We start from the raw sequence: 144,179 nt of genomic DNA on the forward strand, positions 1-144,179 counted from the left end.
CTACCGCTTAAAAGGTCACTGATGTCACTGTTTGCGCCGCCTAACGACATCACGTGACGTCCACCCACTTTCGCTAACTCCGCCCAATGTGTCCACCCACTTCCAGCCAGCACGGTTCAGCGCGGTTGTAGTCGAAATGCAACTCCAACAGCCCCACTCAGCTCGACTCAGCCCAACTCAGCACGGCACGGCTCAGCCCAACTCAGCCGCGTTGGTAGTGGAAAAGCGGCATAAGACCCATACCATGGTCAAAGTCTCATTCTCATTATCTCTAGCCGCTTTATCCTGTTCTACAGAGTCGCAGACAAGCTGGAGCCTATCCCAGCTGACTACGGGCGAAAGGCAGGGTACACCCTGGACAAGTCTCCAGGTCATCACAAGGCCGACACAGACAACCATTCACACTCACACCTACGGTCAATTTAGAGTCACCAGTTAACCTAACCTGCATGTCTTTGAACTGTGGGGGAAACCGGAGCACCCGGAGGAAACCCACGCGGACACGGGGAGAACATGCAAACTCCACACAGAAAGGCCCTCGCCGGCCACGGGGCTCGAACCCGGACCTTCTTGCTGTGAGGCGACAGCACTAACCACTACACCACTGTGCTGCCCATGGTCAAAGTCACTGAGATCATATTTTTTCCCACATTCTGATGTTTGAAATGAGCACAAACTGAAGCTCTTGACCTGTATGTGCATAATTTTATGTACTGCACTATATGATTGGTTAGTTGCATGAATGATGAGCACAGGTGTTCCAATGAACATGACAAGTGAGTGTAGATTATTACATTACAAGCATTTAGCAGACACTCTTATACAGAGCAACGTACAACAGTGTGGGCAGCCTGGGGAGCAGCTGGGAGTTAGGTGCCTTGCTCAAGAGTCAAGAGCACTTCAGCCATTCCTCCTGGTCCAGGGAATTGAACCAGTAACCTTTTGGTCCCAATGCTGCTTCTCTAACCTTTAGGCCATGGCTTCCCTACTATCATTAGAGAACCATGATGTGTTGTAATAAGCAAATTAATATATACCTTGTAATTTGCCTATCGCAGGGCTACACAGAGAGACAGACAGCCATTCACACTCACTCAGATTCACACCTATGGGCAATTTAGGCCAAGTTTACATTAGACCGTATCTGTCTCGTTTTCTTCGTGGATGCACTGTCCGTTTACATTAAAACGCCTGGAAATGCCGAGAAACGGGAATCCGCCAGGGTCCACGTATTCAATCCAGATCGTGTCAGCTCCGGTGCTGTGTAAACATTGAGAATACGTGGATACGCTGTGCTGAGCTCTAGCTGGCGTCGTCATTGGACAACGTCACTGTGACATCCACCTTCCTGATTCGCTGGCGTTGGTCATGTGACGCGACTGCTGAAAAACGGCGCGGACTTCCGCCTTGTATCACCTTTCATTAAAGAGTATAAAAGTATGAAAATACTGCAAATACTGATGCAAATACTGCCCATTGTGTAGTTATGATTGTCTTTAGGCTTGCCATCCTTCCACTTGCAAGTGGTAAGTGATATGCGCTGGGATCACACACACAGCGGCTCAGTCCCGAATCACTGCTTGTGCACTACACTCGCGCGCTCTGTGAGCTGCACAGGGCCGGAGTGCGCACCCTCCAGAGGGCACTCGCTGTTCAGGGCGGAGTGATTTGGAGCGCAGGATGCCTGCGGAGCCGAGCGTATCCGTGTATTGGTGTTGCTGTGTGCACGCAAATCGTGTATTGGTGTTGCTGTGTGCACACTAATCGTTTTAAAAACGTTAATCTGATGATCTGCTGATACGGTCTAATGTAAACCCCACCTTAGAGTAGCCAGTTGATCTAATCTGCATGTCTTTGGACTGAGGGAGGAAGCCAGAGCACCTGGAGGAAACAGGCATGAGTAGAACATGCAAACTCCACACAGAAAGGCCCTGGTCAACCAGCAGGTTTGAACCTAGAACCTGCTTGCTGTGAGGTGACAGTGCTGACCACTGCACCTCCCATAAATCAAACTGTAAAAAATGTATTTTTTTTCTGTCATATTTCAGCTGAACTTTATTAATGTAAGGCATGTACTCAAAAGTAATGTTAAATAAACATCCTCTACTGTCATACCTTTTGCATTATTTTGCACTTATTGGGAAATATTGTAACAAACACATTACAACAGAATCATTGTTATATAAAACATTCTGGGTCCTACAGACTATATTTTTTATACTATTTACCACACTTCTTTTGAATTTCTCCTCAGGACTGCAGCTTCACTTGTGCTTCTTGCTGCTGAGCTCTTAGCTCTGGGTCAGGACTGGTTGGGTTTCCACAAGATTCCTGAAGCAACTCTGAGAGAGCAGAACTGGATAGACGGGGTGTGCTGGCCAGCAGAGACATTATTTGACCTTCTACAGGACAGTAGGGTTTGGGGACAGAGAAATCTTCTGTACCTGAATCAGAACTTCTGCTCAAGGCCATCTCACATTCCACCAGCAAGCTCTTCATTTGCTCTTCACTCAAACTCTGCAAGTACAAACAAGACAGATCAGAGAAATACAAGGTTGCCTGGTGCACAAACAAAACTGTAGCTAAATTAATAACTAAAGTGACTGCAAAAACTAATCCTTCTTCTGACAACTACATTCATATTATTTTATTATTGAGAATTAGGGGAAAATCTAGACATGAATTACATTGTCATCTCACACAAGTCATTTGCTGGAAGTGGGTAGTTTCTTTAATGCTATACTACTACTACTACTACTACTACAACTACAACAACAACAACAATAATAATAATAATAATAATAGACCTGATGACACATTAACACCACATTCTTGCCACCAGTGTCACCTGAGCTCCTTATACTGGACCTGTATAAATGTATTTGTTTGTGTCTTTGTTTATTTAGAGGAATATTTGATGGGTTTCTAACAAGAATCATGATGAGACTCCAATGAATGGTAAGAGACTATGGGAAAGAGAAGCTTTTTTAATTTAATCAGAAAAGCTCACAAAGACTAAAGAACTGCCAGCTTAAACTGCAGCCTAAAACATAGCAATGTTTCCACTCTTAAACTAAAACTACCCATGGCACATTTTTGCCCACTGATAAAACAGGCTTCTGTTTATGTTTAATAAAACACGTTTTGTTTGACAGTAATCAAGTTTATACGCTGTACCTTCATTCTATCACATCCCATTACAAAGAGTCACATATACACAACGATGCAGAGCAGCTTTTCTCTTTTTGCTGCAAAAGTGGATGGTCTTATCTGAGCCCCCTGAGGATTTACCCAAAGTCCAAATTTTCACTCAGACCATAGTTGTCATCTATCACATCACATCACATCACATCACATCACATCACATCACATCACATCACATCACATCACATCACATCACATCACATCACATCACATGCTGATTCTGCCCTGGGTGATAATGACAAGAATAATTTATCTGTTTGATAATAATCAGAATCATTGTGGTTCCTCCTCTGATTATTCTTCTATTTCATTTATATTCATCTTTTTTGGTCTAAAATGTCAAGACAGGCTCCACAAACTTGACATATGTTTTCAGACTTGACTTCGACATCCTCTAGGCATGCAATAATGGGAACTTTTATCTAAGAGAGACATGTAACCCCAAATGGTATTCTTTCCATTCTAAAATAAGAACAAGCCAGCATAACAGCAGATCTCAGGAAAGATTTTTTTTTATACTGACACAAAATCAAACATCAACCACTGGGAAATTAGAATAATTGACCCTAAATGATAGAATGCACCATAATGAAAACCCTATGAAAAATGCAAAGTAGGTCAGTGGTCAGGATTTGACACTGACTTTTTAGTGCTGGAATCTTGTGTTGGCCCGGGGAAAACATGCCTTTGGATCAGGGATTTATGTGTTTGAACATGCTGAAACTTAAAACAGTTGAAGAAACTCGGGCCATTTCTGCAAGCTGTACAGGAATTGAATAGGCATGTTAAATACTAGCCACTGGTGTGAAGTCTCTCGTGATTCCTGCTTGCCCACTTGTTCAGACATCATGTTGGGCTGCATACTAAAGCACAACCAATATGGGCACGAGTTAAAGGTTAATATAATCATCATATAGAGAAAAGAAAAGACTTTCCCTTAAAAAACAAACAAAAAAAACCCCAAACCATCTATTCTAATTAAAGGTGATGAGACCATAGCTTATATTATTGACTTATAATTTGACACAATAAAGTTAAATAAAAGCAAAAAACATTTCTACCCCATGATTCACTAATTTGTTATGACATTCATAAGTGTATTTGGGTAAGCTGAATTAAAGTTTAATTTAATTGAACTGAATTGATTTGAATTTAATTGATACAGAATGTTCTGTGCCGGTGGCATGGTGGTGTAGTGGTTAGCACTGTTGCCTCACAGCAAGAAGGTTCTGGTTTTGAGCCCAGTGGCCAACGGGGCCCTTTCTGTGTGGAGTTTGCATGTTCTCCCCGTGTCTGCATGGATTTCCTCCGGGTGCTCCGGTTTCCCCCACAGTTCAAAGACATGCAGTTAGGTTGACATGGGGCAGCCATGGCCTGAAGTGCCCTTGAGCAAGGCACCTAGTCTTGCTCAAAGACACTTCTTTACTTTCCTAGCCCCAACTGCTTCCCAGGTGCTGTACCATAGCTGCCCACTGCTCTGGGTATGTGTGCGTGCTCATTGGTCACTTGTGTGTGCATGTGTGTTCACTGCTTCAGATGGGTTAAATGGAGAGAGGAATTTCACTGTGTGCTTAAGTCTGTGCTTGAGTGTATGTGTGAAAAATAAAGGCTTCTTCTTTATTTAATAATTTGAACATAGTAACATCAGAACAATAATTTAACATAGCTACTTTCCCTCCAAATGTTCAAATTTATGTTCAGTATTTCATAATGTAGTATTGGCTGAAGGATGGTTAGGGTTTTCGAATTTAGAAACTGAAATTGGTTGGTGTTAGGTGTATTTACTCAGTAAAACAGTTTGCTGTTTCTGTGAATGTCTATTTGATATCGTACACATTTTACCAGCTGTTTCACACTGCATTAAAAACATCACTTTTATACATACTACATTGGTGTCATTATAAAATTGATAGATGCTATGCACTTAAGGATGTGACTAATTCAAAATTGGAATTACAATTTTTGAGTCTGAGATTTGTTAGATGAGAATTAGAGGAAAATTAGAAGAAACATGTTCAGTGGTCATGGCACAGCTCAAATGGTTACTCTCAACTCAATTAACCAATTAATACTTAATGGTAATTTGTTTTTGTTTTTCTTTTTTTTGAGTTCAGTTGCCTTATTTAGTCATAACTTTAATAACTTTCCATATCGTGCTTCTACATTCGTACAGATTCTGAGTCACAGCCCAGCCAGACTGGAATGTCGATGCTACCTTCAATAAACAATAATGGTTCCATACTAAATATAGATATAACAATTTATATTTAATAAGAACATTTACATCAATTTCATTCTCAAAGTCATGTTTGTGCATTTACACAGAGCCTTACACTTATCCCCTATTCTGGATGAAACCAGAATATGTCAAGATTATTCTGTAGAAAGCATGAGCTTTTATATGAGGCATTAATCAAAGCCATCTGCTGTGCCCTGCATCAATTTACTTCCTAAAAAGACAGAATTTACCTTCTACGTTGTGGAAAAGTGTTATGAAACAGAATGCTGGCACTTCAAAGGAGCTCACCACCTGCATGTTTGATAGCAGTATGAGGGAGAGGGAAACGTGGCAGTGCCTAGCAGGGAATCTAAAGCTGCTGCATGATGGGCTATACTCCACATCCTTCCTCAAGAAGAAAAAATAATCAAATTTTATAGATATCATTCTCAAGCTACTTCCAAGAGTATGTTCAAAACAATGAATAATGGTTTACAATGGTGTTATACATATAGTATAAATGTCAAATTAGACCACACACAAAAACCATTGCGGCTTTGCTGTTCTAACATTTCCATGTAAAGATTACATAAAAACAAATCAAGTTCTACCTAATACATTTCAAGAAACAAGTAGTAATCATGGTGAAGGTAAAAGAGCTTCCTAAAGTTCTCAAGGACAACATTAACAAGAGTCATCAGAAGATGACATATCCCCCCGGCCCCCACATGAAACCCCACTCCAAATTTTCCTAAGTTGAATTGATTGCCATGGAAATACGGAAAAATTAAAAATCACAGAAATCCAAAATGTCAAAAGGCACAACTCCTCCAGTCACTTAACATAACTATCAGGTTTCGTGAAAAAATTCCTAATAGTTTTTGAGTTATGCTCTGGAAACTAAAATGTTTACAGATGGACAGACAGACAGACGGACAGAGGGATAGCTATATCTCCCCGCAGTATATGCTGGGGGGATAATAAACAGCACTCGCCATCCAAGATTTCAGAACGTGCACTCAAAATAATAATAATAATAATAATAATAATAATAATAATAATAATAATAAGGAAGGTGAGAAAGAAGCAAGCAGTCACTCACAAAGAGTTGCAGGATGACCTGAAAGCAGCAGGAGCAACAGAGAACAATGAGTAGTGGACTGCACCAACATCATGGGGAATGTGAACTCGCTGCTGAATAAAGTTGATGAGCTTTCCGCTCTGAACAACCAGCGGATTTACCGGGAGAGCAGCTTATTTATCTTTACAGAGACATGGCTAACACACCTTGTACCGGATGCTAACGTGGACCTGTGGGGATTCACTGCTGTGAGAGCCGACAGAGACACTAACACATGCGGGAAAAGCAAAGGTGGGAGACTCATCATTTATGTTAACAACCACTGGTGTAACCCGGGACATATCTCCGTAAATACAGTTTTATGTTGCCCGGACTTGGAGCTGCTAGCCGTTGGTCTGCAGCCATATTATCTGCCGAGGGAGTTCAATCACGTGATCACCATCTGTGTTTACATCCCTCCGAGGGCAGACGCAGCCACTGCATGTGAGAGGATTCACTCTGTCACAGCAAGGCTGCAGACACAGCACCCTGAGGCATTTATCATCATTTCTGGGGACTTTAATCATGCTACTTTGGACTCTACTTTTGGCCCTTTTCCACTACCCTTTTTCAGTACACTTCAGCTCGCTTCAGCCCGACACGGCTCGCGTTTCGACTACCAAAAACCAGCACGACTCAGCTCGTTTCAGCCCTGCTTAGCCCCTAAAACTCGCACCGTTTTGGAGTGGGGCTGAAGCGAGCCAAACCGTGCCGACTGAGGCTGGGGGCGTGAGCAGACACTCCCCTGTGCACTGATTGGTGAGGAGGAGTGTCCTCACATGCCCACACACGCCCCGCGAGCGCGCTGGGATCTGTAAACACCGCAAACCCGGAAGAAGAAGAATTACGAATTACGAGAATTTCTGAAGCCTTATGCGCCTCGCCTCATCTATACGCTCTTGCCAGTATCTGTTGGCGTTGTCGGTGACAACAAGCCACAGCACCAAGACCAGCAACACTAACGACTCCATGTCCTCCATGTTTATTGTTTACTATTCGGGTCGTGAGACTACCGCTGAAAAGCTCACTGAATCAGTGACATACAGAGCATCGTGGACGAGTTCGCGGAGCGCAAGGCTCGTCGTATGCCCTTCAAATAATGCGCGCAGTAGGCTATTGATGTTTTATTATGAGCCATGTACAGTATGTCACCTAATGTTTTTTTGTTTCTGAGTTACATGTTCGTTTGAAGGACTTAATGTACAAAATAACAGTTGCACCCCGTAGTGTTGAAATTGGTAAACACAGTGCATTCAGTGAGGTTTGCACCGCCCTCCTTTTATTTCTGACTCTTCCTGTCACCACTCTGAGCGCTCATTCGTATGCCCTTCAAATAATGTGCGCAGTATAGGCTATTGATGTTTTATTATGAGCCATGTACAGTATCCTAATGTTTTTTGTTTCTGAGTTACATGTTCGTTTGAAGGACTTGATGTACTAAATAACATAGTTGCACCCGGTAGTGTTGAAATTGGTAAACACCGCAGTTGCGGACATTTTGTAGCCTAAAATGATGTTATGATAAGCTTTAATAAAGGGCCCGGTCATTTGCCCCGCCCCCGGCCCGGCTCTGACTTGTTCCGCCACTGTCACTGATGTCACTGTTTGCGCTGCTTAACGACATCACCTGACGTCCACCCACTTTCGCTAACTCCACCCAATGTGTCCACCCACTTCCAGCCAGCACGGTTCAGCGCGGTTGTAGTCGAAATGCAACTCCAACAGCCCCGCTCAGCTCGACTCAGCTCGACTCGGCACGGCACGGCTCAGCCGCGTTTGTAGTGGAAAAGCGGCATTTGCCTGCTTTTTACCAGGCTGTGGATTGTCCAACAAGGAACAACAGGACAATTGACTTGCTGTATGCTAATGTGAGGGATGCATACAGAGTCACACCCCTCCCCCCAAAAGGGAAGTCTGACCACAACCTGGTTCTTCTACAGCCGAAGTACACCCCCCTGCTTCAAAGGCAGCCTGCAACAACTAGCTCCATCAGGAGGTGGTCCCCTGAAATGGAAGATGCCCTCAGGGACTGCTATGACATCACAGACTAGGATGTGCTGCTTAGCCCACATTGTGAGGACATAGAGGGGCTGACACACTGTCTGATGGATTACCTCAACTTCTGTGCAGACGTGGTCTCCCCCACTAAGACTGTATGGTGTTACCCTAATAACAAGCCATGGGTAACACAGGAAGTCAAAGCTGTCCTCAACAGGAAGAAGGCCGCCTTCAGGAGCAGGGATAGGGAGGCAATGAAAGCAGCACAGCAGGAGGTGAAACGCTGCGTGAGGGAAGCTAAGGACAGCTACAGGAGAAAGGTGGAGCAGAAGCTGAAGGAGAACAGCATGAGGGAGGTCTGGGAAGGTGTGAAAACCATCACAGGCCACAATACAATACAATACAATAAACTTTATTTAAATTTGAATTTAAAATAGCAAATACATGCTAATATCTCCGAATATAATAAAAATATACACATAAATGTAAATGTAATACAAAGACCAGAGTCATTGAGGGGACAGTGGAGAGGGCGAATGAGTTGAATGACTTCTTTAATCGGTTCAACCAGCCCATGTCCCCCCCACTCTCTCCCTCACTGCAGCAATCTCTCCTTCTTCCCTCAACACACCTTCCCCCAGTCATCACAGTAGCCACCTCCTCCCCCTCATCCCCCACCTCAACACAGACTCCTCCATGCATTACTGTAGACCAGGTCAGAGGTCAACTGAGGAAGCTTCATCCCAGGAAAGCAGCAGGCCCGGACAAGGTGTGTCCCCTACTACTGAAGACCTGCGCTGATGAATTGGGTGAACCACTCCAACGCATCTTCAACCTCAGCCTGCAGCTGGGGAAAGTGCCCACCCTCTGGAAGACATCATGTATCGTTCCAGTTCCCAAAAAGAATCGGCCCAGTGAGCTGAACGACTTCTGACCGGTGGCAGTCACTTCACATCTGATGAAGACATTGGAGTGGCTCTTCCTCAGCCTCCTCAGACCCCAGGTACAACATGCCCAGGACTGTCTGCAGTTTGTGTACCGGGCAGGTGTTGGTGTGGAAGATGCCATCCTCTACCTGCTACACCGAGCCCACTTGCATCTGGATAAGGGTAATAGCACAATGAGGATCCTCTTCTTGGACTTCTCGAGTGCCTTCAACACCATCCAGCCCCTATTGCTTCAGGACAAACTGAACAGGATGTGAGTGGACCCCTGCCTGGTCACCTGGATCTCCAGCTACCTCACTGACAGGCCACAGTACGTCAGGCTGAAGGACATCACGTCTGACACTGTAATTAGCAGCACCGGACCACCCCAGGGCACGGTGTTGGCCCCTCTTCTCTTCACCCTGTACACCGCGGACTTCTGCTACAACTCGGAGCTGTGTCACATTCAGAAGTTTACCGATGACACAGCCATCGTTGGGTGTATCAGTGACGACAGAGAGGAGGAGTATAGGAGCCTGGTGAGGGACTTTGCTGTGTGGTGCAACAGGAACCATCTGCAGCTCAACACCTCAAAGACCAAGGAGCTGGTCATTGACTTTGGGAGGTCCAGACCAAGGTCACGACCAGTTCTGATCGAGGGAGTCGAGGTGAAGGCTGTGGATTCCTACAAGTACCTCGGGCTGTGGCTGGACAGCAAGCTGGACTGGACTTGCAACACCAAACACTTATACAGGAAGGGACAGAGCAGGCTATACTTCCTTAGGAGGCTGCGGTCCTTTAACATCTGCAGGAAACTCCTGTGGATGTTCTATCAGTCTGTGGTGGCCAGTGTCCTGTTTTACACCGTGGTGTGATGGGGGGCAGCACATCCAAGAAGGACACATCCAGGCTGGACAAACTGATCAGGCGGGCCGGCTCTGTGGTCGGCATGAAGCTGGACTCTCTGGTGATGGTGGCAGAGAAGAGGTCTATGGACAAACTATTGAACATCATGGATGATGCCAGTCACCCTCTGCACACCGTCATCAGCAACCAGAGGAGCCTGTTCAGTGACAGAATGCTCCTTCCCAAGTGCAGGATGAACAGACTCAAAAACTCCTTTGTCCCTCACGCCATCAGACTGTACAACTCCTCTCTGGGGGGGAGGAGGGGTAACAGGAGGACAGAGGACAGGAAGGAGCAGTAGCCTAGCCTAACAATCAGCAATACCGGACAATGTGCAATATAAAGTGCAATATCTCTCCTGCCGCCCCCCTTTTTTTCCCTCCCCCTCCTCTCCCCCTTCCTCTCTTCCCCATATTTTAATCTTTTTGTATATGCAAATACTTAATTTATTTTAATTTATCTAGAAGTTTTCCTCTATTTCTTTTCTCTGTTTATCTGTAATGATGCTGCTGGAATCTTAATTTCCCTGAGGGAACCCTCCCAAAGGGATCAATAAAGTTTTATCTAATCTAAACATCTTCATTCTTACATCTTACACAAAACTCCTTCAGGCAGCCATGGCCTGAAGGTTAGAGAAGTAGTCTTGGGCCCAAAGGATCACTGGTCAGATTCCCAAGGACCAGCAAGCAAAATGTGAGGGGAGTTGAGTGAATGAACAGTATTTTCTCCTCCTTCTGTATTATGGCTGAAGTGCCCTTGAACAAGGCACCTAACCCCCAACTGCTCCCCGGGCACTATAGCATAACTGGTGCTCATTGCTCACTTGTGTGTGCATGTGTGTGTTCACTGCTTCAGATGGGTTAAATGCAGAGGAGGAATTTCACTGTGCTTGAGTGGACATGTGACAAATAAAGACTTCTTTTTCTTCCTTTTCATAAAACAAAAACAACCAAACAAAAGGAAAGAAAAAAGCACAGCACAGAGATGCATGTCTAAAATTATTTTAACAAATCAGACAAATCGTTTGGAACTGTACAGTCATGAGAAAAAAAGAAAATACAACCTCCTTCAATTCGATGTTTTTTGTTTAGTTTTTTTTTTTTAAATCAAGGCTTAAATAACAATTGTATGGTCCTCACCAACTTCTATAAGCAAACAAATAACCTCAGGTGACAACAAAAAAATACAACAGATTTCATGTATGTAGTAATTTTTTCCCAAAAATGTAAACAAAATGTAGAAACACTTTTAGCAATGTTAACTTGAAAATTAACATTTTCTGGAGTGGTTTAATTAACATTTTCTGTCAGTCACATCATTTTGTAGAAATGTTGGGCTGCTCTTCTTTACAACATTCCTTTATTTCACTGATGTTTGACTGCATTTCTTTATGCCCAGCTCTGTTAAGATCCCACCACTGGATCTCAACAGGGTTGTGGTCTGGACTTTGATTTGGCCATTTCAACATCTTGATTTTTTCTCCTTTTTTTAGCCACTCAGATGTTGATTTGCTTGTGTGCTTGGGATCACTGTCCTGTTGCATAACCCAATTCAGGACCAGCTTAATCTGCTAGACAGATGGCCTTACATTTGTCTCAAGAATATTCTGGTATGAAGTGGAATTCACTGTTGTCTCAATGACTGCAAGTTTCCCACGTCCTGAGGCTGCAAAACAAGCCCAAATCATCACCCCTCCACCACCATATTTAATATCTGGTATGAAGTGTTTTCACCAAATGTGGGGCTGTGCATGATGACAAGAGATCTTCGCTTTGGTCTCAGCAGTCCGACGGATATTGTTCAAGACCTTTTATAGTTTGTTCAGATGCAATTTTGCAAACCCAAGGTGTGCTGCTTTTTTTTGAGAGAGAGAGAAGGGGCTTTTTCCTAGTCATCATTCCATGAAAGCCACTTATTCAGTCTTTGTTCTGTCATTGCTGTCAGAAAATAGGCATTTAATATGCTTCCAGAGGACTGTAGGCCACAGGATTTGTCTGATGTGAACTCTTCAGTTTTACTTTATATGTCTGAGCTTTAAAGGGTCTGACTTTGGACTGAATTTGCTGGGACGCCCACTCCTAGGAAGATTGCTTGATGCTGTCTTGTCGTGTTCTCCACTTGTAAACAATCCTTTTCACTGTAGAATGGTGAATTTCAAATTGTTTGGAGATGGCCTTATAACCCTTCCTGGATTAATGAATAGCAACAATTGTGTCTCTGTGGTCATGTCTGATGCCCTTTCTTTTGGCCATGATGTAGATACACCTTAGTGCTCCAGATTGCCAAAAGTTCTGCTTTTATAGATGTAGTCAGACTTCGTGATAATCAACTAATCTTGTGCATCTCGTTAGTAACACCTGGCTGCTAATTACTCCCTTAATAATTCTGGAAGTACGAGAGGTGTACTTGTTCTTTCCTACCTGGGTTCTGAATGTCAGTTTACTTTTTGGGGAAGAAATGACTACATATTGAAATCTGTTGTATTTTTTGCTGTCACTTGAGTTTTTTTTTTTAAATAGAACTTGATGAGGACCACTCAATTGTAATTTAGACCCTGATAAATTAAAAAAAAAAACATAGAATTGAAGGAGAGTGTGTAATACTTTTGTCATGACTGTATACTCTACTCAGATGGAGCAAAAAAGTTCAGCTTGGAGAAGGAAGGGTTGTATCTATGATCCCAAGAACACATACCTACAATAAAGTACAGAGGTGGGAGCACCATGATGTTGGGCTGACTCTCTGCAAATGGTACTGGGACGTTACACATCATCAAAGGAGTACATCATAAAAAACATGAATGGAGCAATGTAAAAGGACATATTAGAGGAATATTTAATCTAAATGATCAAGAAACTGAATCTGGGGAGAAGATGGACATGAACAAGAACCAAAACATACAATCAAAATAACTCAAGGACTTGCATGACCTAGCCAATCTCCTGACTTGAATCCCATTGAAAATGTATGAAGGATTTTGAAATTGTGAGGCCATCAGTTAGACAACTGTAACCTTTGGGAATTGAAGACAATTTGCCAAGAAGAATGGACCACAATGCTGTGTAAAATCTAACCTCCTTACCCTCATAAGCATGGTTAATGCTACATCTTCCGTCACACAAAGAATTTTTTACAGGTTACAGCTATACACTGACAGACCAGCCTGTCCTCTGTTTATACAGTGGCATTTCCATCCATCCATCCATCCATCCATCCATCCATCCATCCATCCATCCATCCATCCATCCATCCATCCATCCATCCATCCATCCATTATCTGTAGCTGCTTATCCTGTACAGGGTGGCAGGCAAGCTGGAGCCTATCCCAGTTGACTATGGGTGAGAGGTGGGGTACACCCTGGACAAATTGCCAGGTCATCACAGGGCTGACACATAGAGACACACAACCATTCACACTCGCTTGCTGACTCGAGTTTGTTGATGGTGTAGTGGTTGGCTGCTTTATGTCTCGGGGCTCCCTCATGCCTGTGTTACCTTCCGGCTCTCCCCTTTTAGTTATGCTGTTATAGTTAGTTGCTGGAGTCCCTGCTTGTACTCACTGCAATATGTATACTGTTCCTACTTATTCAGGTGACATTGAGTATACCTAACAACCTGTGTTTTTTCTCTCCCCCCTCAAAAAAAAATCTGTCCCTCTGAGTTACATGTCGGTCCTGGGATCGAGATGCTGACCTCTTCTGCTCCTCGGACCTGCCTGATCCATCCTGGTGCCCTGTGTCTGGTTGGAGTCTCATCGCATTGCTCCTGCGGAGGATGGCCCCATGTGAACAGTTGAAAGTCACACTTGGAGGACGCTCTGGACACTTACAGTAATGATTTTATGGCTGAGGACTACAGATGACTTGCTAACTTTAGGACTGCAGTTGTCATGAACAGTTTTGCACTCAAGTTTCCATCACTGAAGAGTTACAACATCAACGAAACTGACTTCATGTTAAAACTGTTAATGTTATAGTCATGCTGTCTGTTGTTGCCCAAATGAGGATGGGTTCCCTTTTGAGTCTGGCTCCTATCAAGGTTTCTTCCTCATGTCATCTGAGGGAGTTTTTCCTTGCCACCATCGCCACAGGCTTGCTCATTGGGGATAGATTAGGGATAAAATTAGCTCATGTTTTAAGTCGTTCAAATTCTGTAAAGCTGCTTTGCGACAATGTTTATTGTTAAAAGCGCTATACAAATAAACTTGGCATTCACACCTACAGTCAATTTAGAGCCACCAATTAGCCTAACCTGCATGTCTTTGGACTCTGCGGCATGCGTTTGACCAAGTGAGAGTAATCAATGGTCAAACGCTCCAGCCAAACGCCACCCCATCCTTCCCCTATTTCTCCATTATGAGGGATAGATTATACCAAGTGATGCAGGACACTCAGACTATGGAGACGATCTCACAACTTTTGATCCCAAAGAGCCGCCGGGAATTGGTATTCCAGGTGGCTCACTTTAATCCCATGGTTGGACACTTGGGGCTGGATAAGACATTAGCCCGAATAATGGCCCGGTTCTATTGGCCAGGGATTCGCGGCAATGTCCATAGGTGGTGTACGGCATGCCGCGAATGCCAGTTAGTAAATCCAGCGGCCATTCCAAAAGCGCCTTTGTGCCCTCTACCATTAATCGAGACCCCGTTCGAAAGAATTGGGATGGATCTTGTCAGGCCATTAGATCGGTCAACACGAGGGTATCGCTTTATTTTAGTTCTGGTGGACTATGCAACGCGATACCCGGAAGCAGTGCCTCTTCGCAATATTTCAGCACATAGTATTGCGGAAGCACTCTTCCACATCATCTCCTGAGTTGGAATCCCTAAAGAGATTCTGACTGATCAAGCTACTTCGTTTATGTCACGCACACTGCGCAAACTGTATGGGTTACTGGGAATTAAGCCGATCCGCACCAGCATTTATCACCCACAAACAGACGGTTTAGTCGAACGGTTCAATCGCACCCTCGAGCATAATTAAAAAGTTTGTACGCGAGGATGCACGCAATTGGGATAAATGGCTCGAACCCCTGTTGTTCGCAGTGCGAGAGGTCCCACAAGCCTCCACGGGGTTCTCCTCATTCGAATTATTATATGGGCGTAAGCCGCGTGGCATCCTAGATGTACTGTGGGAAAATTGGGAGGAGGGACCGTCACCAAGCAAAAATGAAATTCAATATGTTATTGACCACACTCCACACACTCACACACCTAGCCCAGGAGAATTTGCGGCAGGCCCAAGAACGGAAAATCCGCCTGTAAGACAGGGGTACGCGCCTTAGGGAGTTCACACTGGGAGATAAAGTACTCATACTCTTGCCCACGTCGAGCTTCAAATTGATCGCCAAGTGGCAAGGACCCTTTGAGGTCACATGGCGAGTCGGGAACGTTGACTATGAGGTGAGGCAAATGGACAGGGGTGGGGTGCTACAGATTTACCACCTCAATCTGCTCAAACTCTGGAACAAGGAGGTCCCCGTGGTGTTGGTGTCGGTGGTTCCAGAGAAGGCGGAGCTGGGGCCGGAGGTTCAAAAGGGAACATTGACATCGCTTACCTCTCCGGTCCCCTGTGGAGACCACCTCTCCCCAACCCAACTCATGGAGGTTGCCCAGTTGCAGACCAAATTTTCGGACGTGTTCTCGCCCCTGCCCGACTGCACCTGCCTCACAGAACACCACATTGAGACGTCCCCGGGGGTGGTAGTGCGCAGCCACCCGTACAGGCTACCCAAATACAAGAAAAAGGTGGTTCGGGAAGAACTCGAGGCCATGCTCGAAATGGGCATCGTCGAGGAGTCCCACAGTGACTGAAGCAGCCTGGTGGTCTTGGTTCCCAAGGCCGACGGGTCGGTCCGGTTCTGTGTGGACTATAGAAAAGTCAACGCGATGTCTAAATTCAATGCGTACCCAATGCCTCATATTGACAAGTTGCTGGATCGACTAGGCACGGCTCGCTTTTACTTGACACTGGATTTGACAAAGGGTTATTGGCAGATCCCCTTGACTCCACTATCCTGAGAAAAAACGGCCTTTTCCACACCATTTGGCTTACACCAATTTGTCACACTTCCTTTTGGGCTGTTTGGGGCACCCGCTATGTTCCAGCAGCTTATGGACAGGGTCCTTCGCCCCCACGCCATCTATGTGGCCGCATACTTAGACGACATCATAATCTATAGTAATGACTGGCCGCGGCATCTGCAACACCTGAGGGCCGTCCTTGGGTCACTGAGGCGAGCGGGTCTCACAGCCAACCCGAAGAAGTGTGCGATTGGGCGGGTGGAAGTACGGTATCTGGGCTTCCACTTGGGCAATAGACAGGTGTGTCCCCAAATTAATAAGACAGCAGCGATTGCGGCCTGCCCGAGGCCCAAGACCAAAAAGGGGGTGAGACAGTTCCTGGGGCTGGCTGGCTACTATCGTAGGTTTATACCTAATTATTCGGACGTCACCAGCCCGCTGACTGATCTGACTAAAAAGGGGGCACCAGATCCGGTCCAGTGGACGGAGCAATGCCAGCGGGCTTTCTCTGAGGTGAAGGCTGCACTGTGTGGGGGGCCACTGTTACACTCCCCTGACTTTTCTCTCCCCTTTATGTTGCAGATGAACACGTCGGACAGAGGGCTGGGGGCTGTTCTGTCCCAGGAGGTGGAGGGGGAGGATCGCCCCGTGCTGTACATCAGCAGGAAGCTGTCGGTGCATGAGGGGCCTTACAGCACGATAGAGAAAGAGTGCCTAGCCATCAAGTGGGTGGTCCTCGCCCTCCGCTACTACCTGCTGGGATGCCCTTTCACCCTCTGTTCGGACCACGCGCCCCTCCAGTGTCTCCACCGCATAAAGGATGCCAACACGTGGATCACCCGTTGGTATCTGGCACTCCAGCCCTTTAACTTCAAGGTGATCCACAGGCCGGGGGCACAGATGGTCGTGGCAGACTTCCTCTTCCGTCAAGGGGGGGGGAGCCGGTTGCAGGCTGGACGGCTGCCCGGCCTGAGTCGGGCGGTGGGGGTATGTGGCAGCGGGGGCGTCGGTCTGTGACCGGAGGGCGGAGTCAGGGAAGGTAAGTGGCAGAATCACTGCACCTGATGTCTGTTAACATGTGTTTGTGTGTCTTCCCCAGTGACCGCGCCCTATATAAGGAGAGAGAGAGCAGAGGAAGGGAGCTCTCTCCCCAACCAGATGACTGATGTGTGTGTGCGTCTGTGGTACTGGGAGATTGTGGAAGCTGAAAAGCGGAAAATAAAGAGTTTTGAAAACTCAGTTCTGGCCTGCCATACTTCTGTGCTCCACCCACCCGCTCAAAGTCTTACAAGTACATTATTTGATTCATAGAAATTGTTCGTAGTTCCTATCCTAGGGAACTAGGATGAAGGATGTGTTTTTGATAGACACTCCAAAGCACTTCAATAAGTTGCCCTGGATAAGGTCATTTGCTACATGCAAAAAACATCTACATGTAAAAAAAACCCCAAACAAACAAACAAACAAACAAACAAACAAAAAACCCACTTTTTTTTTTTTTTTACCTTTTCCTATGCCCAACATTTCAGCCAAGTTTCAACTGCTTTTGTGCAGTTTTTGAGTTTTGGGGAATTTTGCTGAAACCTGACAAGCAACAGCCCATGAGCTTCATGGATCTATTCTGTAAAGTTCAACGTTAAAGTAAAAAAAAAAAAACCTTGCACATATGAGATTTCTTTCCTTTTTTCCATCTGGCAGGATCCCTGGCTCTGAAGCTGGCATGGTTTTGTTGGCTTTAGTAGCAATAAGATAGTATGTGGCAATAGAAGCAAAAATGTTCCACCAACGTGCTTAATCACAGGAAATATATGACCTGCTGTATTTTGCATCCAACATTATGCTTTACGTTTAGACCAAACGTCTCAGATTTACTCTCATCAGACCATAAAATCCTTTTCCAAGAAAAAAAAAATCCTCAGATTTTCCAGTATGCCCTTTCTCAGAAGTGCCTTCCTTCTGGCCACGCTCTGATAGGGGCTGGATCTGTGAAGAGCTAATTCTATTGTTGAGATCTGCACAGGTTCTCCCATTTCAGCAAGTGAACTCTGTAACCCCTTCAGTGTCATATCTGGCCATTTGGGCACTTCTAGGATAATCACCCTTCTTGCACTCAGTTTTGGTAGTGTCTGGGTTGTGTAATTTTTTTTCTGCTTTGTCATAATGTATTTCACAGTGCTTCTAGTAATGCACAAAGTTTTGCCAGTGTTTTAATAACTTTCTCCATCTTTTTTCCTCTTAAAAAACTTCATCTTGAAACTTCGCAGGCATTTCAGTGGTCTTCATGACAGCAGGACTGATCTGATCTGCCATATTAGATGTGTGACTTCCCCATAATTAGACATATTTATTGTGCAAGCATACAATTGGTATACGTTAATTTAAAATGAACAAAGAAGTACCATGTTTAATTTAGTGTGAGCTCTTGAAAATTAAGGGTAATAAATACTAGTCGTAATTCACTTCAATTCACGTATTTCTATAGAGAGTCACTTCAAAATAAGCAGAAAAAGAATGGGGGTGGGGGGGGGGGATACATTCTGGAGGCACTGCATTTTCTGTGTCTAAATGGATTTATGATTTGAAGCCAAAGGTTGCCTTTGAACCATAATGCTTGCTGACAACTGTACATGGGGGATTCATAATGTAATGGGCAGCCTTCTGATGGAAATTGTTACATCCAATGATTGCTTTGCATGATCACATAACAGCCAGCAAAATGAGAGAATTTTATAAGCCCAGGTGCACCTATTGTGTAAGCATGCTTTCCTTATAATGATTCCGTATTCCAGGAAGATAATGTCCCAATGCATACTGTACAAAGTAACTGAATGGGTTTAAGAACAGCAGGATGAAGTCAAGGGTAGTCCTACTTTTATTGGGTCGTTGAGAAAACGCTTACATGGCTCTATACGGCTACATGGTTCTGTTATTTTGATTAACCCCTTTATATGTGAAAACGTCCCCAGATTTCTCGCTTTTTTTTTTTTACAAAACTGAAGTTGAACATTCCATGTTGTGTGTTGTGGCATAAAACATTATGGCTATGATGTACAGCTTTGAAGATACTGACTACAAATAAATCACAGATATGTTATTCATGGTAACATTCTTTCATGATGTCTTCATGTTACTTAAGATGTCTAATCAGACAGGTTTTGTACATGGATGAATGTTCACAATAAATACTGATTATCAAGTTTCAGATAACTTTAAAGGCAAGTTCTAACAGTATACCTTAGTATCACATGATTTGACTGACAGATTTCACTGTTAAATAAAAGCAGCAGGTTCCCAGATCTAGTCCAGCTGAAAAATCCAAATGCATCATGAATAACGTGTGCTTAAGTGTGAATATATAACTAACTGGAATGGACAAGGCTTTTGGCACTCTGCGTGTGATTTTAGGACTATAGGATAATGCTAAACTGCGCTGTAGTGGTTTAGTTAGCTTTAACTGCACAGTACATCATAATGAACCAAATCATCAACATCGCTCATAAAACCTGTATGGGTGGGATGGGACACCCAGATTGTTTCAAGCCAAGTGAACAGACTGAGTGGACTGTAAGCAATGCATATTTAAGAAGTTCAGATAGTGTGACAAATTGCATAATATACCTGCAAACAAATACTGAAGGCATTAATATTCCTTTGCAACCTGTAAATCTGATATATAATTAGAGTCCATGTTTGTGGCTGTTTTCTCAAGCTTGACCTTAGAATAAACTACAGCCATTTTCCACAATAAGACTGGCCGCAATAGAGAAAAGTGCAATTCCTGTAAACAAATTGAATGCTTAACCATTTAGGTTAACCAATGCTGAGATGGAAGAGAGGGTTTACCGGCTTCCCATTATTGGAAAAACTTCTAATTCGATCTATATTTAAGGTTTACATACTATGTTACAATAGATATAACAGGATGTCCTCATGTACTTAGCCATACAGTGCCTTGCAAAAGTATTCATACCCCTTGAACTTTTTCACATTTTTCCACCTTACAACCACGAACTTAAAAGTTTTTTATTGAGATTTTATGTGATAGACCAACACAGAGTAGCACATAATTGTGAAGTGAAATGAAAATGATAAATGGTCTTTAAAATTTTAAACAAATAAAAATCTGAAAAATGTGGTGTGCATTAGTATTCAGCCCCCTGTCCTCTGATACTTCTAAATACAATCCAGTGCAATCAATTGCCTTCAGAAGTCATCTAATGAGTTAATAGAGTCCTACTGTTTGTAATTTACTCTCAGCATAAATACACTTGTTCTGTGAAGGCCTCAGTGGTTTGTCAGAGAACACTGAAGAACAAACAGCATCATGAAGACCAAAGAACTCACCAGACAGGTCAGGGATAAAGTTCTGGAGAAGTTTAAAGCAGGGTTAGGTTATAAAAAAAAATCCCAAGCTCTGAACATCTCAAGAAGCACTGTTCAATCCATCATTCAAAAATGGAAAAAGTATGGCACAACTGCAAACCTACCAAGACATGGCCGTCCACCTAAACTGACAGAGCGAGCAAGGAGAGCACTGGTCAGAGAAGCAGCCAAGAGGCCCATGAGGAGCTCCTGTTTCTCAACAAATGCATGAGAGAACTATTGAAATATTCAAAAACAATGTTCCTCAAAGAAAGATAGCAAAAGATTTGGATATTTCACCCTCTATGGTGCATCTACATTTCAAGCAATCTGGAGAAATTTGCGTCCAGATGTGCTGTGGTCTTTTCTGGGCTCAGAGGCATCTGGACTGGACTGCACACAATGGAAATATGTATTCCAGTCAGATTAATCAGATTATTTTCAAATGATTGTGTTCAGTTTTAATTTCAACATACTGTCCCAGATCTTTCTGATTTGGGGTTGTAGAATATATCAGAATAAATACTTAAATACTTGACTAAATTGCTCAGTGTTTCTGCTTTAGATTGTCTGACTGTTGTGTTATTTTCTTAAAAAAAAAAGTCAACTATCTTGCAGTAATTCTGTTTTCTTTCTATCAGTACTTACCAGCTGGCAAAAATTATCAACTCGCTTGACCTGCTGGGCATGTATTTTGGTGGACCCAACTGGATTTTTCAGCAGGGGAAAAAAAAAATCTACAAATGTCTTTCCAGTGATTATTTTAAGAAACCTTTAATTTATTATGCAGTTTAGCATTTATGTTTTTCTGTTGTGTATGTTGCAGGTTTTTCAAAACTATTATTCAAAGGTGTCCTGAAAATTACTGATGATTGCAAATACTGAACAAATTCTAATACTTTATTGTTTAAAAACAAACATGACCAGTTGGTTCTAACCCAAAGATGAAAATGAGCATAGGCTGCAAACAGGTAAAGGGTCAACCTCTGGCATTTGCCCATAATCGAGCATTAGGGCTTATTCTGAGGCCACATCATACTAGCTCTGTGTCTTCTCCACCCCACTCAAATTCTTCTGCATCTGTCCCTGCTTGTGAAGAAGGAAAAAAACACTGAAAGTAGGCTTTAAATCTTGTTTAGTAAGAGAAATTTTGTCTGACAGTTCTTATAATACAGGGTCATTAGAAGGATATTGTGCCTGTTCCTGGAATTGACTGCTGGAGTCCTGCAATAAGTTTACAATTTAGCCCTGCAATTTTCTGCTCCCTTCCTGGACAAGAATATTTTCACTTTTTTCATACTTTTATTCTTTTGCTTAACAAACAAACAACCAAGTGGTTTCACATCCCTACAACCACCAAGGTACACAACAAATGCTTGTCAAAAAAGGAAAATCCTGACACTGAGTAACAGTGTCTACTTTCTACATTACAGCAGAGGCACAAAGCAAACTGTTGAAGTGCTAGACATTGCCAGGATTGGCTGGCTCCTGTGTAACCAGGCAGAAAACAGAAGGCTTTTGGGAGCAGCTCTTGAGAAAGCCCTGTCTTGGCGAACATGAATAAGTGGAACAGCAGTAATGCTATAAAATTAATCCATGCTTTTGAGTCTCATGTTCTTCTCCTGTTTGGCTATTATATTTGAAACATTTTTATAAAAAGATTTTTATTGTTATTATTGGATTGTATTGCCAATAAGTTGTTCAGATTAACTTTTAAAGGCTGTGCAAATAAACCCCTAAACTAAGAACAATCCCATGCTGATTCAAGTTCATATTATGCTAATGTAGCAATATACAAGCTGCATCAATATGACCTAAGATATCATTCACCTTAACCATGTAAGTGAACACATTTACAACAACCCATCGAAAAATTTGGCTGGATACAGTGTCTTGCAAAAGTATTCATCCCCCTTGGTATTTGCCCTGTTTTGTCACATTACAAGCTGGAATTAAAATGGATTTTTGGTTGGTTAGCACCATTTGATTTACACAGCACGCCGACCACATTAAAGATGAAATTTGCTTTTTATTGTGACACAAACAATAATTAAGATGAAAAAAAAACAGAAATCTGAAGTGTGCATAGGTATTCACCCCCAAAGTCAATACTTTGTAGAGCCACCTTTTGCTGCAATTACAGCTGCAAGTCTCTTGGGGTATGTCTCTATTAGCTTAACACATCGAGCCACTGGGATTTTTGCCCATTCCTCAAGGCAAAACTGCTCCAACTCCTTCAAGTCAGATGGGCTGTGTTGGTGTCCAGCAATCTTCAAGTTATGCCACAGATTCTCAATTGGATTGAGGTTTGGGCTTTGATTAGGCCATTCCAAAACATTTACAGTAAATGTTTCCCTTTAAACCACTCCAGTGTAGCTTTAGCAGTATGTTTAGGGTCATTGTCCTGTTGGAACACGAACCTTTGTCCCAGTCTCAAACTTCTGGCCGACTCAAACAGGTTTTTCTCCAGAATTGCCCTGTATTTAGTGCCATCCATCTTTCCTTCAGTCCTGACCAGCTTTCCTGTCCTTGCAGATGAAAAACATCCCCACAACATGATGCTCCCACCATCATGCTTCACTGTAGGAATGGTATTCTCAGGGTGATAGGAAGTGTTGAATATGTGCTACACATGGCGTTTCCCATGATGGCCAAAAAGTTCAATTTTAGTCTCATTTGACCAGAGAATCTTCTTCCATGTGTTTGAGGAGTCTGCCACATACTGATGGGCAAACACCAAACATGTTTTCTTATTTTTTTCTTTAAGCAATAGCTTTTTTATGGCCACTCTTCCATAAAGCCCCACTCTGTGAAGTGTATGGCTTAAAGTGGTCCTATGGATAGATACTCCCATCTCTGCTGTGGATCTTTGAAGCTCCTTCAGTGTTTTCTTTGGTGTCTTTGTTGCATCTCTGATTAATGCCCTCCTTGCCTGGTCTGTGAGTTTTGGTGGGTGGCCTTTTCTTGCCAGGTTTATAGTGGTGCCATGTTCTTTCCATTTTGCTGTAATGGGTTTAATGGTGCTCTGTGGGATAATCAACATTTGGGATTTTTTTTTTAATAACCCAACCCTGATCTATACTTCTCCACAACTTTGTCTCTGACCTGTTTGGAGGCTCCTTGGTTTTCATTTTGCTTGCTTAGTAGTGTTACACACTGTAAAAAATGTCCGTAGAATTAACAGTGAATTTATGTAAAATCATGACATAAAAAACTGTAAATACAAAAACAATGAAGCAGTGTGTAATTTACATCAATATACTGTAAAACTCCTAACCAAATACCACTGTTAATTTAACAGTAAGAATATGTTGAATTGATCATATTTTTTGTAGAATTTACAAATTGTTGTAGTTTAAACACAAACTGTAATGCTAAAACAGAATGTGATAGATAAAATTACATCATTGCCCTGTTAAAAAAATAAAAAAATTTCAGTAGAGGCTCTCCGGCACATTTCGTAAAACTCTAAATTAAATAAAATATCTGTCTAGTAGATCATTGCTTGTAACCATCATTTTGGAGCCACAAAAACCAATAATCGAGAACACTCGCAATTCATTCCTAGATGCTTTTTTATTGTACAATGAATATCCGTAAAATTAACAGTTATGTATTGATTATTGTACATTGAATACCTGTAAAATTTACATTTAGTTATCATTAATTGTACATGGAATCCCAGTGAAATGTACAAGTTATTCTGTAATGTTGTTTACATTTCACTGTATTTTTAACAGGATTATTCTGGCAACCACAGCTGCCAGTATTTTTTCCGTAAAAACAACGGATTTTTTTTTACAGTGCAGAGTCCGGGTCCTTCCAGGACAGGTTGATTTATACAGACATCATGTGACAGATCATGTGATACTTTGATTGCACACAGGTGGATCAACTAATTATATGACTTATGAAGTGAATTGTTTGGACCAGCTCTTATTTAGGGTTTTCATATGAAAGGGGGTGAATACTTATGCACACTTCAGATTTCTGTTCTTTTATTTTCATATTAATTATTGTTTGTGTCACAATAAAACAACAATTTGCACCTTTAAAGTGATAGGCATGTTGTGTAAATCAAATGCTGCTCCCCCCCCCAAAAAAAAAAACAAAAAACATTTTAATTCCAGCTGGTAATGTGACAAAACAGGACAAACACCAAAGGGGATGAATACTTTTGCAAGACACTGTATATGGGGTATGTATAGGGATGTATGATTTTTTTTTCGAGGTTAAAAAAAACCAACCCAGAATCATTATCATTCTCACTTGTGGAATTTGAGTCACAAATGTCCAACAGACATGCACCAACCAGAATGTTCCAACCAGTGAGACATGACAATTTAAGTTTTGTGAGTTAACAAAAACTCATTTCAAAGCAAAGACACTGAATTCACATCATGACAGAGAATGGATGGAATTTACAGCAATAGCTATTAAAGTTAGCATTTTAAGTCTGCTATGTGCTTAACGTGATAATTTTCATGCAAGTTTGCAAGTTTCATAAGACGTGCATTGTGCATTATTTATTTACAAATCTTTATAAGAGATATGAAGCTCAATCTGTGCAACCACAATTGTTTGATAAGCACAACGTAGCAAAGAAAACCTTCAACAGAGCGAAAGTGTTTTTTTGGTAGGGTATTTTGATGATACCTCCTCATACTTTGAAAACTTGATATGCTAAATTTTCATTTTGATTTGGATAGATAAAATGCATTACCCTTAGTAGTATAGTATCTGGTGTTAATTAGGGCCTTCCCACCTTCCCAGCATTTCCACTTAGTGGTGAAACATGTCTAGACAGTACTGACCTGTAAATTAAGGCTAAGTGTATGATGACATGGCTCAGATTATATAAAAAGGAAAAACCTACATGTGCATTTTGTCTTCAGTTGCACTCAATGAAATATATACCTTCAGCATTACATTCATCACATGTTTACAGTGCAAGTGTTTGGTACGACTCTGTGTGTGTTTCCCCTAGTTTGATTGAAGCACTGCCTCTTTGAACTCACATCTGGGTGTTGTCTCTGTGTGAGGAGCCGCAGCTGCTGTTGGATTTCATGCAGACACTCCTCTTGCTCTCTTGACTCCTTCATGTCCCGCAGGATCCTCTCGCCCAGTTCTCCAGCCCTTTTGTCCTGACATTCCACAGAAGAAAAAACTTTGTTAACATTCATGGGCAGGTTATATGAGCTAAACTTTTACAAAATATTAGAAATTGCCTGACTGCTAGGAAGGAAGCTACAGTGGTGCTTGAAAGTTTGTGAACCTGTTAGAATTTTCCATATTTCTGCATAAATATGACCTAAAACATCATCAGATTTTCACACAAGTCCTAAAAGTTGATAAAGAGAATCAAGTTAAACAAATCAGACAAAAATAGTATACTTGGTAATTTATTTATTGAGGAAAATGATCCGATATTCCATATCCATGAGTGGCAAAAGTATGTGAACCTCTAGGATTAGCAGTTAATTTGAAGGTGAAATTAGAGTTAGGTGTTTTCAATCAATGGGATGACAATCAGGTGTGAGTGGGCACCCTGTTTTATTTAAAGAACAGGGACCTATCAAAGTCTGATCTTCACAACACGTTTGTGGAAGTGTATCATGGCATGAACAAAGGAGATTTCTGAGGACCTCAGAAAAAGCGTTGTTGATGCTCATCAGGCTGGAAAAGGTTACAAAACCATCTCTAAAGAGTTTGGACTCCACCAATACACAGTCAAACAGACTGTGTACAAATGGAGGAAATTCAAGACCATTGTTACCCTCCCCAGGAGTGGTCAACCAACAAAGATCACTCCAAGAGCAAGGCGTGTAATAATCCGTGAAGTCACAAAGGACCCCAAGGGAACTTCTAAGCAACTGAAGGCCTCTCTCACATTGGCTAATGTTAATGTTCATGAGTCCACCATCAGGGGAACACTGAACAACAATGGTGTGCATGGCAGGGTTGCAAGGAGAAAGCCACTGCTCTCCAAAAAGAACATTGCTACTCGTCTGCAGTTTGCTAAAGATCACGCGGACAGGCCAGAAGGCTATTGGAACAATATTTTGTGGACGGATGAGACCAAAATCGAACTTTTTGGTTTAAATAAGAAGCGTTATGTTTGGAGAAAGGAAAACACTGCATTCCAGCATAAGAACCTTATCCCATCTGTGAAACATGGTGGTGGTAGTATCATGGTTTGGGCCGTTTTGCTGCATCTGGGCCAGGACGGCTTGCCATCATTGAAGGAACAATGAATTCTGAATTATACCAGCAAATTCTAAAGGAAAATGTCAGGACACCTGTCCATGAACTAAATCTCAAGAGAAGGTGGGTCATGCAGCAAGACAACGACCCTAAAGCACAAAAGTTGTTCTACCAAAGAATGGTTAAAGAAGAATAAAGTTAATGCTTTGGAATGGCCAAGTCAAAGTCCTGACCTTAATCCAATCGAAATGTTGTGGAAGGACCTGAAGCAAGCAGTTCCTGTAAGGAAACCCACCAACATCCCAGAGTTGAAGCTGTTCTGTATGGAAGAATGGGCTAAAATTCCTCCAAGCCGGTGTGCAGGACTGATCAACAGTTACCAGAAATGTTTGGTTGCAGTTATTACTGCACAAGGGGGTCATACCAGATAAGCAAAAGGTTCACATACTTTTGCCACTCACAGATATGTAATATCGGATCATTTTCCTCAATAAATAAATGACAGAGTATAATATTTTTGTCTCATTTGTTCAACTGGATTCTCTTTATCTACTTTTAGGACTTGTGTAAAAATCTGATGATGTTTTAGGTCAAATTTATGCAGAAATATAGAAAATTCTAAAGGGTTCACAAACTTTCAAGCACCACTGTATGCAGAAATATAGAAAATTCTAAAGGGTTCACAAACTTTCAAGCACTACTGTATGGCCTAATGATTAGAGAAGCAGTTTTGGGACCAAAAGGTTGCTGATTCAAATCCCTGGACCAGCAGGAATGGCTGAAGTGACATTGAGCAAGGCACCTTATCCCCATCTGCTACTCTGGGTATATTGTATGTTGCTCTGGGTAAGAGTGTCTGCTAAAATGCTTGTAATGTAATACTCAATTATAATTCTATGCAGAATATGTATAATTCTTTGATTTTTAAGAAATCAAAATGTTGCAGAACCCAACTATATAGCATGTTCATGACAACAATTTTTCAAAAAAGTGTTTTCTACAATCAAATGATAGTCAGGATCAAGTGATTGTCCTGTTTAGTTTACTTGCTATCGGACAGAGTTGGTATGAAATATTCAGAGAAATCTAGAGAACATGCAGTCGCAGAACAGGAGTTCCATCCATCCATTATTTGTAGCTGCTTATCCTGTTCTACAGGGTCGCAGGCAAGCTGGAGCCTATCCCAGCTGACAATGGGTGAGAGGCAGGGTATACCCTGGACAAGTCACCAGGTTATCACAGGGCTGGCACAGAGACAACAACCATTCACACCTACAGTCAATTTAGAGCCACCAATTAACATAACCTGCATGTCTTTGGACTGTGGGGGAAACCCACACAGACATGGGGAGAACATGCAAACTCCACACAGAAAGGCCCTCGTCGGCCACTGGACTCGAACCCAGGACCTTCTTGTTGTGAGGCAACAGTGCTAACCACTACACCACCGTGCCGCCCAGAACAGGAGTTAAGTTTCTGTATTAGTAGCCATATGAGGTTAAACCCAGTGTCTGCCGAGAGGAACAAGTGCCTTCACCCTTAACTGCTCAGGATTGGTTTTCCTTGCAAGTCACTTTGGTTGAAAATGTATAAATATAAATGTTAATATAGATTAGGTTTATTTACAAAGTAGCATACATATAGTCCCCTACAAAAGTACTGGAATGGCAAGGACAATTCTTTTGTTTTTGTTATACACTGAAGACGTTTGAGGTTGAAATAAAAAGATGAATTATGAGACAATAGATCAGAATTTCAGCTTCCATTTCCTCATTTACATCTAGATGTGTTAAAAACTTAGAGCATGGCATCTTTCATTTTGTTTGGTGATCATAAATATGGAATATGTAATTGACCAGTGTTTCTTGTTGCACAGGTGTGCACTGTTAGGTTGACTGTATAAATAATTAATATATCTGAATGTCTGCTCTTGGTTTGAGCCCTGAGTTTCACCTGTAAAGACTGTGTTTGTTGTTGAAAAGGATAAACCAACATGAAGACCAGAGAGCTGCCTATGGGAGAAAAGGAAGTATTTTAAAGCTGACAAAAGAGGGAAAATCAATCAGAGCTATTGCACAAGCATTGGGCATCGCAGATATAACAATTTGTCATGTACTGAAAAGGAAAGAAGCCAGTGGTATACTAACAACCAGACATCGAAAAGGTAATCCAAGGAAAATAACAACAGTTGATAACAGAAACCTTGTGATAGTTGTGAACAAAACCCAAAAACAACAGTCAGTTATGTCACTAACAACCTCCACATGACAGGGGTGAAGGCATCACAATCCATAGAGAAGAGTTATAGAGACCATACCACAAGATGCAAACCACTCATAAGCAGTAAGTATAGGAAGGCCAGATTGGAATTCACTCAGAAATATAGAGATGAGTCACAAAAGTTCTGGAATCAAGATTAACCTCCACTAAAATGATGGACTGGCTAAAGTGTGGAGAAAGAAAGGATCTGCTCATGATCCAAAACATACACGCTCATCGGTCAAGTATGGTGATGGCAGTGTCATGGCTTGGACTTGCATGGCTGCTTCTGAAATGGGCTCACTAATCTTTACTGATGATGTAACTCATGATGGTTGGAGCAGAATTAATTCAGGAGTCTACAGAACCATTCTATCTGCCAATTTACAGAGAAATGCATCCAATTTTATTGGGAGGAACTTCATCATGCAGCAAGACAATGACACAAAACATGCTGCCAACACAACAAAGGACTTCATCGGGGGCGAGTGGAAGTTTTAGACTGACTAAGTCAATCTACGCAGAACCTTTATTTTTAAATACATTTCTGAGTGGATAGTATCTCCATCCTTGAGTCTTGTATGCTGCATAAATGGGAATTAAAAAAATATTTTTGAGAGTTAAAATTGACTGCAAAGCTGGCATTCGAGCTGCCCCGCTGAGCCAGCCAGCCCTGAGTGCGTGACGTCACAGCAGGAACCAGTTTTAAGGCCGAGGCCTTTGACAACTATAGACCAAAGCCAGACTCGGCAGGCGAGAGTGGTTGCAATGGCCTCTTCGTTTAGGTTTATTGGAGATTCTTCAGATTCCTCAGATAGTAATACACCTGACTGTGATAGTCCTGAAATTGGAGTGTGTGTACATGCTACTGCTATACACGTAGAACCGTATCAGTTCGAATCATCGGAAAGTGAATCTCATAGTAACACGTTGGACACAGAGGTCCCCAAGCATACTTGCCAACCCTCCTGATTTCGGCGGGAGACTCCCGATTTTAGCCTCCGCCTCCCGATCGTATTTGTTAAAAATTGGATAATCTCCCGGTTTTGGGAAATCCCTACCGCCAAATTAAAAATACTCCCGATTATGTCCAATCTGAATCGTATGAGAAACACTGCTGACATCAACTGATTTTTAACCAATCAATGAACAGAACGACAGTCACTTCTGTAATGTAGGATTCACCCAGGCTGTCCGACATTTTTTACAAGCAGTCATTCATCATGGCCACTAAACCAAATACCAAACGGCAAAAATATGAATGCAAATACCAGGTTGCATGGGAGAATGAATTTCCACGGATAAGCAAATATTCGACCAGCCAGACCAACGCATTTTGCAAGGTAAGACTACAAAGCGATTAATTTATCCCAATTATTCAATTGTGATTCAATTATCCCAATCTTATGGTGGGGTAAAAGCAGATAAATTACACATTTTTCAAAACTACAATAGGTCATTCACACCCTTTTATGTAAATTCTTAATGTTCTTATTTTTTAATTAAAAATAGTTGATCATTTGTACGTGTATGTAACAAGTACTTATGAGACATTGAAATTAACTTAAGATTTATATTATGTTTTGTATTTTTTTGTAGTAAGAAGTATAATTAAATTGCATATACAGTAGGATCTGCACCTCTGTATAAATGAAATATATTTATCATATTGAAATGTTTTTAATTCTTGAGAATTTCTTTTTGCAGTTGTGTCGCAGAAATTTTAGCATCAGCCATGGTGGAAAAAAATTATGCCAAAAATGATACAAACTGTACAACTTCTAAAGTGTTTAGTGAAATTTTGCATGACAGAATTTGTTTGATGAGTGTATTTGAAGTGTGTGGTAGTGTCTTAGTGCTATTTTGAATTTATGTTTGAAAGTTTTAAGTGAAAGTTTACAAGTGAAATTATAAACATTCTTCTATAGCATCACTTGTGTTATTTTCTGTGGGTCTCTGTATGTATACAATATTCAGGCATGAGATTTTTCAGCTAAAAATCTGATTTAAGACTTCCCTTTCATTGTTATTATATTAAAATTCAAGACAAGAGTATTATTTCAGATTTTTTACTCTGAGCTCTCTCATGCCTGATACATGAATCCCATAACCTATAGTAACTGATTGAACAATATCAACAATTCAAAAACTCTTTAATTGTATAAATTTCAAATAGTTTGCAATTAATTGGAATCCACTGTTTTTATCGTTTCAACCGCACATCATACCCTGGTCCAATTGAAAAGGTCGTTCACGCACTTTTCTCCCCCATGAGAATTTTGAAAAGTTGGCAAGTATGCCCAAGTGATTATGCATTTCACCTCCTGAAGAGGAGACTGAAGGGAGAAACCCCTCAAAACAAGCACCAACTCAAAGAAACTACAGTGCAAGTCTGGAAAAGCATCACAAAATTAGAATGAAACAGTTTGTTGATATCAGTGGGACACCGGATTGATGAAGTTACTGCAAGCAAGGGATATGCAATTAAATATTAAGTGTCATTTACTTTAATTCACTTTAGGATTTTCTGTTCCTGTACTTTTACCCACTTGGTGGTCTACCACCAAAGGTGCCGTGTTCTAAGTTGTTTACCACATCTAGATGTAAATATCAGGAAATGAAATTCCGATCTATCGTCTAATATTCATCTTTTGATCTCAAACCCAAATCTTTTCAGTGTATAGCAAACACAAAAGAGTTGGCCTTGCCATTCCAATACTTACAGAGGGGACTGCACATCATCTTACAAACCGCTTCATAATTTAAGACAGAAAAAGTAAAACAAGCTGTTCTGATTATTAAAAGATCTTATGTGCAGGCTGTGCTCTTTCACTATCCCTGGAGTGTTAATTGGAAGTGCTGATTTAAAAAAGGTTTTAAAAATAAACCAACAACATTTATATGTATCCAAAATGAATAAGTAAACAGTGAAATCACTCTGTTTATTTAGCTTGCTGTAATGTAGTGTTTCTTATCCAACACCCACAATTAAAGAGGCCTTGTGGCATTTCATTGTCTCATAAAGCAAGGCTAGAGTGTCTAAATTTAAACCCTAACCTAAAATTTACAGGGATTCTACACAGAGCCACTGTAACATGCAATATATACGTCATAAAAATTTTCCCATGTTCACACAGAGGCCATGCGACATCAAGACTACATTTACAAAAGAAAAAAGAAAGAAAGAAAGAAAAGAAAAAACAAGTAAACTTACATTTAGCAGCATGTAGAAAACTCATTCTTATTGTTAATTCATTGATTTGTGTAGTAATGCTTTGGCAATTCACAATCTTTCTGAATAGAGGTTTTTAAGTAACACAAAACCCTCAAGTTCAACCCTTTAACTTTAGCCAGACCTCTTTTAGTTCTTCTAAATTCCCTGCAAAAATCATAACTTGGCAAGTGGAAAGACCTTGAATATTGTCAACGTTAGCTAGTATTTCCTATTAGAAGAAGCCTTTATTTTGTCACATGTCCACTCAAGCACAGTGAAATTCCTCCTCTGCATTTAACCCATCTATGGTAAAGCAGTGAACACACACATGCACACAAGTGAGCAATGAGCACACACACATACCCAGAGCAGTGGGCAGCTATGGTACAGCACCCAGGGAGCAGTTAGGGGTTAGGTGCCTTGCTCAAGGGCACTTCAGCCATGATACAGAAGGAGGGGAAAGTGCTGTTCATACTACAGTCCTGGGAATCAAACTGGCAATGCTTTGGGCCTAAGGCTGCTTCTCTAACCTTCAGGCCATGGTTGCCCCTTAGATGATTAAAATAAACCAAATATAACATTACTAAGCCTATATTCCCTCCCCCCAAATTTCAAGCTGAATCCTTGGTCTAATGGTTAGAGAAGCAGCTTTGGGAACAAAATGTTGTTGGTTCGCTTCCCTAGACCAGCAGGAATGGCTGAAGTGCCCTTGAGCAAGGCAACTGCTCTGTATGTTGCCATCTGGGGATGTTGTATGGTGCTCTGGATAAGAGTATCTGCTAAATGCCTGTAATGTAAATAGTCTTGTTCTATTGGCAGATACGTTTCCTAATTTTTAGTTTTAAATTTAAAAAGAAGCAAAATTATCCTCCAAGAATAAGAACAGTTAAAAATGTCTAGCAATGGGTTTAATAATCTTATATTTGGTCTATTGTAATCTTATAGTAGGAAATACTAGATGAGGCTGATGTTGTTACAGCTGCGTTTCACTGAAAAAGGTCAGAGTGAACTGTGACAAGCACTACCCTTAGAGCTCCAGTTATGTGTTTATTAGCTGTACACTGATAACCATCTTTTTATCATTAAGATTTTGAAGATGCATGTTTCAAATGACCTTCTTACCAAAATTAAAACCAGGCAGAACACAGGATCTAGTGTTCAGAAGATTGTGAGCTTACATCTTAACCCTCATCCTACCATGCTATTTTACACCTTAATCTTACCATGTGGGGTCCGTTTGGACCCCAATACTTTTCTTTAAAATTAAAGCTTATAAAGACAAAATCAACAGATAAGTTTTGTTCAGAACATCTTGTATTAATAACAGCAATACACTAAAGGGCCCAAGGCATAAAGAACACACTTAACCTTCATCCTACCAGCCAATTTTACATACACAAACTACCAGGCGGGGTCCGTATGGACCCCAGGAGGGAATACCTTGAAATCAATGCAGTAAGAACCAATTCAATGCAGCAAACAGACATAACTTTATTGAAGAACAAAATCCACTATGGCTGAATATCAATGATGTATTATAAATGCAATAACATTGCAATAATATTGCAATAACTAGCATACATGTAGCAAATTATAGCGCCACAAAAAAAATTGGCATTATATACATGATTTTTGCAGCTCATGCAGCTGTAAAACATTCTGGATTACAACTTAGGTCTTTTCTTACAGAATTTAAAACAAAAAAGTAATTGTAAAATAATTTAGGGCTTTTGTTTTGCAGCCTGTGCTTATTGCAGCAGTGGGGTCCACACGGACCCCAAGAAGGAATGCCTTGGTAGTTTCATTATGGAACATAAAAGAAATAAAAGAAGTTAACTTTCAGTGTGCTATTCAATTATAAAATGAAAGACAGATAAACTTTACTCTGGGATCCGGTTGGACCCCAGTAACAAATTAATTATACCTTCACAATGCAAAAAGCTGATCTTCCGGTGCTTTAGTGTTTTAATTAAGACATAAATTCTGACAAATTCATAAAACGGTGAGGCAGTATGTCACATATTTTTAAAATGGCAAACAAACATATAGGTGCGGGGTCCAGATGGACCCCACTTGGTAGGATGAAGGTTAAGACCACTAGAAAGCAACTTTTGGATCATTGAGTGATCCATAATTGCTTAGCACTAGATTTACGTTGTATTCTGTCTCATTTGTAATTCAGTTCAGCTAAGAGCATTGACCAAGTGAATCAAACATCGGCTTTAGATTCGAGTTTCTCCAGGAGCCAAATGCAGGTCCCAGATTCCAAAATGTGGTGTATAATATACTGCAAACAACCATATAACCGCAGTGTTTCACTTAGTTTTACTACTCACACATGCACTGTAACAGACAGATGGATTCAAATAAGAGCACTTCAAAGTAAGTTCCTGTTGCTTTTCCCCCTGAGTGTAACACAGAGTAAATTCGAACAGTGTCTGTTTGATTCTGCATCATGTTAAGAGGAGATAACACATTGTTAACATCCCTTTCAAGTTGGGTCTCAGCTGCTATGTGTTACATCAGTGTCATGATCCAAGACTCCAAATCAAATAGATTCAATCTACTACATTTACCAAAATAAATAAAATAAAATAAAATAAAATAAAATAAAATAAAATAAAATAAAATAAAATAAAATAAAATAAACATCTATCCATCCCAGCCATGTAAAGGAATAAAACACAACAGGGCATGCTGTCATAGGAAAAGGATCAATGACAGCATGGTGTGATGCCTTTACCACCTTTTCTTTTTAAATTTTCTTAGAACAGAATCCTGAAGTGTCTTATTCAACTTATATGACATCAATTACAATTTGTAATATTATACCAATGGTTTTTTTATTTATTAAAGCATGACATAATAATTTTGAGATTATACCAGTGATTACAGTTTTATTACCTCGTTGGAGGTAGTTTTGTTGGATGTTTTTTCCTTCCGTTTGTTTGTTTGTTTGTTTGTTTACCTTTTCCCAACATAACTCAAAAAATTGTAAATGGATTTTAATGAAATTTTGAGGAAATGTGGGCCATGGGCCAAGGAGCAATTGATTACATTTTGATGCAAATCTGGATATGTCTGTAGATCCAGGATCCAGATATGTATGCAGATCCAAGATTTTTTTTGTCTGTTCGCAGCATATCTCAAAAAGTAGTGAACGGATTTTGATGAAATTTGGTGTACAGCTTTAGTATTATTCTAGGTTCAAGCAATTTGATTTTGATAATATGTGGCTTGGTGGAGATATGCACTCTACTGAGTGCCCTTCTTGTTTATTAAAGATCACCAGCTCATGCTTTTAATCCACTTACTGTATAATTACACCTAATATTGTGGAACATTGGTTCCCAATATCATTTACATTGCAGACGCTATAAACAGTCGCATACCAGTCTTATGCAACTTGTTACTGAGAAACTGTAAAGTGCAAAGACCTCTGTCTTGTTCAGTGGCCAAAAACTTAAAGGAATAGCCTTACTGTTGTCTGTTACAAAGCGCTGACACTGGAGACTCCTTCCATATAATATGTTAAATAAAGTTTCTCACAGAATGCTTCACCAAACCAATGGCTTTTAAAAAAAATAATAATAGCGTATTTTTAAAAATCTGTTCATTATTGCTTTTAGATTATGTGAAACGTATTCCATATAAGTCCCTGCAAGTTGTTACTTAAATAATATTGGCTGGTGTTGAGTGGTATATCAGATATATTCCATTCAGCTAGCATGATATGGAATAAGTTGAAGATGAGTTCAATATCATGCTAGCTGAATGGAATATATCTGATATACCATGAAAAAAACATTATTATTATTATTATTATTATTATTATTATACACTCTGGGCGGCATGGTGGTGTAGTGGTTATCGCTGTCGCCTCACAGCAAGAAGGTCCGGGTTTGAGCCCCGGGGCCGGCCTTTCTGTGTGGAGTTTGCATGTTCTCCCTGTGTCCGCGTGGGTTTCCTCCGGGTGCTCCGGTTTCCCCCACAGTCCAAAGACATGCAGGTTAGGTTAACTGGTGACTCTAAATTGACCGTAGGTGTGAATGTAAGTGTGAATGGTTGTCTGTGTCTGTGTCAGCCCTGTGATGACCTGGCGACTTGTCCAGGGTGTACCCCGCCTTTCGCCCGTAGTCAGCTGGGATAGGCTCCAGCTTGCCTGCGACCCTGTAGAACAGGATAAAGCGGCTAGAGATAATGAGATGAGATGAGATAATACACTCTCTTGATATCAGCATTCTCAAAGGCCAACGCTAGCTTACCCATGAGTTGGCGCAGTCAGTGCATCAGTAAAGTAACCTTCCAGCCGGTGTAGTATTCATCAGTAGTGTTAGCAAATGCTAATAAAGCAGTCGAGCCAATGCTATCGAGAGCAAGTAGCACAGGTTAACGACCAAGGAACCAAGATTTCTGTTTCCAGACTCTTCTTCCACGCACATTTGCCACAGTAGTTTTCACTCAGACTTACGTATTCATTTCCCTATGTAATTTACTTAGTTACTTTTAAAATCGACAGCTACACACAATGGAGCTACCTGGCACCCTGTTGCTAATCCCGTGCAAAATCCTTTGCCCTGTCGCTTTTTTGGTGTATCTGGCTAAGGTTTGGCTGAGCTGAAGTCTCAGCTCTAATAGTAATGGTTTGCCACTGCTTGTAAATATGCGTGAAGGATATCTAATGAAGATTTGGTAGCCTTTCGGGTGTTCAACACGTCTTTCTCTTTCCTGGTGAACAAAGAAATGCTTCTGCGCATGTGTAGGAGAAAACTTTCTCATTGGATTTTTGCATCAGCTCCAACGTGTGATGTCATGTTGTCTTGACAACCATGCAATATAGTAAACCATATTCAATGCTCATTCTTCATTACGTAGAGTGACATAATACACATAGGATAAGCAATATGCTAACAATATTACATGCTCTCAAACCAAATGAATCAAACCCACTAGAAGGGAATAGAATACGTGTTTTTATTCCATCGAAAAAGTGTCCTGTATGTATAATATACTGTATAATATCGTATCAGAGCAAATGCATTAAATATAAACCTGTGATTTGCCTTGAAGCTGGCAGTCCTGTTCTGTACAGCTGTTGTAATCGAAGAATACTGGATAAAATTAATCAACACTTTCTTAACTAACAGAATCAAGAATTCAAAAGCACTGAATTTTCCAGATTTCTAGAGTTTGCGTACACTTTAGTGAGTGTAGCTTGATTTGAGTATGCAGTTAGCTATAAAGATCTAGGGGATGAAAAAATAATAAATAAAACTCATAAAGATCCAGCGATTTATTTGTATAAGTCACATTTTATATAGGTTTATACTGTAAATGCAAATGTTTTTGCTGCAGAGTTTGCATAATTTTATGTTGTACAAACAATTTCTAATAAATGTTTTAACAGTTGAGAAACTTAGTGAAGGACCACTGCAACTGGAGAACAAATAAATATTTTTAAAAGGTACCTGTGGCAAAAAATAAACATAGGCTAGAAATATTACACATTTTGCACAAATGCATTTTGACTACCCTGTACAGTCACACTGTGCTGCATAAAGCAGTGCTTTACAATTCTTTTATATTCCTGTTCACTCAAGGGCACAGCCATTTTGACATTTTGTGGGCGGAGTCAGACGGAGTATCGTAAATAGGTTTCCTGTATCTTAATTGGCTCGCTGATCCTGACACCGTGATGTAGCTGGATGTACAAAACATTGTTGAAAAATCGCAGAGGGTAAAGTCTATGGTTGCAAAAATAATAAACGTGATAATAAGGGAAAGTGTTTTTTTTTTCTGTGTTCCATTGCTGACAACGAGCAACGTAACCGACTTGCTAAACAGTGGCTACACAACTTGGGAACAGGTCATACTTTAGAAACACTCTCCTTCGGTAGAAATTCTGTTGTTTGCGAAAACCATTTTGAGCCCGATTGCTTTGAAAGGAATCTACAGGCCGAGCTTTTGGGCTACACAGGTCGCATTAGACTCAAACCTGATGCTGTGCCAACAATATTCCAACACCATCCATGGAAAAGGGATTCAGGCCATGCAAGCCGATTAGCTAGAATAGTACAGACATTCAAAACTAATATACATATTTAGGCACTGCCTAAAATCAGAGCTCCTGATGAGTACAAAATGTGTTAGTAAATAATCCCATGTTATTTTTTTAAGCAAATTAAAAATAAGTGCTGGATTAAAAACCCCTCTATCTTACATAAATAAAGATACAAATTTCATTGCCTGGTGGTCAAGTGTTGTCCGGTTCGCAGCACCTAACTCCGCTCTGTTATAAACTCACACTCGGCTTCAAGCTGTCACTAACCTATATTTAGATGATATAAAACTACTGTGGTACATTGGATGTCTATACCTGTATTCACACAGGTAATAAATAAATAGGCTTTATAGCTAGTACAGACACACATACAGTGGGGAAAATAATTATTTGATCCCCTGCTGATTTTGTAAGTTTGCCCGGTTACAAAGAAATGAGCAGTCTATAATTTTTTATGGTACTTTTATTTTAGCAGATAGAGACAGAATATCAACAAAATGTCCAGAAAAAAACACATATAAAGGTTATAAATTCATTTGTATTTGATCAAGTGAAGTAAGTATTTGGTCCCTAAGCAAAACATGACTTAGTACTTGGTGGAGAAACCCTTGTTGGCAAGCACAGAAGTCAGACATTTCTTGTAGTTGGTCACCAGGTTTGCACACATCTTAGGAGGGATTTTGGTCCACTCCTCTTTACAGATCCTCTCCAAATTCTGAAGGTTTCGAGGCTGTCGCTTGGCAACTCAAAGTTTCAGCTCTCTCCACAAATTTTCTATAAGATTAAGGTCTGGAGACTGGCTAGGCCACTCCATGACCTTAATGTGCTTCTTCTTGAGCCACTCCTTTGTTGCCTTGGCCATATGTTTTGGGTCGCTGTCATTGTGGAAGACCCATCCATGACGTATCTTCAGTGCTCTGACTGAGGCCAAGTTTACATTAGACCGTATCTGTCTCGTTTTCTTCGCGGATGCACTGTCCGTTTACATTAAAATGCCTGGAAACGCCGGGAAACGGGAATCCGCCAGGGTCCACGTATTCAATCCAGATCGTGTCAGCTCCGGTGCTGTGTAAACATTGAGATACGCGGATACGCTGTGCTGAGCTCTAGCTGGCGTCGTCATTGGACAACGTCACTGTGACATCCACCTTCCTGATTCGCTGGCGTTGGTCATGTGACGCGACTGCTGAAAAACGGCGCGGACTTCCGCCTTGTATCACCTTTCATTAAAGAGTATAAAAGTATGAAAATACTGCAAATACTGATGCAAATACTGCCCATTGTGTAGTTATGATTGTCTTTAGGCTTGCCATCCTTCCACTTGCAAGTGGTAAGTGATATGCGCTGGGATCACACACACAGCGGCTCAGTCCCGAATCACTGGTTGTGCACTTCACTCGCGCGCTCTGCGAGCTGCACAAGGCCGGAGTGCGCACCCTCCAGAGGGCACTCGCTGTTCAGGGCGGAGTGATTTGGAGCGCAGGATGCCTGCGGAGCCGAGCGTATCCGTGTATTGGTGTTGCTGTGTGCACGCAAATCGTGTATTGGTGTTGCTGTGTGCACACTAATCGTTTTAAAAACGTTAATCTGATGATCCGCTGATACGGTCTAATGTAAACATGGGCTGAGGCTACATCCACACGACAACGGCAACGAGATGTTATTTAAAAATATATCGCGTCCAAATGGGCAACGATCAATAAAATATCAGGTCCATATGGCAACGCAACGCTTGCTGAAAACGATGCAATACACATGCCACACCTCTAGGGGTGCTGTAAGACGGTCCCTTCGGAGACACCAGAACAATAGAAGAAGTAAGGACGCATGCGCATAAACTATTATGCGCGAGACTTCATATTAGCCACAAAGTCAGGAAAATCTGTTCGTAAAATTACATTATAATGACCAAATACAATGAAAAGTATTTTTCCAGTCTCACCTGTGAAAGGTAATCCCATGTGATCTCATTTGGACGGCAAACCTGTTGGTACAGTTAAACGCAGCTAATCTTTATTCTCCGCTTTGACCTATCCAATATGGCGGCGAGGATGATGTATGATTCTAAGCGGAAGGCGGCGTCTTTAATGGTCCGGAATAAATTGAATACTACACGTTGATGGATTAATTTGCTCCTCTACGCCCTTTTTGAGGAATGTATTGTCGGACTTAAACCAACATCTGAAGAGGTGAGATCGCTCCTTTTTTTCCCTATTTTTGCTGGCAGGATTGACGCTGCCCTAAGGGCAGAGTCTCTCTCTCTCTCTCTCTCTCTCTCTCTCACTTTGCACCATTACACAATAAATATTCACAGTGAAAATATTTTGTAAGCGCATTTCATGAACCAAGTTATAGGATTTGTTGACAACTCGCATCGCATCGCAATGAGAAGATCATTGGCACTACTGGTGTTAAGAATCAGACCATTTCATAAATGAATATTTTGCTGTAGAGCTGCAGTGTTTGTACAATTGCATGTTTTTGCTTCGCTATTACTGTCACTATTCTGCTTCTTGCATTACTACTGTGAACTAACACTGAACATAATAATAATAATAATAATAATAATAATAATATCCAAGCTCGTGTTTCACTCTCACTAGTGCTCTGTAAGGCTTTTTCCTGGTGATATCCTGGTGATATTCGTTACACTTCTACCCGGCGTGAAGCACTCAGTCATGTGGTTGTGACGTCATCGTAAACAAATCCGTTCTACTCATCCAGACGACTTCACAATGGCAACGTTGCCAGATCTTTCCACTCTGGAACCCGTTCTCAAAAAGATTGCGTTTTGGGCACCCAAAACGCCGGTGCCGTGTGGCCGCCAGGCCTAAACGATAAGCAATTGTATCGGAGTCACCTGAATCCGTTGCCGTGTGGACAGGGCCTGAGGGAAGGTGGTTCCCTTTCAAGATCTTACGGTGCATGGCCCCGTCCATCGGCCCCTCAATGCAGTGAAGTCATCCTGTACCCTTAGCAAAGAAACAGCCCCAAAGCATAATGTTTCCACCTCCGTGCTTGACGGTGGGGATGGTGTTCTTGGGATTGTATTCAGCATTTCTCTCCCTCCAAGCACGACGAGTTGAGTTGATGCCAAAGAGTTCCATTTTGGTCTCATCTGACCACATCACCTTCTCCCAAGCCTTCTCTGAATCATTTAGGTGCTCACTGGGAAACTTCAGATGGGCCTGTACATGTGCCTTCTTGAGCAGGGGAACCTTGCGGGCACTGCAGGATTTCAATCCATTACGGCGTAGTATGTTACCAATGGTTTTCTTGGTGACTATGGTCCCAGCTGCCTTGAGATCATTAACAAGTTCCTCCCGTGTAGTTCTGGGCTGATCCCTCACCCTTCTCATGATCATCCTTACCCCATGAGGCGAGATCTTGCATGGAGCTCCAGGCCAAGGACTGGATGGTCATTTTGTATTTCTTCCATTTTCTAATAATTGCACTAACAGTTGTCTCCTTCTCACCGAGGTTCTTGCTGATGGTCTTGCAGCCCATTCCAGCCTTGTGCAGGTCTACAATCTTGTCCCTGATGTCCTTTGAAAGTTCTTTGGTTTTGCCCATGGTGGTGGACAGGTTGGAAGAGGTTGATTCTGTTGACAGGTGTCTTTTATAACCATAGCGAGTAGAAATTAGGAGTACTTTCTGAAAGTGACAGACTAATCTGTGTGCCTCATGGACACATACAGTAACCGGTCTGTGGGAGCCAGAATTCTTGCTGGTTTGTAGGGATCAAATACTTATTTCATTCGATCAAATGCAAATGAATTCATAACCTTTATATAATGTGGTTTTTTTTCTGGACTTTTTTGTTGATATTCTGTCTCTATCTGCTAAAATAAAAGTACCATAAAAATTATAGACCGCTCATTTCTTTGTAACCGGGCAAACTTACAAAATCAGCAGGGGATCAAATAATTATTTCCCCCACTATATATACATAAACATGCGCACACACTGAGTCAAAGATGGTGCTTGACTACCCATGTTACTGTTTCTAAAATTACTGACTGCAGTTTTAAGGGAACTCCATCTATTGCAAACAAAATAGATCAGGATCAGTTATGACATTTTTACTAGCTACAAATATTAAGCTCTGTGGGTTATGGGAGTAAACTATTTTACTTAGTGAAAACAAGGCTTAATTAAATTATTTTTATTCAGATATAACATTTCACCATGATCTTCACTGGAAACACCATGGGATGGTTTAAATTTCTGCAATAATACCACTGAAAAGCAGTGACATACCAGGTTTCTTCCCCCAAGTATGCTATTGTGTTCCATATGCATATTGTGTTAAATGCTTTTCCAAAGAAGTGTTTGCATCTTGAAAGACCTGCAGATTTCTAGACGATGTTAAAATATAAAATTCTTTGTCCATAACAGTTAGACCTGAAACAAATTGGGAGCTTGCTGATAGTTATGTTAAGCTCGGGATACTTGTTATCTCTGGATTGGTAAAATCCTAGACTGATAATTGCTGCAGTGAAAAGAGTGTGAAAAACTGTTGTTGCAAAGCTAACCTGAAACATTTTCCATTGGTCCACCATTGAACTTTATGGCACAGAATTATGGAGTATGCTCTGGAGCAGTTGTATTGCTGTGCTGTGTGCCCCCACAATCAGACTATGTAACCTGAGCCCTGGAAGTTTGGCGCAGCTCTAACAAAAACAGAAGCAGCATGAGTCACATAGTCTGCCCCTCCACTTCTGGGCTTTCACTTACTGCCACGTGGAAGGAGGATCTCAGCCAAAGCTCCTCACACAATCCCTTCCACTGGCTATATTATAGCTGTAAGGTCCACTGTGCAGAACACTACATCTTTGTATAGCTCACCAGCGGCAAAGATATAGCACTGACATCCTATGCAATACTCCAACACTCACCTCAGCAAACCGAAACACTAAAGACAGCTTGACAAAGACTAAGGCTGAAATATTTACTGTTGAGTTTAAACTATAACAGTTGCTACATGCATTGAATGAGACAAAGAACCCTGTGATTCATACTGATTTAAATAAGTCAGGTGAGCAGAACAATATACACTGGATATAAAAAATGTAGGTGGATTAGAAACTATTAATTGTCCCTAGATGCAAATAAGTGTGTGAATGTGTGTGTGTGTGTGTGTGGTGCCTTATGAGGTACTAATGTCCCTTTCAAGGTGTATTCCCTTGAAAGAAGAAGCATTATTTGTCACATGTACTCTCAAGCACAGTGAAATTCCTTCTCTGCATTTAACCCATCTGAAGCAATGAACACACACATGTGAGCAATAAGCACACACACACATACCCAGAGCAGTGGGCAGCTATGCTACAGCATCCAGGGAGCAGTTGGAGGTTAGGTACCCTGCTCAAGGGCACTTCAATTATGATACAGAGTGAGGGAAGAGTGCTTTTCATTCACTCAACTCCCCTCACATTTTTCTTGCCAATCCTGAGATTCAAACCAGCGACCCTTTGGGTCCAAGGCTGCTTCTCTGACCTTCAAGCCATGGCTTCCCCAAATGAATAATACATGGTAATGAATTTACCGTTCATTATTATTAATGAATTTACCCCAGAATAAATGAATAAATGGTAATGAATGCTGGGAAGTATTGCAGAAATTAACAGCTAAAAGGGTTTCCTCACAATAAATAAATTAAAGATATGCTTTGATGTGCTTATCATTCATAGATCTCATTCACAGATGGTGCTGTGATAGCTACACATTTCTGAAGTATTAGAATATTAACTTGTAACTGCTTTTGGACAGTGATATTAGTTTGGATAAACATGTTTTTAACAGATCAAAATGCAAGGGTTATCAAAAAAAAAAAAACATGAAGCACATGCAAAAGTACAAAAGCCATTCAACTGCACATTCTTCTATCCAAAAAATAAATGTAAGATTTATGACCTATATTTCAACAACTCACTGGCTAAATAAAATTTGACGTGAGATTTATAATCTTTTGTGAAAGAAGAATAATGATGTAACAGAGATATCATCCCTTATATCCCTACATCTCTTGAACCTTTGAGCATGGCCATTAATCTGCACATATATTATATTAGGCAAACATACATTAATGTGCAAAAGTCTTAACCACCCTATTTTTTCATACAAACTTTGTTATAAATTTTTATTTTATGACTTCTACATAATTGAGTCAGTACAAAAACATTTTAGAGTTCCAAACGTTTGTTTTCCAGCACAAAACTAAATGTTACAGAAAAAATAGTTTGTGTCTGAGCAGCATATTACATAAGAAAGCACTTTTCAGATTAAAAAAGAAAACATAATGAAGGCTACTGGGTTTTGGTGCAAAATGAAGAAGCAAGTGTGACAGTCAAAGTGTCCAGAAGAACTGTAGCTGGTTCTGTAAGATGCTCAGTAAAACCTACAGCTCATTTCCTTATCAAACTGCACTCACTGTACCTGAGACTACTATTTTTTTTTTTAAAGCAAAGGGTCGTCTCACACCAAATATTGACTTTGTTTCATTTATTATGGCTTTTTGCTGTTTATATATTTTTTTATGTTGAAACATTTAATTTCATTGTTTTTAAGCCATTTTTGGTCTACAGCATTTCTTTACATGTGCCTAAGACTTTTGCACAGGACTGTAGTAACTTAACTATAATATAGATAAATAAATAAGTATGTTGATGCAGCAGGCAGCATTATTGCTCACTCACAGCTCCAGGGTCCCCAGTTCAATTCTGAACTTGACTTATGCTCTGTATGGAGCTTTGCATGTTCTTCTCAAGTTCACATGGTGACTCTAAATTGACTTGAGATGTGAATGATTGTGTGAACGTATGTGTGCATGATGCCCTGCGATGGTACCCTGCCTCACACTCAGTCTTCCCAGGATATGCTCCTGATCCAGTCCAACTCTGACCTGGATGAAGTGACTACTGAGCATGAATGAATGAATGAAATTTGCTTTTGAAATCCAAACTTTTGTCATAAAGCATATTGGGTAAGCTATATTTTTCAGCTGTTGACATATTTACAATTAATAATCTCTACACATTTACATTCATTATATGCACATCTTACTTAATAATGACCTGAGGGATGGCACAGTGGTACAGTAGGTAGTACTGTCGCCTCACAGCAACAAAAACGGGGCCCTTTCCGTGTGGAGTTTGCATGTTCTCTGCATGGGTTTCCTCCAGGTGCTCCGTTTTCCTCCCACAGTTCAAATACATGCAGATTAGGTAAAATACCCAGCCACTGGAGTTGTACAAGCCAGTGCATACAGTCATGTAAAAAAGAAAGTACACCTTCTTTCAAGTCTAGGTTTTAAGTGTCAGGACATAATAAAAAAAAAATCATTTTAAAGTGTCTTAAAGTGCATATCACAGGTCAATTCAGGAGCAAGATCAATGTAATTCTCCTATTTTATATTAAACTTTGGTCAAATATCTGTAACATTCTACATTCTCTGCAATTTTTTTTTACCTTGCGCAATACCAGAAAAATTCAGTTGAAATCAAGCCATTTGAGGCGAATTGGTCCGCCTCTGAAAAAACTTGGCATTTGGATTTCCCGGCAAATATTGATTTTCATGACGTCGCATGCAGGACGCCTCCCTCTGAATCCTATGTCAGCGCTGGTTTGTTTATGAGAAAACTACCTGGTGGTTTTCTGCAAATTTCTTCAACGTTATCACGTAATTATTAAAATGGTTAACAGATGTATCGTAGGAGGGTGTAGGAACACCAATCTTGATGGGATTAGTACTCATCACTTTCCAAAAGACCGGACAATGAGAGAGAAATGGGAGCGCTTGGTCTACACAGGCTGTGCACTGAAACCGTGCAAGCTCTTGCAGCCTGCTGGCGCTTCCGCAGATAACGTCACGAATCTGGCTCCAGACTCCCTTGGGATTTTTCCAGACACATTTTGTTATTTTATTTTTTTCTGCTGTAGACAGATGGCCTTGTGCAAAACTACCCTTCTGTACGGTATGAGTGTGTAAAGGGACATACTTTCATATAAAAAAAAAACCATGAAATTGGTCCAGAATATGCACTTTAAAATTAGGCAAATACAACCTTAGATGACCAATAACACATGACATATTCACCCTGTCATTATTTATTTAACACAAAGTAAGCCAAAAGTGCAGTAGCAGTGTGTGAAAAATTAAGTTCACCTTACTGCTTCCATAGAAATTATGAGGGCAATTAGCAGCCAGGTGTTGCTGATCAAATGAATTTGATTAATTGATCATCAGCAAGTGTGGCTACCTCTTAAAAAGCAGAAGTTTTGGCAGTTTGCTGGTCTAGAGCACTCAGGTGTATGTTAACACAATGCCAAGGAGGAAAGACATCAGCAATAATCTTAGAGAAGCAATTGTTGCTGCACATCAGTCTGGGAAGGGTTATAAGGCCATTTCCAAACAATTTGAAATCCATCATTCTACTCTGAGAAAGATTATTCAGAAGTGAAAAACATTCAAGACAGTTGCCAATCTTCCCAGGAGTGGGTGTCCCAGCAAATTTACTCCAAGGTCAGACTGTGCAATGCTCAGAGAAATTGCAAAAAAAAAACAAGAACTACATCTAGGACTCTACAAGCCACAGTTAGCATGTTAAATGTTAAAGTTCATGACAGTACAATTAGAAAAAGACTGTGCAAGTATGGCTTGTTTGGAAGGGTTGCCAGAAGAAAGCCTCTTTTATCTAAAAAGAACATGGCAGCACAGCTTAGGTTTGCAAAGATGCATGTGAACAAGCCATAAGCCTTCTGGAACAATGTCCTTTGGACAGATGAGACCAAAGTGAAAATGTTTGGCTATAATGCATAGTGCCATGTTTGTTGAAAACCAAACATAGCATATCAGCACAAACACCTCATACCAACCATCAAGCACAGTGGTGGAGGGGTGATGATTTGGGCTTGTTTTACAGCCACAGGGCCTGGGCACCTTGCAGTCAGTCAGTGCGTTTACATGCACATAGAGAAAATCGAATTTCTGCCATTGCTCGACTGAAATCGAAGTTCTAAATGCCATGGAAACACCTTAGCTAGGCTGAAATCGAACCAAACTTGATTTCTCGTAATCGAGTTACACGACCTAGATTATGCGATTTTTGCCGAGCTACTTAGTGCATGTATACCCTATTGAGCTACGTAGTCGAGCTACTTACTTCAGCACTGCCCCTTCCGGAAGTGACGAGTGACGAGACCACAAGCGGGAAACACAACAGCCTCGGTCAGCATGACAACGAATCATGACAACGGCATGAATTTTTTCTTTTTGTGGCATTGTTTGCACTGTTAAAATTTAGCTCACTTACTGTATCACCAAATACATCTGTACAGCTGTTGCATAGCTGTGAATTGTGTACATAAACAAGTCATTGTATTTGTGTGTGTGTGTGTGTATATATATATATATATATATATATATATATATATATATATATATATATATATCTCGTCTCGTCTTCTTCCGCTTATCCAGGACCGGGTCGCGGAGGCAGCAGTCTAAGCATGGAAGCCCAAACTTCCCTTTCCCCAGACACCTCGGCCAGCTCCTCGGGAAGAACACCGAGGCGTTCCCAGGCCAGCCGAGAGACATAGTCCCTCCAGCGTGTCCTGGGTCTTCCCCGGGGCCTCCTCCCGGGGGGACATGCCTGGAACACCTCCCCAGGGAGGCGTCCAGGAGGCATCCGAAAAAGATGCCCGAGCCACCTCAGCTGGTTCCTCTCGATGTGGAGGAGCAGCGGCTCTACTCCGAGCTCCTCCCGAGTGACTGTGCTTCTCACCCTATCTCTAAGGGAGCGCCCAGCCACCCTGCGAAGGAAACTCATTTCAGCCGCTTGTATCCGCGATCTTGTTCTTTCTGTCATTACCCAAAGCTCATGACCATAGGTGAGAGTCGGAACGTAGATCGACCGGTAAATTGAGAGCTTCGCCTTTTGGCTCAGCTCCTTCTTCACCACGACGGACCGGTAAAGCGACTGCATCACTGCGGAGGCTGCACCGATCCGCCTGTCGATCTCACGCTCCATCCTTCCCTCACTCGTGAACAAGATCCCGAGATACTTAAACTCCTCCACTTGAGGCAGGACTTCTCCACCAACCTGGAGAGGGCAAGCCACCCTTTTCCGGTCGAGAACCATGGCCTCGGACTTGGAGGTGCTGATTCTCATCCCAGCCGCTTCACACTCGACTGCAAACCGCCCCAGTGCATGCTGAAGGTCCTGGTTTGAAGAAGCCAACAGGACAACATCATCCGCAAAAAGCAGAGATGAAATCCTGTGGTTCCCAAACAGGATTCCTTCCGGCCCCTGGCTGCGCCTAGAAATTCTGTCCATAAAAATTATGAACAGAACCGGTGACAAAGGGCAGCCCTGACGGAGTCCAACATGCACTGGGAACAGGTCTGACTTACTGCCGGCAATGCGAACCAGACTCCTGCTCCGTTCGTACAGGGACCGGACAGCCCTTAGCAAAGAGCCCCGAACCCCATACTCCCGAAGCACCCCCCACAGAATACCACGGGGGACACGGTCGAATGCCTTCTCCAGATCCACAAAGCACATGTGGACTGGTTGGGCAAACTCCCATGAACCCTCGAGCACCCTATGAAGGGTATAGAGCTGGTCCAGTGTTCCGCGACCAGGACGAAAACCGCATTGTTCCTCCTGGATCCGAGGTTCGACTATTGGTCGAATTCTCCTCTCCAGTACCCTGGAGTAAACTTTCCCTGGGAGGCTGAGAAGTGTGATTCCCCTATAATTGGAGCACACTCTCCGGTCCCCTTTCTTAAAAAGAGGGACCACCACCCCAGTCTGCCACTCCAGAGGCACTGTCCCCGACCGCCACGCGATGTTGCAGAGGCGTGTCAACCAAGACAGCCCCACGACATCCAGAGACTTGAGATACTCAGGGCGGATCTCATCCACCCCCGGTGCCTTGCCACCGAGGAGCTTGCAAACCACCTCAGTGACTTCGGCTTGGGTAATGGACGAGTCCACCTCTGAGTCATCAGCCTCAGTCTCCTCAGTGGAAGACATGACGGTGGGATTGAGGAGATCCTCAAAGTATTCCTTCCACCGCCCGACAATGTCCCCAGTCGAGGTCAACAGCTCCCCACCCGCACTGTAAACAGTGTTGGCAGAGTACTGCTTCCCCCTCCTGAGGCGCCGGACGGTTTGCCAGAATTTCTTCGAGGCCGACCGATAGTCCTTCTCCATGGCCTCCCCGAACTCCTCCCAGTTCCGAGTTTTTGCCTCTGCAACTGCCCGAGCTGCAGCACGCCTGGCCTGCCGATACCCGTCGGCTGCCTCAGGAGTCCCGAAGGTCAACATGGCCCGATAGGACTCCTTCTTCAGCTTGACGGCATCCCTTACTTCCGGTGTCCACCACCGGGTTCGGGGATTGCCGCCACGACAGGCACCGGAGACCTTGCGGCCACAGCTCCGAACAGCTGCGTCCACAATGGAGGTAGAGAACATGGTCCACTCAGACTCAATGTCCCCCGCCTCCCTCGGAAGCTGGGAAAAGCTCTCCCGGAGGTGGGAGTTAAAGACCTCCCCAACAGAGTGCTCGGCCAGACGTTCCCAGCAGACCCTCACCATACGTTTGGGCCTGCCAGGTCTGTCCAGCTTCCTCCTCCGCCAGCGGATCCAACTCACCACCAGGTGGTGATCAGTTGACAACTCAGCCCCTCTCTTCACCCGAGTGTCCAAGACATAGGGTCGGAGATCAGATGACACGACTACAAAGTCGATCATCGACCTCCGACCTAGGGTGTCCTGGTGCCACGTGCACTTATGGACACCCCTATGCTCGAACATGGTGTTCGTTATGGACAAACTGTGACTAGCACAGAAGTCCAATAACAAAACACCACTCGGGTTCAGATCGGGGAGGCCGTTCCTCCCAACCACGCCCCTCCAGGTGTCACTGTCATCGCCCACATGAGCATTGAAGTCCCCCAGTAGCACAATGGAGTCCCCAGTCTGAGCACCCCTCAGTACCTCTCCCAGGGACTCCAAGAAGGCCGGATACTCTATACTGCTATTTGGCCCGTAGGCACAAACAACAGCAAGAGCCCTCTCCCCAATCCGAAGGCGCAGAGAGGCGACCCTCTCGTTCACTGGGGTAAACTCCAACACATGGCGGCTGAGCTGGGGAGCTATAAGGAAGCCCACACCAGCCCGCCGCCGCTCACCACGGGCGACTCCAGAGAAGTGGAAAGTCCAGCCCCTCTCGAGGAGCTGGGTTCCAGAGCCCAAGCTGTGCGTGGAGGTGAGCCCGACTATCTCTAGCCGGTACCTCTCAACCTCCCGCACAAGCTCAGGCTCCTTCCCCCCCAGCGAAGTGATATTCCATGTCCCAACAGCCAGCCGCTGTGTCCGGGGATCAGGTCGTCGAGGCCCCTGCCTTCGACTGCCACCCAATCCACACTGCACCAAACCCCTACTGCTACCTCTGTGGGTGGTGAACCCACAGGAGTATATATATATATATATATATATATATATATATATATATATGTCCAACATCTGAAGAATGTCAATAAAAACAAAACAATTGAACTTTTTGTGTGTTTATTAAGACATAAGTTAAATTGTAAGCAAAAAAAATATTTTTTTGTAAATAAAAAATGGACTTTAGAAAAATATACAATTGTGCAAAATAAGTTGTCTTACAAAACAGTGGTCTGCGCAGGACAGTTTGTAGCCATACAGTCTGTTAGAGCAAGCCTAACAGCTTGAGCATGGAACTTGTGAACACGGAACTGCCAGTGTTGCCAGATTGGGCAGTTTTAAGTGCATTTTGGTGGATTTGAACATGTTTTGGGCTGGAAAACGTCAGCAGTATCTGGCAACATTGCTGATAACTTTGTTTATACTCTTGAATAGCTCTTCTTCATGACGACAACCGGAAGTGTACCAACACGATGGGGCGTGTAGCGCCTGTGGCTCGGGTGCACAATGTACCTCACACAATAGCTCGATTTCCTTGTGTGCATGTAGGATTGGATTTCTCTGGCACCCCTGCTGGGACCCTTAGCTCGATTACCGACAGCAGCTCGATTTGGATGTGCATGTAAACGCACTGATTGAGTCAACCATGATCTCCTCTGTATACCAAAGTATTCTAGAGGCAAATGTGAGGCCATCTGTCCAACAGCTAAAGCTTGGCCGCAATTGGGTTATGCAACAGGACAATGATCCCAAGCACACCAGCAAATCTACAGCAGAATGGCTGAAAAAGAAAAGAATCAAGGTGTTGTAATGGCCAAGTCAAAGCCCAGACCTCAACCTAATTGAAATGCTGTGGTATGACCTTAAGAGAGCTGTGCATAAACAAATGTCCTCAAACATGAATGAACTGAAGCAATGTTGTAAAGAAGAGTGAGCCATAATTCCTCCACAATGATGTGAGAGATTGATAAAATCATACAGAAAACGATTGCTTCAAGCTATTACTGCAAAAGGTGGTTCTACAAGCTATTGAATCATGGGGTGTACTTACTTTTTCACACATGGATTCTGCATTTTCACTTAATTTTTGTTAAATAAATAATGACATGGTGGAATCTGTTGTGTGTTGTTTTACACTTGAGGTTAGATTTGCATAATTTTAAGACCTGGTAAGGGTCAGATGATTTTTTTGTTATGTCTTGATCGGTAAAACCATGTAACTAGAAGAGGGTGTACTTTCTTTTTTTCACATGACTGTACTTGGTGCCAGTCCCAAGCCTGGACTGACTGGCGAGGGTTGTGTCAGGCAGGGCATCCAGTGTAAAAACTATGCCAAATCAAATATATGGATCATGATGATCCGCTGTGGCGACCCCTAATGGGAGCAGCTTGATCCACCCAGTGTAGGGGTGTCAAACACAGGTCCCTTTATTGGGTTTTAACCTGACTAACCAAATGAACTTAGTTTAGTTCAATTTGAGTTGTACATTACATTTTCTGAATCATAACTGAATTGAAAGATTTAAAAAAAAAGTTTGTCTGTGTTACATTAGGACCAAAAATGTAAGCTATGGTGGATATCCATTATGCTTGAAAGATCATATCATAAATATTTCAGAATATGTAATGTATTTTACAATATTCTACTTCAAGAACTATAAGCCTATAATTGATGTGGTGTCCCATTATGCTTCACTAAGACTCTGGCTTTTGTGCTGCAGTTTTTCAGTTTTATATCTTTGACCTAACTTGCCTTATACGGGAACACTTCACTTCATCCATCACAATAAGGCGCATAATAACCTAATACCACTGGAGACATTCGTATATAGAAATGAAATGGGGGGGGGAAAACCATATAAACAAAATTGCTTGACCTATTTCTTGTTGTTGTTGTTGAAGATACAAAATGCTATTAGTGCAAAAATGCAAATGTGCTGTTACTAGTTGGACCAGAACTATTACCACAGCATTTCACAATGAAGAAAGACATAAGCCAGTTCTTTTTACTACCAAAACAAGTCAATCTTTAAGACTCTGCCCATGTGGTGACCATATGCTGATGGGCAGAAGAGTGTTTTTTCTGAGTCAGAGTCCTTGGCATGCTATTCCTGCACCAAAATGCTAGAACAGCAGTAACAAAACTCCATGATACAAGTTAAATGTGTCTAAATGACAAAGGTAGGAAATAGCAAAGTAGAATTGTTTAACTGAGTTTTTCTTTCTAAGGCTTTTTACTTTTACTCACCACATTTCAAAATTGGACCATTTCCCATTGTTAGTTGCCCTGAAAAGTTGCCCTGTGTCTCACCTAGTTGCCCGTTGCCAGCAACATTGCTCGGCAACATTGCCCAAAAAGTTGCCCCGTGTATCATCACCATAAGAGATGTGACAAAAAAGATAATTAAAACAAACAGAAGGGTAAAGGATCACATGATGTGGAGTACTTTGCAAAGCTTTTAGACACATGCAAAAAAAATGAAAGATTCCTTCAAAAATAATGAAATTTAAGGTTTCTACATTAAAAATACTATAAAGAGAATTAAACAGTAATAAATGAAACAAAGTTAATATTTGCTGATGACCCTTTGCTTAATAAAATAGTAGTCTCAGGTACAATGAGTGCAGTTTTATAAGGAAATGAGCTTTAGGATTTACTGAGCATCTTGCAGAACCGGCCACAGTTCTTCTGGATACTTTGACTACGTTCAGACTGTCAGTTCAAATCTATTTATTTATTTATTTATTTATTTATCGTATCCAATTTAAGTCTGAGCTTCCTGACTGACTGTCCACATTATATATTACAAGTGATCAGAGCCGATCTGTGTGTCTGTGTAGCAATCCTCATTCTTTGCTATAGTAATGACATTGTGCCCGGAAGTAGAAGTAGTTGATATAAACAAACCAAAATTGATGGTAATTAAATGGGCTTGCTTATTTACCACATGGCAATGTGGTGCTGTGGCACAGGTTTTATAAAAATAATGAGACAACTTCAGAGACAGGGGAATTTTGCTTGCTCTACTTTATTTCCTGCACTGCCAAACTAGCATGTTTCCTGTGCGTGTAATGTAAACTTGAACTTTACGTGGTGTTATAAATCACAGATGTAAAAGAAAACAAACAAAAAACATCTGAAATATGATCAGAGCAGTCAGACCTAAATGGATTTGTAAAAAAAAAAGTGACTTGAATCATTTTTTAAACCACATATGAATGTGGTCTGAAACAGATTTGTAAAAATCAGGTCTCGTCATCTTCGACTGTTCAGGCTCATGATCAGATTCTCATCAGATGAGCACATAAATTGGATTTGAACTGACAGTCCGTACATATCCTTTGTCACAGTTGCTTCTTATTTTGCAGCAAAACCCAGCAGCCTTCATGAGGTTTCTGTGTCTTACATAATATGCTGCGTTCTTTACTGACATACAGACATTTTTTCTGTAAAATTTAATTTTGTTCTGGAAAACTAATGTTTGGAACTCTAAAATGTTTTTTTACTGACTTAATAATGTAGAAGTCATGAATTAAAAATCTATAACAAAGTTTGTACCAAACTAGATAGAACTCGATGCCAATGGTGTCGATGGGGATGCCTCCGCCCGGTAGACTACACGCCTTATTAAGTTGTGATTTAGGGATGGACATTTGACCTCACAGTAATCTTGACCTGGTGAAATTACTTGTATTAGCCTTGGAGATACTGTGTTCACAAGGTTTTCAGACAGACATTTGACCTCACAGTGACCTTGACCTTAGACCTTTTGATCTCAAAATCTAATCATTTTATCTTTGTCCCCAAATGCACAAGTGGTAAAAGTTTGGTGAAATTCCTTTGATTTGCCTTGGAGATATTGTGTTCACAAGGTTTCCGGACAGACATTTGACCTCACAGTGACCTTGACCTTAGACCTTTTGATCTCAAAATCTAATCAGTTTATCTTTGTCCCCAAATGCACAAATGGTGAAAGTTTGGTGAAATTCCTTTGATTTGCCTTGGAGATACATGGGTGCAAGTTTTCCGGCATGTGCCGGAAGCTCTGCTTTTTTTCAGTTCTGAAAAAGTCATTTTTCCAAATCGTGTAAATCCGTTGAGATTTTTTTTTTGGGGGGGGGGTATAGGGGTGGCCCTCTCACTGTCTCACTCTCAGCGTATTACCGGGTTACCGCAGTACAGTCTCTGCACAAGACAAATCTTTTCATCTCGTCTTCGCCACAAACCTCATTCAATTTATACACCGCTCACTGACGAGCAGTCCTAACTAGCCCGTTGTTTCACGGTGTTATACATGTGTGATATCATGTTTCACGCACGTAGCACGTTGTTCGACCAAATCAACACAGCTATTCCCATGAATCGCCGTTTCTTTTGGTGCAAGTTAGAACGGTGCTTTTGATTGGCTCACTGTTAACTGCCGTCCAATGAAACTTCAGCTTTTATAATAAACCTTATTTCGCTTCCCTCCCTTGCGACAGATCCACGTGCTTTCCTTCTGGTTGCTGATCAAAATATGTCAAAATGAAGTTTTTATCAGAAGGCTTCAATACAATAATAATAATTTTGAAATTAATGATATTGGCCGTGCACTTTTCTGATTTTTGTGCTATGTAGTAATAAGTGAATTCAAAACATTTATTGGTGATTTAAATTGTCATCTGATATTGTGTGATGTGCAAATGTAATGTGCTTTCTTCTAGAATTGAAATTATTCATCACAAGTATCTACTTTTATAAACAAGGTTTTTTTTGACATTTGATTACCTTTCAATTATTAAATAAAAGTAAGGTAGGTCTTGAAACAAGTTTGTTAGCTTTTTTATAATCTTTTCTAATGTGGTTGTTAGGTTGAAAACTCATTTGTAGTCAGTAATGGATTATAAAATATAGATATTTTTGTATATGGAAAAAGCTGAATCTTGTTATTTGCTAAAATCCAGGAGTTTCTGAGGACATCAAGACATGTGGCCCCTTATTTTAACTCAAGCTGTGTATATATTGTAAAAAAGGTACCACAGCAAAAGCATATTAAAAATGGTTGTTTCAACATTTAAATTAGTAGTTGCTAGATGTTTTGAAATATCAAGCCTTGTACTTGAAATATTGTTATTTCAGATGAATTGATGAAATGTATTAAACATTTTGATGTGAATATGCAAATCATATAACTATTAATATTATAAATGTTTGCATGAGATTGCATGAGAGACAATCATTTTAACTTGTAATTTTCAATTTTTTTTTCGAGCCCTAAGGGGGCTCACCCCCCTTTGCCCCCCCCCCCCCCCCGCATGGCTGTGCCATGCACGTCTGACTTTGTCAGACTTTTCAGGTTTTTGAAAATTTTATACTTGCACCCATGGAGATATTGTGTTCACAAGGTTCTCGGGCAGACATTTGACCTCACAGTGACCTTGACCTTAGACCTTTCGACCTCAAAATGTAATCAGTTTATCTTTGTCCCCAAATGCACAAATGGTGAAAGTTTGGTGAAATTCCTTTCATCTGCCTTGGAGATATTGTGTTCACAAGGTTTTCGGACAGACATTTGACCTCACAGTGACCTTAGACCTTTTGATCTCAAAATCTAATCAGTTCATGTTTGTCCCAAAGCACACAAATGGTGAAAGTTTGGTGAAATTCCTTTCATCAGTCTTTGAGATCGCGCTCACAAGGTTTTGGGACAGACGCACGGACGGATGCACGGACAGACGGACAACCTGAAAACATAATGCCTCCTGCACCTTATGGTGGCGGAGGCATAAAAAATGAAGGTGTCAGTACTGTGTATTACTAAATACCAGTGTAAATACCCAGAGTATCAAATCTCATTGAGAAGTCTTGCTTGTATTTCGTTCTTCTATACCATTGTCTACTTTGCATTATCCAATGTGCCCTGCTCTGGTTATGTCGATGTGTGTCTTTAAATCCTACACTGCTTCATTTAGCCTTTGTCCAACTTTTATTTCCAAGAACTTCTTGTTTTTCAACTGTCATTCAAGTACAAATTAGCTTCATGGTATGCTAATGCCTAGTTATTTCAAAGTTGTTATACATTTGTTTCTAACTTATATTTGGCTAATCAATCAGTGGTGTAATGGTTAGCACTGTTGCCTTACAGCAAGATGGTTCTGGGTTCGAGCCCAGCGGCCGACAGGGGCCTTTCTGTGTGGAGTTTGCATGTTCTCCCCGTGCCTGTGCAGGTTTCCTCTGGGTGCTCCAGTTTCTCCCACAGTCCAAAGACATGCAGTTAGGTTAACATGGGGCAGCCATGGCCTGAAGGTTGGGCTGAAGTGCCCTTGAGCAAGGCACCTAACCCCCAACTGCTCCCCAGGCGCTGTAGTATAGCTGCCCACTGATCTGGGCATTGTGTGTGTGCTCATTGCTCACTTGTGTGTGTACATGTGTGTGTTCATTGCTTCAGATGGGTTAAATGCCGAGGCTGAATTTTACTGTGCTTGAGTGTGCATGTGACAAATAAAGGCTTCTTCTTCTTGATGTTTCTTATTTACATTCTTTATTCATATTGTATAGTTTATATTCTTTAGTTTTATGTTTGCATTTAGTAGTAGTTTTGCCATTTTTTCTGCACACAGTTTTTTTTTACATTCTTTGTAGTTTATCTCTCCTTTTGTCTTTCTCAATGCATCATGCACAAGTCTTTGCTCTGTCCTTGTCACTGTTATATTTTATTTGGCTGTTTGTACACATATGAGAGCACTCTTACACCAAGAAAGGAAAAATAACTAAAAACAAACACACCCACTATCTCGGTCCACTTTGTAGCTAGTTTGTATTGCAACAGTTAGCGACTGGCATGCAAGCTAGTTTGCATCATCATCAGAGTTATCATGATAGCTAAAGCTTGAGAGACTGGGGAAAGAATTGGTGTTCATTCGTTTGTTAATTTTTGGCCTATGTTTCTTGGTGCTTTGGCAAAAGTTGTAGGATCTAAAAAAATTAAAAAAAAAAACACTCATTTGTGACATTATTTTCATTTGTAATTCTTTCCTGTACTTTCAAAGCCAAAGTAAAATTAAAGACTTTGTACTTTAACTTGAGTGAAGAGCTTGAAGCTGTACTTCAGCTTTTACCAAAGTATAGTTTTACATCAGTATTTGCACCTTAACTTGAGTAAGGAATTTGTGTATTTCTATTACCTCTGCTAAGTAGTCATGTTGATTTTGTATCATAACCTGCAAACATGGTATGATGCTCTCAACAAATGCTGTCTCTCTCAAAATGCAACATGATAAATAATAGAAACAACTAACAAACAAACAAAAATACTGTGTAAAAGTGGCTTTATTGGATGTCTCTCTTCAGAATGTGCTAACTGCATTTCAAGTTTCCTTTTTAACTGAATGACTACTTTGGAAAATTGACTTCAAGCCCAGACACAATCTTTTGTCCTATGCCTAAGAAACTCTAGCTGTGCTCTTTTACAAGAGCATGGAAACATGGCTTTGGCCTCACACATCTGACTGACAACATATGGTAGGGTTAAAATCTGACAGAAAACTTAAGACTTTAGCTAGCAAGCATTTTAAATGTTTCCATTGCTGAAATGTCTGAAACAAATCTAACTAACCCTTCCAACAACAATTCTGTCAGCTTTTCTGGACATAAAGTACAATGATGGAACGGCCCAGAAATGTACTTCTGGCCCATGAAAGAGACAGCATGGGTTCACTAGGTTACCCAAATGGTTTTAATCATCTGTGGAGTGGCTGCATTTGTGAATGTCCTTGGTCTTATAGTAATGATGCCTAGCTACAATTGCTGCCTTATTACAAAAATCTATTACTCTAAGAATTCAGTTTTAATAAAAACTCTTATTTCAAATCAACAGTCTGTAATTGGATGAGAAATAGGGGTATAGTTTTACTTGCTTTAATAAATAGTTTATTAGTTTTAGCAAGTTAAGTTCCAAGGAGGTGGCAAGTGAAAACAGGTTCTCATTTACCCCTCTGAATCACCAGGATAAGTTCTTGTAAGCACGTGCGCACATGGTGAAGCCTTAGACACAAAGTCATGTCATGGTCCACTACAGAATACCATCATTAATGGCTTCTGGTCTCTTCCTTCTTCTTGCCTTGTACACACGTCGGTCATTTTTCTAAGTGACACAAGATGACCAAAATTGTATGGACATCTGGCCATCACACCCGAATTTGCTCATTCCAAAAACATACATTAACAGAGAGCTGGTCCCCTGTTTGCAGTTATAACAGCATCCAGATTTCTGGGAAGCCTTTCCACTAGATGTTGGAGCATGGTTGTGAGAATTTGTGCTCGTTCAGTCACAAGAGCATTAGTGAAGTCAGGAAGTGATGTTATGCGAAAAGGCCTGGAGTGCATTCAGTGTTCTAACTCATCCCAAAGGTGTTCAGTGGGGTTGAGGTAAGGACAGCAACCTTAGCAAAGCATGTCTTTATGGACCTCACTTTGTACACAGGGACAGTGTCATGCTGAAACAGGACTGGGCCCTTTATTTTCACCACTTTTGGCTATATAATGTATCTGTGTAGCAGCTTGTGAGTACAGTCAGAGCTACAAGTGAACATATCTTTCAAAGCTGGCAACAGCATCATATTTTTAGCTTTGTGTTAACTTCATCTTAGCTTCTTGTTAAAGTTGTGCTTTTTTTTAAATAGATGTCTATTTTATGACTTCTGCATTACAGGGCCCGTACCAAAAAAAAAAAAAAAATTTCACACACACACACACACATATAAAATATGTAATTTGTATGTGGGTAAAGAAAGTAACATTATATAACAAGCCACTTTTCAGGCAGAAAACAAAACAAAACATGAGTGCTGCATAAAAAAGAGGCAAGTGTGACAAAGTCTCCAGAAGAACTGTGGCAGATTCTCAGCAAAACTTCCCAGCAAATTTCCTTATAAAACTGCACAAATTTTACACAAGACTACTGATGTTTTTAAAGTACAGGGTTGACACAACAAATATTGACTTTGTTCAGTTTATTGTGGTTTAGTGCACTTTATAGTGTTTTTTATATTTTATTCATTCAGCACCAAAGAAGTTGTGTGTGTATATATATATATATATATATATATATATATATATATATATATAATATGTGTGTGTGTGTGTGTGTGTGTGTGTGTGTGTGTGTGTTTCATTTCATTATTTTTGAAGGCATCTTTGCATCTTTGCTTTACAGTATTTCTTTACACAGTACTATATGTACCATGGCTCAGCCTCCTGGATATTATGGCACAGGGGTAGGCCTTGAAGTGGTGAAGTGAATCACCCTTGTAAGTCCACACTTCGAGTGGCGAGTTTAATGGTCTCTACTAACTTGCACAGTTGGAGTTGGGTGCCCTCTCTAAGTTCCAGTAAGAATGTCTCCTACAAAAGAGTGCGTGAGATCTCCCCCTCAGGGTCTGTTGGGAGAGTTTACTGGGCTCAGTGAAGCAGAATTAGCCTTTACCAGCTGACCTGAAAATTACAATGGCCTGTGTGGGTCTGGACACAGAGAGAATATTCAGCACCAAAGAAGCTGTTTTAGGCAAGTTTGGAAACCAAGGTCTTTGCTATGCCACAGTGCAAAGACTACACTTAGATCTTTAAAGTGAGCTTTGAATGGTGTGGATTCTGGCAATGGTATTTGAGCTAGCTAAGTTTGACTACGGGTGGCACGGTGGTGTATTGGCTAGCACTGTTGCCTCACAGCAAGAAGATTCTGGGTTCGAGCTCGGTGGCTAACAAGGGCTTTTCTGTGTGGAGTTTGCATGTTCTCTGCATGGGTTTCCTCCAGGTGCTTCAATTTTCCCCAAAGACATGCAGTTAGGTTAACTGGCTACTCTAAATTGCCTATATGTGTGAGTGTAGACAGGAACCAGCCACCCTACTGCTGCAGTTCTGGCCAAGTCAACCAAACTGGGTTTGCCTCAAGCCTGGATTGGGTTCAGCAGTGATGATGATGAAGTTTGACTACTCATTTGTGTCACTACATCACTAATTATTTCCCATGCTTTTTTTTTTTTTGCTCTGTCTCAAGATTTTTATGTCCATTGAATCTTAGGGAATGATATTCAGCCAAATTTCTTTATACATCTTGATCTCTACATGCAAAACAGCACTGTTGAATTGATACCTTATTTTGCCCATGGCCACTACTAGTTCCTCTACATTTTCTCCTCACCATGGAGCTGAGCAAATGAACCCTCTGGCAAGTGCTGTTTTTTTTTTATGGCACCACAAAGAGCTTGCCTTCTTTTCCTAGTAGACCCTGTAGGTGTAGTCACATCAGTTGATAGCTTTGCTCCCCACTGCAGCCTCAAGAGAAGTTTCTGAACAGCCTGCAGATCTTCTATGGCCTAGCAAGCTGCACTACTAGTGTCAGAATTAAAATGATGCTGCAGTTAGAGCAATATAAGTATTTGTCAAAGATGCCCTGCTTGCAAGCAATTTAGGATTTGGTTATGTTCAATTCCAACCATCGCTGCTTGGTAGAACAATCAACTTGCAATTGTGCCCTGAAATACTTGTCTGCTGTCTGGGGCAGTGGCAATTTTATTATTTTTTTTTTTTTAAATCAGTACTACAGTTAGTGTCACCCGAGGTGATGTCAATGCACTCCCCTTAACAGTGCTGATGTTACCATAACAATTTTATGCAAACTTTTACAAGGATTTTTGAGTACTTCTTTGACTACTTAGCATCTTGGCTCTCCCTCCTTTCATTCCTTGGCAAGACAAAAATGGGAAAGAGGCTGATTATGATATTTTTCATAGGCTACCCAACTGAGGTTACAGTCACTGTCACAAGGTGCCAATTTTGCTCATGGGCTACAGAAACTCCATGAGGTTGGGAGAATATCAACCTGGTAAACCTCTTCTAAAATAAATAAAAGTTCAAGCCCTTTGACTGGCATTACCGTATGCATTTTCATTTGGCATCTTGAAGGTTAGTTTAAAGTTGGAAGCACAGGTGTTACCTGCAGGGCATTTCTGCCTGTTGCACCTCAGCCTGTGCCAGTGGGCCAGCCACAGGGTCATCAGCTGGGAGCCACCCTTCACAGATGTTTCGCCCCTTTGAACCCAGAACATCTCTAGGTGGTGGGGCAGCGATAGGGACGTCTCCCTACTGCTCCCTGTGGCTGGCCCTAAGATCCTTGGTTCCCCCACTTTGGGTCTCTTCTTCTGAGCCAGAGCCAGAAGCTCCCTTTTTCTGCCTCTTCAGCCAGTTCCCTGAGGGCCTTCTTCTGCTTGGACCCAGTGACTCCAAGGGTCTTCAGTAGCTGCTGAGTGGATTTTCCAACAAAGCCTCTGCATCCGACTTTGACAGGGTAGGCACATACCTTCCACCCTGCTTCTGTACAAGCTGCAGCAAGCTCACTGTACTTCTCCTTTTTTTCTTTCAAAGGCTGCCTCCATCATTTCTTCCCACGGTGCTGTGAGTTATGCCAAGATTACCGTCTTAGCAGAGGTGGACCACAGAATGATATCTGGCCATAGGTAAGTAATAACTATTTTGGGAGGGAACTTGAGCTGCTGGTCAAGGTCGACCTTCATCTGCCACTCGCATTCAGATTTCAAGATAGACCACTCCCTCTGGCTGATGTTTCCTGCTTCCACTGCTTGTTTAATGAAACCTATCCATGGTTTGGAGGATGACGGGCTGGCTCTATTGGAGTCAAGCCTGCATTCCTTGAATACCTCTGCCAGTTTCCGGAGCACTTGGTCATGGTGCCATCTGTATCGGCCCTGGGTCAGAGCTGTTTTGCAGTCAGTGAGGATGTCCTGCAAGCTTGGATTTTGTGTGTCACAAAGGCTGCAGCAGGTTGCGGATGTAGTTGTTTGCAGCAGGTTGCGGATGTAGTTGTTTGCTTTCAGGTCCATCCTCTGTACTGTTGTTGCAGAGCTCTCACTCAACTTCAGAGGCCACATCAGGTGATTGTAAAGGGTGAATCGATAGCATGAGGCCTTGAATTTTCCTGGCAAGTGGCTTTGGTCTATCTTCACCAGGCCTTCTGAGAGCTGTGACATGACGGAGTGAGCCATGTGCTTGTCCGAGAGCTCAGCCTCCCAAGGCTTCGCACTGGCTGCTCTGCCAACAGTGGGATCTTCTCTCCATTGACAGAGAAGACAATGTTGTCATTCCTGGACCCTTTCCGAATGGACAGGCTTCGAGACTTAGCTGGTTTGATTTTCATCCTTGCCCAGCTGAGGAGCTCCTCTGGTCTCAACAGTTGAATTGTACAAGCAGCTGTTTGTAGGAGTGTTGTAACATCATCCATGTAGCTTCTCATGGCTGGAAGACACTGTCCCATTTCAGCTCTAACTCCTTGGGCCATCTGTCTTGCGCCAATGAGGATGACTTTGAAGGCAGCTGTAAACAGGATGGGTGAGATTGAAAACCCATTGCTATGCCTTTCTCGAGTTGCTGGCAATCAGTTGTTATTTCCTGGGTTGTGAAGAAAGCATAGAAGTTGTTGAAGTAGGCAGAAACCATATCTTGGATGCAGGTAGGCATGTGGAAAAAATTGAGTGCGTAGATGATGAGCTGATGCAGGACAAATCCATACATGTTTGCCAGGTCCAGCCAGACTACGTGGAGGTCTAGCTTCTTGCATTTGGCTGTCTGAATTTGTTCCCAGATCATGGTGGAGTGTTCGACACAGCCAGGAAATCCTGGGACCCCTGCCTTTTGGCAGCTGGTATTGATGTAGTTGTTGGCCAGAAGGTAGTTGGTCATGCGTCTAGCCACGACTGTGAAGAAAATCTTCCCTTCCACATTAAGCAGAGCAATGTCTCGAAACTGGGTGATGTTATGGGAGTTTTTCTCTTTGGGAATGAAGGTGGTTACAGCTCTACACCATGCCAATGGGATAGACTTAGTTTCCCAGACAGCTCTCATTAGCTTCCACAGTCACTTCAACACCATGGGGCAGTTCTTGTATACCTTTTAGGGTATGCCGTTTGGTCCAGGTGCTGATGCAGATCTTGCTTTTCACACCACCTGCTTGATTTCTGTCCATTTGGGAGGTGTGGTATCGAATTTGAAGGCAGGTTCCGGAGGGCAGGGAACATACCCTGGTGAGCCAAGGGGGATGTTCTTGTTGTTGTCGCCAAGCTGTTCCCTGATGTGATTCTCTAGTTCTTGTGGGGTGGTCTGGAGCTTCCCAGACTTCTTCTCTTCAAAGAGGTCTCGGACATACTTGAAGGGGTCTTGGAAGAAGCTAGTGCATGCTTTCTGCTCCTGCGTTTGCGAATCCGCTCTGCTCTCCTGAGGTTGGTTACCAACCAAGCTCCCAGAGAGCTTTGAGACTCTCCTTTGCTCACTCTTGTGCCTACCCTCCATGCTTTCCAGAGAAGTCGTCTTTCCTTCACCAACTCAAAGAATATTTGTGAATATACTGGTTATGGCAGAGCTACTATAATTTTCCTTAGTCACACAGACTGCTTAGCACCTTATTTATTGCTAACATACATGATATATGTGAACAGATAAGTGCAATTCTGTTGGTGTAGTTCTTCCTATTTTATGATAGTGGGTTGTGTTAATATTCTATAGATTTGATGGTATGGGGTTGTGTTAAGATTCTGTAGTTTTTAATTTGATTTTTTTTAAATGAGTTTTTAATGTGTGAATGATAGCTGGCATTAGATGTTGATCTGGATAGAAGGCTAACTAGCGACATAACTACGATGAGCTCTGCTAGCCTCTTCTGCTGACACAGACAAGTTTATATTCAAGAACACAGCCACTTTTCCATCAAAAAATGGTTATTCTAGCAGCACTCATTTTATGACGGTCATTATCATTATAGCTTTTTTTTTGCAGAAATAGTGCTCATAGAGTTTCACCTCTGAATACTAACTGTTTTCCAAATATTCTGTGTAGACCAAAGAATGTCAGAATGCCTTTGTGATTAAGCCATTGTTATGCAAGTCCCAGGTTATAGCAATGTTATGTAACGCCATTCATTTAAAATCTGGATTTGATCTTCCCAAATTAATCTTTTGACTGAATCCAAATGTCGTTATGAGAAAAGAGGATTTAAAACAAATAAACAAATGGGACTTCATTGTCTGTAAATGGTATTCAATGGGATGTAAAGAGTGCACTAGTAAGTGTTTCAGATTTTCTGATTTGTATGGAATACAAGACTATGGTACACTTTTTAAAAAGGACAATTTTTCAATCAGAATATTTCCCCTTACAGTGGTCAACACACCAAGGCTGACCTCTAAGTCCTTTGTTGTTTGCCCTCCAGGGCTTTACATTAGCACCCGCCCACCCGCCAAATGCGGGTAAAATTCAGCTTTGGCGGGTAATGACTTTAGTCCCACTAGCCATTTTGGCGGGTGGTTTATTCTGTGGTATGACAATATATTTTAATTGTAGTTTTCTCTGAAGGCATCTGATATAATAAATGCATTGCAATGTGATATTATGCACCTACAATTCCCATGAGCACCTGCATAAACATTGTGACAACATGTTAGAATTGTTTAGAACGTTCGTTAACATCTCAGATAAAATCAATGATGCGGTAACCTGCGGTTAATGAACGAAGCAACAAAGTTGCTGACGACTGGCAAGCGCACTATGTGGCGGCATATAGCTGGAGTTTCAAACCCTGCTGCTCAGAAAAAAAGGGGCAGAGATGAACAGGGCTGTAGGCAGCATTTTAAAATCACCGAGGTCCGTGATGCGCAAAGCACGCGCCGAAAATTTTTCGACATATTTAAATGAGAGGGGTGAATTACACATCACACGAGATATATTCCTGAAATTACTTTTAATGGTGTTTGAACTGAATATCATCAGTTTTGAAAAAAAAAATCATGTATGTGGCAAGAGTAAGAATAATTTAAGCTTGTTTAATGGTTTGATCTGGCCCAAGCAATGAGGACAAAAGATACCCTAACCATGTAGCCTATGGAACTAAGATACATTAACAATCTGGCATCCGTTACACCTACACACAAAAAAAAAACATTCTGGGAAAAAAATCAGTATACACCACCATGTTTTAGGCAAAGTTATCCAAGGCAAACATAAGTTTAAACTTTCCACTCTATTGCTTTGGCTTATCGAATGATCTATTTTTAAAATCTCAAACAAGGTAGGCTACAATTGTGCTGCTTCGAAAATGTAAATTTAACAGCTTCATGAAAGTGCACTGATGGTTACCATGGAAACCCCGTGTCTCCTGCACTGCGTTCCTCCTCCGAGTCGCGCACTCATTCGTTTTTGTGTTCTTGGTCTTAGAGCCACGCGCACGAAACAGACACAGAAGACAGAATCAACGTTTAACATAATTAACAATGCACTTTTTACGGAGATGTTTTAATGTTCTTTATTTTTTTATCCAGTTGAATATTTAGCATACAAATGTATTTTCAGCTCTTAAAAATGACTGAGGTCTGGACCGTGGGGGCCTCAGAGCTGGCTGCAGCCATGGAGATGAACAGAGACGCTAATAGGAAGATAAGACAGTTCAATGACAACTGGAAGTTCGGGTGAGATTGGCTAGTTCATCGCAAAACCGAAAATACCATGTACTGCGAAGACTGTAGAAAGTCTGGCAAAGACAGGCACCAGTAATTTTAAACTCGAAACTATAAAAGGACCACGAAAAGTCAAATGCACACATTGGTACTATAACATCAAAACCAGCGAAGACGGCTGGTTCACTACAGGACAGCATTGCTTTCAAGTCCCTGGCTGTCATGAAGTCGGCTGAGCTGGACAGGATGGAGCTGCTGTTTAGAAATGTTCACGTGATTGTACAGAAGTTGATCTCGCCCCAGCTATCAACTTATGGCATGCTGGAAGCCTCAGGTCACGAAAACCATTTTTCATGGACCATTCAGACTCATCTGATGATTAGATTAGATTAGATAAAACTTTATTGATCCCTTTGGGTAGGTTCCCTCAGGAAATTAAGAAAATGCAAGCAAGGGGGTAGTTGCTGTTTTGGAGAACACGGGCATCGATCCCACTACCACGCTAAGCAAGCACTCTACCACTTGAGCTAATTCCCCTGAATGTAATGAGGACATTTAATGTCTCTCTCTACACATGTTCACACACACACTCTTAATAGATAATACATAAGATGCATAATAATACTTGATAATACACAATACTTGCATATCAAAACATCAAGTGTTTTTCAGTGATAAATGTTTTGAATTGGACTTTTAATATTAGAATCAGTTCAGTTGTACTGAATGTTATTTTTCATATTATACGATATTTCATATTGTAAGGGGCTTGAATCCGAGTTCAATAAACAGAATACTCTGTTTATATTTTTGCCTGAATTGGTTGCATGTTTTCAGGGAGCTACCTTAACAGCACTGAATACTTGAGTGCTACTGTAGAGATACATTATACGCTGCCATTCATAATTAAATCTAGATCTTCCGAACTTTAACGTATCATGGTGAAGAAAAAACTGCGATTTCCTGGCAACAAAATTGTGGCTAGTGAAAAGGCTGAATGGCTAGTGACTTGGGAAAACCACTAGCCACAGTGGCCGGTGAGCAAAAAAGTTAATGTAAAGCCCTGTTGCCCTCATCATTGAACCACTTGCAATAGCACTCCGTTCCAACCCCCTTATCAAAGGTATAGTCAGATATGGTTCTGAACATAAACTGTCCTTGTACAGTGGTGCTTGAAAGTTTGTGAACCCTTTAGAATTTTCTACATTTCTGCATAAATATGACCTAAAACATCATCAGATTTTCACGCAAGTCCTAAAAGTAGATAAAGAGAACCCAGTTAAAGGTCCCATGGCATGGTGGTTTGTTGATGCTTTAAACGGGCTCGTGGAGGCTTCCGGATGTTATATCCGCAGCCTTTCTCGAAATGAACCCTCGGCACGTAAATATAGCCTCCTGGGAGAAAGCCCCATTTCAGCGCTTTTCCCAGTGCGTTGTTTTGCTAATGAGAAGCAGGAGGCGGGGAAGGTTAGAGGGTGGGGGCGGGGGAGGGGGAGGGGCTTGACCAAGCTGCGCACACACATACTCGCTGCTATCAGCGCCTGTAGCCACGCTGCTAAGACAAAACCCCGTTCTCCCTCAGACTCCTTTCGTAAACTCAACGTGACACAGAGAACAGAGAGTGAGAGTGTTCGGAGTGGTAGTTTACGAACGTATAATACCCTAGGCTTGAACACGCACTCCATAACCAAAAAGGATAGAAGCAGCAACTACAGCAACATATCGCTTATCCAACAGAAGACATGCATTGCGGAGCAATAGTCAAACATAAGCTCATAAGTTACAGTCAATTTCCAGACTAAACTCAGTTTAACAGAGCATGCTGCATGCTCTTTAGTTTTGTAGCGCAGATTACCTGGCTAACTGCAGGAAGCAGTTAGCTGCACAGCTAATGTAGCCATTGCTAGGCTAACGCACCGATTTTAAAACACGGCAAAACGACCAGTTAAACACTTACTTGTTCGGTGTTTGTTGCTGATGCGGCAGGGATGCTTGGTACGGACCCAGGCTTCAGTGACAGTTGATGTGCAAAACCTGCCCTGTACTGTCCCAAGTTGTGGAAACATTCCTCAGGAAAATGCTTCCGACAAACATACATCGTCTTAGGTAGACTCGATGGCGTATTATTGAAGTAAATAAAATTAAGCCACTGCGTCTTCAGGGGCTCTCCCGTCGGCAGTAAAAACAGACTCTTTTCTGTGTTGTCACATCCATGTACAGCGCAATTTCCATGTTTCGCTCGCTTAGGTGATGCCATGTTGTTGTATCTTCTATGGTCTCCTCACTACAACTGGGCGGGCAATCCATACAGTGGGTGGGAATCCAGAGGGGGGGCGTGGGGATCATCTCCCTTGCTGACGTAGTAAAGGGAAGAGCTTATCAACGCGCCGTTTTGACGCGCCATTCTCAAATGTTGAGCATAGTTTGGTTTACACATTATGAAATTTCTAGCCACTGGGGTGACTTAAGAAGGTCAGAGGAACTCATTTTAACATTAAAAAACCTCAGAAAGTGAAAATTTCATGCCATGGGACCTTTAAACAAATGAGACAAAAATATTATACTGTACTTGGTCATTTATTTATTGAGGAAAATGATCCAATATTACATATCTGTCAGTGGCAAAAGTATGTGAACCTCTAGGATTAGCAGTTAATTTGAAGGTGAAATTAGAGTCAGGTGTTTTCAATCAATGGGATGATGATCAAGTGTGAGTGGGCACCCTATTTTATTTAAAGAACAGGGATCTATCAAAGTCTGATCTTCACAACACGTTTGTGGAAGTGCATCATGGCATGAACAAAGGAGATTTCTGAGGACCTCAGAAAAAGCATTGCTGATGCTCATCAGGCTAGAAAAGGTTACAAAACCATCTCTAAAGAGTTTGGACTCCACCAATCCACAGTCAGACAGATTGTGTACAAATGGAGGAAATTCAAGACCATTGTTACCAGGAGTGGTTGACCAACAAAGATCACTCCAAGAGCAAGGTGTGTAATAGTCAGCAAGGTCACAAAGGACCCCAGGGTAACTTCTAAGCAACTGAAGGCCTCTCTCACGTTGGCTAATGTTAATGTCCGCCATCAGAAGAACACTGAATAACAATGGTGTGCATGGCAGGGTTGCAAGGAGAAAGCCACTGCTCTCCAAAAAGAACATTGCTGCTCATCTGCAGTTTGCTAAAGATCACATGGACAAGCCAGAAGGCTATTGGAAAAACGTTTTGTGGACGGATGAGACCAAAATAGAACTTTTTGGTTTAATTGAGAAGCGTTATGTTTGGAGAAAGGAAAACACTGCATTCCAGCATAAGAACCTTATCTGTGAAACATGGTGGTGGTAGTATCATGGTTTGGGCCTCTTTTGCTGCATCTGGTCCAGGACGGCTTGCCATCATTGATGGAACAATGAATTCGGAATTATACCTGCAAATTCTAAAGGAAAATGTCAGGACATCTGTCCATGAACTGAATCTCAAGAGAAGGTGGGTCATGCAGCAAGACAACGATCCTAAGCACACAAGTCGTTCTACCAAAGAATGGTTAAATAAGAATAAAGTTAATGTTTTGGAATGGCCAAGTCAAAGTCCTGACCTTAATCCAACTGAAATGTTGTGGAAGGACCTGAAGCGAGCAGTTCATGTGAGGAAACCCACCAACATCCCAGAGTTGAAGCTGTTCTGTACGGAGGAATGGGCTAAAATTCCTCCAAGCCGGTGTGCAGGACTGATCAACAGTTACCGGAAACGTTTAGTTGCAGTTATTGCTGCACAAGGGGGTCACACCAGATACTGAAAGCAAAGGTTCACATACTTTTGCCACTCACAGATATGTAATATTGGATCATTTTCCTCAATAAATAAATGACCAAGTATAATATTTTTGTCTCATTTGTTTAACTGGGTTCTCTTTATCTACTTTTAGGACTTGTGTGAAAATCTGATGATGTTTTCGGTCATATTTATGCAGAAATATAGAAAATTCTAAAGGGTTCACAAACTTTCAAGCACCACTGTATGCTGATGATTTACTGATGTATATATCTGATCTCTCTGTCTCCGTCTCTGCTGCCATTTCCACTCTCACATCCTTCGGCCAATTATCAGGGTACAAACTGAATCTAAGTGAACTGATGGCACTTAATGCAGCTGCAAAAAGTGCACCCCAAGATAAATAAAACTACTATGAGCAATTTTAAATGGTAAGTTATCTAAGGGGAAACCTTCAATAACTTGCCATTTAAAGTTACTCATAGTAGTTTTATTTATCTTGGGGTGCACATCACAGATAGATTTGGAAAGCTTTTCAGGCTAACTTTGTCTCCTTTTTAACCCATATTAAGGAGGATTTGGAGCACTGGTCTGTTTTACATCTCTCTTTAGTTGTAAGAATCAATTCAATTAAAACGAACATTCTCCTTAAATTTCTATATTTATTCCATTGTTTACCGATTTTTCCTCCCAGCTCATTTTTTAAAAAGACTGATGGTCTAATTATGCCTTTTATATGGGATAGAAAAACTCCAAGGATAGGGAAACAGCTTCTGCAGAGGCCTAGATCGGATGGGGGCCTGGCATTACCAGACTTTAGGTTCTATTACTGGGTTGCCAATCTTAGGATTGGTCAGTATTGGTTGCAGAGTGGGGTGATGTCTCCGTCCCCGACGTGGCTGGAGATGGAGACAGCCTCACTCAGACCAGTGTCCCTGCCTTGTCTTGTTCACTCCTCCATTACAGGCCCCTACTCTTCCTTCACCAAAAATCTACGTGTTAAAACAACAAAGATCTGGAATCAATTAAGACAGCATTCTGGACAACCCGTCTCTCTGCTCCAATAGCCTCAAACCCAGCCTTCCCTGCATCTATGGCTAATAGCGTTTTTTCAACATGGTCTAGCCTTGGAATTAAGAACTTCAGAGATCTTTAAATCAACAATATATCCGCTACATATGAACAACTATCAGCTAAATTTGATGCCCCCAGACATCATTTTTTCAGATATTTACAGATCTGGAGTTATGTTCACAGCATAGAGCCCAGATTTCCCACCCTTCTTGCTGAAACACAGTTTGGCATTTTTCTCACCCCATTTCCTATTCTGAAAGGCATCCTGACAATAATTTAGAGAAAAAATTTGTTCTCTACAAACCACATCACTGAGTAATATTAAATTGGCATGGGAGGAGGAACTAGGTGAGGAATACAGGATGACCTATGGATAGAGGCACTCAGGAGAGTACATACATCTTTCATCTATGCTCAGCATGGGCTTATGCAATGCAAACTTATCCATAGGGCCCACTGGACCAAAGCAAGGCTATCCCGGATCTATAGTGACGTGAGTTCTAACTGTGTAAGATGTAACCAGTCACCTGCAAATCATGTGCACATGTTTTGGGGTTGTCCATCTCTGGTTGGCTTCTGGGAAGATATTTTTAATACACTTTCAGAAATAAGCGGCACACAGATTGAACTGGGGCCCATAACAGCATTACTCAGGGTTCCTCTGACTGCACTACATCTGACCAAAATTAAAAAGGATGTGATCACCTTTGTTACTTTGTTGGCAAGACGACAAATTTTGTTCAGATGGAAATCTCCTGCACCTCCATGCCATGTTATTTGGATTAAAGACATTTTACATTGCATTAGCTGAAAAAAAAAATCAAACATACATTGAAGGGGTCTGTGAATAAATTCTGGGCAATGTGGGCCCCTTTTTTTCTGTTATGTTAAGCAACTGGATTCCCCTTCAATTCCAAGTTAATTAGGTTTTTTTTTTTTAATTGTCATTCTCTTATTTCTATTCTTGGTGTATGGGGGTGAGGGCACAATGTAAAAACCTTAGAATTTGGACTACACTGTTCATTTAATCTGCTTGATCTGCGAAATAACTTAGTCATACTATGTTAGTATTTTATTTGTTTGTTTGTTTGTTTTTGTTCTGTCATATTTTTGTTTGATACTCTTGTCTCATTGTTCTTCATGAAACTTCATACACCTAATGTATAATTTACAAGTGCAGTTACAGGATTTTGTAATGCAGATTATACTAAAAGTTAATAAGAAGTGGAGGAAAAAAAATAAAAAGGACAATTTTTTTACAGTGTTTACCAAAGAGCCAATAATGAAAAGCAGAGAAAAAGGATACACAACTCTGTAGTGTTGTGTATATGTACAGCCCATCCATCCATTTTGGCATATCACTACAGTGACATGGCCAGTGTGACAGCTTCAGCCATCAAAGTGTCTAGGGAACATTACAGTAGTGGTTTCCTGTTGCCTTCTACTGGATTATTATAGAGGTTTTCTCCTCTCAATCATTCTCTCTTTCTCTCTCTCAGACACACACACACGAGCAATTTAGAGTAGCCAGTTAACCTAACCATATGTCTTTGGACTGTGGGAGAAACCAGAGCACCCAGAGGAAACCCATGCAGACACGGGGAGAACATGCAAACTCTGCACAGAAAGGCCCCCATCGGCCACTGGGCTCAAACCCAGAATCTTCTTGCTTTGAGGCGGCAGTGCTAACCACCACACCACCCGCATATGTACAGTACCACTTCATGTCTTAAAGTAATGAGGGATGTTGTTTCTCTTTACTTAGTTGAGCGTTTCTTGACATAATATGGATTACTACAGTTGTGGAATAGGGCTATTTACTGTTTGATCTCAGACACATTAAGAAGGCAAGAAAGGTCACTAATTAACTTTTGATGAGGCACTCCTGTTAACTGAAAAGCATTCCAGGTGACTACCTCATGAAGCTGGTTAAGAGAATGACAATAGTGTGCAAAGCATAATCAAGGTAAACGCTGGCTACTTTGAAGAATCTACAGTGGTGCTTGAAAGTTTGTGAACCCTTTAGAATTTTCTATATTTCTGCATAAATATGACCGAAAACATCATCAGATTTTCACACAAGTCCTAAAAGTAGATAAAGAGAACCCAGTTAAACAAATGAGACAAAAATATTATACTGTACTCGGTCATTTATTTATTGAGGAAAATGATCCAATTTTACATATCTGTGAGTGGCAAAAGTATGTAAACCTTTGCTTTCAGTATTTGGTGTGACCCCCTTGTGCAGCAATAACTGCAACTAAACATTTCCGGTAATTGTTGATCAGTCCTGCACACCAGCTTGGAGGAATTTTAGCCCATTCCTCTGTACAGAACAGCTTCAACTCTGGGATGTTGGTGGGTTTCCCTCACATGAACTGCTCGCTTCAGGTCCTTCCACAACATTTCAATTGGATTAAGGTCAGGATTTTGACTTGGCCATTCCAAAACATTAATTTTATTCTTCTTTAACCATTCTTTGGTAGAACGACTTGTGTGCTTAGGATCGTTGTCTTGCTGCATGACCCACCTTCTCTTGAGATTCAGTTCATGGACAGATGTCCTGACATTTTCCTTTAGAATTCGCTGGTATAATTCAGAATTCATTGTTCCATCAATGATGGCAAGCCGTCCTGGCCCAGATGCAGCAAAACGGGCCCAAACCATGATACTACCACCACCATGTTTCACAGATGGAATAAGGTTCTTATGCTGGAATGCAGTGTTTTCCTTTCTCCAAACATAACACTTCTCATTTAAACAAAAAAAAAAATCTCTTTTGGTCTCATCTGTCCACAAAACATTTTTCCAATAGCCTTCTGGCTTGTCCCTGTGATCTTTAGCAAACTGCAAATGAGCAGCAATGTTCTTTTTGGAGAGCAGTGGCTTTCTCCTTGCAACCCTGCCATGCACACCATTGTTGTTCAGTGTTCTCCTGATGGTGGACTCATGAACATTAACATTCACCAATGTGAGAGAGGGCTTCAGTTGCTTAGAAGTTACCCTGGGGTCCTTTGTGACCTCGTCAACTATTATATGCCTTGCTCTTGGAGTGATCTTTGTTGGTCGACCACTCCTGGGGAGGGTAACAATTAGCCTGGGCCCGCCCATCCTAAGCGTGACGCAACACGAGGGCCTGTTCCGAGCTTAGTCTGGCCAGGCAGGCTATCTACAGCATTTCCAAGCTCCCGAAAAATCGGGAACCAATCAACTTTGAGCATCTCCAACGGCCCTGGGTAGAGGCGTGTTCAAGGCAGTGACGTAGTAGAACTGCGACTGGAAGCCATAGATTGTTGACAGAATCTATGCCGGAAGCGCTTCATTCACATCACGAACATGGAGCAGCGGCAAGCCTTTAACACAGCGGTACATGCTGTATTGAAAGCATTCAACGGGAAGTTCTCATTGAAAACGGAGCAAAGAGCAGCCCTGGAGGTATTTATTGAAAGGAAGGACGTTTTCGCCTTGCTCCCGACCGGCTTCGGTAAGAGTTTAATCTACCAGTTAGCCCCGTCGCGTCGCATACGTCAGAGGAAAGAGTGATGTGATTGGTTTAAGCTTCGTCACAGCCTTTTCTGGCTTCGACCAGTAGCAAACTGAGGCATTTCAGGGAAGCGGGTCAACCACGGGCTCTGGGAAACGGTTTGGCTTAATAGCTTGGCCAGACCAAATGCTCGGAGAGCTTTGAAGTCGCGTTAGCCAGGCTAGGTAACAATGGTCTTGAATTTCCTCCATTTGTACACAATCTGTCTGACTGTGGATTGGTGGAGTCCAAACTCTTTAGAGACGGTTTTGTAATCTTTTCCAGCCTGATGAGCATCAACAATACTTTTTCTGAGGTCCTCAGAAATCTCCTTTGTTCGTGCCATGATACACTTCCACAAACGTGTTGTGAAGATCAGACTTTGATAGATCTCTGTTCTTTAAATAAAACAGGGTGCCCACTCACACCTGATTATCATCCCATTTATTGAAAACACCTGACTCTAATTTCACCTTCAAATTAACTGCTAATCCTTGAGGTTCACATACTTTTGCCACTCATAGATATGTAATATTGGATCATTTTCCTCAATAAATAAATGACCAAGTATAATATTTTTGTCTCATTTGTTTAACTGAGTTCTCTTTATCTACTTTTAGGACTTGTGTGAAAATCTGATGATGTTTTAGGTCATACTTATGCAGAAATATAGAAAATTCTAAAGGGTTCACAAACTTTTTCAAGCGCCACTGCAAAATATGAAAAATTTTGCTTTTTAAATACAACCCCGATTCCAAAACAACTGGGACAAAGTACAAATTGTAAATAAAAACGGAATGCAATAATTTACAAATCTCAAAAACTGATATCATATTCACAATAGAACATAGACAACATATCAAATGTCAAAAGTGAGACATTTTGAGGGCGGCACGGTGGTGTAGTGGTTAGCGCTGTCGCCTCACAGCAAGAAGGTCCTGGGTTCGAACCCCAGGTCCGGCGAGGGCCTTTCTGTGTGGAGTTTGCATGTTCTCCCCGTGTCCGCGTGGGTTTCCTCCGGGTGCTCCGGTTTCCCCCACAGTCCAAAGACATGCAGGTTAGGTTAACTGGTGAATCTAAATTGACCGTAGGTGTGAATGTGAGTGTGAATGGTTGTCTGTGTCTATGTGTCAGCCCTGTGATGACCTGGCGACTTGTCCAGGGTGTACCCCGCCTTTCACCCGTAGTCAGCTGGGATAGGCTCCAGCTTGCCTGCGACCCTGTAGAAGGATAAAGCGGCTAGAGATAATGAGATGAGATGAGACATTTTGAAATTTCATGCCAAATACTGGCTCATTTGAAATTTCATGACAGCAACACATCTCAAAAAAGTTGGGACAGGGGCAATAAGAGGCTGGAAAAGTTAAAGGTACAAAAAAGGAACAGCTGGAGGACCAAATTGCAGCTCATTAGGTCAATTGGCAATAGGTCATTAACATGACTGAGTATAAAAAGAGCATCTTGGGCCAAGTTTACATTAGACCGTATCTGTCTCGTTTTCTTCGCGGATGCACTGTCCGTTTACATTAAAACGCCTGGAAACGCCAGGAAACGGGAATCCGCCAGGGTCCACGTATTCAATCCAGATCGTGTCTGGTCCGGTGCTGTGTAAACATTGAGAATACGCGGATACGCGGATACACTGTGCTGAGCTCTAGCTGGCGTCGTCATTGGACAACGTCACTGTGACATCCACCTTCCTGATTCGCTGGCATTGGTCATGTGACGCGACTGCTGAAAAACGGCGCGGACTTCCGCCTTGTATCACCTTTCATTAAAGAGTATAAAAGTATGAAAATACTGCAAATACTGATGCAAATACTGCCCATTGTGTAGTTATGATTGTCTTTAGGCTTGCCATCCTTCCACTTGCAAGTGGTAAGTGACGCGCATGCCCGATATGCACTGGAATCACACACACAGCGGCTCAGTCCCGAATCACTGCTCGTGCACTTCACTCGCGCGCTCTGTGAGCTGCTCAGGGCCGGAGTGAGTGCGCACCCTCCAGAGGGCACTGGCTGTTCAGGGCAGAGTGATTTGGAGCGCAGGATGCCTGCGGAGCCGAGCGTATCCGTGTACTGGCGTTTGCTGTGTGCACGCGAATCGTGTATTGGCGTTGCTGTGTGCACGCTAATAGTTTTAAAAACGTTAATCTGATGATCCGCTGATACGGTCTAATGTAAACCCCACCTTAGAGTGGCAGCGGCTCTCAGAAGTAAAGATGGGAAGAGGATCACCAATCCCCCTAATTCTGCGCCGACAAATAGTGGAGCAATATCAGAAAGGAGTCTGACAGTGTAAAATTGCAAAGAGTTTGAACATATCATCATTTACAGTGCATAATATCATCAAAAGATTCAGAGAATCTGGAAGAATCTCTGTGCGTGAGGATCAAGGCCGGAAAACCATACTGAGTGCCCGTGATCTTCAGGCCCTTAGACGGCACTGCATCACATACAGGCATGCTTCTGGATTGGAAATCACAAAATGGGCTCAGGAATATTTCCAGAGAGCATTGTCTGTGGGGCGGCATGGTGGTGTAGTGGTTAGCGCTGTCGCCTCACAGCAAGAAGGTCCGGGTTCGAGCCCCGTGGCCGGCGAGGGCCTTTCTGTGCGGAGTTTGCATGTTCTCCCCGTGTCCGTGTGGGTTTCCTCCGGGTGCTCCGGTTTCCCCCACAGTCCAAAGACATGCAGGTTAGGTTAACTGGTGAATCTAAATTGACCGTAGGTGTGAATGTGAGTGTGAATGGTTGTCTCTGTCTATGTGTCAGCCCTGTGATGACCTGGCGACTTGTCCAGGGTGTACCCCGCCTTTCGCCCATAGTCAGCTGAGATAGGCTCCAGCTTGCCTGCGACCCTGTAGAACAGGATAAAGTGGCTAGAGATAATGAGATGAGATGAGATGAGATTGTCTGTGAACACAATTCATCATGCCATCCGCCGTTGCCAGCTAAAACTCTATAGTTCAAAGAAGAAGCCATATCTAAACATGATCCAGAAGCACAGACGTCTTCTCTGGGCCAAGGCTCATTTAAAATGGACTGTGGCAAAGTGGAAAACTGTTCCGTGGTCAGACGAATCAAAATCTGAAGTTCTTTATGGAAATCAGGGACGCCGTGTCATTCGGACTAAAGAGGAGAAGGACGACCCAAGTTGTTATCAGCACTCAGTTCAGAAGCCTGCATCTCTGATGGTATGGGGTTGCATTAGTGCGTGTGGCATGGGCAGCTTACACATCTGGAAAGACACCATCAATGCTGAAAGGTATATCCAGGTTCTAGAGCAACATATGCTCCCATCCAGACGATGTCTCTTTCAGGGAAGACCTTGCATTTTCCAACATGAGAATGCCAAACCACATACTGCATCAATTACAGCATCATGGCTGCATAGAAGAAGGGTCCGGGTACTGAACTGGCCAGCCTGCAGTCCAGATCATTCACCCATAGAAAACATTTGGCGCATCATAAAACGGAAGATACGACAAAAAAGACCTAAGACAGTTGAGCAACTAGAATCCTGCATTAGACAAGAATGGGTTAACATTCCTATCCCTAAACTTGAGCAACTTGTCTCCTCAGTCCCCAGACGTTTACAGACTGTTGTAAAGAGAAAAGGGGATGTCTCACAGTGGTAAACATGGCCTTGTCCCAACTTTTTTGAGATGTGTTGTTGTCATGAAATTTAAAATCACCTAATTCTTCTCTTTAAATGATACATTTTCTCAGTTTAAACATTTGATATGTCATCTATGTTCTATTCTGAATAAAATATGGAATTTTGAAACTTCCACATCATTGCATTCCGTTTTTATTTACAATTTGTACTTTGTCCCAACTTTTTTGGAATTGGGGTTGTACATTTTTTTGCTTACTACATAAATCCATATAGGGGCGGCATGGTGGTGTAGTGGTTAGTGCTGTTGCCTCACAGCAAGAAGGTCCGGGTTCGAGCCCCGTGGCCGGCGAGGGCCTTTCTGTGCGGAGTTTGCATGTTCTCCCTGTGTCCACGTGGGTTTCCTCCGGGTGCTCCGGTTTCCCCCACAGTCCAAAGACATGCAGGTTAGGTTAACTGGTGACTCTAAATTGACCATGAGTGTGAATGGTTGTCTGTGTCTATGTGTCAGCCCTGTGATGACCTGGCGACTTGTCCAGGGTGTACCCCACCTTTCGCCCGTAGTCAGCTGGGATAGGCTCCAGCTTGCCTGTGACCCTGTAGAACAGGATAAAGTGGCTAGAGATAATGAGATGAGATAAATCCATATATGTTACATATGTTGTTTCATAGTTTTTATGTACTCAGTATTGTTCTACAGGTTGGGGCGTTGTGGCTCAGGTGGCTAAGGCACCATAAATCCGGGGACCCGGGTTCAATTCCGACCTGAGGTCACTTCCCTGTCTCTACACTGTCCTATCCAAAAAAGGTGAAAAAAGCCCAAAAAACATCTTTAAAAAAAAGTATTGTTCTACAATGTAGAAAATAGTCAAAATACAGAAAAACCTATCAAAGAGTAGGGATGTTCAACTTTTGACTGGTCCTGTAATCATAACCATGATGTCAGTGTGAAAACACAACATATGGTATATTGAATGGAAAGAATGAAGAATGGAAATTAAGAACAGCTTTGTTCCCATTGTGTATATCGTCCCCATATAAAATTTTATAAGGCAAACAGATGCATGGCTCGTTTTGAGGTTCATTTAAGGCTGTGCTTACAATCCAAACAAATGTTAATAAATCACAACTAATTCTGAATAGACTGTTTGTTTGATAAATAGATTGCCTACATAAAATCAGACAACCACATTCACTGGACTAAAACACACTGTAGATGCCCAAGAATTTGAAGAGGTTTGTATGTTTATTTCTGTTTACATTAATATGGGTAATTAATGAAAACAAAATATATTAGATATTTTAAAATAACGTAATTTATGATTGTATTTCATTCCTCTTAAATCAAAAGAGATAAAGTAGGGAACAGATCATGATGGTTGAAGGGGCCTCTGAAAACACATAATTCCTAAAAGTGGCAGATCAGTGTATTTAGGAACATGGCACAGACCTGAGAAAAGCTGCAGTAACCATAGGGGCCTCGCACAGACAGAAATTCCTGAACAGGAAGAAGAAGCTGCAATTTGGCATCAATGTGAAAGAGTTGGTCAAGTTCAGATGCTTGGGGTGTATAACCCTCACCCAGTGTTGTGGACACGGCACACATGGAAAAGTCTGTCTACAAGGAGGACAGCACAATAAAGAGTCAGACAATGTGTTAAATATAAAATAATTATTTTTGGTTTGAAGACTATCATACAATTAAGGACACACTGTAGGTGTAACCCAAGATGCTGGTTTTGATTCCATGTATTGCTATGTATGTGACATGTCTAAAATTGCTTATTATCATCTGAGAAATAAAGCCAAAATAAAAAAAAAATATGCTAACATTCTATAAGGTTGAGAAACTATGCTTTCATAACCTCCAAATTGGACTAGTCCAGAATGCAGCAGCTAGTGTCTTTATCAAGAAAATAAATCAGAGCACATTATGATGTTTTAAGCTCTGAACAATTTGAACAGTCTGAACTCTGCTGTATCTTGCTGAACTCCTGAAACGGGATAGTCAGTCCTGAGCACAGCTGAGGCAGGTTTATTCCTGTCACAATAATCAGTTGGTGGGAGATTTCTTTTTTATGCACTGTATGGCTAAAGGTTTGTGGACACCTCACCATCACGCTCATATGTGCTTCTTGAACATCCCATTCCAGATTTAGTCCCCTCATATACAGTGGGGCAAAAAAGTATTTAGTCAGTCACCAATTGTGCAAGTTCTCCCACTTAAAAAGATGAGAGAGGCCTGTAATTTTCATCATATGTATACCTCAACTATGAGAGACAAAATGAGAAAAAAAATCCAGAAAATTACATTGTCTGATTTTTAACGAATTTATTTGCAAATTATGGTGGAAAATAAGTATTTGGTCAAAAACAAAAGTTCATCTCAATACTTTGTTATATACCCTTTGTTGGCAATGACAGAGGTCAAACGTTTTCTGTAAGTCTTCACAAGGTTTTCACACACTGTTGCTGGTATTTTGGCCCATTCCTCCATGCAGATCTCCTCTAGAGCAGTGATGTTTTGGGGCTGTCGCTGGGCAACATGGACTTTCAACTCCCTCCAAAGATTTTCTATGGGGTTGAGATCTGGAGACTGGCTAGGCCACTCCAGGACCTTGAAATGCTTCTTACGAAGCCACTCCTTCATTGCCCGGGCGGTGTGTTTGGGATCATTGTCATGCTGAAAGACCCAGCCACTTTTCATCTTCAATGCCCTTGCTGTTGGAAGGAGGTTTTCACTCAAAATCTCACGATACATGGCCCCATTCATTCTTTCCTTTACACGGATCAATCGTCCTGGTCCCTTTGCAGAAAAACAGCCCCAAAGCATGATGTTTCCACCCCCATGCTTCACAGTAGGTATGGTGTTCTTTGGATGCAACTCAGCATTCTTTCTCCTCCAAACATGACAAGTTGAGTTTTTACCAAAAAGTTCTATTTTGGTTTCATCTGACCATATGACATTCTCCCAATCCTCTTCTGGATCATCCAAATGCTCTCTAGCAAACTTCAGACGGGCCTGGACATGTACTGACTTAAGCAGGGGGACACGTCTGGCACTGCAGGATTTGAGTCCCTGGCGGCGTAGTGTGTTACTGATGGTAGCCTTTGTTACTTTGGTCCCAGCTCTCTGCAGGTCATTCGCTAGGTCCCCCCGTGTGGTTCTGGGATTTTTGCTCACCGTTCTTGTGATCATTTTGACCCCACGGGGTGAGCTCTTGCGTGGAGCCCCAGATCGAGGGAAATTATCAGTGGTCTTGTATGTCTTCCATTTTCTAATAATTGCTCCCACAGTTGATTTCTTCACACCAAGCTGCTTACCTATTGCAGATTCAGTCTTCCCAGCCTGGTGCAGGTCTAGAATTTTGTTTCTGGTGTCCTTTGACAGCTCTTTGGTCTTAGCCATAGTGGAGTTTGGAGTGTGACTGTTTGAGGTTGAGGACAGGTGTCTTTTATACTGATAACGAGTTCAAACAGGTGCCATTAATACAGGTAATGAGTGGAGGACAGAGGAGCCTCTTAAAGAAGTTGTTACAGGTCTGTGAGAGCCAGAAATCTTGCTTGTTTGTAGGTGACCAAATACTTATTTTACCAAGGAATTTACCAATTAATTCATTAAAAATCCTACAATGTGATTTCCTGGATTCTTTCCCCCCATTCTGTCTCTCATAGTTGAAGTGTACCTATGATGAAAATTACAGGCCTCTCTCATCTTTTTAAGTGGGAGAACTTACACAATTGGTGGCTGACTAAATACTTTTTTGCCCCACTGTATATATATAAAAAGTCTGGGAAAGTTTTCCACTAGATTTTGGAGCACAGCTGTAGGGATTTGTGCTCATTCAGCCACAAGAGCTTTAGTGATGTCAGTCACTGATGTTGGGCGAGGAGTCCTGGGATACAGTTGGGTGTTCCAGTTCATCCTAAAGGTGTTCAGTGAAGTTGAGGTCAGGGCTCTGTGCAAGACACTTGAATTCTTCCACTACAACCTTGGTAAAACGTTTCATGGACTTCGCTTTCTTCACAGAGGCATTGTCATACTGGATCACACTGTTTGGGCCTCTTAGTTCCAGTGACGGGAAACTGTAATGTTACAGCATACAAAGACGTCCTATACAATTGTGTGCTTCCAACTTTGTTGCAACATTGTGGGAAAGAATCACATATCCATGTGATGGTCAGTTGTCCACAAACCTTTGGCCATACAGTGTATTACCCCTAAACTTTAATATTTGTCCAGAGAATATCAAGAATGCCAGCTCAATAGGTGCTTTTAAATCCAAAATCAGGGCATTTCTTATGTCAACATGATTTACACGTATCTGATCCTTGACTTACGCACTTTTAGCTATGCTCTTCTGAAGGGTGTAGTAAATCAAGCGCCACTACATGGTGAAACACCATACTGCCTTTTAAGTCAGCAGCAGTAGCCCTACGTTTAACATTATTATGCATGTACAAATAAAGTTCAGAAATTCCTAAATGTGTGCGTCATTTGTTTTAAACTACAATAACATTTCTTGTTACCCTATATTACATTGTTAAACAGAAAAAAAATAAACATTTTACAGCACATGGTGTTGTGAACAAGCCTGGTAAATAATTTGTTCAATTAGAATTAAACAGAAATATCAATCAAGAAGAGTACGAATAGGACCAACCATCTGGTATGATTTAACAATCCTAAACCAAAATGCCTGCTCTCTATTTGTTTGTACTCCTGAGAGAGAAGAAAATGGCCATGAGTATTCAGACCTCATCTGGATATTCTGGGGTTCACTGATGTACAGTGCATCCAGCGATTTCTTCTCAACTGTGAAGCCATCATCTACCTGTGCAGACTCCTGGATGAACAGCTTTTCAGCCACAGTAATCACCCACATTCATATAGACCCAGCACATGTGTCGTTTGGTATATTTACTTTATTTTTGGGTTTATGTCATACATAGAAACTAATGCTTTCCTTTGAGGCAATTTGTAATATAGCCAAGCTCTCCCTTTGAATTTATTTTCCAAATTAGCAGCAAATGTGGGTGATTACTGTAGCTGGAAAGCTGTTTGTCCAGAAGTCTGTACAGGTGAATGATGGTTTCATGGTCAAGATGAAATCACTGGAAGCATTGTGCATCAGTGAGCCCCAGAATATCCAGATGAGCTCAGAATACTCGTGGCTTCTTTGCACTTGGTGAGCTCTTGTCCAACCTTCCCACTCTCTCAGGAGCATAAACAGGCATTTTGGTTTAGCATTGTTCAGGTATACCAGAAAGTTGGTCCTAATTATACTCTTCTTGAATGATATTTCTGTTTTATTCTAATTTAACTATCAGGCTTGTTCACAACACCGTGTGATGTACTCCCCCCGTGTAATAATGTAATATAGGGTTACAAAAAATTGTAGTTTTAAAACAATGAGAACTTTACAAATTTTTGAACTTCATTTGGATATGCATAATAATGTTAAAAGCAGGCTTACTACCAACTTAAAAAGGCAATATTGAGTTTCACCATGCAGTGGCACATCATTGACAACAACCTTCAGAAGAGCGTAGCTGAAAAGCACGTAAATGTTGTTTATATAAGAAATGCCCAACTTTTGGGTTTGCTCCGCCTGAAATACGTAACTGCCTTCATGATGCGCAACTCATGAACTTTAGTCAAGGGAAGAATGTGAGAATACTGAAAACCGCATAGCTGCACACTTTTTTTTTTTACTTACTTGCGATAATGATTCTTCTTCCAGCAATCGACAAATATTGATTAAATTTTTCAATCTCATCTCATCTCATCTCATTATCTCTAGCCGCTTTATCCTTCTACAGGGTCGCAGGCAAGCTGGAGCCTATCCCAGCTGACTACGGGCGAAAGGCGGGGTACACCCTGGACAAGTCGCCAGGTCATCACAGGGCTAACACATAGACACAGACAACCATTCACACCTACGGTCAATTTAGAGTCACCAGTTAACCTAACCTGCATGTCTTTGGACTGTGGGGGAAACCGGAGCACCCGGAGGAAACCCACGCGGACACGGGGAGAACATGCAAACTCCACACAGAAAGGCCCTCGCCGGCCCCGGGGCTCGAACCCAGGACCTTCTTGCTGTGAGGCGACAGTGCTAACCACTACACCACCATGCCGCCTAAATTTTTCAATATGTCATATATATATATTTTCTTATTCTTTGGGCGGCACGGTGGTGTAGTGGTTAGCGCTGTTGCCTCACAGCAAGAAGGTCCGGGTTTGAGCCCTGTAGCCAGCGAGGGCCTTTCTGTGAGGAGTTTGCATGTTCTCCCCATGTCTGCGTGGGTTTCCTCCGGGTGCTCCGGTTTCCCCCACAGTCCAAAGACATGCAGGTTAGGTTAACTGGTGACTCTAAATTGACCGTAGGTGTGAATGTGAGTGTGAATGGTTGTCTGTGTCTATGTGTCAGCCCTGTGATGACCTGGCGACTTGTCCAGGGTGTACCCCGCCTTTCGCCCGTAGTCAGCTGGGATAGGCTTCAGCTTGCCTGCGACCCTGTAGAACAGGATAAAGCGGCTACAGATAATGAGATGAGATATATATTCTTTTAGCTATTTCTGTTCTATATATCTCCATTATCTGTAGCTGCTTATGCTGTACAGGGTCACAGGCAAGCTGGAGCCCATCCCAGCCAACTATGGGCGAGAGGCGGGGTACACCCCGGACAAGTCGCCAGGTCATTGCAGGGCCGATACATACAACCATTCACACTCACAGTCAATTTAGAGTCACCAATTCGCCTAACCTGCATGTCTTTGGGGGAAACTGGAGCATCCGGAGGAAGCCCACGCAGACACAGGGAGAACATGCAAACTTCCACACAGAAAAGTCCCCATCAGCCATTGGGCTCAAACCCAGAACCTTCTTGCTGTGAGGCAACAGTGCTAACCATGACACCACTCTGTGTGTGTGTGTGTGTGTGTGTGTGTGTGTGTGTGTGTGTGAGTGAGAGAGAGAGAGAGAGAGAGAGAGAGAGAGTGAGAGTGTGTGTGTGTGTGTGTGTGTGTGTGTGTGTGTGTGTGTGTGTGTGTGTGAGAGAGAGAGAGAGAGAGAGAGAGATGAAATCACTCACTTAAAACAAAGATGTCCTCATTTACCCCAAAAAGTAATAACTGAGTAGATTGCCATGCAGAGGGGAACCGTCAGGGCCTTCTAGGCCTTCAGAGAAGGCCCAATCATATATCAGCATTTCAAATGTTATCTTTAATTTCTTTCATAATTTCATTATAATTATTCTCTTCTTATTTTAATTTGACCTCATTTTCTATCAAATTTGCTTCAGAAATGAAAGGGTTACTGTCCTGAAAACATTAAAATAGAGTTATCCAATGAAATTTTTTTGTTTGTTGTCTCTAGGCTGAGAAGAGTTTAGAGCTGGCTCACTCATTGGTTAGGACTTCACTGCTGGGACAGAAGGCCATGGCAGTGTATGTTTATGTAGGAAGTGACAGATGAATTAGCCAATCAGATTTTGATTTATAGTGGGACAGACCAAAAATTTATCGCCCTAGTCCTTCTCAAAGGCCGACGCGAGCTTAACCATGAGCCGGTGCCGTTAGCGCAGCAGTGAAGTCACGTTCCAGCCGGTGTAGCGTTCATCAGTAGTGTTAACAAATGTTAATAAAGCAGTCAAGCCAGTGCTATCGAAAGCAAGTAACACAGGCTAATGACCAAGAAACTAAGGCCCTGTCCACACGGCAACGGATTCAGGTGAATCTGATAAAATTGTTTATCGTTTAGGCCTGGCGTCCACACGGCACCGGCGTTTTGGATGCCCCAAAACGAAATCTTTTGAGAACGGGTTCCAGAGTGAAAAAATCTGGCAACGGCGCCGTTGCGAAGTTGTCTGGATGAGTAGAACGGATTTGTTTACGATGACGTCACAACCACATGACTGTCAGTGCTTCATGCCGGGTAGAAGTGTAACGAACTCGATGCGAGTTGTCAACAAATCCTATAACTTGGTTCATGAAACGCGCTTACAAAATATTTTCACTGTGAATATTTATTGTGTAATGGTGCAAAGTGAGAGAGAGAGAGAGAGAGAGAGAGAGAGAGAGAGAGAGAGAGAGTAGCCCTTAGGGCAGAGTTTTTAGTCCAAACACTGCGGAAGCAGTACCAAACCGTGCACCGCCCGTGCGCTTTCCAAAAACAAAAACAATCCCGCCAGCAAACATAGGGAAAAAAAAGGAGCGATCTCACCTCTTCAGATGTTGGTTTAAGTCTGACAATACATTCCTCAAAAAGGGCGTATAAGAACAAAGTAATCCATCAATGTGTAGCATTCAATTTATTCCGGACCATTAAAGAATTCTGGAGGATATCGGAATGTTGGCGTACCGGCTTCCATCTACCCCCATTCATTCCTCTTTCCACGTCTTTCGTTTTACGCTACTGATTAATAATCAAAACTTTATGTGGCTAATGCTACAGAAGAAGGGGTTTATGCGCATGCGTCTACTTCTTCTATTGTTCTGGTGTCTCCGATGGGACCATCTTACAGCGCACGTAGTGGTGTGGCATGTGTATTGCATCGTTTTCAGCAAGCGTTGCGTTGCCATATGTACCTGAAATTTTACTGATCCGTTGCCCATGTGGACGCGATATTTAAAAAAAAAAAATCTCGTTGCCGTTGTTGTATGGATGTAGCCTAGTAACTTCTGTCTCCAGACTCTTCTTCCAAGCATGCTCACCACAGTATTTTTCACTCATCCTCTTAAATTTCCCTATGCAATTTACTGAGTTACTTTTAAAATCAACATCAACAATGACACACAACAGAGCTACCTGGCAGCCTGCCACTAATCCCTTGCAAAATCCTTTGTTTTGTTGCTTTTTTGGTGTCTGGATAAGTTTTGGCTGAGCTGAAGTCCCAGCTCTAATAGTAACGGTTTGCCATTGTTGCCATGCAATAAAAATCTAAGAGGAACCATTTTCTTAGTGTCTAACCTTAAGACACAAAGTATCAATAATGCTTTATGTACTTGAGCAAAATGATTGACAACCAATATGTTATCGCATGTATGATACACTATCTGACTCCAGCTTCTCACCATTACACTGAAGACTATTATGTGCTTACCACTGCCAGGCAATGAGATTTTAAACGTAATATTTATTGTACATTTATTAGACATGCTCAGTCTTTAGCAATACAAAAAAAAAAAAACCTTTGATTTTTTTTTCTGTTTTCAGCAAAGAATTCCCCTCAATCAGTTAACAATTTAACTTTAGTAAACAGCCTAGCTAACTTCTGTGTCATATTCTAGAGTGATAGTGCTTAGTGTGGTGAGTAATGATTATTGTCTCCGATTCAAGATTTGTGCTTAAACTAGGTCACAGTTGAATCAGCTTGGGGCAATGTTGAAAAGAAATCAGGCATGACTCAGTTGCCTATAATACATGGTTTAAAGGTGTCCTGTTGATGTTTTAAATGAAAGTGTTGTAATAGCCACTGCCTGGTCAGGAATGAGACAATTTAGGGGAGCTACAATATTTGGCCAAAAGTTTGTGGCCTGACCATCATACCCATATGTGGGCCTTTTCCAATCTGCTGCCACAAAGTTGGAAGCATATAATTTTATAGGATGTCTTTGTAAGCTGTAGAATTACACTTTCCATTCACTGAAACTAATAGACCTAGCTCAAATATTCCAGTATGACAATGCCTTTGTGCAGAAAGGGAAGTGTGGAGGCACGGGCAGGATTGATCACTGGGGTGTGAATGAAGAGTGATGCCGAGGCAGGTAAGTGGCAAGGAGTTACACCTGTGATGGATTAATGATAAAGAGTGCACTGTAGTAGTGACAGCCATTTCCTGAACTCTGTGAAGTGTCACAGGAAGTCTGTGAAGACATAGTTACCAAGGTTGAAGTGTAAGAACTCGAGTAGCCTGCACAGACCCTTGACCTCAACCCCACTGAACACCTTTGGCATAAATTGGAATGCTGACTGCAACCCAGGCCTCCTCACCCAACATCAGTGCCTGACCTCACTATAGCTCTTGTGGCTAAATGCACAAATCCCCACAGCTACATTCCAAAATCTAATGGAAAACCTTCTCAGAAGAGTGGAGGTTATTATGACAGCAAGAGGGGACTAAATCTAAAAATGGAATGATCAAGCATCACATAGATGTGATGGTCAGGTGTCCACAAACTTTTGGCCATATAGCATCATAATGGCCTGTGATGTCAGAGTTGGGTATTTGTAATATGGTTCTCATTAGCTGTATGAAAAAAGAGGAACAATTCAGGCCTAAGGGTTGCTGTGTATCAGGTAGAAGTTGCCTTTTAACAATTTGGGGAACCAATTCCACAGAGACAGGATAATAAATGGAGAATAAAAGAACAGAAGGCCTCTGCATTTGATCATGATGTAACAGGAGAACCTGCCAAAGCTTTTCTGCATCTGGTCACTCATGTGTCCTATCACTGGGATGAGTCAAAAGACATAAAATTTGTCTACACTTTGCACAATAGCAGGGTTTCACAAAAACAGGAAGTCTTTCAGTCTGACCCTTTAGGAGGCCTCTGAGCATCTGCTCTCCTCTGTTTAGGTGCCATGCATAACTGGTGACAAACCCATTGCAAAGAGAAAAAGCACACCATAAATGCAGCTGCCAGATCCTCTTGAGGAATGATGGACTATGCAGTATGAAAAGGAAACTGTGAAAAAGTGCAGCTTAGCCATCTGTATATAGTGCAGAATATGTGAAAACATCTAGCTACAACTTAGATAACTGATGTTCACCCTACAGATGATGTCTTGTCTGAGACAGACTGGATAAAATATCCCTGGCTAGTGTGTGTGTGTGTGTATATACCTCTGGTTTGGCACTTAGAGCAACACAAGTCTCCTCTTCATCTATGTCCTTGAGGAGTTCCTCTAATCGTTCTTTCTCTTCCAGTGTCATTGGCCCCAAGCTTCCTGCACTACTGACGAGCTGCATTTACATAAAAACATTACCTTCAGAATGGACAAAGCTAAAAAGACATGCTGAGAGCAGCTTAGAACACATGCTGAGACAAACGAAAGTGCAATAATTATACTCAAATATTTAACATGTGACTCAGAATTTTAAACAGTTCCCTTTTCTCATACTTTTAATAATTATGGTTCGGCACCATCTTTGGAATAGAAATTAACCATAAAGGCTTATGTCCTGTCCAGGTCAAAACAGCCCATTTGGAATAATACTTAGAATATTTTTTCAACATGAAAATTTGCCTCAATTTCAGTAAAACTGATTTTAAATATATGATAAATATAATTTATTTACTAGAGTTAATATGTGGGGTGGCATAGTGGTGTAGTGGTTAGCACTGTTGCCTCACAGCAAGAAGGTTCTGGGTTCGAACTCAGTAGCCGATGGGGGCCTTTCTGTGTGGAGTTTGCATGTTCTCCCCGTGTCTGTGTTGGTTTGCTCCGGGTGCTCCAGTTTCCCCCAAAGACATGCAGGTTAGGCTAACTGGTAGTTCTAAATTGACCATGAGTGTGAATGTTTTTTTGTCTATGTGTCAGCCCTGTGATGACCTGGAGACTTGTCCAGGGTGTACCCCGCCTCTTGCCCATAGTCAGCTGGGATAGGCTCCAGCTTGCCTGCAACCCTGTACAGGATAAGCGGTTACGGATAATGGATGGAGTTAATATGCAGGTACTTCTGATTAACAAGATTAGTTCAAGGAACTGGTGTTTCAAAATAACCATGTCATGTCTTCAGCTGTTCTCTGCATCTACACAAGTGCACACAACTACCATCAGGATGATCCCTGAGCATGTGAAGGGCTTCTCTGTTAATTCCCATATACAAAATGTTATGATAAACTGTGATATTTTATTTGTATTGCTATATTGCAAAAGTCAATGGAACAGCTGCTTTTTAATAATGAACAGAAAATGGTTGTTTATACAATTGAGGCAAATGGATTTACACAGCTGAGAGTTTAGTTACACTGTGTTAGCTTTTTTAAAAATATTTAGACATGAATCTCTTGTTTGGTCATACATTTCGCTCTGGAGCGAATGCTATGTTAACATACCTACCTCAATGTTTTTCTTGATGAAATCTTGTCTATGCTTGCCCTTGCACATCATACGCTGCCTGCTTTCTGTCTGCTTGACTTCTTTCACTTCAGGACCCACTTTAACAGAGTTTGAGGATTTGCCATGCACTCCAACCTCTGACTCAGGAACTAGTAAAACGGTACAGTCACAAAGCAGTTTAAAATTGAAGTTGATCTTTGCCATTTTACAATCAATCAAAACTTTAAAAATATGGCTGACTCCATGTTTGAAAGTTAAATCCCAACAAACAATGCCATGATGTTTAAAAATATTAATAATGAACTTATTATAATAACTGCATGTGCCAAAATAACCTCTTTCTGAGCAATTATGATGGATAGAATGACAAATGTTATTAGTATTATGTTTAGCACCACTCTCATGATGAATTACATAAAACATTCCATATAATTTCAGTGTTTTTTTTCTCTGTACCCATTACCTCTATTTAGGTTTGTCAGGGCTCCCCCCAAGTTAATTTTTGTTGTAGATTGCAATAATAAGCCTATCTGAGACCCAGTACAACTACAAACATCTGGCTTAGACATGAGAGTGATTCATAATGTCAGGACGCCCTCAAGTGCATCAAATGTGCAAAACTACTGTAAATCCAGATTAGGAACACAGTGAATGTAATAAAGCAGTGTAACTCACTTTTTGTTATGTGTTCATTAAGGTGTACAGATCAAATATTTCTTGCCTTTATTTCCAGGTCTGCAGTTTATGTCATTCTCTTGATCTGGAACTTGGGTCCCAAACAAAGGTACATAGTCCAGCTCTTCACTGCAATCCTTGGCTAGAGTAAATCCAGTTAAGTTGTAATTTCATCTCATATAACTTTTAAGTCTTATTTAACTTTATTTTTGGAAAAAAATTAAACTGAGAACAAAATTTACATGATTATCATTCCACTTCATTATGTTTCAGACTGCCAGGGTGATTTCCTTTAGAACCAGTTGCAAAGCCGTCACCTCATGACTGATTCTGAGTGGTGCAACAGATAAGCTTTTGCCCTATTGTTTCATTCCTAATGACGATGTAGCAAATATTTCAAGTCCAAAAGAACAAAATGTGCCGTGCTTTCTAGGGGATGGCATACTCTCTCTACTCTGTCAATCACAGTGACACTAGTTAATTGTGGGTACCTTTGAGCTCATGCAAAAGGGGGTGGATAGTGCTTTGCTCCAAGTGCATCATGACACTCTTTGAATGCAGCATGAGCAGCACTGCAGTTGGTTGACTCAGAGGAAGCTGTTGTATAATTTGAGGGACCTGACTGGTGGGTAGGAATTGGCCAAGACTAAATTAGGGAGAAATCCAGCACAAAACCTCATAGCTGTGAACCCATGTGCAGTGTCTTGCAAAAGTATTCATCCCCCTTGGTGTTTGTCCTGTTTTGTCGCATTACCAGCTGGAATTAAAAGTGATTTTTTTTGGAGGGTTAGCACCATTTGATTTACACAACATGCCTACCACTTTGAAGGTGCAAATTTTTTTTTTTATTGTGACATAAACAATAATTAAGATGAAAAAAAAAGAAATCTGGAGTGTGCATAGGTATTCATCCCTTTTCGTATGAAACCCCTAAATAAGAGCTGGTCCAAACAATTCACTCCATAAGTCACATAATTAGCTGATTAAGATCCACCTGTGTGCAATCAAAGTGTCACATGATGTCTGTATAAATCAACCTGTTCTGGAAGGACCCTGACTTTGCAACACTACTAAGCAAGCAACAGGAGAACCAAGGAGCACTCCAAACAGGTCAGACACAAAGTTGTGAATAAGTATAGATCAGGGTTGGGTTATAAAAAATATCCCAAACTTTGAATATTGCACAGAGCACCATTAAATCCATCCATCCATCCATCCATTATCTGTAGCCGCTTATCCTGTTCTACAGGGTCACCAGCAAGCTGGAGCCTATCCCAGCTGACTATGGGTGAGAGGTGGGGTACATCCTGGACAAGTCACCAGGTTATCGCAGAGCTGACTCAGAGACAAATAACCATTCACACTCACACCTACGGTCAATTTAGAGCCACCAGTTAACCTAATCTGCATGTCTTTGGACTGTGGGGGAAACCGGAGCACCCGGAGGAAACCCACGCAGACACGGGGAGAACATGCAAACTCCACACAGAAAGGCCCTCGCCAGCCACTGGGCTCGAACCCAGGACCTTCTTGCTGTGAGGCGGCAGTGCTAACCACTACACCACCGTGCCACCCACCATTAAATACATTATAGCAAAATGGAAAGAATATGGCACCACTATAAACCTGACAAGAGAAGGCCACCCACCAAAACTCACAGACCAGGCAAGGAAGGCATTAATCAGAGATGTGACAAAGACACCAAAGAGAACACTGAAGAAGCTGCAAAGATCCACAGCGGAGATGGGAGCATCTGTCCATAGGACCACTTTAAGCCATACACTCCACAGAGCAAGGCTTTATGGAACAGTGGCCAGAAAAAAGCCATTGCTTAAAGAAAAAACTAAGAAAACACATTTGGAATTTGCTCAACAGCATGTGCCAGACTCCTCAAACACATGGAAGAAGATTCTCTGGTCAAATGAGACTAAAATTGAACTTTTTGGCCATCATGGGAAATGCCATGTGTGGTGCAAACCCAACACTTCCCATCACCCTGAGAACACCATTCCTACAGTGAAGCATGATGGTGGCAGCATCATGCTGTGAGGATGTTTTTCATCTGCAGGGACATGAAAGCTGGTCAGGACTGAAGGAAAGATGGATGGCACTAAATACAGGGCAATTCTGGAGGAAAACCTGTTTGAGTTGGCCAGAGGTTTGAGACTGGGATAAAGGTTCATGTTCCAGCACGACAATATCCTTAAACATACTGCTAAAGCTACATTGGAGTGGTTTAAAGGGAAACATTTAAATGTTTCAGAATGGCTTAATCAAAGCCCAGACCTCAACCCAATTGAGAATCTGTGGCATAACTTGAAGATTGCTGTGCACCAATGCAACCCATCTAACTTGAAGGAGTTGGAGCAGTTTTGCCTTGAGGAATGGGCAGAAATCCCAGTGGCTAGATGTGCTAAGCTAATAGAGACATACCCCAAGAGACTTGCAGCTGTAATTGCAGCAAAAGGTGGCTCTACAAAGTATTGACTTTTGGGGGGTGAATACCTATGCACATACCAGATTTCTGTTTTTTTCATCTTAATTATTGTTTGTGTCATAAAAAAAACAATTTGCACCTTTAATGCGGTCTGCATGTTGTGTAAGTAAAATAGTGCTACGCCCCCCAATCCATTTTAATTCCAGCATGTAATGCGACAAAATAGGACAAACACCAAGGGGGATGTATACTTTTGCAAGACACTGTCGGTATGCTCGCCTTGACAATGGGCATAAGGTAAAGGCAAGTACTTTTAGCAACAATATAATAGTGTAATGAAGAAGCATAGGGAAGCTTAGTACAGCTGCTTCACACAGAGACAGACCCTGATGTACTCTCAGTAGCTGTTCTAAATTTGAGGCCCATCTGGGTGGAGTATGCAACAACATATGTGCTGCAGGCAAGTATTAAGGCTGGCTGAGACTGGGCCATTATAACAATTATCCCTGGGTCTGTTAACACAAGTGAGAAGGCAAGTGTGATCACTCAAAGCCCAGACACAGGCCCAAGAGGCACAACATTATCAACTCCATCTGCCTGAAACATGAACTAATCACTTGAGGTATTACCTTTAGGCACCCTTGTCCTCACATTTTGTTATGTTGCTGAGAAGCCCAATAACCACCAAGGGGCTCTTATATATTTAGGGAAGCCAAAAGCAAGTGCAGGACAGATGCTGTGATACTCTAAGCACTAATCCACTTAGGTGAAGCTATGTGCCTAGGTCAGGAATCAAAGCAGGGGACTCTGACTTCCTGCTCATTTAACTTAGCTTACTGAGCTGATTGCTGGAGAGTGTGTGCTGGGGCCTTAGTGCTTGTGAGACCCTGGAATGTAGCTGCCTAATGGCCACCTACCTGGTAGGACAGATTTGTGAAAGGGTGAGAGGAAGCTCTGATTCTTAGAGGAAATGTCCCTCAGAATTTCGTCTTCCAACATATATTCTTGCTCCTGAAAATAATTATCTTTTTATTTTCCTTCTCCAAAATAACCCCTTTTCCCAAGTACATCTTCTTTCTCCAAGATAACTTTTTTCTTTAAATGCCCCCTTTGTTCTTTTCAAATATGTTTTCTTTGTTCAAAATAACTGGGGCTCATCTCATCTCATCTCATTATCTCTAGCCGCTTTATCCTTCTACAGGGTCGCAGGCAAGCTGGAGCCTATCCCAGCTGACTATGGGCGAAAGGCGGGGTACACCCTGGACAAGTTGCCAGGTCATCACAGGGCTGACACACAGACACAGACAACCATTCACACTCTCATTCACACCTACGGTCAATTTAGAGTCACCAGTTAACCTAACCTGCATGTCTTTGGACTGTGGGGGAAACCGGAGCACCCGGAGGAAACCCACGCGGACACGGGGAGAACATGCAAACTCCACACAGAAAGGCCCTCGCCGGCCCCGGGGCTCGAACCCAGGACCTTCTTGCTGTGAGGCGACAGCGCTAACCACTACACCACCGTGCCGCTAACTGGGGCTGTGCCTGCTTAAAAATTTTGTGTAGGTGGCCGTGGATCTCTGGCCCAAATCACAGCAGGTGGAGATAGTTATGAAGGATATAGCACAAGCTACACTGGTGCTGCCATGATAGCCCAGAACAAAAAAACAAATCACTGTATGTGGTAGGGCATCCCAGAAGAGTACCTGAAAAGATATAGCCAACTATGCAGTGGTGTTTCCCTCTGTAACTGAAACATTAGAGCTTCATAAAATTAGATCAAAGACTCCACACCAAAAGGTTGTCAGTGCTAAGCCAGTTGGTTAAACTTACTGCAGAAGTGCAGTTGCTACAGGATAAATAGTACATCAGAGCCAGAGTGCCGAGCAAGGTTCTTTTCAAGAGGTTTTTATTATTCCAAAACGGGAGACAGAATCTGCTCCACTCTAGATTTACAGTACCAGTCAAAAGTTTGGACACCCCAACTCATTCATAGGTTTTCTGTATTTTGACTCTTACAACAATACTGAAGACATCAAAACTATGAAATAACATATGAAACATATATGGAATTATATGGTAAAACAAAGTGTTAAAAAATGTTTGATGTTTTAGATTCTTCAGCATAGCCAGCGTTTAACTTAATGACGCCATCCATCCATTATCTGTAGCCGCTTATCCTGTACAGGGTCACAGGCAAGCTGGAGCCTATCCTATATGACTATGGGCGAGAGATGGGGTACACCCTGGACAAGTCGCCAGGTCATCACAGGGCTGGCACATAGAGACAAACAACCATTCACACTTACAGTCAATTTAGAGCCACCAATTAACCTAACCTGCATGTCTTTGGACTGTGGGGGAAACCAGAGCACCCGGAGGAAACCCACACAGACACAGGGAGAACATGCAAACTCCAAAGAGAAAGGCCCTTGTCAGCCACTGGGCTTGAACCCAGGACCTTCTTGCTGTGACGCGACAATGCTAACCATGACACCACCCTACCTTAATGACGCTTTGCACACTATTGGCATTATCTTAACCAGCTTCATGAGGTAGTCACCTGGAATGCTTTTCAATTAACAGGTGTGTCTCGTCTAAAGTTAATTAGTGCAATTTCTTGCCTTCTTAATGTGTTTGAGATCAAACAGTAAATAATAAAAATACAGTAAGTAGCCCTATTCCACAACTGTAGTAATCCATATTATGTCAAGAACCGCTCAACTAAGTAAAGAGAAACGACAAGCCTCATTACTTTAAGACATGAAGTCTCTTTTTAAATAATAAAAATAAAGAAAAAACATTGAATTATAAGGTGTGTCCAGACTTTCTGTATTTGAATACAGTAGATTCAAGAGATCTACACAACTTTTTTTGATGGTGTGTTCTTTTGACTGATACTAATAGTGTGTGTGTGTGTGTGTGTGTGTGTGTGTGTGTGTGTGTGTGTGTGTGTGTGTGTGTGTGATCTTAAAACAATCCAATGTGTGTAGTGAGCAAACATGATTGATAGCCATAGAGCTAAAAGATCCATATTTCCACATTCCAACTGTCAAAGCTCCTGGCCATTGGAATCTTGACTCATGTACTATTTGAGCTTTCATGATGGAAGATGGTTTCACTGACTATGCATTAAATCACTAAAACCATTATCTAATACAGTGAACAATGTTTGGGGATTTTTGCTAGTCTGAGCAGTGGGGAGAAGTTCAGTTTTCTGCTGAATGCATGAACTGATTAAAAATGGTCGCTCACCTTCATGAAAAACAATCATCAGTTTAAAATAATAAAATAAAATAATAAATAATCAGTATAACTTGCCAGATGCAGATATAAAGTTTTTGTTGTTGTTGTTGTTGTTGTTTTAACCGATTATTATTATAGTCATATGAATCAGTGAACTGTGCATGCATTAGTCAGTACACAGTGTCAGAGACCAGAGCACAATCATGTCACACTGTGACCAAACTCAGTATTGGTGCAGCAGCAGATTGATACTGATCTTGCAAATAGCAATGTATCCAGGCCAGCCCTGTGACCAGTGAGGGGTCTGAGCACATTGTGCAAATGACAGCTAGCTAGCTGATCACTCACCAACTGTGTTATGGGGAGCACCATATAGGGCCTCTGCTGTCTAACGTCAGGTTAGCCCTTTGGGTAAAGGAAATCACTGCACAAGCATATTTGAAGACAGAAAGAGGCACCTTCTTCCAATACATTTGATGCGCACTATAGCCACCTACTGGTGAACACACACTATGGTGACCTCTTGGTTGGCTCTAAGAGGATTGTCAACTTTGTACAGTGCTAAAGCAACAGCATGGAGCTCAGCATCTACTTCACCAGATTTTACAGATTGAATGCTGTCGTGATATATTAGATTGTGAGCTATTCTCATCTTCAATAAAGTATGTTCTATTCTAAAAGAGCATGGCAATGAAAATTGATATGCTGTCTCCTCTAATTCTGAAGGAAATCGCCCCGGCAGTCTGGAATGTAAAGAAGTAGAATGAAAGATTATGTATGTAACCTTGGCTCCATGTCCAAGTTGAGAACTAAGTCCAGGGTGAAAAGGTCACCTTGGTCTCTCTGACTGGCATGAGTGGCCAGAGGACAAATGTGGTGATAACCTTTTATTGACTAACCGAAATGGGGACCCAGACACAAAGTGAGTGCTTTGCTATTGGTACTTAACACAGAAATGATTAAATGGGAATACTGCACTAGTTCTGAAGGAAACAGTCATGACATCTTCAAATATAGTCAAAGAACCACAGTTACATATGTAACCTTTTGATTTGACTGCTGTTATAATTATGGCTACTTTCAGTATAGAAAAATGATTCACAAATCCTACTGATTATTCACATAAATCAACGTGAAAAATTAGACATGTAAAAGTTTTCTAATTTATAATTTAGTGTGCATAATTTAATGCTATATATAACCCCAAATCAGAAGAAGTTGGAACAGTAGAGAAAATGCAAATAAAAAAAAGAAAGCAGTGATTTCTAAATTTACTTTGACTTGTATTTCATTGCAGACAGTATGAACCCAAGATATTTCATGTTTTGTCTGGTCAACTTCATTTCATTTGTTAATATACATCCATTCCTGCGTTTTTAGGCCTGCAACACATTCCAAATAAAGTTGGGACAGGGGTCATTTAGGGCTAGTAATGAGGTAAAACAATTAAACAATAATGTGATTTGAAACAGGTGATGTCAACAGATGACTGTAATCATGATTTGGTACAAAATCAGCGTCCAGGAAAGGCCTAGTCTTTGATGAGCCGAGGATCTCCAGTTTGTCAACAAATCTGTGAGGAAATTATTGAAATGATTAAAAACAAATGTTCCTCAACGAAATATACAAAGAAATTTAGATATTTCACCATCTGCGGTGCATAATATCATTCGATTATTCAAGGAATCTGGAGGAATTTTGGTGCATAAAGGACAAGGGCATAAGCCTAAGCTGAACACCCGTGATCTTAGATCCCTCAGATGACACTGCATCAAGAACCATCATTCATCTACAGCTGATATAACCACATGGGCTCAGGATTACGTTGGCAAACCTTTGTCAAGCACTACAATATGGACTTAAATCCACAAATGCCAGTTTGTGGATTTGTAAAGATTATTTACAAATCATTGTTTTCAGTTTTAATTTTAATTTCACCATACCGTCCCAACTTTTTCTGATTTCGGATTGTATTTCTGATCAAAAGACACCTCTAATATTCATTGCAGAATTGCCATAGGTGCTAAAGAAGGCAAGTGGACTTGCTTGAAATTCTTGAAGACGTTTTACCTCTCATCCGAAAGGCTTCTTCAGTTCTGTCTGACTAGTGGGGAGTTCCAGGTATTTGTGCTCTAGTGGACCAAAAGCAACCCTAAGGAGAGTCATTGAGGTAATCCACTGGAGGATAAATACCTGGAACTCCCCACTAGTCAGACAGAACTGAAGAAGCCTTTCAGATGAGAGGTGAAACGTCTTCAAGAATTTCAAGCAAGTCTAGTTGCCTTCTTTAGCACCTACAGTTAACAATGACCTGGATGACTGAGAACTTTCACAGACATTGCAGAATTGCCTTTAGCATGACTTACAGGTGTTGGAGGTAAGTGTTAGGAACAACCTTGTATTTTCTGTTTCATCAGTGCACTCTGAACTCCTTTCAGGTTTATGATCCTGAAAAGTATTTTTGAATAAGTTACAGGAAAACTGCATTTCTACAGATGTGCATCTACATTCAGTCTTACCTTTAGCTCCTTCCAGAGTCTCTGATGGAGCTCTCTGCCTTGCTTTTTGACTTCTTTTTCATTGGAGATCTTGGTAGCCAGTATTCTGTCCAGTTTTTTCATTTTCATGATGGCTTTTTGCAACTCTGGATCTTTATTCTCCTCCTCAGATACATCAGTAAAACACCGAATCCCTAAAGAATATCAACAGGGTATCATGAAATGGACAGACAAATGCAAGTGTGGGTTTGCTAGTTTTATTAAAAACCAATGCAGGAGAAAACCAAAGGGCTCAGCCAAGGGTTCCCAAACATTTTGGACAAACACACCAAATGGACATAATGAATTGTCTGCAAGACCAGGCCTTGACTATGCTACATTTTTTATTCCAGATTTATAATTCAGGGCTAGAGTAACATTTAAACATATGTCAGTAACATATGTGTAATGTAAAAGGTTACATTGCTTACACTGGTTACAAAGCTTACATTGCTTGACAAAGCCAAGTTAGGAAATGTGAAAGAGTGACTCTCTTCTGCTGACACATCTAGCTTCAAATGATATATAAGGAAAAACTCAAGATGGAGTATGGCGTTACAGGAAAATAATCCATATCAGGGTGGTGTGATATGGCCTGGTTTGAAGCAGAGGGGTCCTGTTTATACAGTACTTGGCACTCGAATTTATGTATGCATGCTGATGCAGTGACAACACAAGCAATGTTGTTCATAATCTCGACAGGTATCCTATGTACATCTGGAGGATTAAATGCAATATCCACTACAGTTGGAAAGTCGGAGCTAAAACATCTCTGTCCATGCGGTTTCTAAGTTGGACTGTAAATGGTTTAGCAAGTTCATGCAAAATGAAAAGCTCTGACAAACACCCTGATGAGCTCTGTTTCTCTGAAAACATTCCAGTGTCATGAATATTGTCATGAACTGTCTCAAACAGAAGTAATAATAAAAGTATTTACTAATCTAGAAATCAGAAGACTGTTACAAAAAACAGATCTTGGAGTAGATTTGAAGACTACAATTATTTTCTACATTCAAACATTAACTGTGATCGGAAAACTTGGTTTAGTGTTAGTATTCAATAATGGTCCAAAATAGTACATAAGTATGCAATTTGAAACAATACTAGTTGTTTAGTGGAGGAACAGTATACTGAAGTAGTGCTCGAATTGTTCGAATGTGATTCCTAATAACATTTCAAAATATTAGGACACAAGAGCCATCTTCATAGTTAACAATATGTTCATTTGTACAATAAAAGAACAAAAGACAAGATTGTTAGTTTCTCTCATGAGCAAATTTGTAAATTAAATGGGGTCATGACCCCTAATTTGGGAACCCCTGGGCTAGGCAATACTCAGGAGTGTGAGGCAGGATAAAGGTTGAGTTTAGCCTGCCTCACATAGCCAACAGGCACAAACTAGACCAAAAAAATATATAAAAAGTGACGCAAGGTACACTCTAAAAAATGACACCATGTCTGAACTTAAACAATTGAGGTAACAATTTGCATCGGTCTTTTTAAGTATTCCCAACAAAGCAATTATTCAGTTCCGCTGACTCTTTTTTTTAAAGTATGCTAAACTTAATTTCAGTTGACTTCTAAAAGCTTAGGTAGGTTGCACGAACTTAATTTTCCAAGTGCCAACTCAATTTGTTAACAAATTACTTAACAAATTTGAAAAAACTTAACAAATTGAGTTGGCACTTGGAAAATTAAGTTCGTGCAACCTACCTAAGCTTTTAGAAGTCAACTGAAATTTAATTTAGCATACTTTAAAAAAAGAGTCAGCGGAACTGAATAATTGCTTTGTTGGGAATACTTAAAAAGACCGATGCAAATTGTTACCTCAATTGTTTAAGTTCAGACATGGTGTCATTTTTTAGAGTGTACGGTTAAACATCAATCAATCAAGACCAGCAAATAATAAAGATTGAAACTGTCACAGACTCAATCCTGGGGTGAGAGTATCATTGAGAGATCAGGTTATTTAAAGACAGCAGTCTGATTGCAAAACCATGAACTCCATTAGTCATCAGTGACTGAGTGGCATGATTGGAGGTTATGTGATGAGATTGTGGGCTAAGGAGAATGTGAGTTGCAGACACGGACATGTCTCATTCCAGGAGCTGTTCCATGGCAGCATGGTGGTGTAGTAGTTAGCACTGTCGCCTCACAGCAAGAAGGGTCTGAGTTTGAGCCCAGCGGCCGATGGGGGCCTTTCTGTGTGGAGTTTGCATGTCCTCCCTGTGTCTGTGTGGGTTTCCCGGTGCTCTGGTTTCCCCCACAGTTCAAAGACATGTGGTTAGGTTAACATGGGGTGGCCTTGGGCTGAAGTGCCCTTGAGAAAGGTACCTAACCCCTAACTGCTCCCTGGGTGCTGTAGTATGGCTGCCCACTGCTCTGGGTGTGTGTGCGTGTGTTCACTGCTTCAGATGGGTTAAATGCAGAGGATGAATTTCACTGTGCTTGAGTGTGCATGTGACAAATAAAGGATTCTTCTTTTTCTTCTTCTAAATGGGGTCCTATTCTGGCTTGACCACTGAATTGCTGGGCTGGGCTTTCAGGGTTGCATGACTGAAACATTCTTATGAGGGGGAGGTCCTAGACATCTCTTGAAGAAACCTAGCAGCATTCCTTCTGACTGTATCCAGTGTTGTAGTCGAGTCACTAAACCTCAAGTCCGAGTCCAGTCTCGAGTCCCCAGTGTTCAAGTCTGAGTCATTAAAAAAAATTTTGAGTCGAGTCCAACACTCCAACCGCACCATTTGACAGTGGCTGTTTTAGCGTCGTTAACCTTAGTTTGTTCCTGAACATGATGTATGAACAGGTGAATGTGCATTTTCTTTGTCAGGGAGTGCAATGTATTCTGTCAGAGATGGTTGGGAGATGGATGTAAGTGCAGAAAGTGTGTTTATTAATACAGTACAAGTGAATACAGGTAAATAATCCAGAATAGCAGGCAAAATCGTAAAACGGTGAAACAGGCAATAGGTCGAGGGAGGCACAAACAGGCTATCGTGGACTCGGCAGAATCAAAGATGAGAAACAGGAAATCAGGGATCAGGAAACCAGGAAAAACAAGGAAATAAGGCTCGGTAACGTGTCAGCAATGCAACTCAATACTTCGCAAAGTAAATGTATTTTCACAGTTTTTATATAGGTGTGCTATTTGGTCCTTAATCCTGTGCAGGTGCAGTGCGTTTACAGCACACACGAGAGAGTCCACTTGGCATGCATGCTGTCCAGAGCGCGCCCGAGAGTCTACACTCTAAAAAATAAAGGTGCTTCAGTGGTTCTTCAAATCTCTGGATGGTTCCATGGAGAGTCAAAACTCTGTGATGAACCATTACATTATGCGAAAGGTTCTTCACATTGGAAATGGTTCTTCAGAGCCTGGCATTCTCTTACCATTTGCTGGTCAATGCACATAGGCTATGTTTACACAAATCTGTCTTCACTGCTCAAACAAATGGTTTAAATGGTTCTTTAAAGAACTGTTGCATGAACGGTTCTTTGAAGCCCTGAAAAAGGTTCTTCTATGGCATCGCCCTGAAGAACCGGTACTGGCCCCATTATTTTTTAGAGTGTATCTGATGCACGTGCCAAGGCGCGCAGGTGTGACACTCTTGCATGAAATTAGTACAAAAATTAATGTAGATATAAATATATTATGCCAAATTATTATGGCATGTTACAAAAAATAAAGAAAAAATCAGAGTCCTTGTCTCCAATTTGAGTCCTAATGTAGTTAATGCACGAGTCCGAGTCCAAGTCCGAGTCATCAGTGCTCAATTCCAAGTCAAGTCACGAGTCCTTAAAATTAGGGCACAAGTCGGATGTGAGTCCGAGTCCTGGACTCGAGTACTACAAGCCTGACTGTATCTCTCCCAGTCAGTGAGATACTGTATTAGTGGGGCGGTTTAGCTCGAATATTCAAAAGGATTGTGCATTTTGTGATACAAGCATCAAATTTGGCACAAATGTACATTGATATATGGCGAATATTTTCAGATATTGAGCCACTCGGAATTCTCCCTTCATGTCCGCCATATTGGAATTCAAAATGGCCGCCACTTGAATTCTACATGTGCAATTACCTCTGGGTCAAATATTTTTATAGTACATGACAATATTTGCTGGTATCCATTTTTCAAAATGACATACTTTATTACAGTACTCCACTTAATTCATGAGAGATGAATATTCATCATCATGTATTTTTGACAAGACAACATTTTACTCAAAGTCTGTGAAGTAAAAATTGTTTTGACAAGTTTGAGTTATTGATTAGATTCTGTGTTGTTCTAGGTTTGATATGGAACCCGAAGGAGTTCCAACAGTTAAGCAATAGGCTAATTATCCTAAAGTAGGTGAAGGTGACGGGCAGCATGGTGGTGTAGTGGTTAGCACTGTCGCCTCACAGCAAGAAGGTCCGGGTTCGAGCCCAGCGGCCGACAAGGGCCTTTCTGTGTGGAGTTTGCATGTTCTCCTCATGTCTACATGGGTTTCCTCCGGGTGCTCCAGTTTCCCCCACAGTCCAAAGGCATGCAGGTTAGGCTAACTGGTGACTCTAAATTGACCATAGGTGTGAATGTGAGTGTGAATGGTTGTCTGTGTCTATGTGTCAGCCCTGTGATGACCTGGCAACTTGTCCAGGGTATACCCCACCTTTCGCCCATAGTCAGCTGGGATAGGCTCCAGCTTGCCTGTGACCCTGTTGGAGAGGATAAGTGGCTACAGATAATGGATGGATGGATGGATGGAAGGGTGAAGGTGACTGCATTGTCAAGCAGGAGAAGGTGTGTGTTCCTGAAAGTTTAACTGGAACAACTAGATAATGCTGATGAACAAGAATGAGCATCTATTCCGTCCTCTGCCTCTTGGTTACTTACTCAGTCACTGACTTTTGGTGGATGACTTCCTCATGATTGTACCAAATTCTTTCCTTTTTTTAAAATGATGGATTTAATATTGCTCTGTGGGTGCTCCAAGTTTGGGATATTTTTTTAATAACCAAACCCTAATTGACACTTTTTCAGAACCTTGTCCTGCATGTGTTTTCATAGGTTATTGGTTTTCATGATGCTGTTTGCTTAAGTATGCTCTCTAATAAACCCTGGAGCTTTCTACAATCAAATCACTGTCTTTAGAATGGAAATCACCTCATAGTTTCTGGAAACTTTCAGCTGATTTAACCATAACTAATTTAGGGGTTTTACACCAATGGAGGGTGAATAGTTGACAAATTAATTTTTTTATTTGTAAATAATTTTGCAAACTATACTGATCAATCCATTTCTCAATAATATGGGCTATTTTGTGGAGAGACATGACATACAGCTCTGGAAAAAAAGAAATAAGAGACCACTTAAATCTTTTCTTAAATCAGCATCTTTGTGTACGGCAGCCATTTCATTCCAGTGTCTGTGCTGGGATTCCAACACATCTCATTTTACTTAATGAGGTATTGATTAGGTCATCACCTGCACCAAATATTATTTAATGAGGAAAAGTATAAAATCCAGTGATGTGGTCATCACTATCCTCTTGCAATAGGACCAGTCTGGATGGCAAACACAGTGCTAGTATTACCTTAAATTTAATTGGAATATAAAAATATCTATTCTTCATGTAACAGTCCACAGAATGGAAACAACAGGGAAGTGAAGTTTAGGTCAGATAAGCGCAAATGTAGATTTCAAATGGCGGCCATTTTGAATTCCAATATGGCGGACATGAAGAGAGAATTCCGAGTGGCTCAATATCTGAAAATGTTCGCCATATGTCAATGTACATTTGTGCCAAATTTGGTGCTTGTATCACAAAATGCACAATAGGTTAGCTATGCTGCCCCACTATATTAACCCTGGATTTAGTGATTCTTCAGTGCCTAGTGGTGCAGGAGATGCTCATTGGGGTGGCATTATCTTAAGCTTAAGAAGAGAAACATGGAAGCTTGGAGACATGCAGAAAAAAAAAACATGACAGTTGTAGCTTGTAGGCTACTTTGTTGATTCATTCAATTACTCTGAATGAGCTGATGAACATAGCATGATTTTTTTTCTCAGCCCTGTATGGCCCTTGGTCGACAGCCATAACCTGTCACCTGGCTCCTAGCTGGGAGTCTTGTGCCCGTGGGTGTGGCATTTTTGGAAAAGAGGGATGGTTGGTAGCACAACCTGTGTGTGCAGGACTAGTCTCCAAAAGGAAGAAAATCTAGAACTGACTGTCTCCATGATGCTTAATTGTTCACACCGTAACTTCAAGTGTCTCTAACTACGTTGTAAATTTAAAAAAAGATTTTCCTCAGTATTCACCTACCTTGGTCAGGGGTTAAGTTTTCTGATGGGTAGTTCAAGTTATTCTCCTCTATGTTCTGTTGATCCTAATATAAAGAAAGGAAAATCAGCATATTAAGCTTGAGCTTTGGTAATTAAGAAGTATTCTGGACTGCATCCAAAACTACATCTAAATAACAACATGTCTTCACTGGCTTAGTAATATTCTAACGTTATTAGATCATTAGTATTCCATCTACTAGACTTTATAAGTAATATTCTGAAAGACTAGTACAGTGACATATAATTTAAAACAAATCCCTAAAGCATTTTCCTTGCAGCTAATATGCATCACTGGCTGAAATAATAATAAGTGAAACAACTAAATATTCTCCAGTAATACTGTAGATCATCGAACCACAACACTCTCTACTAATGCTAAGATAGAGTCAGACCATTATTACCATCTACTGTATATCTATAATATTCATACTGCTTTCAGAAAGGAAGTTTATACCACCTGAGTTTCAGAGAGCTCAGTGCTGAGGACCTCTAGGGCCCCGGTTCTGTCCTGATTCATTCTCACACCCTCTGAGAGGACCACACTGGACACGCGACTCCCAGGCCGAGAGCGCTCACTGGAAGCTGGCCGAGAGATGACATCCAGACTGCCCTTTGTAATGTCCATCTCTGATCTTCCTAAATAAAATTGATCTACACATTTGCACATGTCTACACACGTGGATTTAAACATTTGCGACAAGGATTATACTCCGTCCTCACACTTAGTGTACCATTTTATCATAATCATCCATAATAATAATAATAATAATAATGCTGTTCAACAGGGGAGGCACAGTGGTGTAGTGGTTAGCGCTGTCGCCTCACAGCAAGAAGGTCCGGGTTCGAGCCCCGTGGCCGGCGAGGGCCTTTCTGTGCGGAGTTTGCATGTTCTCCCCGTGTCCGCGTGGGTTTCCTCCAGGTGCTCCATTTTCCCCCACAGTCCAAAGACATGCAGGTTAGGTTAACTGGTGACTCTAAATTGACCGTAGGTGTGAATGTGAGTGTGAATGGTTGTCTGTGTCTATGTGTCAGCCCTGTGATGACCTGGCGACTTGTCCAGGGTGTGCCCCGCCTTTCGCCCGTAGTCAGCTGGGATAGGCTCCAGCTTGCCTGCGACCCTGTAGAACAGGATAAAGCGGCTAGAGATAATGAGATGAAATTCTGTTCAACAGATTTAATAACATGGCTAAAATGCTTTTCAGACTGCATGGTTGAAATAACTTAATTTTATCCTTAAGGGACAGTTTAGGGACGTTCTATAATGTACAGTAAGTATTATGTACTTTTTAAATTTTTCCTCAAATATTTACAGATTAGGGGTAGCAGCATAAAATATTTTCAAAAATAGGTGTCCAGTATGGGTAGCACGGCGGTCTAGTGGTTAGCACTGTCACCTCGCAGCAAGAAGGTTCTGGGTTTGAGCCCAACAGCTGACGGGGGCCTTTCTGTGTGGAGTTTGCATGTTCTCCCTGTGTCTGTGTGGGTTTCCTCCGGGTGCTCCGGTTTCCCCCACAGTCCAAAGACATGCAGGTTAGGTTAATTGGTGGCTCTAAATTGACCGTAGGTGTGAATGTGAGTGTGAATGGTTATTTGTCTCTATATGTCAGCCATGTGATGATTTGTCAACCCAACTTTTGCCCATAGTCAGCTGGGTTAGGCTCCAGCTTGCCCGTGATCGTGCAGTTACTGATAATGGATGGATGGATGGTATCCAATATGCACAGAGCCCCGAGTAAATAAATCGAAAGACTCAGCAGTAGAAATTGTATGTGTGTGTAACCCCATCCCTACTACACCAATTTAATGACAATAATCCAAACACATATAGTGTGGTGCAGAGGAAGGATCATTATTTGTGCTGAGATCCCAAAATTTTTAAGAAATATGATATAAATGGTTAATTACTACTAATTAATGCATTAATTACTGCCAGTATCATACAGCTTTGTTCATACTTATGTTTCCTCTAGATATTTTGTGAGAAATAAAACCACACTGTCTAGTGCTAACCAAAATGATCAATTTATGCCTCATTGCAAAACATTGTATATTTTATCAGTGGAAAAGATGGAAGACATTGGCCAATGGTTGATGTCTTGGCCATGAACAGGTCAATCACAAAAGTTTGTGAAAATTTGGAAAGTTAGGGCAGCACGGTGGTGTCGTGGTTAGCACTGTCACCTCATAGCAAAGGTTCTGGGTTCAAGCCCAGCAGCCAATGGGGGCTTTTCTGTGTGGAGTTTGCATGTTCTCCCTGTGTCTGTGTGGGTTTCCTCCGGGTGCTCCGGTTTCCCCCACGGTCCAAAGACATGCAGTTAGGTTAACGTGGGATGGCCTTGGGCTAAGGTGCCTTTGAATGAGGCACCTAACCTCCAGCTGCTCCCCAGGTGCTGTTAGCATGGCTGCCCACTGCTGTGTGTGTGTGTGTGTGTGTGTGTGTGTGTGTGTGTGTGTGTGTGTGTGTGTGTGCGCGTGCGTGCGTATTGCTCATGTGTGTGTTCACTGCTTCAGATGGGTTAAATGCAGAGAGGAATTTCACAAGTGGACGTGTGATGAATAAAGTTGTTGTTGTTGTTCTTCTTCTTCTTTTTAGAAGTCTGTCATCCAGAAACTTTGAGATTTGTGTACACCAGGGGTCTTCAGTTGTATCAATCCAACCAAGCTGGAGTCACATCTGATACCACTAGATTAATCAATTTATCTTGGTCTCTAATCAACTATCAGGTGTGTCTCCCATTTGTCTAGTCTGAAGCCTGATTGAAAAAGCTGCCATAAAATAATACACAAGTTCCCAGGGCCAGTCCTGAGTGGGCACAACAGACCCACTTCAACTCAAAGTGCTGTTCATTAGCTGATTAATTGGATCAGGTGGGAAGAAGAAACATGTGGGACAGTGGGACTTCAGGACTAAGATAGGGAGGATAAGTTAGGGTCTTAACCTAAAATGAATCTGTATCACAGTTTAATTTGCATTTTTTTTTGTCCAGTCTCTTGTGCATGCCCTCTTCAGTTTGTTGTCTGCTAGCTATACAAATAACCACTGAGGGTGAATTCATTTTAAAGCCCACTTTCATTTTGAATCGAAAAGTCTTAATTAAAGCAAAAACACGCTGTTCTCAGTCATTAGCATCCTTCGGATTGGCTACCTGACAAACAGAAGGTTTACTTGATGGTATTGGATATGGTCTATAAAAAACCTCATGCTGGAACTGAGCATAGTGATATAAAAGAATTGATACCTGACTGTCGGTAGAAACGTCAACACAGCGCGCCTCTCTTTGTTTACGTCTTGTGACACCGTATCCAAGCGCAACCACTGAGGTTGCCAGGTTGTTTACAGATCCCCCACATGGAATCATATTACACAGCATTTTAAATGTAGGCTTCATCAAATATGATTGGTTTAGAGCGAATGCTGGGCAACCAATCAGAGTTTAATCATAGGAGGAAAGTCATTTTCACGCTTGATGACATCGAAATAAAACTACTTTAAAGTTTGAGTGTCAACATTTGTAACATTTATACAAATCTTTTTTACAACAAATAAAAATGGTTTACATTATTCAAAAATTACATAATAATAATAATAATAATAATAATAATAGGTGGAACGGTGGTGTAGTGGTTAGCGCTGTCGCCTCACAGCAAGAAGGTCCGGGTTCGAGCCCCGTGGCCGGCGAGGGCCTTTCTGTGCGGAGTTTGCATGTTCTTCCCATGTCCGCGTGGGTTTCCTCTGGGTACGCCGGTTTCCCCCACAGTCCAAAGACATGCAGGTTAGGTTAACTGGTGACTCTAAATTGACCGTAGGTGTGAATGTGAGTGTGAATGGTTGTCTGTGTGTCAGCCCTGCGATGACCTGGCGACTTGTCCAGGGTGTACCCCGCCTTTCGCCCGTAGTCAGCTGGGATAGGCTCCAGCTTGCCTGCGACCCTGTAGAACAGGATAAAGCGGCTACAGATAATGATAATAATAATAATAATAATAATAATAATAGGTGGAACGGTGGTGTAGTGGTTAGCGCTGTCGCCTCACAGCAAGAAGGTTCTGGGTTCCGACGTGGGCCTTTCTGTGTGGAGTTTGCATGTTCTCCCCGTGTCTGCGTGGGTTTCCTCCGGGTGCTCCGGTTTCCTCCACAGTCCAAAGACATGTAGGGTAGGTTAAATGGTGGCTCTATAAATTGACCGTAGGTGTGAATGTGAGTATGAATGGTTGTTTGTCTCTATGTGTTAGCCCTGCAATGACCTGGTGACTTGTCCAGGGTGTACCTTGCTTCTCACCCACAGTCAGCTGGGATAGGCTCCAGCTTGCCTGCAACCCTGCACAGGGTAAGCAGTTACAAATAATGGATGGATGGACAATAAGAGATGAACAAGAAGCCTTTATTTATCACATGTAAACTCAAGCATAGACTTAAGCACAGTGAAATTCATCATTTGCATTTAACCCATCTGAAGCAGTGAACACACACATGCACACACAAGTGAGCAATGAGCACACACACATACCCAGAGCAGTGGGCAGCCATACTACAACACCTGGGGAGCGGTTGGGGGTTAGGTGCCTTGCTCAAGGGCACTTCAGCTCAACCTTCAGGCCAGGGCTGCCCCATGTTAACCTAACCGCATGTCTTTGGACTGTGGGGGAAACTGGAGCACCCGGAGGAAACCCACAGAGACACGGGGAGAACATGCAAACTCAGCACAGAAAGGCCCCCGTTAGCATACTGGGCTCAAACCCATAACCTTCTTGCTGTGAGGTGATATTGCTAACCACTACACCACTGTGCCATAATAATAATTGTATTTTATGTGCTATAATTTCTGTGGTTGTTGGACTGTTGTAAAGTGACCTTCAGGCTGAGAATATACAAATTTGTAACTGTGTGTGTGCGTACGTATGTGCCTGCATGCATGTTTGTGTGTTTGATGGCAGAAGAATATCTATCCATCAAGATCTTTGGGTTCTGAGAATAATAATGAAGTCACTCAAGGTTAAAAGAAATTTGTAAATTCAGAAATTGTGAAATAAGAATGGTTATGAAGATGAAAATTTCTCCACGGTACAAGACATCGTTTTATACAGGAAAAACCCATGTCTGGGTCAAATGTAATATTTCACACATTTCATAGCACAGAGACATTGCTTTAAACCTGCTCATATGAAATTAAATACAAACAAACATAATACAGGATCAGTCAAAAGTTTGGAGACACTTTCTAATTCAATGTTTTTTCTTTATTTTTATGAATTAAAAGACACTTTCTCATCTTAAAGTAATGATGGATGTTGTTTCTCTTTACTTAGTTGAGCGGTTCTTGACATAATATGGATGACTACAGTTGTGGAATAGGGCTATTTACTGTATTTTTATTATTTACTATTTACTGTTTGAGCTCAAATGCATTAAGAAGGCAAGAAATTGCACTCATTAGCTTTTGACGAGGCACCTGTTAATTGAAAAGCATTCCAGGTGACTACCTCATGAAAGTGGTTAAGAGAATGCCAATAGTGTACAAAGTGTCATCAAGGTAAACACTGAAGAATCTAAAATATGAAACATATTTTTAACACTTTGTGTTTACCACATAATTCCATATATGTTCCATATATTATTCCATAGTTTTGATGTATTCAGTATTGTTCTACAATGTAGAAAATAGTCAAAATACAGAAAAAACTATGAATGTGCAGGTGTGTCCAAACTTTTGACTGGTACTGTATGTTGTGCAAAACCAGAGAAAACAAAGTGCACAATACTCTTCATATAAATTCAAACAAGTTTTCACTTGTACTGTTCCAGGTGTTTTATGTACATAAACAAAAATATACTGCACAAAATACTTGATACAATAGAATACAAATAAAACCACAACCATAACATTACATCTCTTTGAATTATTTTTTTTTTTATATTTGATTCATGGATTGGATGTTTATATGTATGGTATATGTGGGTATATTATGGAGTGAGACTTAGCTGTTATTTTGTTTATAGGGTTTAATTTTCACTGTAGTTTCATTCAAACATTTATACATTCACTCATTCATTTATTTATTTGTTTATGTAATATACAGTATTATCAATTGTTTTTGAAGCCTAAGTGTAAGATTACCACAAGAGGGCAGTGTGAGTTTTCTTTAGAAGAAAGAAATTAAATGATCAAGAAGAGAGAGCCTATACTAGCTGAGCCTTAGTACAAAATCTTGTGGGGGAGGGCCTGAAGTGGTGGTGTAAATTTAAATTTAGGGTTCTTCTGTCTATAGTTCTTAGCTTTAAGGTTATGGACAATAAAAAAAATCAATTCAACCATTTTTTTTTATTTATCTGAACCTTTCTGCTGCATTTTGCACTGTCCAAATGATCATTGCTTTACTGTTTTATGCTGCATATTCTAGAGGTGCTCTAACTTCTCACCCACTGCACACACACACACACACACACACACACACCTCCCCCAAAGCTTTCAGTCACGCAAAGATTGCCCTGTCTGTAGACCTCGGCTGGTTGTTTTATTGAAAACGGCAGGAATACCATATGCTACAAAGGATCCAAGATCTACATCAATTTCATGAGCATTGTTACAAGGGAATAAATCTTAGGACATAAGAGAAGGGAGCAGCAGGGAATGGGATGTAGGTCCTGAAAAAGCTGGAGAACATAAAACCCAGTCTGCCTTGTCCTGCCTCAAATGATCATATTTCTGTTACTGATGGAGAAGAGGTAAAAGCATTCAATGAGAAGTTTTGTCTCTTACATCTCATATCGCCTGCAAAATGAATCACTGCATTCAAAATATCATAAACACTTCTCAAAATCAAACTCAGCATCACACGACAAAGACTTTTTTCACAACTGTAAATTCTTAGATATACCGTGTTCACACTGTTGTTCTAAATCTAAAGCTCTTCTGTCACTCATAGGCTTATATCTACATTTCCATACAGTAAACACAGTAAACAGCAATGCAATGATGAAACAGAAATTTTCCAAAACATTACTGTCGTTATTGTAGGTACAGTGTTGCTCTGCATACAAGAAACTGGAAGGGCACTCGGTAGAGTGCATACCTCCGCCAAGCCATATATTATCAACATCAAAATCAAATTACTTGAACCTAAAGCTGTATACCAAATTTCATCAAAATCCGTTCACTACTTTTTGAGTTATGTTGGGAACAGAGAAAAAATAAATGAATAAATTAAATAAAAAATCCTGGATCTGCATATATATCAAGATTTGTATCAAAATCTTATCAATTATTCCTTGGCTCACGGCTCATCTTTTCTCCAAATTTCATCAAAAATCTTTTCACTACTTTTTGAGTTACATTGGAAACAAGCAAACAAATAAACTGAGGCAAAAACAGGAAAAAAAAAGGTTTTGGAGGTCATATACAGTGGTGCTTGAAAGTCTGTGAACCCTTTAGAATTTTCTACATTTATGGATAAATATGACCTAAAACATCATCAGATTTTCACACAAGTCCTAAAAGTAGATAAAGAGAACCCAGTTAAACAAATGAGACAAAAATATTATACTTGGTCGTTTATTTATTGAGGAAAATGATCCAATATTACAGATCTGTGAGTGGCAAAAGTATGTGAACCTTGGCTTTCAGTATCTACTGTGACCCCCTTGTGCAGCAATAACTGCAACTAAACATTTGCGGTAACTGTTGATCAGTCCTGCACACCAGCTTGGAGGTATTTTAGCCCATTCCTCTGTACAGAACAGCTTCAACTCTGGGATGTTGGTGGGTTTCCTCACATGAACTGCTCACTTCAGGTCCTTCCACAACATTTCCATTGGATTAAGGTCAGAACTTTGACTTGGCCATTCCAAAACATTAACTTTATTCTTCTTTAACCATTCTTTGGTAGAATGACTTGTGTGCTTAGGGTCGTTGTCTTACTGCATGACCCACCTTCTCTTGAGATTCAGTTCATGGACAAATGTCCTGACATTTGCCTTTAGAATTTGCTGGTATAATTCAGAATTCATTGTTCCATCAATGATGGCAAGCCGTCCTGGCCCAGATGCAGCAAAACAGGCCCAAACCATGATACTACCACCACCATGTTTCACAGATGGGATAAGGTTCTTATGCTGGAATGCAGTGCTTTCCTTTCTCCAAACATAACACTTCTCATTTAAACCAAAAAGTTCTATTTTGGTCTCATCCGTCCACAAAACATTTTTCCAATAGCCTTCTGGCTTGTCCACGTGATCTTTAGCAAACTGCAGATGAGCAGCAATGTTCTTTTTGGAGAGCAGTGGCTTTCTCCTTGCAACCCTGCCATGCACACCATTGTTGTTCAGTGTCCTCCTGATGGTGGACTCATGAATATTAGCCAATGTGAGAGAGGCCTTCAGTTGCTTAGAAGTTACCCTGGGGTCCTTTGTGACCTCGCCGACTATTACACGCCTTGCTCTTGGAGTGATCTTTGTTGGTCGACCACTCCTGAGGAGGGCAACAATGGTCTTGATTTCCTCCATTTGTACACAATCTGTCTGACTGTGGATTGGTGGAGTCCAAACTCTTTAGAGATGGTTTTGTACCCTTTTCCAGCCTGATGAGCATCAACAACGCTTTTTCTGAGGTCCTCAGAAATCTCCTTTGTTCGTGCCATGATCACAATACATGTTTGTGGAAGTGTAAGATCAGACTTTGATAGATCCCTGTTCTTTAGATAAAACAGGGTGCCCACTCACACCTGATTGTCATCCCATTGATTGAAAACACCTGACTCTAATTTCACCTTCATATTAACTGCTAATCCTAGAGGTTCACATACTTTTGCCACTCACAGATATGTAATATTGGATCATTTTCCTCAATAAATAAATGACCAAGTATAATATTTTTGTCTCATTTGTTTAACTGGGTTCTCTTTATCTACTTTTAGGACTTGTGTGAAAATCTGATGATGTTTTAGATCATATTTATGCAGAAATATAGAAAATTCTAAAGGGTTCACATACTTTCAAGCACCACTGTATATATATATAGATATAGACATATAGATATATAGGGGCGGCACGGTGGTGTAGTGGTTAGCTCTGTCGCCTCACAGCAAGAAGGTCTGGGTTCAAGCCCTGTGGCCGGCGAGGGCCTTTCTGTGTGGAGTTTGCATGTTCTCCTCGTGTCCGCGTGGGTTTCCTCCGGGTGCTCCGGTTTCCCCCACAGTCCAAAGACACGCAGGTTAGGTTAACTGGTGACTCTAAATTGACCGTAGGCGTGAATGTGAGTGTGAATGGTTGTCTGTGTCTATGTGTCAGCCCTGTGATGACCTGGCGACTTGTCCAGGGTGTACCCTGCCTTTCGCCCGTAGTCAGCTGGGATAGGCTCCAGCTTGCCTGCGACCCTGTAGAAGGATAAAGCGGCTAGAGATAATGAGATGAGATGATATATATATATATATATATATATATATATATATATATATGCTGGGGGGGATCATCCCCCTCTCTGGTTTTTATCTCTGCTGAAAAAAAATCCTTGGGGACAACCCCGTCAATAAAACAAACAAGCCAAAAAAAAAGTTGACATGACAGGCATGTTGTGACAGTTTTCTATGGTCTACATTGCACTCACTTTCAAAATGACCCGAAGTGGCAGCTTTGATGTTCACGAACGTCCCCAGCAAATAGATACATTGTAGATAATAACAATATCTTTGCGTTCTATGCAGGGATGCAAACAGTGCGCCTTTTGGCGGATGCCGCCTTTTTCACGGCCGTTTTTTTTTTTTTAGGGGGGGCGTTGGAGTGTCTGATTATAATTTCAAAGTAAATTCTGTATTAAAATTACTAAATAAGCAAATCCGTTACAGTCCATGAAACAGGAAGTATAAGGATGAGAAAAAAACAGTTTAAATCGGAAAGCTGCGCACAATGTGAACTGCGCCATCAGAGCAAACTGTTCATTTAGTATTCATGTATTTTAGTGATTTTCGAGTCACTTTCCATTTAATCCGGAGGGAGAGAAACATCACAGCAACGCGACAAGTAATGCAAACTTTGTTGTGTTAGTGTTCGTGTATTTAGTCAGAGAGATAGGAAGATGAATTTACTATCTCTGGTTTAGTGTTCGTTTTCAGTTAGTGTTATTCATTTGATATAATCGAATGTTATTGAGCTGTTAGCCTATTGTTACCTTAATTTTGTGACGTTTCATGATTAAAAAAAAAACATCCCCCCTTCTGGTTTTTTGACAAATCACACCCTGTATATATGAGAGAGAGAGAAAGAGAGAGAGTTGTGTATCAAAGCTTGAACAGAGGCAGCATCTGTGTCCCGATATGCCTCCTCCATTGTCTGGAGAAGCAGCCTGCGAACATAGGGCTGATGATCATACACTTTCAAGCACCACAGAGAGAAAAAATATTCAATAGGATTTAGAAAAGGTGAACATGGGGATGAGGTAAACAACTGTGAACTGTGGATTAATGGCAAACCAGTTTTGGCTCAGGACAGCCCGGTAGAAACTTACATTGTCCCATATTACAACAAATCTGCACTGTTCTGTATCCAAGTTTTGATTTGGAATAAGCTTATTGTTAATTGCTTCCAGAAAAGTGAGCATATGGGCAGAATTGTAAGGACCAAGTGTGCAATGATGGTAGAGGACACCGTTCTGTGTGATGGTAGCACACATCATTGCATTTTCCCTACACTGTCCCAGGATATTGATAATGGGCTTCTGTCCTACTACATTTCTCCTTTTGTGCATGGTTTTGGTGAGGCTGAAGCCAACCCCACCCATGGAAATATGTTCATGGAGAATTGCATGAGCCTCCATCTCCAATATTCTCTGTAAGAGACAAAAGAATATACAGATCAATAAATATGGTACATTCCAATACTCTGGCTCTGTATCTGCAAGTTTGAAGTACTGGAAGTAGTGTGGCACACATATGTATATCCACATAGTCATGTCGCAGATCTTTGACTCTGTCAGAGTTTCAAATGGCACGATGTACAATTGTTACAGTCTTGGTGCTGCTGGAGGGCATGTTGTAATATCAACAAGCTTACAGCATCAATGTTGTTGAACACTGGTGCATCATTGAGGATATGATCTCTTATTGCCATAAGGTTAATGCCATTTTTGGCAAAATCATATAATAGTCATCTTTTGTTCCTCTGTGAACATATGGCCTTGTCCTCCAGGATATATTTGCCAATTTGAGTGTGGGGGCTAATATGGGCTTCAAACCCAAGTGTGTTGTCAAAAATTAAACCTAAATTGTGAGTATTTGTAGAAGGTTTAACAGGTTTAACATCAATATCAGGTTAAAAGTCTTTAATTTTTTTTTTCTGAGAAGAGCTTTAGAGGCAACTAGTGAACATTCAGGATTTTATTTTGTCAGAATTTAATTTAAGAAAGCTGGAGAACTGAGTGGGACTAATGTAGAAGAGTGTTGTTCTATTGTGGAGTAATATCTTTTTATATTGTGCAATGCAGCGTAATATAGATATTTAAGCAGTGCCTAAAAGCAGAGCTCCTGATGAGTGTATTTTCAAGGGCACAAAATCAACCTGAATAGAATAATAATATTATAGCATATGAACCATCGAGTTGTGTAGTGTAGTGTATTTCGTGTCAATAAATTGCTGCATTGTCTTGTGAAAGTGATACCAATAATGAGATACACATCGCAGTTATGAATACATATTTTTTCCTTTCTTTGACACCGCATGCCACGCACCAGAAACACCACGATGTTTATTATGGTGTGACTCTGCTGGGTGCCTGGTGGACAGCAGTGAACCAGCACTTTCACTTTACCTCATTACTATATAGAATGTCAAACTTGATATGTGAAATAGTTGTCTGGTTACATCTCTCACATCCACGTGCACTGGAGCATGCAGCCACAGATTGCAAAGCACACGCACACCATCAGGACTAATTACCATGCACCTGTTCCTGATTAAACCGCAATCACAGTGCATACATATAAGGACTCTCAGTAACACACAGACTTTGCAAAACCCTTGTATTTTGTATCGCTCTTCTGGTTTTGACCCTGTTTGTGTTTTTGGATTTGGGGTATTGTATTACCGCTGATATCCTGTCTGTATCTCACTTGACCACTGTCTGTTTTTCGACTCTGCCTTTGTCTCCATTTTGGATTTGTTTGCTAGCTTGTTTTCAGTAAAACCCTTCCTGCACTTACATCCGTCTATCACCCTTACATGACAGAAACTGCCAATTGTCCAACAAGCTAATGGACTAATAAAACTGTTTTAACTAGTTTTATACAAAACTGTTGTTAATATTTCCCATAAAATGTGTTAGTAAATAATTCCAAGTTATTTTTAAAAAAGCAAATTAAAAATAAGCACTGGATAAAAACCCATCTATCTTATATAAATAAAGATACAAATTTCATTGTTCAGTGGTCAAGTGTTTATGAGATACGTTGCCTTGCAATCACAATCGAGCACCCTGTGGTGGTACACATTGGTACGCTCTGCTATAATAGAGGTGTGATGCACTGACTTGAAACATTAGTGAGCAGTGATCCTACTTTAACTGGATCAGTCCAATAGTGATACTTTTTCTGACCTGTCAAACAAATGACTCTTAGTAATGTCACAGGTTGGCCATGCCAGTTTGCTAGGTAACATGCCCCCATTAGATCCATGAGGTGCATCACTAATTGTGTCTCTTAATTAATAATTATGCAAATAAATACAGTACATGTCTCATTCTCATCTCATTATCTCTAGCCACTTTATCCTGTTCTACAGGGTCGCAGGCAAGCTGGAGCCTATCCCAGCTGACTACGGGCGAAAGGCGGGGTACACCCTGGACAAGTCACCACGTCATCACAGGGCTGACACATAGACACAGACAACCATTCACACTCACATTCACACCTACGGTCAATTTAGAGTCACCAGTTAACCTAACCTGTATGTCTTTGGACTGTGGGGGAAACCGGAGCACCCGGAGGAAACCCACATGGACACAGGGAGAACATGCAAACTCCACACAGAAAGGCCCTCGCCAGCCACGGGGCTCGAACCCGGACCTTCTTGCTGTGAGGCGACAGCGCTAACCACTACACCACCATGCCGCCTACAGTACATGTATACAGGCTAATTCTCTAAGTCACATAAATCAAATTCATAAAAAAAGGAAGACCTTACCAAACAGACATTGCAAGCTGTGTCATTGCCAACCACAGCGACACAATACAAGGTTCACTGGTGTAACCCTAGTGCCAGGATTGGCCAGTCCAATCGCTTCTGCCAGAGGTGTGCCAGAATAACTTGAGATGCCTGCCTTTACTGACTAGATGAGTCTTTCGGCTAGCCAACAATGCATTTGGGCCTGAAACCCAAAGCGGTAATTCCACTCACCCACCACAGGACTGGAAATGAACTACGTTTTTTCGCATGCCCAGTACAGATGGCCAGGCAAATCTGTTTTTATGTTTGAGTGAGCTTGAGCCACAACTGGATTAATTAACCACTGGCTGAACGAGATAAAATGGAACAGTGCCAATGAATGAAGAAGAAATAGCTAATGAGAAGCAGCTTACAAGTGTGGGCAGCTTATTCTTAACTTGAAATGGAATGGAAATGGAAGGGCTTTATAACACAGAAAATGGTGACAGGTCTCTTAATATGCACAAACAGAACCAAGCATTTTATATAGTCTAAATTATGTGCCATACAATATAGGGTTACAGCTTTTTTTTCTCTCTCTCAATTCTCAATCAATGCACAAAAATGTGAAGTTCCTGGCTGTTACAGAATTAAATTGACATTCCTATCTAGCATAATATCTAGCAGCTCCAGATATAATAAAGATCAGCAGTTTAGACATAGTGATATGAATGTCTTGTAAACGTATACTCTTTTTTAAAAACACACTTGATCAAAGGAGGGGCGCCTTGAGTCCAAGAGAGCATAAGCTGGCCTGCTATAGTGGCAAGAAGAATGGCATATGGACAATTGGTAGCTGTCATGTGATTAGAGGAGAACAAGCTAAGTCAGTAATTTGGGAGAAAATATGGTTAAAAACGTCTACAATAATTGGTCACAAGTGAGAATATTAAGCCTGTAAAAAATATTTTTATTGCTCTTTTGTGAAATATTTGCTCTTTGTGTGTGTTCCAGGGGGGTCCATCCATCCATCCATTATCCATAACCGCTTATCCTGTGCAGGGACGCAGGCAAGCTGGAGCCTATCCCAGCTGACTATGGGTGGGAGGCGGGGTACACCCTGGACAAGTTGCCAGGTCATTGCAGGGCTAACACATAGAGACAGCCAACCATTCACCCTCACATTCATACCTATGGTCAATTTAGAGCCACCAATTAGCCTAACCTGCATGTCTTTGGGGGAAGCCGGAGTACCCGGAGGAAACCCACGCAGACACGGGGAGAACATGCAAACTCCACACAGAAAGGCCCCTGTCAGTCACTGGGCTCCAACCCAGAACCTTCTTGCTGTGAGGCGACAGTGCTCACCACTACACCACCATGCCGCCCAGGGGGGTGTTATAGTATATTCAGTGCTCACTTCAGCAAACAGAATGCCTACTCAAGATTGACTGTTTCTTTTTATTTCTAAAACTCAGTGGTGTTAAGCTGGTTTGTGTTATTAAGGTGCTGGAAATAAATGTCATTTTATATTTGTCTGAAAAAAGCTAATGTCATTATGTTGAAACAACATAAGTTTCAGGGGCAGCCTTTTATTGGAAGACATTTTGTTTTCATCAAATGTGGCTTCTTCTCCATCTATCTGTCCTCTATACCAGTTATCAGTCAGGGTCACAGGGGAAGCTGGAGCCAATCAAATTTGCCTTCGGGTGAGAGACGGGGTACACCAAAATTATTGCAGGGCCAACACAGAGAAAAACAACCATTCACACTCGCACCTATGGGCACTTTAGAGTAGCCACTTAACCTAATCCATATGACTTTGGACTGTGGGAAGAAACCAGATCACCCAAAGGGAAACCCACACAGATAACAAGCAAACTTCACACAGAACGACCCCAGTCAGCTAACTGCAGGATTTGAACATAGAACCTTTTGGCAGTGAGGCAACAGTGTGAACCATTGCACCACCAGTGGCACCTTCTCTTCCATTCCAAATGATGATTACACTCTCCAGTTACCTCATGTTATACGGTAAATACAACTATTCTTCCTTGTTGTATGAAATAATAAATGTGTGTAAAGTGATTGTCAGTTGGTTCCCACACTTGGCACTCTCTCTACAAATTTGAGGAGGAATAAACAACTGTTAATGCCTTCCATTATGGGTTTAAAGTTAGTACAGTGGATATCATATAGATGTTCTGAAATCTGTGATCATACCAATAAAGTATATAGAAGCATATTTCATACAGTTTGTTATTTTTCACGAGTTGATAAGAAATTAGAACCCTTCTCTGTATTTCTATTTCTTTCTGCAATAGAACATATGAGGTAAGGATCCCTCACTATTCATAGCATAAAACTGCATTTAGACACAGCAAGTTCAAGACTGAAGTCATAAACCACAGCACGTTAGTCATGATGAAACTGGTGCCAAGGATTCTTCACAAATTATTACTGACTCCAGTTCTGACTAAACTTTTATTTGGCTACAGGACGTATTATGTTATCTCTTGGCCCTCTGTAGAAGAATCTTTCAAAAGCTGACCAGAACACTGTTTTCATTATTAGGATGTTTGATATGTAAAGTGTACTATAAAAAGTTTAATGATTATCCTCTCCCCCTTACACATACCCTTGATCTAAGAACAGCCTCAATTATTTTTGGCATAGATTCAAGGACTAAAATTTCCTTTGAGATTCTGCTGTGTAAAGGTTGACAGGTCTGCTATTGTGTGCGCACAAAAATTGCAGGAGATCAGCTGTTTCTGAAATACCCGTCTAGCACAAACAACCTTGCCACAGTCAAAGTCACCGTGATCCCATTTTTCCTCATTCTGATTTTTGATGTTAACATTAACTGAAGTTCTTGACTCGCATCTACATAATTTTGTGTTGCACTGCTGCCAGGTTGCCTGATTGTCATCATTTCATGAATGTCCAGGTGTATGGATGTTTCTAACAATGTGGATGGTAATTTGTATGCCTGCTTATTTTGCAAGGTTTTAATTATCTACACATAGCACAAAGTGTAATCAGATATTTAGCATCCGTTTACAAAGAATATGCATGAACCATATTTCTAAACTGTAATCAGTACCCCTTGTGAGTTCTAGTCTGCTTATAGGAATGTTGGAAAAGGGGACTGGGATTTGTGATGAGAAAAATGATGTGATGAGATTTCCCCCAGGCATCGCAGCACCACAGGTAATGAGATCATCTTCGAGAAGCTTGTTAATACATACTCGCCTGTTGACAATTATTTGCAATTATTTGTGGACACGCAAGCACTCGTGTGTGTATGTGTGTGTGTGTGTGTGTGTCTAGTGGTGCATATCTTGCATAAGCATCATCCATGAGGAAATTACAATAAGCAGACTCACTGCAGGTTAAAACCACGCAATGTGAAAACAATAATGCATTACTCATTTAACATGGTTGAGATGGAGGAGGCTCGTTTGTCATTATGATTCATTATGAATCACGTGAAACTAGCTGCTTGAAATGACTCTATTCAAAGTAATGAATCCTTAGTGTGCACATACACACATCCTTGCGCTTCTATCTTCGCGGGGACTTTCATTGACATAAAGCATTCCCTAACCCCTTACTCTAACCTTAACCATCACAACTAAATGCCTAACCCCAACCTTTAACCTACCCCCAACCTAATTCTAACCCACCCATCCATTATCTGTAGCTGCTTATTCTGTGCAGGGTCGCAGGCAAGCTGGAGCCTATCCCAGCTGACTATGGGCGAGAGGCGGGGTACACCCTGGACAAGTCGCCAGGTCATTGCAGGGCTGACACATAGAGACAAACAAACAACCATTCACACCTATGGTCAATTTAGAGCCACCAATTAACCTAACCTGCATGTCTTTGGAGGAAACCAGAGCACCCAGAGGAAACCCATGCAGACACAGGGAGAACATGCAAACTCCATACCAAAAGGCCTCTGTTGGCTGCTGGGCTCGAACCTAGGACCTAACCTATACCACCGTGCTGCCCTAATTCTAACCTGAACCCTAAAACTAAGTCTTTACTCTCAAACAACCCTTTAAAAAAGTGAGGACCAGCCAAAATATCCTCATTTCCCAAAAATGTCCTAACTCTGTTGGTAAAAAAAATGTATTTCAGTCCTCATTGTGTAGCAAGTACAACTACACACACACACACACACACACACACAAGCATGCACGCTATAGTCTCCATCATCAGCCCAAACAGGAAGCACAGGAGAGAGGAAAAAAGAGGTGTTATGGGGCAAAAAGTCAAAACTTAAGTAAAAGTGGCTGTTTTGTGGGCTGACTCTTGGTGAAGAGCTAATACAATGCAGAGATTAGACCCAGAGACTGAAAAATACTAGAAAATATACTGGAGGGTGATTTGTCAAGCCTTTGCTTTTATTTATCTAACAACAGTGTTATCAACAGTGGAGGCTGACAGATGTGTGCAAGTAATTCATGTGTGGGTTCAGGTGTGAGCATTTAACGACCTGTAAAAGTGTTCAAATTTTAAGTAAGACCATGTGCTGTCTGGCTGTATACCTTCAACTCTTTGCAGATCAGGGGTTGAGCTTTGGGGGTTCCTGCCCCTCTTTCCCTGCCATGAAATTGAAGGCCTCAGGTCAGATAGAGACAAGCAGAACAGCTTGGTCCACAACACACATATAAATGTGCACACACATTAACCTTTAGAGTTATATTTATTCATATGACAGATGCTTATATCCAAATAAGTGACAGAATACAATCCAAGCACCCAGCTGTTATAGCAACTGGCAGCAATACAAGTTCTCCAGAAAGAAGTGTCCACCAATTGACCAGAAACAATTGCAAAATATACACCATATGGCCAAAGGTATTTCACAGCCTTGGGTATTAAGATAAATGGTTCCCCCTTAACTGCTTTAACAGTGTCCACTTTTTTGGGGAAGGCTTTCCAATAGATTTTGTATTGTGGCTGTGGGGATTTGCCCATTCAACCACAAAAGCACAAGAGGACTTGTGGGCACTGGTGTTGGACAAGGAGGCCTAGCACAAAGTTGGTGTTCCAATTCATCCCAAAGGAGTTCAGTTGAGTTGAGTTCAGGGTTCTGTGCAGGCCACTTGAGTCCTTCCATGCCAATCTTGGTATACCATATTTTTATAGGTTTAGTGCATAGGGGCATTGCCATTATGGAAAAGGTTTAGGTAAGGCCTCTTAGTTCCATTGAAAGGATATCTTAATGCTACACGATGCAAAGACCGCAACTTGGCCTAGTGGTTAGTGTGTCTGCCTCTCAACTGGGAGATTGCAAGCTCTATTCATGGTCGGGTCATACTAAAGACCATCATAAAAATGGTACGTACTACCATCTTGCAAGGCATGCTGCAATACAGATGCAAGTGGGGAAGTCAAACTCTCCCCCCACTGTAACCTTAGCTGAGGGCTATCAAAACGAAGATTGGCGCTACACCCATATACCTTAAAGAGTTGGTTAGTACTGAGACAGGAGACTGCCTGGGAAGACCAGATTCTGGTGTGAGAGGGACTTTGACTTGACAACATGCAAAGGAAATTTAGTACATCAGTGAGGCCTGAAATTAGACCTATTAGAGTCAGTGAAATTATTCGTTCTGGTTCTACAAACACTAATCTAAAGCAGTCAACAACGGCTGAATTGATTTTTATAGGATCCATGACCTGTGATAAAGTCTTGATACAACAGTAATACTAAATGACACTGGTAAGTATCACTCATTCACTTTCAATAACAACTTTATCTTGGTCAGAATCATGGTGGATCTGGAGCCTATCCCAGGAAGAATATGTAAGGCAGTCAATGGGAATGCCAGTCCATTACAGACTGATAAAAATAATATACTAATTAGTAACAATGTGGAATATATGTTTAGTTCGGACATCAGTCACATGGCATTGTGCAATGATTTGGATGTATGTTTAGGCTCATTACCTTACTGACAGGTAAATCTACAGCCAAGTCCTCAGCTCCTGATAGAGGCAACCAGGTTATGGGCTAGAATCTCCTGAGTCTTGGTGCTACGGTATTATGATGTTATTATTTTATAGAATCTAGGCCACTAGTGCAAAAGCAGTTGTAAAATGTCAGTCATCAACCACCATATTCTATAGTAGGTATGGGGACTTTACCTAAAATGCAGCCTCCCCTCATTCAACTAACATACATATGTACACTCACTGTCCACTTCAATAGGAACACCTGTACAACTGATGATTTATGCCATTATCTAATCAGCCAATCATGTAGCAGCAGCACATTGCATAAAATCATGCAGATACAAATCAAGCGTTTCAGATAATATTCACATCAAACAGAATGGGAGGAAAAATGTGATCCCTGTGACTTTAATTGTGGCATGATCATTGATGCCAGATGGACTGGTTTGAGTATTTCAGAAACTGCTGATCTCCTCGGATTTTCACACACAACAGTCTCTTGAGTTTACACAGAACATTGAGTGAGCAACAGTTCTCTGGGTAAAAACACCTTGCTGATAAGAGAGGTCAGAGGAAAATGGCCAGATTGGTTTGAGTTGCTAGGGAGGATAGTAACTCATACATAATCATACTTTGCAACCACTATTGACCTGTATCTGTGTGATTTTATGATAATTCCATGCCATACCACCAGAAGCACCCATTGCCTGAATTCTAACCACCTCCGTTCACCCACTCACCCAACATCTACAGTTTCTGAAATATTCAAACCATCCCACAGTTAAAGTCACCAAAATCACACCTTTTTTCCCATTCTGTTTAATGTAAATATTAACTGAAGCTTCCAACCTTATTCTGCATGATTTTATGCATTATGCTGCAGCCACATGACTAGCTGATTGGATAACAGCATAAATGAGCAGGTGTACAGGTCTTCCTATTAAAGTGGACAGTGAGCGCATATTGTGTATGGGGAAAGAGTTCAGTTGTGGTCTTATCTGATGCTCTCCAGGTAATTCCATGCCATACCACCAGAGGCCCCCACTGCCTGAATACTAACCACTTCTGGTTCACCTACTCTCATGTTATATCACCGTTTGACCATAGCTTATGACTTCCATATGAACTTACTCTTTATATACCCCAATATTTAGATATCTCATTGTGAAATCTTGCCCTCTCTTGGGTTGCATTACTGAGTCTGCATTACTGGTTTGTTCTCTGGACTGTTCTCTACTTTTTCACCCTTTGCTTCATCCTTTGAATTTGTTGGCTGGTCTGAGTGATTTTTTGGCTTTAACCTTTTTGTTTGGCTTTGTGACTAACAATTGTGTTTTTTTTCCCCCTCTGATGTAATAAATTCTGCATTTGGATCCTACCATTGAGCTCTGTGTAGTGCGTTACAGAAACCTCTCATGGATTCAGCAGAGCTCAAAACATGCTTAGTGAGTCAAAAGTCTCAACAGCCAGACATAGGTTTTTCTTCTCTTCCCTTATATTTATAGCACCCCCTCATCATTACAATGGGTCTCCAGGTTCTCTGTATTATACAGCACTACTCTGAAAAATTAAATCTGTAATGAGACAGAACATTGGTACTATCCGTTTTAACCAGGAAACCTAGGGATTTACCTACAGCACAGGTACCCAACCCTGGTCCTTGACTACCTCCTGTACTGCATGGTACTTTTTCCGGTTCTAATCCATGTCAAATCAGAAAGGACTGGTGGGTGGAATGTGGGTGGAATGAGCTGCTGATCATCCCTATGTCATAAGATTAATATATTAGGTTGTCCTTGGTTGTCAATACATGATATGGAGTGAAGAAGACATTGTACACTGGAGCCCCTTCTGTGTAGCCCACTTTGTTCAGATACCCTGGCCTAAGACAACGATAGAGACTCCGACCACAGCTATTAAGGTAGCTATCCATACCCAGTACCTAGACCTAACAGAAGTCTTTAGTAAGTCAGGGCCCACTGACCTACCACCTTAGTTGGCATGGTTTTATGTCATTGACATTTTTTAGCACTGCAACATTATGGAGGATGTATACCTTTACAGCAATTAAGGCACACTGTATAGGATGCCTGAATATTTAGTGACTGGCAGGTGACCTCAATTCAGCAAAATTGCCAGCCATTCCAAAAATGATTACAGTTGGTTTCTCCCCTGGGCAGAGGTGGAAAAACTGGATTGACAGAGTAAAAGTCCTGCTTAGGTTTTCCTTCTGCCTGTGCTCTCAACACAGGTTATTTCACCAATTAGCTCATCAACCTGGCTTAGGGGATGTGGTAATTAGGATCAGCTGGTTCATTGAATTGGCTGGAGCAAAAACGTGGCAGGGTTTTTACTTTCTGCACCCGGGTTTTTCCACCTCTGCCCCTGGGCAAATACAGTACAGCATGTGCATAATGCTGGGGAATTAATGCCACCAATGGGATTATGCCATTCCAATATGTCATCAACTCCCACCCCTTTTTTCCTTGGACAGGAAAGCCACCAGATGTAACAACCATTGATGACTGGATATTACATAGTGAACAGACCTGAATTACTACACGTGCAAATTCAGTGACTCATCCAGGATCAGAAACTACTGTACAAGCTGATCATCCCTCCCTCTGGATGTGGATGGGCAGCCAGCTTAAAACATCAGAACCCTTTTGGACTTTCAACAATGAAGGCAACACCTGTTCTATCTGGCAGATTGGCCCTGAAGAACAAGCTTTGGTGGCAGCAGAGCACGTCCTCAATCCATCACTAAGGAGCCACCCCTAACTGTTTCAAATTTCCAACTATTCTAGACTTTTGAAACATTTTTGCTATTGCCCTATCTCTGCTTATTTGGTCTTTATAACTGCTTATACATTTTCTTACATAATTACCTCATCTCATCTCATTATCTCTAGCCGCTTTAGCCTTCTACAGGGTCGCAGGCAAGCTGGAGCCTATCCCAGCTGACTACGGGCGAAAGGCGGGGTACACCCTGGACAAGTCGCCAGGTCATCACAGGGCTGACACATAGACACAGACAACCATTCACACTCACACCTACGGTCAATTTAGAGTCACCAGTTAACCTAACCTGCATGTCTTTGGACTGTGGGGGAAACCGGAGCACCCAGAGGAAACCCACGCAGACATGGGGAGAACATGCAAACTCCGCACAGAAAGGCCCTCGCCGGCCACAGGGCTCGAACCCGGACCTTCTTGCTGTGAGGCGACAGCGCTAACCACTACACCACCATGCCGCCCATTACATAATTACCTGATTTATTATATTTATAGCCACCTGTCACTTGTTGTGAAAACTCTTTTGCCCCATGGTAATGGATAACAGAGGAAATTCATTTATTTGAAATTTGTTTTGTTTATTTCAAATTCAACAAATGCTTTCTTGATTATTAACACTCACACATGTTTCTGTTTGTTTTCTTAATTTGCAGAAGGCAAACATGACCAAATCCCTTATGTTTTCAACATTTAGATCTCAATTTCTTTCCCTTTTTGTGAATTTTGGTTTGATGGGTTTTTTTTAAATAAAATGTTATGTTAATTATAGAGTGCACAACACTGTATTACAGCAATTCAAATCCACATAATCCACATAATAGCTGGACTATATTTTAGTGTGGAGGAGTACTCGCTCTGAATTTAGTTGAATTTAGACAATGGATGTTCTTTTATTGGAGAGCTTTGTGCTTCTTTATTTCTAAACAGGCTATCCCCCTCCCCCCCCCCAAAAAAAAGTCAAATGCTGCTTACAGTTGTTTGTTAGGGTTGAGAGCTAAAAGCTAGTTTGAAAGACCACCAATGAAGTTAGTGATTAGAGTCAATTTGTTAAGGGACAGAAGGAGGAGGAATGTAGTGTGGGGGTGGGGGGTAGGCAACAGTGGCCCTATTCTATAATGTCTCTCATTTGTTATTTAATGATGCCATTCGGATGTGGCTAAGAGAAGCTGTAAGGCATTGTCATGAAGCATGCAGTCATGCTGTTTGGAAGCAGTTTAGAGCAAACCATGCTATTTGTGGTTGTTGACAGATCACTTTGCATGCAATGATGAAGCTCTGAGGTTGATCATGGAAATGCATAGGCAGCACACATACAGTTAGGTCCATATATATTTGGACACTGACACAAATTTTGTTTTTTTACCTGTTTACTGAAACATATTCAGGTTATAGTTATATAATGGACATGGACATAAAGTCCAGACTTTCAGCTTTCATTTGAGGGTATCCACATTAAAATTGGATGAAGGGTTTAGGAGTTTCAGCTCCTTAACATGTGCCACCCTGTTTTTAAAGGGACCAAAAGTAATTGGACAATTGACTTAAAGGCTATTTCGTGGGCAATTCCTTCGTTATGTCATTCTCAATTAAGCAGATAAAAGGCCTGGAGTTGATTTGAGGTGTGGTGCTTGCATTTGGAAGATTTTGCTGTGAAGAAAACATGTAGTCAAAGGAGCTCTCCATGCAGGTGAAACAAGCCATCCTTAAGCTGTGAAAACAGAAAAAACCCACCCGAGAAATTGCTACAATATTAGGAGTGGCAAAATCTACAGTTTGGTACATCCTGAGAAAGAAAGAAAGAAAGAAAGAAAGAAAGAAAGAAAGAAAGAAAGAAAGCACTGGTGAACTCATCAATGCAAAAAGACCTGGATGCCCACAGAAGACAACAGTGGTGGATGATCACAGAGTAATTTCCATGGTGAAGAGAAACCCCTTCACAACAGCCAACCAAGTGAACAACACTCTCCAGGAGGTAGGCGTATCAATATCCAAATCTACCATAAAGAGAAGACTGTATGAAAGTAAATACATAGGGTTCACTGCACGGTGCAAGCCACTCATAAGCCTCAAGAATAAAAAGGCTAGATTGGACTTTGCTAAAAAACATCTAAACAAGCCAGCACAGTTCTGGAAGAACATTCTTTGGACAGATGAAACCAAGATCAACCTCTACCAGAATGATGGAAAGAAAAGTATGGCGAAGGCGTGGTACAGCTTATGATCCAAAGCATACCACATCATCTGTAAAACACGGTGGAGGCAGTGTGATGGCTTGGGCATGCATGGCTGCCAGTGGCACTGAGTCACTAGTGTTTATTGATGATGTGACACAGGACAGAAGCAGCCGGATGAATTCTGAGGTATTCAGAGACATACTGTGTGCTCAAATCCAGCCAAATGCAGCCAAACTGATTGGTCGGCGTTTCATAATACAGATGGACAATGACCCAAAACATAAAGCCAAAGCAACCCAGAAGTTTATTAAAGCAAAGAAGTGGAATATTCTTGAATGACCAAGTCAGTCACCTGATCTCAACCCAATTGAGCATGCATTGTACTTGTTAAAGACTAAACTTCAGACAGAAAGGCCCACAAACAAACAGCAACTGAAAACCGCTGCAGTAAAGGCCTGGCAGAGCACTAAAAAGGAGGAAACACAGCGTCTGGTGATGTCCATGAGTTCAAGACTTCAGGCAGTCATTGCCAACAAAGGATTTTCAACCAAGTATTAGAAATGAACATTTTATTTACAATTATTTAATTTGTCCAATTACTTTTGAACCCCTGAAATGAAGGGATTGTGTTTAAAAAATGCTTTAGTTCGTCACATTTTTATGGAATCATTTTGTTCAACCCACTGAATTAAAGCTGAAAGTCTGAACTTCAACTGCATCTGAATTGTTTTGTTCAAAATTCATTGTGGTAATGTACAGAACCAAAATTAGAAAAATGTTGTCTCTGTCCAAATATTTATGGGCCTAACTGTACCTGCTTGAAGACAACAAACTTTTTTTAAGTTGGTAAAAAGACAATATATTCAAGTTTGTGTGTGTGTGTGTGTGTGTGTGTGTGTGTGTGTGTGTGTGTGTGTGTGTGTGTGTACACAATTCTGTTTTTGTTCATGAGTAAATCATAGGATGATCAGGGATATAAACTTCAATAAGATAGTGTCAGTAGTCCACTCACAGCGCTGCTCAGAGACACCACTGTGATAACATGACTATGTTTGATCATTCTAGGTGGCTTGCTCATGTGGGTTATTATTTTTTTTATTAATCATCTTTCACAATCGGTGAGTGTGAATGGTTGTCTGTGTCTATGTGTCAGCCCTGTGATGACCTGGTGACTTGTCCAGGGTGTACCCCGCCTTTCGCCCGTAGTCAGCTGGGATAGGCTCCAGCTCGCCTGCGACCCTGTAGAACAGGATAAAGCGGCTAGAGATAATGAGATGAGATGAGGTCTTTCACAATCGAGGACTAGTGATCTAGTAATACTAGGGATAGTATTTCAAGTCCCTCATGAAATTTTTATACACAGACACACACAATCTTCTCCTTCAACCATCTGGGACAAAATGACCCCAGCCCATTGTCCAGTGTGTTGAATATCAAATAGCCACAACCTTCTGTACATGTTTCCCATATGACTGCTAACACCCTGTACATTTCCCTGCCCTGTCCACCCTCCCCCAGTTACCCCTCTCATTTCCTGTTTGACCACTTTAAAAAGCACATGAACCTGTCATTGCGGCACGGTGGTGTAGTGGTTAGCACTGTCGCCTCACAGCAAGAAGGTTCTGGGTTCGAACCCAGCAGCCAACGAGGGCCTTTCTGTGTGGAGTTTGCATGTTCGCCCCGTGTCTGCGTGGGTTTCCTCCCACAGTCCAAAGATATGCAGGTTAGGTTAATTGGGGGCTCTAAATTGACCATGAGTGTGAATGATTATTTGTGTCTCTATGTGCGTGTCAGCCCTGCGGTGAGCTGGTGACTTGTCCAGGGTGTACCCTGCCTCTCATCCATGGTCAGCTGGGATAGGTTCCAGCTTGCCCCCTGTGACCCTGCATGGGATAAGTGGTTACAGATAAAACAAACAAACCTGTCATTAAATGCAAAGACTTACAGGTTGCCTCCAAGCTTGTAAGTCCTGAGATGTCAGTTTTCTAGATAACCTTCTGTGTATGATTCTTTTTGCCAGATCATATTTTCTAGCCTTTTCTGCCTATCCCTTATTGTTCTGATGATATTTCAATATCTTTTTTTCTTTATCCTTGCGTGCCTCCTAGTTTCGGATTCGTCTGCCAGAATCATGTTTTGTACTTTTCTGGGGTTTTTTCTGACCCTGGACTATGTTTTTGATTCTGCCTTTTTCTATTAAACTCCATGTTCTATGCTTGAGAACCAATCATTACAAATGTAGAGTACCAGTCAAAAGTTTGGACACACCTTCTTATTCATAGGTTTTTCTGTATTTTTGACTATTTTCTACATTGTAGAGCAATACTGAGGACATCAAAACTATGAAATAACATATGGAACGTATATGGAATTATATGGTAAACAAAAAGTGTTAAACAAAATATGCTTCCTATTTTAGATTTTTCACAGTAGCCCCATTTACCTTGATGACACTTTGTACACTATTGGCATTCTCTTAACCAGCTTCATGAGGTAGTCACCTGGAATGCTTTTCAATTAACAGCTGTGCCTCGTCAAAAGCTAATTAGTACAATTTCTTGTCTTCTTAATGCATTTGAGATCAAAGAGTAAATAGTAAATAATAAAAATACAGTAAATAGCCCTATTTCACAACTGTAGTAATCTATATTATGTCAAGATCCGTTCAACCAAGTAAATAGAAAGAACATCCATCATTACTTTAAGACATGAAGTGTCTTTTAATTAATAAAAAGAAAGAAAAAACACTGAATTAGAAGGTGTGTCCAAACTTTCGCCTGGTCCTGTATTTGACTACAGTAGATACAAGAGGTCTACACAACCCTGTTAAAATTGCAGGTTTTTATGGGGCGAGTAAAAGAAACCAAAGTCAGAACTTTTTTCACTTCCACCACAAAATTCATGTGAAAAACAAACAGAAATGTTTCAGGAGAAAAAATAAATTAAAAAGAAAAAAAAAACGTATAATAGCCTGAATTCAAAACGCGTACACCCTTTAACTAATACTTTGTTAAAGCAGCTTTTGCTTGTAATGCACTCAGTCTTTTCAAGTCTACTAACATGGCATATCTTAAGCTAATGATTTTATTCCATTCTTGCTTGCCAAATGGGAGGGGATCTCTTGGGCACTGCCCTCTTCAGGTCATTCTAGAGGCCATTCCAAAACATTGATCTTTTTTTTCTGAAGCCATTCTTTTGTTGTCTTGAAGTGGCGGTGGCAGAGTGGGGCAAAGCCCCCCCCCCCTCCCCCCCAACATTATTTTGGGGGGGCACAGCCCCCCCCCCCAAGTTATGATGGGATTCCTTTGAATATTTACAGGGAAGAAAAGGAGAGAGTAGTGTGAATAAACAGCCCGCTGTGCACCTTTGTTTTCCCTTATTAAATCCTGCTGCGTCCCTTCATCCCGGCGGCATCCCTTTGTACTGTAGGTTGGTAGCACCCATTTGCACCAAAACCGATGCAAATTAGCCTGGCTCTGACGTCACCGATTGCCTCCACTTTCCGGGATTTTCCTTATTTGGCTTACGTAGAACTGTAAAACCCATCACTTTTAGTAGACAAGCTGATTTATGAATATTCTGTGGACTAATTAACCCGTTGCTGTGGCAACTGTCTAGACATGTCTGGTCTCCTTGGGTACTCACGCCAAAGTGGGGACCCTGTGATAGCAAGGCTATGACAATATCGCTACATTTGTATCTGACTGATAACTCGTGTCCTGTTCAGATGGCTATATAACGTTCACGAGACCTACAAGCAGTTTTGGACACCCAAAAACTTGATGCTGCTCTAGATCTACATGAATTTGCTTCCTGCCCTGACCACTCACTGAAAATCAGTATGAAGAGGAGTTTCAGTCAAATAACCATTGCAAACTTTTTGGGCTTGACAAAGGCACCCAAGTTGCTTGATGATAACGAGGTAAGTTTTCAGTATAAATTTTTTTAACATCCCAAGTCAAATTTCGTAAACCAAGAAATGAATGACTGTTTACTCGCACTGGAGACTAAAGGAAATACTGTTATTTGTGCTCTGCTTTATACCACGTAGCTGAGCAGGTATATGAATCTATTAGCTCTTTAATTCAACAAGGACATTGAGGACAAATTTTCTCACGTTTTGTTTGTGTGTGTGTGTGGGGGGGGGGGGGGGGGGGATGGATCCATGAGAAAACTAAGGGAATGTAGTTTTTCCAATTTACCGATACAGCCCCATGTGTCATTCATACATGCTTCAATACATCAATATCACAAAGTTTTGATTTGAAAAATATGCAACAAATAGAAAAATAATTAATTCGCACACGATCTGGAGTCACGACCGGTCATTACCAGTCAGTTGGATTTCCTGGGAACTGACAGCGGTCCTTGAAGGATTGGGAATATTACTTTCACAGGCTTATTTCTCGGTCAAAACAGTATTGCCGAGAGACGTGATCGGTTTTTAGGTATTATTACGTGTTCATGCAAAATTTCCAAGGTTATTTCACCTAATCATTGAAATATTTGACTAGCACTGTGTGAAGTTTTGTCATGATACGTGTTGACATGGTAAGAGGGTGTTATCCTCTCAACGATACTTAGTAGACGTAATTACGTTATTAGTATCATTGGTTCTGTTTCATATAGAAAAAATACTTGGACAAAATGTACTCTAATAGAGACATTAAACTTAGCTTTACTCCACCAAAATTTGCCTCTCAAAATGCGGCAAATAGCGTTTTAGAGGATTAAAAATTCCAAAATTTCCCGGGGAGGCATGCGCCCAGACCTCCCTAGATTTGGCACACCTTCAGCATGCGACACATCAACCCCCCCACCCCCCCTTCCAAAACGGCTTGCCGCTGCCTTTGGCTGGAAGGTGAAAATTTTCTTCATGTTGAGCTGTCTAACAGTAGCCTGCAGGCTTTGAGCCAAAACAGACTGGTATTTGGAGCTATCCATGATTCTCTCTATACTGAATAAAACCTGAGTCCCAGCTGAAAAGAAGCAACCCCATAGCCTGATTCATCCTGTTCTTTATAACGTCACTGTGATATCCAATTTTCTCCATTTGTTGATGATGGCCTTCATGTTCCATGGTAATATCTTCATGTTTTGGACATTCTTTTGTACCCATCTCTTGATTGATACCTTTCAACTGTGAGATCATGCTTTGTAAGCTCTTTGCAGGCCATGGCTTCAATAGTCATATGAAACCAAGATGTCAAGTAAATCCTACAGAAACTGATCTTTATTTTGGGTTAATCAGAATCACTGATGACAACTGTATAATAATTAGTTTTGAACATGAGTTTTAATGTGATCGGTTCATTCTGAGCAGCCATATGCCCCATTAGAAAAGGGGTGTGCAAACTTATGCAACCAGGTTTTTATTTCTCTTTTTTATTTTCTTCAAAAAGGTGGGCGGCACGGTGGTGTAGTGGTTAGCGCTGTCACCTCACAGCAAGAAGGTCCGGGTTCGAGCCCCGTGGCTGGCGAGGGCCTTTCTGTGTGGAGTTTGCATGTTCTCCCTGTGTCCACGTGGGTTTCCTCCGGGTGCTCCGGTTTCCCCCACAGTCCAAAGACATGCAGGTTAGGTTAACTGGTGGCTCTAAATTGACCGTAGGTGTGAATGGTTGTCTGTGTCTATGTGTCAGCCCTGTGATGACCTGGCGACTTGTCCAGGGTGTACCCCGCCTTTTGCCCGTAGTCAGCTGGGATAGGCTCCAGCTTGCCTGCGACCCTGTAGAACAGGATAATGAGATGAGATGAGATTTTCTTCAAAAAGGTTTCTATTTGTTTTCCCTTGACTTGTTTTGCCTGTTATATCACATTCAAGGAAAAATATCTTACATGGTTTATCTTGGTTTCATTATTGCACCAAAAAACATGGCATTTTGGCATTTTAATAGAGGTGTGTAGACTTTTTATATAAACTGCTGTAAGTTGTTTTTTCAAACACCAGTGAGAAAATTAAAAGGTTACTTACTGACTGTCACGTTTTTTGATGCGCTATCTGGTTGAGAATTATCCTTTTACTGATGGGCATCATGTTCTGCTAAAAACTGCTAAAACTGTCCTCAGTGAAATTATCCCCCCTCCCCCCCCAATATTGGGGCACAGAAAACAAAAGGTAAATAAATAACCAAAAATAGTCATTTAGGCCTATTAATCATAAATCACAGTCTTTGACAAGTGTTTCCAATACGCGTCTTGTGTGTGTCCGCATTATATTTTTGATATAGTAGTGTTAGCAAAAAAAGACTTTCTTTACTACTGGTCTTTACCAGTCGTTATGTGTTATGGATTTTATAAAGACCAGTGGTTTTTAACTGGTGCTCCATAGCCCTGGTAGCATGGTGGTGTAGTGGTTAGCACTGTTGCCTCACAGCAAGAAGGTTCTGGGTTCGAGCCCAGCGGCCGATGGGGGCCTTTCTGTGTGGAGTTTGCATGTTCTCCCCATGTCTGCATGGGTTTCCTCTGGGTGCTCTGGTTTCCCCCACAGTCCAAATACATGCAGGCTAATTGGAGGCTCTAAATTGACCGGAGGTGTGAATGCAAGTGTGAATGGTTGTTTGTTTCTATGTGTCAGCCCTGCGATGACCTGGTGACTTATTCAGGGAGTACCCCACCTCTTGCTCATAGTCAGCTGGGATAGGCTCCAGCTTGCCTGCGACCCTGTAGAACAGGATAAAACGGCTAGAGATAATGAGATGAGATGAGATAATGGATGGATCCATAGCCCCTCAGTGGTCTGCTATGGTACTGCAAGGGGACTTTCTTTGTTGTTGCAACAATAGGTGGATTATCATATAACTCAGCAAGAATGTCTAACTGAGAATACAAGCAAGTAAGTCAGGATGCAAGTGTGTTTATTAGGGGCAATCTATTGCTCCTAGTTTCAGCGTCAGAACTTACACAAACTGGCAAATTACAACAGAACAGGATAACCCATACTCAAATAACCAAACAGACAGGCTAGTGTAAAAAACCAAGGGCTGGGAGCTATAACAAAAGATAGACAAGGATACCAACACTTGCACATACAATACTTCACAAACACACAGTTGACACATATCTTGCTTTCCACTGACATCAGCACATGATACGGTCTTCAGCTTTGCACTATTTAATGTCACATTTAATTAATGAGACATATTTTACTGATTTGAATTTTATTGTGACTTGCCTGATTGTGGTACTTAGAATAGAATAGAATACCTTTATTGTCACTATACACATGTACAATGAGATTAAAGCATCTCCAATAACAGTGCAAACAGCGTGTACAGAGGGCGAGAGAGAGGAAGGGGGGAAGGGAAAAGAGAGAAGAAAAAAAGGGGGGGTAAGGTGCACAGTCTGAGGTGTATGTGCTGTGTTACACATTATGGAATGAGGTATTGCACATATAAAATATTGCACAGTGACAGTCACATTGTAAATTATTGCACGAGAGAGTCACATTATAAGATAAAATATTACACATTATGAAGTATTGCAAGGTAAGGTAAGGTGCACAGACTTGAGGTTTTTGTGCTGTGTGTAAGGTGCACAGTCCTGAGGTGCATGTGCTGTGTTACACATTATGGAGTGAGGTATTGCACATACAGTATAAAGTATTGCACAGTGACAGTCACATTGTAAATTATTGCATGAGAGAGTCACATTATAAGATAAAATATTACACTTCCGTCTGCTTGCCATTCTTGATTCTTGCCACTTGTCATTGTATGCCTGTGACTGACAAATTATTTTTGTCAACAGGTACACTGGTCGCTAGTATCTTTTTGAGCCATTGTTGATGGATCAAATTCATTACATATTTCAATTAATAATTCCTTTTGAATGAAAATTCCATGACAACAGCTATTAGTTATCAATGTTAAAAGTCACTAAAATGAGTACTGATGTTAAAGCACCGGTCTGTGTGATTTATACTATATACCACAAACATATGAAATGTGACTTGGAAAGTACAATTTGTGTGAAACTGAGGGGTTTACAAAATAAACTGGCTGCTCAGTGTAAGTAGGAAAAGTCAAACATTTTAAGAGATAATAATACATTTGGTCAGAGTATAGCTACAAAGGTCCTACACATAGATATGGCATGTGTGTAATTACATTACACTTACTTTAATTTATTCATTTTCAGTTAATACTTCTGAGGTGGATCTCAGGACCACTGGGCGCAAGAAAAGAATCCTGGACAGGACACCAGTCCATCACATGGCACCACAAACACATACACTCACATTCATACACACTCAGGCTATGTCTACATTAATTTTTTTAATTTTTAAAACGCATCACTTTTGGTAAATATATGCCTGGCCTCCACACTATTACAAAGTTTTCGAGCCCCAAAAACGGAGACTTTTGTAACCACTCTTGGCCCTGTTTTAATTTGAAAACTCCAGAGAATTGTTTTAGTCTAGACGGGTGAAAACGGAGACATTTGGAAATGATGATGCAGACACCCACGTTTACTTCCTGATTGGGTCTTATCAGTCATGACGTATCCTTTCCTGATCTGGTCATGTGACCCTACTGGTATCATATGACCCTCTGCAGAAGAAAACAAGCAACACCAGCTGTTTATACTGGCACGTGCATGCCCAGTGAATATGAATGGTCATGTAATATGCATTTTCATTAATGCAACACTTTCCCTTTCAACCAGAATTAGCTAGCTAGCTATTGTAACTATCACTGCAAAAAAATTTAAGAAAGTTTTGTTCTCATAACACTTTTGTAATACTATAACCTGAATCACCTAGATACCTTCTAGTGCATATGCACAGGGATCCCGAGACCTTCCATAGTGATGTATGACAACGTTTGCAATAAATACTGGTATAATGCAGCCTTCTTTTCCTGGAACCTTCTTAGCGAATTCTTGCTGGGTTAGTACTAGTTTTCAATAACAAGGAATTCTGGATGTTATCTGGGGTTCATAGTAACAAGTGGTCTTTTTCACCCATCCTAACTACAAGCAGCAGTTAGAATTTTCCAGATGTAATGTACAGTGGTTCTTGAAAGTTTGTGAACCCTTTAGAATTTTCTATATTTCTGAATAAATAGGACCTAAAACATCATCAGATTTTCACACAAATCCTGAAAGTAAATAAAGAGAACCCAGTTAAACAAATGAGACAAAAATATTATACTTGGTCATTTATTTATTGAGGAAAGTGATCCAATATTGCATAACTGTGAGTGGCAAAAGTATGTGAATCTCTAGGATTAGCAGTTAATTTGAAGGTGAAATTAGAGTCAGGTGTTTTTAATCAATGGGATGACAATGAGGTGTGAGTGGGCACCCTGTTTTATTTAAAGAACAGGGATCTATCAAAGTCTGATCTTCACAACACGTTTGTGGAAGTGTATCATGGCACGAACAAAGGAGATTTCTGAGGACTTCAGAAAAAGCGTTGTTGATGCTCATCAGGCTGGAAAAGGTTACAAAACCATCTCTAAGGCCCTGTCCACACGGCAACGGATTCAGGTGAATCCGATACAATTGTTTATCGTTTCGGCCTGGCGTCCACACGGCACCGGCGTTTTGGGTGCCCCAAAACGCAATTTTTTGAGAACGGGTTCCAGAGTGGAAAGATCTGGCAACGTTGCCGTTGCGAAGTCATCTGGATGAGTAGAACGGATTTGTTTACGATGATGTCACAACCACATGACTGTGAGTGCTTCACGCCGGGTAGAAGTGTAACGAACTCGATGCGAGTTGTCAACAAATCCTATAACTTGGTTCATGAAACGCGCTTACAAAATATTTTCACTGTGAATATTTATTGTGTAATGGTGCAAAGTGAGAGAGAGAGAGAGAGAGAGAGAGAATAGCTCTTAGGGCAGAGTCAATCCCGCCAGCAAAAATAGGGAAAAAAAGGAGCGATCTCACCTCTTCAGATGTTGGTTTAAGTCCTACAATACATTCCTCAAAAAGGGAGTAGAAGAACAAATTAATCCATCAACGTGTAGCATTCAATTTATTCCGGACCATTAAAGACGCCGCCTTCCGCGTAGAATCATACGTCATCCTCGCCGCCATATTGGATGGGTCAAAGCGGAGAATAAAGATGCCTTATTCATGTGCTGCGTTTAACTGTACCAACAGGTTTACCGTCCAAACGAGATCACATGGGATTACCTTTCACAGGTGAGACTGGAAAAATACTTTTCATTGTATTTGGTCATTATAATGTAATTTTATGAACAGATTTTTCTGACTTTGTGGCTAATATGAAGTCTCGCGCATAATAGTTTATGCACATGCGTCCTTACTTCTTCTATTGTTCTGGTGTCTCCGAAGGGACCGTCTTACAGCGCCCCTAGAGGTGTGGCATGTGTATTGCATCATTTTCAGCAAGCGTTGCATTGCCATATGGACCTGATATTTTACTGATCGTTGCCCATTTGGACGCGATATTTTTTTTAAATAACATCTCGTTGCCGTTGTCGTGTGGATGTAGACTAAAGAGTTTGGACTCCACCAATCCACAGTCAGACAGATTGTGTACAAATGGAGGAAATTCAAGACCATTGTTACGCTCCCCAGGAGTGGTCGACCAACAAAGACCACTCCAAGAGCAAGGCATATAATAGTCGACGAGGTCACAAAGGACCCCAGGGTAACTTCTAAGCAACTGAAGGCCTCTCTCACGTTGGCTATTGTTAATGTTCATGAGTCCACCATCAGGAGAACACTGAACAACAATGGTGTGCATGGCAGGGTTGCAAGGAGAAAGCCACTGCTCTCCAAAAAGAACATTGCTGCTCGTCTGCAGTTTGCTAAAGATCATGTGCACAAGTCAGAAGGCTACTGGAAAAATGTTTTGTGGATGGATGAGACCAAAATAAAACTTTTTGGTTTAAATGAGAAGCCTTAGGTTTGGAGAAAGGAAAACACTGCATTCCAGCATAAGAACCTTATCTGTGAAACATGGTGGTGGTAGTATCATGGTTTGGGCCTCTTTTGCTGCATCTGGGCCAGGATGGCTTGCCATCATTGATGGAACAATGAATTTTGAATTATACCAGCGAATTCTAAAGGAAAATGTCAGGACATCTGTCCATGAACTGAATCTCAAGAGAAGGTGGGTCATGCAGCAAGACAACGACCCTAAGCACACAAGTCGTTCTACCAAAGAATGGTTAAAGAAGAATAAAGTTAATGTTTTGGAATGGCCAAGTCAAAGTCCTGACCTTAATCCAATTAAAATGTTGTGGAAGGACCTGAAGCAAGCAGTTCATGTGAGGAAACCCACCAACATCCCAGAGTTGAAGCTGTTCTGTATGGAAGAATGGGGTAAAATTCCTCCAAGCCAGTGTGCAGGTCTGATCAACAGTTACCAGAAATGTTTAGCTGCAGTTATTGCTGCACAAGGGGGTCACACCAGATACTGAAAGCAAAGGTTCACATACTTTTGCCACTCACAGATTTGTAATATTGGATCATTTTCCCCAATAAATAAATGACCAAGTATAATATTTTTGTCTCCTTTGTTTAACTGGGTTCTCTTTATCTACTTTTAGGACTTGTGTGAAAATCTGATGATGTTTTAGGTCAAATGCAGAAATATAGAAAATTCTAAGGGGTTCACAAACTTTCAAGCACCACTGTATGACTATCACACTCGCACCACTGGAAGGGGTGATGTTAACCTTGCATAACCTAGAGAAAGTGTATGATTTTATCTAGATAGCAACAGTACAACCCATGGGAAGGAGATGCTTCTTGTAAAATTTGTGGAAAAATATTCCAAGTTATCTATGTCATCTTGGCATTGTTCAAAACTGTTCTATGTCTTCTGGTTCCCATCATTTAAGTCATGCAGAAATGTACCTACATATGCACCCACCCTCACATGTACACATTATCAGAATGGAGGGGGAAGTGGGTATGAGGGGGTGTGGATATACAGCATGTTGAACTACTGTGACCCCCTCCAGCTTCTATTTCACTTCTTATATTTGTACATGTAAATCTCATTCTCATTATCTCTAGCCGCTTTATCCTTCTACAGGGTCGCAAGCAAGCTGGAGCCTATCCCAGCTGACTACGGGCGAAAGGCAGGGTACACCCTGGACAAGTCGCCAGGTCATCACAGGGCTGACACACAGACACAGACAACCATTCACACTCACATTCACACCTACGGTCAATTTAGAGTCACCAGTTAACCTAACCTGCATGTCTTTGGACTGTGGGGGAAACCGGAGCACCCAGAGGAAACCCACGCGGACACAGGGAGAACATGCAAACTCCACACAGAAAGGCCCTCGCCGGCCCCGGGGCTCGAACCCAGGACCTTCTTGCTGTGAGGCGACAGCGCTAACCACTACACCACCGTGCCGCCCTTGTACATGTAAATACTCAATTTATTTTAATTTATCTAGAAGTTTTCTCTATTTCTTTTCTCTGTTTATCTGTAATGATGCTGCTGGAATCTTGATTTCCCTGAGGGAACGCTCCCAAAGGGATCAATAAAGTTTTATCTAATCTAATCTAATCTAATCTAATCTAATCTAATCTAATCTAATCTAATCTCTACGTTACTATTTCCTTTGTCTCTTTGAAACTGGCTTCTGGCTCAAGTTACCCTTTGGTTCAGTGTAGTCTACACATGGGCAGTGAGCCAAAACAAATAAACCAGCAACATGCTGCTTAACAAAAGGCATGTAGGGGGTCAGAGGGGAGACCAGGAGGTGACAGAAAGGAGGGACTCAGTCACACAAATACATCAACTGACCCAACTGGCTCCAGCCTTTTCATGCAGACTTTCCAGACATTTTTTTTTTCTTTTCAAGCCACAGCCACTCCAACAAAACCCATTACTATTACGATTTAAGCCATAATCAGAGTTTTACAGTGACTTGCCTGATTTATTCTCCTAATAAGCCTATTAAATAGTAGTTTCCTCACTTGTAAAGAACTAAATACAACCATAATCTACATGAAAGTGACCTCTTTCTAGGCTTAATAGCAGCTTTAATGCTAACTCGTGTTCTATTTAATGGATCACTGGATATCTGGTTGTACTGGATATACACTGCAAAAAATAGAAAATTGAATTTGAGGAGAAAATTACTTAATACTACTGAAATTATCTTCCTGCATGGACAGATATTTTTACTTGATAAGACATCTTAGAATAAGTTGGTTGCAATCTAGAACTAGGTTTAATAATCTCAGAATTGGTGTCATGTATTCTTCTAATAGGAAATGGTACAACCCCAATTCCAAAAAAGTTGGGACAAAGTACAAATTGTAAATAAAAACAGAATGCAATGATGTGGAAGTTTCAAAATTCCATATTTTATTCAGAATATAACACAGATGACATATCAAATGTTTAAACTGAGAAAATGTATCATTTAAAGAGAAAAATTAGGTGATTTTAAATTTCATGACAACAACACATCTCAAAAAAGTTGGGACAAGGCCATGTTTACCACTGTGAGACATCCCCTTTTCTCTTTACAACAGTCTGTAAACGTCTGGGGACTGAGGAGACAAGTTGCTCAAGTTTAGGGATAGGAATGTTAACCCATTCTTGTCTAATGTAGGATTCTAGTTGCTCAACTGTCTTAGATCTTTTTTGTCGTATCTTCCATTTTATGATGCGCCAAATGTTTTCTATGGGTGAAAGATCTGGACTGCAGGCTGGCCAGTTCAGTACCCGGACCCTTCTTCTACGCAGCCATGATGCTGTAATTGATGCAGTATGTGGTTAGGCATTGTCATGTTGGAAAATGCAAGGTCTTCCCTGAAAGAGACGTCGTCTGGATGGGAGCATATGTTGCTCTAGAACCTGGATATACCTTTCAGCATTGATGGTGTCTTTCCAGATGTGTAAGCTGCCCATGCCACACGCACTAATGCAACCCCATACCATCAGAGATACAGGCTTCTGAACTGAGTGCTGATAACAACTTGGGTCATCCTTCTCCTCTTTAGTCCGAATGACATGGCGTCCCTGATTTCCATAAAGAACTTCAAATTTTGATTTGTCTGACTACAGAACAGTTTTCCACTTTGCCACAGTCCATTTTAAATGAGCCTTCGCCCAGAGAAGACGTCTGCGCTTCTGGATCATGTTTAGATGCGGCTTCTTCTTTGAACTATAGAGTTTTAGCGGGCAACGGCGGATGGCACAGTGAATTGTGTTCACAGATAATGTTCTCTGGAAATATTCCTGAGCCCATTTTGTGATTTCCAATACAGAAGCATGCCTGTATGTGATGTAGTGCCGTCTAAGGGCCCAAAGATCACGGGCACCCAGTATGGTTTTCCAGCCTTGACCCTTAAAGATTCAGAGATTCTTCCAGATTCTCTGAATCTTTTGATGATATTATGCATTGTAGATGATGATATGTTCAAACTCTTTGCAATTTTACACTG

At 41.4% G+C, this 144,179-nt stretch overlaps 1 protein-coding gene across 1 annotated transcript; it reads right to left on the reverse strand.

The window, feature by feature from the left end:
- Nucleotides 1-2,114: 2,114 nt before the first annotated feature.
- On the reverse strand, nt 2,115-106,347 carry fsip1 (fibrous sheath interacting protein 1). The gene is made up of 10 exons (XM_060933960.1): nt 106,180-106,347; nt 105,703-105,766; nt 99,382-99,554; nt 99,229-99,310; nt 91,223-91,318; nt 90,502-90,650; nt 89,282-89,401; nt 79,882-80,049; nt 25,778-25,903; nt 2,115-2,517 (listed from the first exon to the last, which is right to left on the reverse strand). The coding sequence occupies exons 1-10, from the start codon at nt 106,345-106,347 to the stop codon at nt 2,251-2,253; spliced, it is 1,413 nt and encodes a 470-aa protein (XP_060789943.1). The 3' UTR covers nt 2,115-2,250.
- Between the last annotated feature and the right edge of the window lie 37,832 nt (nt 106,348-144,179).

This window comes from Neoarius graeffei, chromosome 11 (assembly GCF_027579695.1).
Source record: "Neoarius graeffei isolate fNeoGra1 chromosome 11, fNeoGra1.pri, whole genome shotgun sequence".
NCBI lineage: Eukaryota > Metazoa > Chordata > Actinopteri > Siluriformes > Ariidae > Neoarius > Neoarius graeffei.

What these genes read in the sequence shown, in the direction of transcription:
- fsip1 (XM_060933960.1), bottom strand. Translation starts at nt 106,347, where the DNA reads ATGGACATTACAAAGGGCAGTCTGGATGTCATCTCTCGGCCAGCTTCC. An exon ending in CTGAGCTCTCTGAAACTCAG is followed by an intron (nt 105,767 to 106,179) that starts GTGGTATAAACT and finishes TCTTTATATTAG; the next exon opens with GATCAACAGAACATAGAGGA. An exon ending in AAACTTAACCCCTGACCAAG is followed by an intron (nt 99,555 to 105,702) that starts GTAGGTGAATAC and finishes GATATTCTTTAG; the next exon opens with GGATTCGGTGTTTTACTGAT.